Genomic DNA, 142,742 nt, shown 5'->3' on the forward strand with positions numbered 1-142,742 from the left:
CTCCAGCCCGGGGGACGGAGTGAGACTCTGTCTCGAAAAAAAAAATTAGCTGGGCATGGTGACAGGTTCCTGCAGTTCCAGCTACTTGGGAGTCTGAGGTAGGAGGAGTTCTTGAGCTCATGAGCCCAGGATTTTGAGGCTGCAGTGAGCTATGATTGTGCCACTGCACTCCAGCCTCAGGGACAGAGTAAGACCCCATCTCTAAAAAAAGAATGGTGAGGAAGATTGAGTTGCCTTTCTCTCCCTGACTGTTGAGCTGGCATCTCTCTTCTCCTCTCCTTGGGCTCTTTTTTTTTTTAAGACAGAATCTCGTTCTGTGGCACCCAGGCTGGAGTGCAGTGGCATGATCTCAGCTCACTGCAACCTCTGCCTCCTGGGTTAAAGTGATTCTCCTGCCTCAGCCTCCTGAGTAGCTGGGATTACAGGCACCAGCCACCACTCCCAGCTAGTTTTTGTATTTTTAGTAGAGATGGGGTTTCACCGTGTTGGCCAGGCCAGTCTCAAACTCCTGACCTCAGGTGATCCATCCGCCTCGGTCTCCCAAATTGCTGGGATTGCAGGCATGAGCCACCTCGCCCAGCCTCCTTGGACTCTTGGACTGGCACTTACACCATCAGATCCCCTGATTCTCAGGCCTTTGGATTTGGACTGAAATTTTGTGTCCCTGGCTTTCCTGGTTTCCAGGTTGCAGATGGTAAATCATGGGGGTTCTCAGATTCCATAATCATGTGGGCCAATTCTTTATAATAAATATCATATATGTTAATATAAATATATAAAATTAATATACATATATTCTGTTTCTCTGGAGACGCTAGTGTAATACAAAGTTGTATCATAGCAATTATATCAACCCACTAGAAATAGCATATTTGAATTCTCTCTTTTGATCCTGATGTACCCATAAAATCTGTTCTGGAATGAGATGACTGTGTGTGTGTCTGTGTGCCCGCGCATGTGCACGTGGGTGTGTACATGTATCTATGTGTACACAGTGTATAGGTACAAAGAGAAATCAGTACACAAATGCAAAGTATTGAGAGCCTGATATAAAATAGATACCTCATCTTGATCAATGACTAATGGTGGTGATGGTGAAGCCAATATCTCACCAAGGTGTCATTACCATCTTTTTCTATCTGTGTCTTCTTATTTCAGTCCTCCTACAGTCTTTGTGACTTATCTGTGGAGGACTGTGAGGCCACTGGGTAGAGACCTCGTTTCTCTCGATTCTCTACCATATCTATGGGTTGTTGATCAGTATTACTCAACTCGCAGAACTCAATGTCTTTTTAAAACTTTTTTTCTTATGAAATATAACACACATCCCAAAGAGCTCCTAAAGCATAAAGATACAACAGAATCAATATTTATAAAGTAAACCCTCATGTAAAGACTACCAAGAAGTAGAACATTTATTTATTCTCTGTACTGCATCTTGGATACTGCCTTATGACGTATTTGGTATTTGCTATTTGACTGTGTGTGTGTGTGTGTGTGTGTGTGTGTGTGTGTGTGTAGTCTCCCCAGTTAGACAGCAAGCTCTTTGAGAACAAAACTATATTTTTTCTGGATATACCCCACCATTCCTTTTTTAGATTCAGGGGGTACATGTGTAGGTTTGCTACATGGGAGTGTTGCATGAGAAAGTAGATTTTATATTTCTTTTTATTTTGGTTTGTTTTTTTGAGATGGAGTCTCGCTGTGTCGCCCAGGCTGGAGTGCAGTGGCACCATCTCGGCTCACTGCAACCTCCATCCTCCCACTCCCACCGGGTTCAAGAGATTCTCCTGCCTCAGCCTCCTGAATAGCTGAGATTACAGGCACCCGCCATCACATCTGGCTAATTTTTGTATTTTTAGTAGAGATGGGGTTTCACTGTGTTGGCCAGGCTGGTCTCGAACTCCTGACCTCAGATGATCTGCCCACCTTGGCCTCCCAAAATGCTGGGATTACAGGCGTGAGCCCCTGGCCCCACCTAGACTTTATATTTCTTTCTTTCTTTTTTTTTATTGTGATGGAGTTTCACTCTTGTTGCCCAGAGTGGAGTGCAATGGTGCAATCTCGGCTCACTGCAGCCTCTGCTTCCCAGGTTCAAGCAATTCTCCTGCCTCAGCTGCCCGAGTAGCTGGGATTACAGGAATGCACTACCACGTCCAGCTAATTTTGTATTTTTAGTAGAGACAGGGTTTCTCCATGTTGGTCAGGCTGGTTTTGAACTCCTGACCTCAGGTGATCTGCCCATCTCGGCCTCTCAAAGTGTTGGGATTACAGGTGTGAGCTACTGCACCCAGCCTAGACTATATATTTCTTTATACATCCCACAGTGCCTAGTGCAGGGTCCTAGATATGGCAGATACTCAATACCTTTCACAAGATCATACTCTACGGCTCTGGGAAGACTGCTGAAGACTAATTTTAGCAAACAAGAATTGTTTGGGGAAATACAAAATTATATCGTTTGTCTCAATCAGTGTGTACAAACCAGGGTAACTGGTATGTCATAATGTGGGTAGGAAGCCCAGCCTTCTCTTGAGTTCTGGGTCTTGCCTGGCTGAGGGCTATTGCAGTACCCTGCTAACTAGTCTACCTGTCTCTAGTCTTACCCTCACTCAATCAGTTTTTCATGTGGTGACTTAAGTGATCTGTATAAACATAGATCTCACTCTGTCACGCCACTGCTCAATAACCATTCATGCAGTAGTTCTCCAAGTTTGATGTGCCTCAGAGCCACCTGGAGTGCTTGGTACAAATCCACATTTTTTCTCCCATACGGAGATTCGGATTCAGCAGATCTGAGGTGGGCTCTAGGCCCCTGCACTTTTTAGGAAAACTACAGGTGATTCTGATGCAGCTAGTTGGGTACCACTCATTAAGAAATAGGGCTTTGGCTGGGTGTGGTGGCTCACGCCTGTAATCCCAGCACTTTGGGAGGCCGAGGTGGGTGAATCATGAGGTCAGGAGATCCAGACCATCCTGGCCAACATGGTGAAACCCTATCTCTACTAAAACACAAAAAAGTAGCCAGGCACGGTGGCACATGCCTGTAGTCCTAGCTACTTGGGAGGCTGAGGCAGGGGAATCGCTTGAACCGGGAGGCAGAGGTTGTAGTGAGCCAAGATCACACCACTGCACTCCAGCTTGGAGACAGAGAGAGACTCTATCTCAAGGAAAAAGGAAAAAAAAAAAGAAATAGGGCTTCAAAGGCTCTTTTATTCCCTACACGTTGAAACTTCAGCATCCTTAGAGTGGCACATAAGGCCTTTAATGGGTAGCCCCTTTTAATGCTGAGTCTATTCCTTCCATGCCACTCCACTCTCATGTCACTGTCACCAGCATTTCTTGCTTGAACTGCTACAGCAGTGTCCTCACTCCCCAGTCTTGCATATTTTTCTTTTTTAGAGACAAGGTCTCACTCTGTCACCCAGGCAGTGCAGTGGTACAGTCATAGATCACTGCACCCTCAAACGTCTGAACTCAAGTGATCCTCCTGCCTCAGCCTCCCAAAGTGCTGGAATTATAGGCAGGAGCCACTGCACCTGGTCCCTAACTGCTTTAATTGACTTCTGCTCCAATCTTTTTTCCCAAGCTGGAGCCAGGGTGACCTTTCAAAATTGCAAACATGGGCCAGGTACGGTGGCTCATTCCTGTAATCCCAGCACATTGGGAGACTGAGACAGGTGGATCACCTGAGGTAGGAGTTTGAGACCAGCTGGTTGACTTGGTGAAACCCCATCTCTATTAAAAATACAAAAATTAGCTGGATGTGGTGGCATGCGCCTGTAGTCCCAGCTACTTGGGAGGCTGAGGCAGGAGAATCGCTTGAACCCAGGAGGTGGAGGTTGCAATGAGTGGAGATCATGTCACTGTACTCCAGCCTGGGCAAGAGAGTAAGACTCCATCTCACACAAAAAAAATGCAAATACGTTCATGTCACTCCGCTGCTCGAATCTCTTCAGTGGCTCCTCACTATCTAAGGGATAGTTTCTCCAACTGGTTCAGGTGGCACAGCATCTAGACGTGGTGCTGCTCTTTCCAGAATGAAGTAAAATAATTGATATATTAAATCACACCATATGAAATAAAACGCTTTTCTTTTCTTTTTCTTTTTTTTTTTAGACAGAGTTTTGCTCTTGTTGCCAAGGCTGGAGTGCAATGGCTCGATCTCAGCTCACCACAACCTCTGCCTCCCGGGTTCAAGCAATTCTCCTGCCTCAGCCTCCGGAATAGCTGGGATTACAGGCATGTGCCACCACGCCCGGCTAATTTTGTATTTTTGGTAGAGACGAGGTTTCTCCATGTTAGTCAGTCTGGTCTCAAACTCCCGACCTCAGGTGATCCGTCTGCCTTCGCCTCCCAAAGTGTTGGGGTTACAAGCATAAGCCACCTCGCCCAGCCATTAATAAAATGCTTTTCAAAAGAACACTTCTGCTAGCTGAAAATATGTCTACAATATGGGTGTGCAATATAAAATCATAGCCACAAGTACAGATGTCTGGGAAAAATAAACTGTTGAATTAAGCATGACCAGTACTGCAATTCTCTGTTTCATATTAGGTGGCAACTTGTTTATTCATTTTGTTGCTTGCTAGCAGATAAGCAGGAGCAACTGTCAAAGATGTAGGAAAATTTATGGTTAAAAAAATTAAAATAGAAAAATTTCAGAGAGAGATCCAAGATGGCTGATCACTAGCAGCTCGGGCTCCTAGCTCCCAGTGAAAGCGCAGAGAACGAGAGGACGCCACACTTTCAGACGAATATTTATTGCTCACGGACCAGGAGATTCCCAGCAGAGGAGCCCCACGTGTCGCCAGGGCGACTCTTGTGGCCGGTGCGGCGGTTTTGCTGGTGCCTTAGCACGCCAGTTCTTGGTGCAGAGTCCGGAGATTCCCGGGCAGAAAAGCACCATCAATCTTAACACCGCTGTTTTGGCCGGCTCAGTGGACTGCTCAGATTTCGGCGCAGGGAATCAACAAGTTGGACGTCAGAGACCCAGTTAGAAAGTCGGTAATTATAAAGACGACAGACGGACAAATATGTAATGAAGGGAAGAAACCAGTGTAAAAAGGTAGAGAATACTCAAAATCAGAATGCCTCTCCCTCTACAGGGGATTGCAATTCCTCATCAGTAACGGAACAAGGCTTAATAGATTACACGTGTGTTCCAATAACAGAAGCAGGTTTCCAAACGTGGGTGATAAGAAACTTCTGTGAATTAAAAGAACTTGTTCTAACCCAATGCAAAGAAACTAAGAACCTTGAAAAAAGGTTTGACGAAATGTTAACGAGAATGGACAATTTAGAGAAGAATATAAGTGAATTGATGGAGCTGAAAAACACAACACGAGAACTTCGCGAAGCATGCACAAGTTTAAACAGTTGAATTGATCAAGCAGAAGGAAGGATATCAGAAGTCGAGGACCAGCTCAGTGAAATGAAACGAGAAGACAAGAATGCAGAAAAAAGGATGAAAAGGAATGAGCAAAGTCTCCAGGAAATATGGGACTATGTGAAAAGACCTAATTTACGTTTGATAGGTGTACCTGAATGTGATGAAGAGAATGAATCCAAGTTGGAAAATACTCTTCAGGATATCATTCAGGAAAATTTTCCCAACCTGGCAAGGTAGGGTAATATTCAACTCCAGGTAATACAGAGAACACCACAAAGATATTCTTCAAGAAGACCAACCCCAAGGCACATAATCGCCAGATTTATTAGGGTTGAAATGAAGGAGAAAATACTAAGGGCAGCCAGAGAGAAAGGTCAGGTTACCCATAAAGGGAAACCTATCAGACTTACAGCAGATCTCTCAGCAGAAACCCTACAAGCCAGAAAAGAGTGGGGACCAATATTTAACATCCTTAAAGAAAAGAACTTTCAACCCAGAATTTCCTATCCAGCCAAACTAAGCTTAATGAGTGAAGGAAAAATTAAATCTTTTGCGAACAAACAAGTACTTAGAGAGTTCACCACCACCAGGCCTGCTTTACAAGAGCTTCTGAAAGAAGCACTATACATATAAAGGAACAACCAATATCAGCCTTTCCAAAAATATATCAAAAAGCAAAGAACTTTAACACAATAAAAAATTTACATCAACTAAAGGGCAAAACAGCCAGCTAGCATCAAATGCCGGTATTAAACTTATATATATTTTAATTGGATAAAAAGCCAAAACCCATCGGTATGCTGCATCCGGGCCCATCTTACATGCAACAATACACAAAGACTCAGAGAGAAGGAGGAAGATTTACCAATCAAACAGAGAGTAAAAATAAACTAATAAACAAAAAGCAGGAGATGCAATTCTCGCCTCTGATAAAGTAGACTTTAAAGCAACAAAGATCAAAAGAGGCCAGGAATGACATTACATAATGGCAAAAGGATCAATGCAACAAGAAGAGCTAACGATTCTATAGATCAACGAGATAGAAAATTAACAAGGATATTCAGAACTTGAACTCAGACCCAGAACAAGTAAACTTAATAAACATTTATAGAACTCTCCACTTCAAATACACAAAACATACATTACCACCTCACACCTATTCCAAAGGTGACTATATAATTGGAAGTAAATCACTCCTCAGTAATCGCATAGCATTTCATAGGTTTAAATTAAATATTGGTTGGCTGTTTGTTTGTTATCTTCTTCCCTTATTCCTTCCTGACTACATCATTAAGTATAATTATCAGTATAAAAGAGGTTTTCAATACCCATTACTAAATTGCATTCTAGCCTGGGCAAGAAAGCAATACTCCCATTCTCTCTCCCTCTTTCTTTTCCTTCTCCCTCCTCCCCATTCTCTCTCTCTCTTTCTCTTCCTTTTTCCTCCTTCCTATTCTCTCTCTCTCTTTCTCTTTAAAAAAAAAAAAAAAAAAAAAAGAAAAATTTCTACCCATTAACTGATTTTTTTTTTTTTTTCACTTTGAGCATCGTATTTACATCGGGCATAGTTCCAGGCATTGTCTGGAGACCAGAGCTTGAGAACTCTACTCCGGAGCTTGAGAATCCTACTCTGGAGCTTGAGAACCTCTACTCTGGAGCAAAAAGTATAAGCAACTTGGTATGACCAACCTGACCCTTCCAGATCCGGCCCCATCTTATCTTCCAGTCTCATTTATAGCCACTGTTCCCTCCTCCTACCACTCCCTCTGGCCAAGACTTAAAATTCCTGAAATGCTCTCTGCCCTTTCTTTCTGGTTTTACTCTGCTATTCTCTCTTCTGTCCCCCTTGACTCCTAGACAAACCATCACTCACTCTTCAAGATTCAATCCAAATGGCTCTTGTTTGAGGTACCTTCCCTCACCTCTCTGGGTCTCTTCCTCCCCAGGGTGTTGATCCTGACTGATTATATCACTTATTACATTACTGGTTGTTTGCGAAGCTATCTGCCAACTGTCCTGCGAGTGCCTTAAGGTGAAGGTAAGAGTTCTTGTCACCCATTCTTTTTTGAGTCCTCTGGCACTTAGCAATTGGCAGTTGAGATTCAGTGAATATTTGTGGAATGAATGAGAATTGCAAAGGAAGTGTATTAGTCATTTTCATACTGCTATAAAGAACTGTCCAAGACTGGGTAATTTATAAAGGAAAGAGGTTTAATGCAGTTCAGCATGGCTGGGGAAGCCTCAGGAAACTTATAATCATGGCGAAAAGCGAAGAGGAAGCAAGGCACATTCTTTACAAGGCATCAGTAAGGAGAAGGACCAAGCAAAGGGGGAAGAGTCCCTTATAAAACCATCAGATCTAGCCAGGCACAGTGGCTCACACCTATAATCCCAGCACTTTGAGAGGCTGAGGTGGGCGGATCACTTGAGGTCAGGAGTTCAAGACCGGCCTGGCCAACATGGTGAAACACTGTTTCTACTAAAAATACAAAAATTGGCCGGGCACGGTGGCTCATGCCTATAATCCCAGCACTTTGGGAGGCCGAGGCGGGTGGATCACGAGGTCAAGAGATCGAGACCATCCTGGTCAACATGGTGAGACCCTCGTCTCTACTAAAAATACAAAAAAATTAGCTGGGCGTGGTGGTGTGCGCCTGTAGTCCCAGCTACTCGGGAAACTGAGGCAGGAGAATTGCTTGAACCCAGGAAACGGAGGTTGCGGTGATCTGAGATGGCGCCATTGCACTCCAGCCTGGGTAACAAGAGTGAAACTCCATTTCAAAAAAAAAAAAAATACAAAAAATAGCTGGGCGTGGTGATGCTCATCTGTAATCTCAGCTACTTGGGAGGTTGAGGTATGAGAATTCCTCGAACCCAGGAGGTGGAGGTTGCAGTGAGCCAAGATTGTGCCATTGCACTCCACCCTGGGTGACAGGGTAAGACTCTGTCTCAAAAACAAAAACAAAAATGGCCAGGCACGGTGGCTCATGCCTGTAATCCCAGCACTTTGGGAGGCTGAGGTGGGTGGATCATGAGATCAGGAGTTCGAGACCAGCCTGGCCAACAAGGTGAAATCCCGTCTCTACTAAAAATACAAAAATTAGCCAGGCATGGTGGCAGATGCCTGTAATCCCAGCTACTGGGGAAACTGAGACAGGGAATTGCTTGAACCCGGGAGGCAGATGTTGCAGTGAGCCAAGATTGTGCTCTCCAGCCTGGGCAACAGAGTGAGACTCTGTCTCAAAAAAAAAAAAATCAAAACAAAACAAAACACCATCAGATCTCGTAAGAACTCACTCACTGTCACGAGAACGGCATGGGGGAAACCACCTTGTGATTCAATTATCTCCACCTGGTCTCTCCCTACCTCCGCCTGGTCTCTCCTTTGACACAAAGGGATTATAATTCAAGATGAGATTTGGGTGGGGACACAAAGCCTAACGCCGTATCAGGAGGCAAAGTCTATCTTTCTAACTCTTCCAGTCACCTAGCTCCTGCTGGGTTCTCTTCTGTTCCTTTTTTGGCACCCCCTTTCCCATACCTTCACTCCGCCTACCATAGAAATCCAACAGGAACTACAGTTATCGGCAATGGCCCAGACTTTAAAAGTTTCCTTCAATATCCTCCCAAACCCTACCAGTCCTGTATCCTATCCCATCAGGGCTAGATTTTCAAGATAAACTTTAGCATAAATCAGAATCCCCAGGAGCACTTGTTAAAACAGATTCCTGGTTCCCATTCTAGAAGTTCTTATTCAGTAGGTCTAGGGTGGAGCCTGACAATTTGCATTTTTTCTAACTTCTCATATGCTGCTGATGCTGCAAAGGCCACATTTTAAGAACCACCAGAAAGAAAGTAATGCAAAACCAGGGGCAACAGGTGATTTATGCTGGAATGATGAAAGGAATCTTTAGTTCATTTTGACTCAGCCCCTTCACAGAGTTTCTGATTCAATTGGCACTGTCTGGATTTGGCGACTCCCAGATCATTTTTCCTCTGCTTCACCTTGTCTTCCTCCTCCAACTTTCTCTCTCTCTCTTTTTTTTTTTTTTTGAGATGGAGTCTTGCTCTGTTACTCAGGTTGAAGTGCAGTGGCGCAGTCTCAGCTCATGCAATCTCCACCTCCCAGGTTCAAGCAATTCTCCTGCCTCAAGTAGCTGGAATTACAGGCACTTGTCACTACACCTGGCTAATTTTTGTATTTTTAGTACAGATGGGGTTTCACCATGTTGGCCAGGCTGGTATCAAACCCCTGACCTCAGGTGATCCACCCGCCTCGGCCTCCCAAAGTGCTGGGATTACAGGTATGAGCCACTGCGCCCAGCCCCTCCTCCAACTTTCTGATCTTACTTTTCAGATGCTTCTCAGGGCTTCTCCGCTTAAGACTGACTCTATGGTCTTTCTCGTTCTCCTGTCACAAAGCCACAGTTTCAGGACAGAGCCCTTTCCTGAGCTCTTAGCTCCATTTCAGTGCCCTCTTCTCCCTCCCTGCCCCTGAGTTGCTTGCCGCTCTTCTATCCAGTATTAGCATCCCCCACTCCAGTAGTCAGTGACCTTTGGAAAGCTGGGCTCCCATTAGGGCCCACTCCTATCTAGCAGGGGTAGCCATTTCTGCTCACAGACAGTGGAGTCTGGCTCTACAAACATTGGCATGCTAATGATAGCACCTACTCCCCCCTGGGAAGTTTCTGTTTGCTCCAGTTTCTTTAAGGACATGGAAATACTGAAGCCACCTCATTTACATGCCTCTGTTCATTCCTTTACTCAACAAACATTGATTGAATACCTGCCAGACACCATGCTGGGCCCAAGGGACGCCACAAGGACACATCAAACATGAACACATACATGTTTATGGCAGCGCCTGGGAGTCCCAAATGACTCTTCATAAAGGGGATTTTTTGGCCTCACTCATCAACGAGGACAGACACTCAAGGAAGAAAAGCCATGAACTGACCACTCATGAGACCTCTTGCCTTTTCAGCCCTTCCATCTCCCCTGTTCCTGGGAAAGTGACCAGGGACAAAGACTGAAAGGCATGATCCCAGAGAGTTTCCAAACCTCTTTATTGAAATGAGTGTTACGATTCACACTTCTCAGTCGTTAGTTAGCCCACTGCACTGAGTGAGATAAGGTATGTAAAGCTAGAACACAGCGAGCTAACACCTCTCTTTTTCTCTCTCTCTTTTTTTTTTTTTTTTGAGACAGAGTCTCGCTCTGTTGCCCAGGCTCGAGTGCAGTGGTGTGATCTTGGCTCACTGCAACCTCCGTCTCCCGAGTTCAAGTGATTCTCCTGCCTCAGCCTCCAGAGTAGCTGGGATTACAGCTACGTGCCACCATGCCTGGCTAAATTTTTTTTTTTTGTATTTTTAGTAGAGATGGGGTTTCACTGTGTTAGCCAGTGTGGTCTCGATCTCCTGACCTCATGATCCACCTGCCTTGGCCTCCCAAAGTGCTGGGATTATAGGCATGAGCCACCGCACCCGGCCTGAGCTAACACCTCTCTACACATTGACACACATACACTTACACTGAAATACACTGACATACCAACACATGCCAAAACACACACTGACACACTGAAGCACACACTGCCAAATGCACCAACATGCACACACTGACATACACTGACACACACACTGGCAGACACAACCACAAATACAAACACAAGTAAACCCATGCCAACACACACATTGACACACAGACGTACAGACACACAGCTGGTACACACTGACAATACACACGAACACACCAACACATCTACGCACACATCAAGACCAACACACACACTGACCCACACCCACCGCAGGAGGCTGGAGGCCCAGGCCCAGGACGGGCTTGTAGCCACAGGGGGCAGGTATTACAGGAACCAAAGGGTCGCGGGAGACTTGAATGAAGCACTTGGTTCAGCGCTTTGAGGTTCAGGGTTTTGGAAAAGGAGGCCGCAGTGAGGTTCTTGTAGTCTCTAGGGACAGGAGGGCCGAATGGGGCACACAGGTGAGACACCAAGGATTCTGTGCAGAAGTGCCCCCAGCGCTGGGCCGGAAGTTCGGAGCTTAGCCAGGAGTGCTAAGGCGGGCGGGGCAGCGCGTGAGAGATTCCCAGAGAGCCCCGCAGCCCGCCAGTCCTCTCCCGCTCCAGCAGCAGCTTTCTGCTCTGGCTTCCAAATTCTCCCCTTTTGTCCCACCACCACCCAAACCCCAAGTCCAGATCGGGGCTAGTGACCTCGGGCCCTTTCAATCCACCTCGCCCTAGCCTTTGCCAGGGAAGATCCCTGTCCAGACACCCAGCCTGGAAGCGGACAGTCACCTCTGACTCCCCGCCCCCATCCGGTTGGGGCCCAAGCCTCACCGTGGTTCCTCAGACCTAGCCCTGGTTCCCCATGTCACTGCCAACCCAATCCAGGGCTCAGGCTCTGCCCCGAAGCTCCAGAGAGTCTGAAAGACTCCAGTTGCCCGTCTTCCTTGCCACCGCCATCGCCCTGTGGCCTTCGCCTTCTGTCTCGCGCAGCTCCCCGCACTGAGACCTGATTGCGACAGGCTCTTCCCCTTTAGGCCGCTCCTGGGTCTCCAGCACAATGAAGGCGCACAGTGGCGCTCCGTGAATACTTGGCTGTTCATGATGGTCCTTCCTGGTACCCCCCTCACTGTGTCTCTTCTTTCTTCTCCCCGCTTCCCACGCACGCATCCGAATCTTCTCCCTCCGCTTAATGGAGCGCCTCCCGGCTGCTGAGAGACCCCACACTCCGCCTGGGATGCGTTTGCTGAGTCCTTGTTTTCCAGGCGCACAGGGTATATAAAGGGTTTCCAGAGAGAGTGTGGGAAGCTCCATCCAGCAGGTGGAACCGAGTGCCAGGCATGCTCTTCTTTGGCCACTCCATTTTCTTTCTCTCTTTCTTTCCTTTCTTCCTTCTTTCCCTTCCTTCTTTCTTTTCTTTTCTTTTCTTTTGATGGAGTCTCACTTTGTCGCCAGGCTGGAGGGCAATGGCGCGATCTCGGCTCACTGCAACCTCCGCCTCCCGGGTTCAAGGGAATCCCCTGCCTTAGCCTCCCGAGCAGCTGGGACTACAGGCGCCTGCCACCACGCCCGGCTATTTTTTTGTATTTTTAGTAGAGACGGGGTTTCACCATGTTAGCCAGGATGGTCTCGATCTTCTGACCTCGCGATCCGCCCGCCTCAGCCTCCTAAAGTGCTGGGATTACAGGCGTGAGCCACCGCACCTGGCCTGGCCATTCCATTTTCTTGTCTTCCCTGACTTCTCCAACGCCAGGGCCTCTGGGTCAGGTCCCTTCTTCCTCTCTCTCCCTGGTTCCTACTTTTCCTTTTTCCTCTCTGCTGCCTCCCCCTCAGCTGCTCCACCCTTGGGCCTCTACGGGGTCATCTCCCATGCCCCACTGGGGCCCCCTCGTGGGCCCGGGTTTCCCCCATTGGCCTGTCACCCCCCTCCCCCATCTGGGGTCCCTCTGGCGGGCCCAGGTCTCTCTCCCATACCAGGGAACCCGCCCTTTTGAGGAGTGGAATGTAGTGTTCCTCCCGCTGGAGCCTCCGGCTTGCCAAATCTGCCTGCGTGCTCCAGTTGCAGGGAGCTAGCAAGACGCCAGTCCCGGGAGAGAGGGGAGGGCGCCAGGGCCGGAGAAGTGGAGAGGTGCCCAAGAGAGAGGACCCACGGCGCAGAGGGCCAGGAGGAAAAGGAGAGCGGGCGTGCACTCTCCTGCCTTCGGAAGTTGTCTCCTCTGCGTCCTGTTGGCCGCCGTGTCCCGGGCTGAATGAGGGTCAAGGAGAAATCAGGGGGCGGGGCAGAGTGACTGGAGGCCGCTCTCCGTCACCCGCCCCTCCATCTCGCTCCACTGATCTGGGAACCTTAATCTTCAGCCCCTCCTCTTGTACTAGAAGGGGTGGGTAGTCTGAGTCTCTGCTCACGCTGAGCGTCTAGGGTTCGGTTGGAGAGAGGAGGCGTGCAGTCCGTCTGTAGTAAGTACCCAAAGGTGGTAAGCTCGGCTCCAAGAAATTACAGTCCACAGCACCCCAGGCTTGGAAACCCCGGGGCAGACGCGGCGTCTCAAGACCTGTAGCCTTGGACCGCACATGGCACAGCTCAGCTCAGTTGCGGGGCCACAGTGCGGCTCCCCACCCCGGCCCCTTTCTAAGCTCTACGGTAGAGCCGGCAGGTGCCGCAGGCCTCCTCTGCACCTCGGCCTCAGCTGCGCTCCCGGGCCATGGGGGGAGGGAGACACGACAGTGGGGCATCGAGACTCTAGCGGCCACGGCGCACCCATCCAAGCACCCTGGAATCTCGGTGGAAAGGAAGGGGGGTACCGGGGCCTGGGAGGAGAACTGCAGAGCTCCGCTGCTGAGCCGAGCCTAGGAGGGGGGAGGGGCGGGGCTCCCTTCCAGCCTCAGGGGTCTAGGGACTTAGGGATGTAAGGAGAGCAGGGGGGTGTGACAATTCAGCAGAGGTCGGGACGTACCACGGAGCCCAGTGGCGGGGGGGGCAGAGGACGTGGTCACCGAGGGGAGCCCCCGCCCCCCTTCGCAGAGGCCTATGGCTGGGGTTGCAGGAAGAACTGGAACTGGGCTGGCCGTAGGGGGAAGCGGCGCGTTAAATCCGCCCCCTCTACATACCCTACTTTCAAAGGGTGGGCGGTAGAGGGGAGGTTGGGGTTGGAGCAGCGGCGAGGGGGCCCCTCCCTTGCACCTCCCTCCACCGGACTTGGTCGCGCCCGAAGTGTAACACTTTCTCTTTGTCGGAGGAGCTCCTCTGTTTCCTGTGCGGTAGCTCCCGTTGCGGCGGCACCCGTGGCAGCCCTGGCGGACGCAGGAGCGATGGCAGCGACCGATATAGCTCGCCAGGTGGTGAGTGCAGGGCTTGGGTGCCAGGGCCAGGACCGAGGGCCTGGGGAGGGTCGAGGAGACCTGGCCGCCGCCGCCACATCGCGAGGAGGGCAATGGGCAGCATCCAGGAGCCGAGGGCACGGTGGGACTTCTGCTCCCGGGGTCAGCAGCTCAGTCCCCCAGCCTGTCCCAGAAAACGGTGGTGACGCTCGGGAGGGGCGGTAGGGGGGCTGGCAAAGCCTGCGGGCCGGCGGCTGAACTTGCATTGCCCAAGAGCCGCAGTGAGCGCCGCCGCCTCCCTCGCTGCAGCTGCGGCCCCACGGCTGGGGCGTTGCCGAATGAATGGCCATCGGAGCCTCCGAGCCCTCCGGGTCCTTGGCACTCTGGCCTTGCCGCGTCCCTGCGCACGGCTGCCCGCTGGGACCCGGGACAGCACAGGCAAAGAGGCGCGGGCCTGGGGTTAGCCTGGGGCAGAAGGCGGTGAGTGGCGAGGGGGGCGGGGAGGTGACTGGCTGGGATAGGGTTTCTCTATATGCATTACATATGTGACTGCGTCTGTGTGTGTATCCGTGTGCGCGTATGTGTGCACGCGCGCGCGCTCCTGCCTTCCCTGGCAGGCGGCGGCTGCGCCGCGGTTCTGTCTGTGACCCAAAGAAGTCCGCCTGTTTCCCTGAGTGTGCTCACCTCTGTGGTGTGTGTCCGAACGCCTCTCTGTCTGCTTGGGCTGTGTGCCTCTGGGTCCCATTTGTGCGTCAGTGTGGGGTGCAGTTGGCTGGCCTGTAGGTGGCTGGTTGCGTATTTTGGCATGTTTTTGAGCGGGCCTCTGAGGATCTGTCTCGGGTGCATGTTCAGTGTAACTGGGCTTGTGTGCCAAAACCTGTGGAGCTGGCTTCTTTCTATGGAGACTCAGGAAAATAAGTGTGAGACTCGAAAAAGCCATGCCGTCTCTCTTTTTGTTGGCGACCGACTTTGGGGGAAAAATATCTTCATTTAAAGAACTGAAGTTTTCCAGCCTGGGATGTGCAGAGAAACCATGTTGAAGTGACCTGAGGCTCCATGTTTGTTTTTTAGACCAGAAGTTTGGTTGCAAAGGGCGATGAATTCCATTTGGAGGGGACACCCTAGCTTTATTAAACCATGGATATCTGGGGTTTTAAGAAGCCCACCAGCACCCCCAGGTGAGGAAGGAGTGGGAGATAGAGGTAGGTCAAATCTCACGGCACCAAATACTACTTGACGAAAATCTCTGAACCACATAAAAATGCTTTTCAACCTTGTAGCTTACTTATTTAGGAAAATAGTTCATGGAATGCAATTACAGTACAAAAAAAGCCTCTAGGTATTTGGTGTAATTGAAATTGATTTTTCAAAATCTGAAGCCAGACTCTGATAGTATTTTCTCTACAGAATATGTATTAATGTATTCCACTCTTTTGTCCCTGTTTGAAAGGGCAGGATCATTTCTTCGGAACCTCCTCCACCCTCTGCACCCCCTAGCACAGGGCACTTTATGCAGTCATGATGTGGAAGGACCAGGAGTAGACAGGAGACATTCTCTGTGATGATGGAATTTGAGAGAATTTTCTTCCCCCAAGATTGGGGCTCTCGTGTTTATTGCTTTAGTGTTTTGAGGGCTCCCTCTTTTCTGCTGTGGCTTTTCTGCTCCTGGTTACCTGCATTTCAGAGATGGCATAGTTGAAGTAGAGGAATTAGTCTCCAGGATTATACTTGCTCCATCCAAAAATGATGCTAATAATTTTTCGTGTCAGCTAATGAATTTGCATCGACCTGTCCTCCATACTCTCTCACCATTTCTCTTACCTGGATTAGGATTGCAGGGCAGATGTTGCAAAGGGGAACCTTCCAGAAGGTTGTGTGTGTTTCACCTCAGGCACAACTCAGGCAACCCAGAGATCCCCTTTGTTCTGCAGATGGGGGTGAGGGGGTGGTTTAGGGCCACTTGGTTTGCTTTGCATGGCTCCAGTTTGCTCTGGCTGGCTTTGCCATACTGTGTGATGAAGAACATAATTGTACGCCAGATTCTGAAGCTGAAAGAGCAGCCTAAAGCACTCGAGACCTTGTTATCGTGATAAATGGGTTTCTGGGAAAACTGACGTCACTCTCCATGTCCCCCTCCCCCAGCCAGTGAAGCTCTTGTTTATGTGTCATTTGTCTCTCTTTTCTCCTTTGTGTCTGCAAGAAGTTGTAATTCACCAGGGAAGATGGAATTAACTCAGGAGACCTTGGACATCTGGTTGCTGCTTGTTTCCTCCAAGGAACATGTATTCAGGATTTGGGAACAAAAGACTAGAGAATAAACCTAAGTGTGGCTAGCTTAGGAATTCTTTTTTTTTTTTTTTTTTTTTTTTGAGACGGAGTCTTGCTCTGTTGCCCAGGCTGGAGTGCAGTGACGCGATCTCGGCTCACTGCAACCTCTGCCTCCTTGGTTCAAGCAATTCTCCTGTCTCAGCCTCCCGAGTAGCTGGGATTACAGGTGCGTGCCACCACACCCAGCTAATTTTCCTATTTTTAGTAGGGACAGGGTTTCACCTTGTTGGCCAGGCTGATCTCAAACTCCTGACCTCATGATCCACACACCTCGGGCTCCCAAAGTGCTGGGATTACAGGCATGAGCTACCACGCCTGGTCAGGAATTCTTTTTAATGAGCTCTGAGACGTGGTACCATGTGAGTAAGTACCCTAGTGTGTGTATGAGGGTAGGGTATGTATGGGGGGTGTTCTTTCTAGAGTCAGTTGAGAGTCACTGTGGGTAAGCATCCTTAGTGACTAAAAAAAGCCTTCAAGTTGTTGGGTAGGGCTTATATTGCATTCAGGCAACTTGGAAGTTCAATTCTGGTGCACGTAATACAAGTCCATCCCATTTCAATGAACACCACAAAGGGTTTGGTGTGACAACACCATTTGTCCACTGTGTCTGTGTTTATTTGATTGACTGATATGTGGCCAGCACTATAGTGAGCCCTTGTCAACTGGACAAAAGAAGGTAGTAAGCTTTAAAAAACGTTCGTGGCTTTTAAGTTTATAGTCTAGTTGGAGTGACAAATGGTGGACACTGTGAAATAATTAAAGAACTATAGAAGGGTGCTCGCCTCGGCAGCACATATACTAAAATTGGAACGATACAGAGAAGATTAGCATGGCCCCTGCGCAAGGATGACACGCAAATTCGTGAAGCGTTCCATATTAAAAAAAAAAAAAAGAAAGAACTATAGAAGGGCCAGGTGTGGTGGCTCATGCTTGTAATCTCACTACTTTCGGAGGCTGAAGTGGGTGGATCACCTGAGGTCAAGTGTTCGAGACCAGCCTGCCCAACGTACTGAAACCCTGTCTCTACCCAAAATACAAAAGCCAGCCAGGCATGCTCGGGAGGCTGAGGCACGAGAATTGCTTGAACCTGGGAGGCAGTGGTTGCAGTGAGCTGAGATCGCGCCATTGCACTGCAGCCTGGGCGACACAAGGAAACTCTGTCTCAAAAAAAAAAAAAAGAACTATAGAAGATCCTTGGGATGCTCCACCTCACCCCCTGCCTGTGAGGTGGCATGGGCTGCTATTAACATATACTTCAAGAGGTTCCATGACTTGTCCAAGGTAACCAAGGCACAGGGCAGGCCCCAAAAGCTGCATCTCCTGGCTCTTGTAATGAAGCCGTTCCCTTCAACGTTGCATTCTGGGATCCAGCCCGTAAAGGCTGGCCCATACAAAGAACGTCTGGACAATTCTGACTTGAGCTATTCTCACAATGTAAACAAGGAAGCTTTCTTCAGTGGCAATCTGGGTAGTGGTCCTTCTCTCAAATGAACTTGCAGAGGCTAACTTTGCCCTGCAAAATTAGCTGGGGTTGGTCTGGGTCAACTGTCTGAGAGCAACTTTCTCCAGGTGGGGAAAAGATTGATGTTGCACTCCCATTTTGCTATCATCACGTTGCAGTTTGATTTCCTTGAGGTCTCTGCCTCAGGCGTTCCTACCACCACCTGCTAAAGATAGTATGTACCTCAAATACGGAAAACAAAACCCAATCACCTAGCTCTACCGGTGATACAACACAGAAGAAAGTTTAAATGGCCCTAAATATTAAAAAATGTTGATTCTAAATTTGAGAGCTTTCATTACATTATTTTCTAAGTTTTCTGTGTGTTTGGGATTTTTCTTCTTGCTCTGTCACCAGGCTGGAGTCCAAATGGTGCGATTTCAGCTCACTGCAACCTCCGCCACCTGGGTTCAAGCAGTTCTGCTGCCTCAGCCTCCAGAGTAGCTGGGATTACAGGTGCACACCACCATGTCTGGCTGATTTTTGTATTTTTAGTAGAGACAGGGTTTCACCATGTTAGCCAGGCTGGTATCGAGCTCCTGACCTCGTGATCTGACTGTGTCAGCCTCCCAAAGTGCTGGCATTAACATGCCACCCACGCCCGGCCTGGGATTTTTCAATATAAAAAGTGGGCAGAATGACAATGCCCTTCAAATGGACATGGCCCCTTCTTTCAAAGAGTTTACAATCCAGTGGTGGAGGCAGACACAAATCACTATCTAATTATCATTGTGATAAGTGCCACACGGGAGACTGACTCCCTGCCATGAGATTTCATTACTAAGGGAACCCAATTCAGCAGTGAATGGAGGCAGAGGATGACAGGAAGGGCTTCCTGAGGGCTTCAAATAGGAAATGGGTAGGTGTGAAGGTGGGTGAGATCTCACATCTGCTACTGGGTTGGGAACATATTCATTTACCAATTCACCTACTTTTATTTTCATTTGTTACTTCAGCACATACTCACTGGGCACTGATCGGCCAGGCCCTGTGCCAGGTGCTGGGGATTTAGTGGTGGCCAAGGCATGCAGGAACTCTGCCCTCTCAGAGCTTCCAGATGAAAGACAGGAATAAGCCCTGTTTCCTCTTCACTTCCGAAATCCTGGAAATGTGAGTGTTAGCGGTGTTCTTAATACAAAACTACGTTACAGCAGAATGATTTGTCTGTATCGTCTAATGAGATTTTGATCTGCAGTCATGTGCATAGCATTTATTTTGTGGAGTCTCTGCTGTAAATTTTCTATTAATTGCTGGCTTTATTTCCAAGCATGGCCCCTGCCTTTGTGTGCTATAAGGGAGCAAACCCATTGCATTAACCTGAGCAAAACTAATTAGGAAGATAAGTCCCCTGGAAAAAGGTATTCCCAAACTAAGTAGGACTAGTTTCTGGACTTGCCTGGGTTTTTGGATGATCGGAGCCATGGTTTAATATTAGCATGAACAACTGAGAAGGGCTTTTAGTTGCATGTACATTAAAACTACATTCAAGACAGATGAAAGAAAGAAGGAAGGAAAAAGAAGGAAAGAAGGAAAGCCATGGATAGATGTAACGTGTTTCTTTCATCTATCTCAAAATGCTTCCATCTGTATGATTTCATTTTCCCCTACAGTTCCTGGACAAGTATTGTTCTCTTTATTTTAGTTTTTTAAATTTCTATTTATTTATTTATTTTATTTATTTTTTTAAAGATGGGGTTTCACCATTATGGCCAGGCTGGTCTTGAACTCCTGACCTCAGGTGATCCACCCACCTCAGCCTCCCAAAGTGCTAGGATTACAGGCATGAGCCACCGCGCCCGGCTCTATTTATTTATTTATTTATTTATTTTGCTCTTGTTGCCCAGGCTAGAGTGCAGTGGCGCAATCTTGGCTCACCACAACCTCCACCTCCCAGGTTCAAGCGATTCTCCCACCTCAGCCTCTGGAGTAGCTGGGATTACAGGCCATGTGCCACCACGCCCAGCTAATTTTGTATTTTTAGTAGAGATGGGGGTTTGGTTGGTCAGGCTGGTCTCGAACTCCCAACCTCAGGCGATTTGCCTGCCTCGGCCTCCCAAAGTGCTGGGATCACAGGTGTAAGCCACCGTGCCCAGCCTGTTCTCTTTATTTAATGGTTGTAGAGAGACCAAATGACTTAGTCCAAAGTGCTATTGCTGGTCAGTGGATGATACAATGAAACACCTACCAGATGACACAGATTCCGTGTTTAAAAACACTGGCCTTTTCATGATGTTTCTAAGAAATCAAACTCCTGCCATGGCCTCCCTTCCCCCTCTTTTCACTGCACTCCCCCAGTACCCCCATAGGGCCCAGGGAAGAGTCTATTAGGGTGATTTGGAGACTCTCTGATGTTAAAAAGATTCTCAGCTTAAATCCAAGATAGCACAGTCACGGGTTGTGTGGGTTTTCTTTTTTTTTTTTTTCTTCTCCATATTGCTTTAAATAAAAATCTTGGAGCCACCAGCCATGTAATGATGGATTATTTTAAGTAACAACTGGAGTGGGGCACAGAATAAATTAGAAACACAGACCCTTCCTCCTCGGTTTGGCAGGAGGAGGTTTCTGCTGCTCGGATTTGAAACCGTGGGTTTCTCTGCTGCCTGCACAGAGGAAGGAGGCCACATGCTCAGGAGGGTGAGAAATAAAGTGATTCTCTTCTTCAGTGTCTTCTCATTAGAGGCAGCCATCTGCTGAATTATGCAGCGTGCTCTCAGCCGGCCCTGGAGTTGGGTCATCCATTCCACTCACTTAAAGGTGACGAGTGAAAAGATCTGTAGGCTTTCTCAGGTACAGGCCTCAGGGCTCAGGTTTCCCCTGCTGTGGCCCTCTCTGACCCAGAATGAAGGCCCTGGGGTAACAGGAGCAGAACTCTCTTTTCCTGGCCCTGATGAGGTGTGAGGTCGTGTTCGGTTTCCTTTCACATTGGAAGCCCCCAGCTCTGAACACTGGCGCTGAGGCAGGAACTGGGTTTTTTCAGATCTCCATTAAACAAGACCAGATGGAGTCAGAGGCAGATTCAGGCTCCCTAGAGGGCAGTTGGGCATTCACCCAGAGGCCTGTGGGTAAACCTTTTCTTTTTGAGCAGATTGGAGGTAACAATAGCCAGAACACCTAGAAAACTCTTTCAATTGCCTGGCTTCCAGGGAATCTGGCTGGCTTTTGTGGGAAAGTTCTACTTACCCTGAGCAGGGGTCACCCCTGGCCTGAGACAGGGATATTTGACCTAGACTTTGGCTTGTTGAGTTAGGTAGGCTTGTGTTAGCCTTGGGGTTCTTCAGCAGAACTGGGCAGCTGGCCAGGCTGAGGCTTAGGCCGCAGTCAGAAGAGAGGGAAATGGGAGGGAAAAGTGGGGAAGTGAGTGGAGAGCAGGGACACACAATGCGTTCCACAGCACTGACTGCGTCAGTTGCCTTCTGTGGGCCAGAACCACCTTGGAGAGCTCACAGGTTTCCAGGTTCGGGTCCTTGACCCTTCTGCCCCTGACCAGCATCAAGCCAGAAGCTCAACATCCTGGAATTTTACCAGCATAAAGAAACACATCTGCCACTTGAGTCAGCTTTTCCATTTGAGAGTGGCAGTCGGCTCGACGGGGCCCTGGATCCCAGCACTATTCTCTGTCACTAAATCACTCTGTGACGTGGGCCAAGTCACTTCCTCTCTGTGAGTCTCTGTTTCCCCTTTTGTGAAATGAAAGGGCCGGATCAGGTGATCTTTAAGGGCGTTTCCAGCTCTAACATTGTATGGTGCTAATGTTTCCTTTTTCTCCAGCCTAATTTCTTTTAGGTCCTTGCCTGCCTCTGCTTCTGAATGAGGTGGCAGAATTGAACCCCACCCCTTCCTTGCTTTGACCCCTTGAGCTGGGTGGGGAGAGGGTTGTGGGGAAGGTCAATCTGTGCTTTTAGCTCAGCAGGATCTCAGTAAGTGGGACAGAAACAACCCTTCAGATACTGCCTATCCGTGTAGGTGTAGATAGCTATTGTCTTCCTATAAAGGTACATGACAGCTGAATGTTTGTCTATTGAATCCTGCTTTCAAGGCAGTTGGAGAGCTGGCTTTTAATGGAATCCTGCTGTGAATCCTTTTATAGAATGAAAAGCCACTCTGGAATTTATCTTGTGTATTAAAATCAGTTTCATCTATTGGATTTGCCAAAAATGGGCCTCCTCCTCTGTCCGGTAAGGATAGTCTGTCTTGGGCGTCTTCAGCATCCCCTAAGCTGCTCCCCAACTGAAGGGCATATCTGAGGCACCTTGGGGGTGCTGCCAGCTTTTGCAGGCCTTATTTCTCCTTAGAATAGCCCCCACATTTCTCTTTCCCAGGATAGGGCATTGCTACTACTCAGTTTCCTCTTAATCTGGCTTAATCAGCGTGAGGGACACGCTGTTATTTGATGTGTTGCATGCATTCGAGGGTTTTTTAAAAAAAACCTGTGGGAATGCCGGGCATGGTGGCTCACGCCTGTAATCCCGGCATTTTGGGAGGCCGAGGCAGGCAGATCACGAGGTCAAGAGATTGAGACCAGCCTGGCCAACGTGGCAAAACCCTGTCTCTACTAAAAATACAGAAATTAGCCAGGCGCCTATAATCCCAGCTACTCAGAAGGCTGAGGCAGAAGAATCGCTTGAACCTAGGAAGTGGAGGTTGCAGTGAGCCGAGATTGTGCCACTGCACTCCAGCCTCGGCAACAGAGTGACTCCATCTCAGAAAAAAAACAAAAAACCAAAAACAAAAAAACCTCTGGGAACTTGTCAGTGCTTTTGTGGTTCTTATGACTGATTATACAGCGGCACCCTTGACAGCACTGGAGGAAGCAGAGGAAGCGATCAGCTACCTGATTGTTTCATTAAGACTTTTTGCTACATGTTTCAGGATATACGATTTGACTTCTGGTTCACATGAATCTTTATAATAAGAAGTTATATTGTATGACAATAAGTTATATATTGTATGTAATAATAAGTTATAATAAGGGGGCCAGGCACGGTGGCTCACGCCTGTAATCCCAGAACTTTGGGAGGTCGAGACAGGTGGATCACTTGAGGTCAGGAGTTCGAGACCAGCCTGGGCAACATGGTGAAACCCCGTCTCTACTAAAAATACAAATATTAGCCTGGTGTGGTGGTACACACCTGTAATCCCAGCTACTCAGGAAGCTGAGGGAGGAGAATTGCTTGAACCTAGGAGGCGGATGTTGTAGTGAGCTGAGATTGTGCCAATGCACTCCAGCCTGGCAACAGAGTGAGACACTGTCTCAAAAAAAGTTATAATAAGGAGACTAATAGGGTTTTATTGTATTGCTGGTAAAATAAATGATTTATGCACAATAAAACTGCCTGAAAGCTAAATGCTGTGATGACCCAAATTGTCAAGCACCCTTTTGGTTGTAGTTAAACCTTTTTCTAAAATATCTGAGGCCACTTTCCTACCCAGGAAAGTATCATCATAGAATCTTTTTTTTTTAAATAACATTTTCCCTGTTTATAAAAGTAAACTATGCCTATTGTAGGAGGGAAAACACAGAAAAGCAACGTCACCTACAACCTCTCTGCCCAAAAGAAACCACTGACGTTATTTTGGTGCATGTTCTTCCAATCTTTTAAAAAATGCATAGATACTTTTTCCCCCGTCATTAGAATGACCCTGTATATACAGGTTGGTTTTCCTGTTGTTGTTCGCCTTTGGTGAGCATTTCCTTTTGTCATTAAATATTCTTAGAAAACATTTTTTCTCAGCTGCTTAATATTCCTCATGTATCACTGAACTGATGAATTGAGTTTCATAGCCTTGGAGATTTGCAGGGTCTTTCAGAGATCAGTGTTCAGGGCTGGGAGTAGAAATGGAGAATGGGGAGGTGTGAGAGCTTGGGCCCACCAGTAGTTGACTGAAGAGAGTCCCATTTCAGTATTTCTGTCCTTTCCTAGCATTTTTTGGTTGTTGTTGTTTATTTGTTTGTTTTTTTGAGACAGAGTCTTGCTCTGTCACACAGACTGGAGTGCAGTGGCGTGATCTCGGCTCATTGCAACCTCCCCCTCCTGGGTTCAGGTGATTCTCCTGCCTCAGCCTCTCAAGTGGCTGGGACTACAGGCACAAGCCATCAAGCCCAGCTAATTTTTGTATTTTTAGTAGAGACAGGTTTTCCCCATGTTGGCCAGGCTGGTCTCGAACTCCTGGTCTCAAGTAATCTGCCTGCCTTGGCCTCCCAAAGTGCTGGGATTACAGGCGTGAGCCACTGCACCTGGCCACTTTTTTAGCATTTGGATGGGAATGGCCAGAGGAGAAAGTTTAGGGACAGCCCAGTCATCAGCAATGAGTTTCAAATATTTTGCTCTTATTCTTCAGAATGACAGCTACTAACTTAGCCACCCTGGTTTGAAACAGAGGTGGGAAATTCTCCATTGACACAGATGCACCCGCAGTTCCCAGAGGCCTCAAATATGGCTTGCTTCTGATCACAGAGGTTGGAAGAGGGGCCAAGGGGAGTGGGGGACAGAGGTGGCCTACTTGGGTGCTTATAGGACTCTTTATTTTCAGTAACAGCAATGAGAAAAAGATGCGCAGCTAGAACCACCATAACTTGTTCTTGATAATATGAACCTTATGAATATTCAATTAAAAGACGAAATTGGTGTGTCCTCAGGAGAGGAGGCGGAAGAGAAAGAGAGCGGTGTTTCTGCCTGTGATATGAAATGTGGTATAACGTATTTCAAAACCGCAGGTGACTGCAGATGAGGAGAAAACAGGAAATGTAATTGGGGAGGGGAGTGGGGCGCTCTCCCAATTCTCAGGAGCACTCTTTCATTTTGCCTTCCTTTTAGCTCCTCTCAGATTCTCTGCATCCTAATTACCCCTGCTGCAAAGCTGAGTGAGAACTCTTCTTTCTTATATTAAAAACGTTTTAAAATTACATGGGTAACGTGCGAATACATTCGTGCTATAAAAGAGTCAAACAATACGGAAGCATACTGACTACTCCCCTGACTAAGCCTGTATTTCCATCCCCCTCCCCTGAGGTAGCCACAATTGTGGGTTTGGTGGCTGTCTTTTCAGTCCCATTTCTGTGCATTCACATACGTTTATGTGCAAATACACATATACAGGGTTTCTGGGGCATATATGGGCTCATATTATGGTTATAGTTTACAACTTCTATTTTCCTTCCTTCCTTCCTTCCTTCCTACCTTCCTTCCTTCCTTTCCTTTTTCCCCCCTTCCCCCCATGGCCAAGTGTACACTTGAGAGTTTTTTCTTTTTTCTTTTTTTTTTTTTGGAGACGGAGTCTCATTTTGTTGCTCAAGCTGGAGTACAGTGGCGCGATCTCGGCTCATTGCAACCTCTGCCTCCTGGATTCAAGCGATTCTTCTGCCTCAGTCTCCTGAGTAGCTGGGATTACAGGCACCTGCCACTGTGCCTAATTTTTGTGTTTTTAGTAGAGATGGGGTTTCGCCATGTTGGCCAGGCTGGTCTCGAACTCCTGACCTCATCATGATCCGCCCACCTCAGCCTCCCAAACTGCTGGGATTACAGGCGTGAGTCACCGCGCTCGGCCTCTTTTTTTTTTTTTTGAGACAGAGTCTCACTCTGTTGCCCAGGCTGGAGTGCAGTGGTGAGATCTCAGCCCACTATATCCTCAACCTACTGGGCTCAAGCAATCTTCCCATCTCAGCCTCCTGGGCAGCTGGGACTACAGGCGTGTGTCCCCACACCTGGCTAATTTTTGTATTTTTTGTAGAGATGGAGTTTTGCTATGTTGCCCAGGTGCTCAAGCGAGCCACCTGCCTCGGCCTCCCAAAATGCTGGGATTACAGTCTTATGCCACTGTGCTCACCCTATAACTTCTGTTTTCTATTTTATAATATGTCTTGGAGATATTCACATGAGTACATACAGAACTACCACAGTCTTCTTTTTCTTTCTTTCTTTCTTTTTTTTTTTTTTTGGGACAGAGTCTTGCTTTGCTGCCCAGGCTGGAGTGCAGTGGCGCAATCCTGGCTCACTGCAACCTCCACCTCCTGGGTTCAAGCAGTTCTCCTGCCTCAGCCTCCCAAGTAGCTGGGATTACAGGCACGCACCACCAAGCCCTGCTAACTTTTGTATTTTTAGTAGAGACAGGGTTTCACCATGTTGGCCAGGATTGTCTCTATCTCCTGACCTCGTGATCCGCCCGCCTCGACCTCCCAAAGTGCTGGAATTACAGGCATGAGCCACTGCGTCCAGCCCACATTCTTCTTAATGGATGTAGAATATTCCAGAAGATGCATGTACCATAATTTGGTTAAATATTTTCCTTTTGTTGGACATTTACGTTGGGTTTTTTGGTTTTGTTTTATTTTTAGTTTTTCAGTATTAGAAACTGTGCTGTAATAAATTTCCTTGTAAGAGATCTTTGTACCGATTCTGAAAGGAGGCTGAGGGTTTTTGAGAGGAGTGCAATTTAGAATGTTGGTGACTTTGGCTGTCCCAGCATCTCAGTTCAAGCCTTCAATATGGCAATATTGCCCCACCTGCTACTAAAGATGCAAACTTGAGATTTAGTGTCAGACGTGCTGGGCCAAGTTGCTGGTTCCATCTCCTGTCGTGTACATTGTAGTCAACGACACATTCAGTTAACTGCAGTCAAAGTAATCAGGCCATCAATTAATCAGGCCACCTTAAGGAGAAAGAGGAAAGAGATAAGATATCAGAGATTTAGTGAGAGGAGGGAAGAAACTTCCAGGGCTGTGCTGGGGTCAGTGTACATTCAGTCCAAAGTCATGTCCTTTCTACCTCGGCATATTTAGCTCTGAACAATGTGGACTGAAATTCATAATGATGACCTTGACATCTTATAAGATTCATCAAAGCAAGAGTGCTTAGTGTTTGCCAGACAGGATTTCCTAAAACAGGAAATAGACATATACTTTTTTTTTGAGATAGAGTCTCACTCTATTGTCCAGGCTGGAGTGCAATGGCATGATCTTGGCTCACTGCAATCTCTGCTGCCCGAGTTCAAGTGATTCTCCTGCCTCAGCCTCCCGAGTAGTTGGGATTATAGGCATGAGCCACCACACCTGGCTAATTGTTGTATTTTTAGTAGAGACAGGGTTTTGCCATGTTGGCCAGGCTGGTCTGGATCTCCTGAACTCGTGATCCGCCGACCTCGGCCTCCCAAAGTGCTGGGATTACAGGCGTGAGCCACCATGCCTGGCAGAGGCTCAAATCTTCTTTAAGACATCTCTCAAATTTGTTCCTTCTCTTTGAGTCCCAAGTCAGGCCAGTTCTCACCAATAAACCAGCATTTATTGTCACAGTGCCTGGATGTCACTCTGCCAGCTCAACATTATTGGAGTCATCTTCTCCTATGTCTTCCTGCTCCTAGTCTCTCTGTCCCTCCAAACAGGCAAATACCCTGCAGCAGGAGTGATCTTCTTTTTGTTGTTGTTGTTCTTGAGAAGGAGTCTCACTCTGTCGCCGAGGCTGTAGTGCAATGGCGCGATCTCTGCTCACTGCAACCTCCGCCTCCTGGGTTCAAGCAGTTCTCCTGCCTCAGCCTCCTGAGTAGCTAAGATTGCTAGTGCGTGCCACCATGCCTGGCTAATTTTTTGTATTTTTAGTAGAGACAGATTTTCACCATATTGGCCAGGCTGGTCTCGAACTCCTGACCTCGTGATCTGCTCGACTCGGCCTCACAAAGTGTTGGGATTACAGGCATGAGCCACCGAGCCGGGCCTGAAGTGATCTTTTAAAAACTCCCTGTATCATGGCCCTCCCTGCTTGAAACATTCAAAATCCCCCAAATCCCATTGCCTAGGGAATGAAGTCCATACTTTTCTTCTTAGGGCTTAGAAAATTCTTTCTTATTGGCCAGGCATGGTGGCTCATGCTTGTAATTTCAGCACTTTGGAAGTCCAAGGCGGGCGAATCACCTGATGTCAGTAGTTCAAGACCAGCCTGGCCAACATGGCGAAACCCCGTCTCTACTAAAAAAATACAAAAAAATTAGCTGGGCATGGTGCTGTTCACCTGTAATCCCAGCTACTTGGGAGGCTGAGGAAGGAGAATCACTTGAACCCCAAAGGCGGAGGTTGCAGTGAGCTGAGATTGTGCCATTGCACTCCAGCCTGGGTGACAGAGAGAGACTCTGTCTCAAAAACAAAAAAACAAAAAAAAAAAAAAGGAAAATGAAAATTCTTTCTTCTGCTGTTTAGGGCTCTTTACAGCACTGTGCTAGGTGGGAAATAATGGTGGGCACATGGGACGTGTTTGGTAAGTTTTTGGCAATGGAGTAAACCTTTAGGAATAAGATGTGAAGCTCTCTCGCTGCCTTCCACCGTCTTCAGTTTGAAAATTTCTTTTCTCTCCTTTTGGCTTTAGAGCACTTGAAGTTTCACGGTGCTGAATTTGGAGGCCGGAAGAGGCAGCCAGGGGTGATAACAAATGGCTCAGGAAACCTCAACTCTGAGTCCACCCCAACTTCCGATGCCTGCTACATCGGAGGCTCCATTAAGAAAGCATATCAGTTCTCATGTCCCTGGCTCCCCTGCAGCGTTGCGGACCAAGAACTAGCAGTGGGAATCTTGCATCTTAGTTTGCTTTAATAAGAAGGGGAAATGGGAAGGAGAAGCAGAAAGGAGTGAATGTAGAACAAAGCCTTGAGTGATGTGAACCACTTGTGAAGCTCAGTTTTTTTTTTTTTTCCCCAAGACAGGGTCTTGCTCTGTCACCCAGGCTGGAGTGCAGTGGTGCGATCATGGCTCGCTGCAGCCTCGACCTCCTGGGCTCAGCTGATCCTTCCACCTCAGCCTCCTAAGTAGCTGGGACCACAGGCTCATGCCACCATGCCCGGCTCATTTTTGTATTTTTCTTGTTGTTGTTGAGATGGGGTTTTGCCATGTTGCTCAGGCTGGTCCCAAACTCCTGGGCTCAAGAGATCTGCCCACTTTGGCTTACCAAAGTGCTGTGATTGTAGGGGTGAGCCACTGCGCCTGGCCTCAGCTGTCTTCAGGGGGCCCCCTGGGGCAGAGAATACCCCGACTCTCACTGAATGATGGTATATGGTTGTCTGTCAAGAGTTCTCCACTGGGAGTGTGCAGCGTGAGATATGTGAGGGTATTGAACTTGCCACGTGGCATTCACTGGTACTAGCCCTGTCACTTGCCCTTGGAGGATCCAATGACACCAATGGGAGTGAGATCTAAAGCTGTGTGAAGGGGCTGTCTGGGAGCCAGTTCTGACAAGATCAGCTGCTAAGAAACTCCTCCTCCCTCCCAGCCCACCCCTTTCAGTGTGAAAATGGGCCCTTATTATGGACCTAGTCTAAAAGCTGGTCCAGCCCAACAGAAGAGCTGCCTGCTAGTGCAGCCTGGGATGCTGGGCTGGGCCTCCTGGCACTCACCATGTCCTTCTTGGATTGCTCTTGGCATCTTTCTGGTTATGGAAAACTTGGTGCGGCCCCACCCAACAGAAACTGACTCCTTACATAGTACTCCTTCTTGTCCAGCTCAACCGTCTCCAGCTTCCCTTCTCCCCATCCCCTCCCCTCCCTGGTGGCCTTTGGTTGGTTGTTGACACATTTCTTGAGTCCACCCAGGCCCCTGTCATGCTTCCTCCGGCTTCTTGGAATCCTGCCCCAGTTTGCGGCTCCCCCTGTTTTGTAAAATCATTAACTATAAGCAGCTTTGGGCCTTGCAGGCGAAGCAAAGGCCCTCTGCTTTCCATGACTGGGAGTGGCTTGGCTGACCCTTATGGAGTCAAGGGACCCAGAGAAAGCATGGAGGCAGCTTCCTGCAGCCATAGGGAGCCAGTGTTCCATGCGGTACCCTTCAGGCCTGGGGTGTAAGGATAACCCCACCGTGAATAACAACAGCAGCTACTGCTGATTGAATGCTCGCCACGTACATGCTAGACACTACGCTAAGGGCTTGAGGAGCATGATCCTGTGTAATCCTCACACTCCTACTCAATAGTTTCTGATTTTATGGATGGGGAAACCTTGAGAGGTTTATGTAACTTGTCTGAGGGTGACACAGCCAGGAGGTGGCGGAGGTGGGACTGTAACTCACACCTGCCAGATTTCAAAGCCTCTGCTCTTAACCTCTACACTATGCTGCCTTGATAGATCCAAAAAATGTCCTAAAGAGAGGAACAATTGCTTTTTTTTTTAAGACAGGATCTTGCTCTGTTGCCCAGGTGGGAGTACTGTGGTGCCATCATAGCGTACTGCAGCCTCTACCTCCTGGACACAAGCAATCCTCCCACCTCAGCCTCCCAAGTAGCTGGTATTACAGGCACATGCCACCAAGTCCATCTAATTTTTGATTTTTTTGTAGAGACACTATCTTGCTGTGTTGCCCAGGCTGGTCTCAAACTCCTGGCCTCAAGTGATCCACCCACCTTGGCCTCCTAAAGGGCTGGGATTACAGGCATGAGCCATTTTGCCAGCCAATAATTGCCTTCTTTTTTTTTTTGAGATGGAGTTTCATTCTTGTTGCTCAGGTTGAAGTGCAGTGGCATAATTTCGGCTCACTACAATAATTTCGGCCAGGCTGGTGTCGAACTCCTGACCTCAAGTGATCTGCTCGCCTCGGCCTCCCAAAGTGCTGGGATTACAGGCGTGAGCCACTGCGCCCGGCCCAGTAATTGCTTTTTGAAGTCTTTTCGTAATACTTACTGAACACTTCTGCCTGTACTAAGCTCGTTACATGTATTAGTGCTTCTGAGGCTCCCAGTCACCTCTAAGATATGCCATCTTATCTCAGATGGCAGATGTGGAAGGAAACAGTCTCAGCGAGTTACTCAGCTTGTAAATGACAGTGAAGATTTAACCTGAGTTTGTGAACCTCCAGTGCCAGCATTCTCCTCCCCTGACTCCACCCTCCTGCCTCCATAAGCCCCTCTGTAATTTGCTCTGTCTGGAGCTGTGGCGAGATTCACTATTGAGCCTAGAGGATGCCTGTTTCTAAGAATCTGTGATTTCCAAGCTGACGGGCCATTTTGCTTTGGAGCAGGGAGTAGCTGAGGGAAGAGATGACATGCTGGGCCTGGGCGGGTGTGACTTCCTTGCACGGCGAACATTTGGATGGAGAAATGAGACCCAGACTGCTTTTAAGCACATTTTCATTTTCTCCCCGACCCCTTCCAAATTAGGGTGAAGGTTGCCGAACTGTCCCCCTGGCTGGACATGTGGGGTTTGACAGCTTGCCTGACCAGCTGGTGAATAAGTCCGTCAGCCAGGGCTTCTGCTTCAACATCCTGTGCGTGGGTGAGTATTTCCATGGCAGGAAATTCTATTACAGAGTATGAATCCTTAATGGCTGGATATGGCTTTGCAGGTAACTAGGTTAAATAGTGTGTCATTCTGATTTAGTTGCGAGAGCATCTCTCCTCTCTCTTTTATCTCTCTGCCTGTTTTTTTGTAAGCAGCTGGCTGTAATTACGTTTTTCCCCTGGCCAGACCAGAGTATAGAGCCATCTCTTGGGGGGAAACAGCTATGTGAGACCCCGTGGAAATTTTGTAAGGGAGCTGGCTGGCTCAGTACTGCTGTAGAGTTCATTTTGACTACAGAAGACAGCAGCCAGGGCAGAATTAGGAGGGAGGGGTTAGCTGTGGGCAGTGGGTTGGGTCTGTCTGTTTCCTCTGTAGTTTTGCTGTGCTTGGTTTAGTCAGAGGTCAAGTGCAGGGACCACACAGCTGTATGCAAAGTTCTTTTATTCCCTTTACCGACTCTCTACCTAGACTTTTTTTTTATTTGAGATGGAGTCTCACTGTGTCGCCAGGCTGGAGGGCAGTGGCACAATCTCGGCTCACTGCAGCCTCTGCCTCCGGAGTTCAAGGGATTCTCCCGCCTCAGCCTCCGGAATAGCTGGGACTACAGGCATGCAACACCACGCCCAGCTAATTTTTGTATTTTTAGTAGAGACGGAGTTTTACCATGTTGGCCAGGATAGTCTCAATCTATTGACTTTGTGATCTGCCTGCCTTGGCCTCCCAAAGTGCTGGGATTACAGGTGTGAGCCACCGTGCCCAGCCGACTTTTTTTTTTTTTTTTTTGAGACGGTGTCTTATTATGTTGCTCAGGCTGGTCTCAAACTCCTGAGCTCAAGCAATCCACCCATCTTGGCCACCGAAAGTGCTAGGATTACAGGTGTGAGCCACTGTGCCCAGCCTCTACCTAGACACTTAACCTCAACAGTGGGAACCACGTTTTAGCCCCCTCTATGTGCTAATCATAGCACAAGTAGAGTTCGGTAATATCTATGAAATGAATGAATGAGTGAATCCCACAGGAACCATTCATTATACTTTTCACTTTCTCACATTAGCTCTTTTGGGCATTACCAGGGCTCTGCGAAGTGAGCAGAGCAAGTAGCATTTGTATTCTTATGAAACAGGTGGAGACACAGAGTCTTGGGGCAGGTAAGGGACTTACCTGAGGCAATACAGAAGAAATGGCACCATAATGAGGACTCAGGCCTGGCTGACCCCTTGTTTTTCCCACAGCTTCTCTAACTGCTGCCAGCAGCATCTCCCGAGCACATGAAAACACTTTGTAAACCATTGAGCACCAATCAAACAAATATGAGGGATAATAGTTCCTTCTTTAAAAATCTCTTCTTAGATCTTAAATATCCCAAATTTGCAAACATGATTATAGCATATAATTTTCACCCTGTAGTGTGTGAAAGCATACCTGTGTATTTCCAGTGACCTCCTTCTGAACCTTAATGATTGTATAAATACCAGAATAAAGTTGGTTTTCATACTGGCTAGAACATTCAAACGCTTTTGCTAATTGCCTTTGATTTTTGTATAGAATGTATGGGGAACTCATTCATATAGTAGATCTGAACTACCACTAAATTGGATATTTTACTCTTTAATGTATTCAGAAATTCTGTTTTCTTTTCTTTTTTTTTTTTTGAGACAGAGTCTCATGCTGTCACCAGGCTGGAGGGCAGTGGCACAATCTCGGCTCACTGCAACCTCCACCTCCCAGGTTCAAGCAATTCTCCTGCTTCAGCCTCCTGAGTAGCTGGGATTACAGGTGCACGCCACCATACCCAGCTAATTTTTGTATTTTTATTAAAGACAGCATTTCACCCTGTTGGCCAAGCTGGTCTCAAATTCCTAACCTCAAGTGGTCTGCCTGCCTCAGCCTCCCAAAGTGCTGGGATTACAGGCGTGAGCCACTGCACCTGTCCTAGAAATTCTGTTTTCTCACTAAAGTCATTCATTTTCTTGGGCTGTTTATATTTTTTTCTTCTCTATCCCCAGCATTCTTTTCCAGGTCACTTTCTGTGAGAGAATTGCTACATACTCAAGGACAAATAGAAAACAACAGATGATGGGCAGTTGTTCTCACGAGCTGGGCTCACTCCTTAGCTAAGTGACTCATTCCCACACACCAACTTTGTTTTTTTTTGTCGTTGTTGTTTGAGACAAAGTGACCCTGTGTCACCTGGGCTGGAGTGCAGTGGCATGATTCTCGGCTCACTGCAGCCTTAACCTCCCAGGCTCAAGCAGTCCTCCTGCTTCAGCCTCCAAAGTAGCTGGGATTATAAACATGCGACTGGACTCAGTTTTTGTTTATTTTTTGTAGCGATGAGGTGAGGTCTCACTGTGTTGCCCAGGCTGGTCTTGAACTCCTAAGCTCAAGTGATCCACTTGCCTCAGCCTACCAAAGTGCTGGGATCACAGGCGTGAGCCACGGTGCCTGGCCCACATCAACTTTGGAACCTATCAGATGAAAATATGTGCATCAGTTTCAATCAACAGATTTATACTCAAACTTATTTTTAAGATGTGACTTCTACTATGTATGTCCTTGTTCATAGGGAGAGAAATATACCTGGAGGCATTAGTGAACAGAAGAGTACATTAAAAAAAGAAAGAAAATATGTGCCTCACAGAATTACACATCAAGGGCCTTAGAGTCCAGATCTAGGCTCTTAATTCTTCAAATGCTTGAAGTCTAACTCATGGTTATGATTAGGTGCTATTTGGAGAAAAATGTGAAATAACTAGAAGTCATAGTAATTGACATCAAGTGCAAAGACTATCACGTCCAATGTTAGCACTGCCAAATCTCTGTTTAACTAACAAGAGCTCCAATCTTTGGCTGATGGCCAACTTATTTCACATAATATTTGATTACCACAATATTTCAGCACAAACATATCCTTTGGCATTCTTCCCAGACAGAACTCCATATGACCTGTACTGAAGTTGAGATGAGAAGAGAAATGACAGACCCACCCTAAGCGACCTTTCTTTTTTCTATCTTTTTTTTTTTTTTTGAGACGGAGTCTCGCTCTGTTGCCCAGGTTGGAGCGCAGTGGCTGGCGCAATCTGAGCTCGCTGCAACCTTTGCCTCCCAGGTTCAAGCGATTCTCCTGCCTCAGCCTGCCGAGTAGCTCAGACTACAGGTGTGCACCACCATGCCCAGCTAATTTTTGTATTTTTAGTAGAGACAGGGTTTCACCATTTGGCCAAGCTGGTCTTGAACTCCTGACCTTAGCTGATTCACCCGCCTTGGCATCCCAAAGTGCTGGGATTACAGTCGTGAGCCACTGCGCCCGGCCTAAGCAACCTTTCAACCGGTGCGATTGGGTGGGCTAGTAAAGCGTTAGGAGGGAGGCCATGTGACTTGAACTGAATCTCTGAGTGGGGAGGTGTAGGGTAATGTGATATATGGAGCACAGGCTCCCCTAGGGCCCAGAGAAAGAGGCGACCAAGCTCAAGGCAGAGTGGGTGGGAGAAGTAGTAATCCCCCATCCTCTAGTTTCCACCTAAACATTGTACAGCTACAAATGCTTCCAGTTGCACCTACTGGAATGGAATTGTTCAAGTGCCAAGGACAGACCCTCCAAAGGGGAGGAGTAAGAAGGAGATGCTCTTACCCTCAAGGAGTCATAGATTCTCTTTTGCTCCCCACTTGCCAAGTTTCAGGAAATGGCTGCCTCTGTAGCTCTTCTCTTAGACCCCCAGGTGCAACCATTAGATAGACCAGCCCTGACTGGGTTAATTTCATCCCTTTTCCAAAAAACCCTGCAATGCATGCATCCTGCCCTCTTGCTGTGCTCACCACCCTTTCATTGCTCAGAGAACCACAATTTGTGCCAAGGTCATGAGTAGCTTAGAGTAGCTTAGAGTAGCCCTGAAGCTGCAATGTCAGCCCAGCCATGGGGCTGGATCCAGTCACTGACTTGGCAAAGGGTCCATAGCTTATTTGCTATTTGAAGGTGATCTTTTATCTTGCAGAGCTTTTTGTGACCACAGTTTCATGCCTACTGCCTGTGTACATTTACTCCCTTAATGACTTATAAAAAGATGCTGTTTGGGCATAGAATATATTTCCCCAAAATATTTTCTTTTCTTTTTTATTTTTTTCAGACAGAGTCTCCCTCTGTTGCCCAGGTGGAGTGCAGTGGCGTGATCTCGGCTCACTGCAACCTCCGCCTCCCAGGTTCAAGCGATTCTCTTGCCTCAGCCTCCCGAGTATCTGGGATTACAGGTGCATGCCACCACACCCAGCTAATTTTTATATTTTTAGTACAGACAGGGTTTCGCCATGTTGGCCAGGCTGGTCTCGAACTCCTGACCTCAGGTGATCTGCCTGCCTTGGCCTCCTAAAGTGCTGAGATTATAGGCATGAGCCACCACGCCCAGCCGAGAATTTTTAATAATCCAGAACCTAATTTATATGTAAGAATACCAATAAATGGCACCTACGATTATTATTATTATTTTTTTTTTTCGAGACAGAGCCTCACTCTGTCACCCAAGCTGGAGTGGACTGGCACTATCTCAGCTCACTGCAACCTCCACCTCCCAGGTTCAAGTGATTCTCGTGTCTCAGCCTCCCTAGTAGCTGGGATTACAGGTGGGCGCCACCATGCCCAGCTATTTTTTTTTTTTTTTTTGTATTTTTAGTAGAGAATGGGTCTCACCATGTTGGCCAGGCTGGTCTCGAACTCTTGACTTCAAGTGATCCTCCCCCATTAGCTTCCCAAAGTGCTGGGACTAAAGGCATGAGCCACCGCACCTGGCCTATTATTCTTTTTAGAGGACTAGGCACACGAGTGAGCATATTATGACTCCTCTCCAATATATTCTCTAGGGTTGACCATAATTACCAAAGAGGTGAGGTTCCTCTCTGTTTTCTCCCCATAAAAACACATATGCTTGGCTAGGTGTGGTGGCTCATGCCTGTAATCCCAGAATTTTGGGAGGCCGAAGCAGGCGGATCACCTGAGGTCAGGAGTTCGGGACCAGCCTGGCCAACATGATGAAACCCAGTTCCTACTAAAAATACAAAAATTAGCTGGGTGTGGTGGCAGGTGCCTGTAATCCCAGCTACTCAGGAGGCTGAGACAAGAGAATCACTTTAACCTGGGAGGCGGAGGTTGCAGTGAGCCAAGATCACACCACTGCATTCCAGCCTGGGGGACAAGAGCGAGACTTCTTCTCAAAAAACAAACAAACAAACAAACAAAACAAACAAACAAAAAACCCACACATATACTAGTCCCTTATCTTTGGAAATTTCAAGGATCCCTTGATCGTATATATAGTACAGAACGCCTCAGAGGAACCATCCGAGCCAACAGTACAAATATTCTGGGGCCCGTTGTTCTGCACTCCTGGGAACAAGCCCCAAAGAGACTCATCCATCCAAATGTGCCAGTAGCAGTCACCACTGTGAGGAGCACAAAGGGTCATAATGATAATATTTACTTTGAGGCTGCTCGGGATTCCAGGCTCAATTGGACTCTGTTGAACATGGAAAAAAACAGTCACACAAGAGAAGCAGGATTGAGGCTTGCTGCAGGAGGAGGGAAAGGGCAGCTAGCATTCTATCAAGGCCAAGGATCAATTGTTTCATCCCTTCATCTCTGGGAAAGGCAGCTGCTTGCTTGTCTAAAGCAGGCTGCCAGCAGTGGTGTGCTGGTCCATGTCACAGCCCATCTCAGGAGAAAAACTGTTGTGGTTTGAAGCATCTGCTGATTTCCGTGCTGTCATTACTCCTGCCATGGCTGCTGTTAAGCTACCAACGTGATATCACTGCACGTAGGCTTAGGAAGACATGCAGGAAGTGGACGAGCTGGCTCCAGCACACCACTGCTGGCCAGGCATCTGCAGGATCAGGAAGGAAAGGGCAAGGTCACAGAACCAGGCATGACCTTGTCCCTTTCCATAGGCTTCCTTGGCCAACTGGAGTTCCTGGAGTGTTTCCTTTTGGGCACCTCCCTGTTGAACTCAGAGACATTTCTCTGGGTTCAACATTCAGAACTGGAAGAGACTTCAGCGCCACAAGAACAGGGGTTGTGTCTGTCTTGTTCATTGCTATATCTGCAGCTCCTGTAACTGTGCCTGGCTCCTATTAGAGGCTTTGTAAATACTCATTGACTGACCGAATGAACAAACATATCACACTTATGCATCTCACTAGAGCACATTGGTTAAAAGCATGGACTCCAGCGTCGGCCTGCCTGGATTCAAATGCTGGTTTTGCCACTTACTTGTTTGTGACCTTGGACTAGCTACTTCCTCCACATTTTATTTTATTATTATTAGTTTTTAAAATAGATCTATTATTCTTTTTTTTTTTTTTGAGACAGAGTTTCACTCTGTTGCCCAGGCTGGAGGACAGTGGCACGATCTCGGCTCACCGTAACCTCCGCCTCCCGGGTTCAAGCGATTTTCCTGCTTCAGCCTCCCGAGTAGCTGGGACTACAGGTGTCCACCACCACACCCAGCTAATTTTGTATTTTTAGTAGAGACGGGGTTTCTCCATGTTGGTCAGGCTGTTCTTGAACTCCAGACCTCAGGTGATCCGCCCCCCTTGGCCTCCCATAGTGCTGGGATTATAGGCATGAGCCACCGTGCCTGTCCAAATAGACCTATTATTCTAAGTGAAGTAACTCAGCAATGGAAAACCAAACGTTGTGTGTTCTCACTCATAAATGGGAACTAAGCTATGAGGATGCAAAGGCATAAGAATGACACAGTGGACTTCGGGGACTCAGGGGAAAGGGTGGGAAGGGGGTGAGGGATAAAAGACTACAAATTGGTTTGGTGTATACTGCTCGAGTGATGGGTGCACCAAAATCTCACAAATCACCACTGAAGAATGGACTCATGTAACCAAACACCACCTGTTCCCTGCAAAACCTATGGAAATAAAATAAAACAGACAGGGTCTATGTTGGTCAGGCTGGTCTCGAACTCCTGGCCTCAACTGATCCTCCTGCTTCAGCCTCCCAAAGTCCTAGGATTACATGCATGAGTAAAGATGCCCGGCCCCTCCACATTTTATAGACGAGGAAAGTAAGGTACAGAGATGCTGAGGAACTAGCTCAAATTTCCACAGCTAGTAAGTGGCTTGGTTAACCCATCTCTAAATTGAGGACAAATAGTAACATTTGCCTCATAGGCTTACTGTGAGGAATAAACAGGAAAATATATGTAAAAAACTTACAGCAGTGTCTGTAAACAATAGCTATTATTACCAACCCTCTCATTTTATAGAAAAAGAGACTGGGACCCAGAGAGGGGGAAGGGCTCAGTTCATGTCACACAGTAATTTCATGGTAACCTGGCTAGAAGTCCTTCTCTCTTCCTTCCTTCCTTCCTTCCTTCTTTCTTTTCTTTTCTTTTGACGAGATCTCGCTCTGTTGCTCAGGCTGGAGTGTAGTGGTGAGATTTCAGCTCACTGTAACCTCTGCCTCCCGGATTCAATCGATTTTGCAGCCTCAGCCTCCTGCGTAGCTGGAATTACAGTCGTGTGCCACCACGCCTGGCTAATTTTTGTATTTTTAGTAGAGACGGGGTTTCACCATGTAGGCCAGGCTGGTCTTGAATCCCTGACCTCAGATGATCTGCCCGCCTTGACCTCCCAAAATACTGGGATTACAGGCCTGAGCACCGCACCCTGCAAGAGTATAGTTTGAAAAAAACATATTTCATAGTACTCATATATGTTTTAAATTTAATTTAGAAAAAAAAAAACTTTTCCAGAATACTATCTACATATAAACTGAGATGAAATCCTCTTGCCTGGTGGAGCATGTGTTAAAAACCTTACTATCCATTCGGAGGAGCTCTGGGAGAGCTGGGGGAGGAGGAATGAGAAATTGACCCCTTGGGACTCCTCAGGTTTCCTGCTGGAATCTAATTGCCAAGTCCCCACCTTCCTGCAGGGGCGTGGAATCTGTTGACCTGATCCCAGTTAGGTCACGTGTGCCTTCCCCTACGACACACTCACACTCAGTACTGGGCCCAGGGCAGCTGTGGGAGGGGCGGCATCCTAGGCTTAGGCTGGGTCTGTGCCAGTCATTGAGAGAAAGCCTCCCTGACTCCCAGGATCCACACTGCTGGAAAACTGGAATGGAAGCACTCGATAGCCATCGGACGAGCTCGCTTGACTTTCTGCCCTCTCTACTCTTGCATTTACCACAATTTCCTAGACACCCGGGTGTTCTTTTCTTCCAGACGTTCATTATTTGGCATCTAATTTCCACAGCCCTTTGGTGCCCGCAGGCATTTGGGTAGTCATTTCTCCTGCTGTTCCTCCCGGCTCCCTGTCCTGCCTAGCCCGGCTCCCATTCCTCCAGCTGTGCAAACAGAGTGGGTCGCTCACTCTGTGGTGCTGCCTCTGAGGCCTTAGGCACTGCTGGGGGTACTAGAAGATGCCCTATCTCCTGCTCTCTGAGAATTTTTTTTTTTTTTTTTTTCGAGATGGAGTGTCGCTCTGTCACCCAGGCTGGAGTGCAATGGCGCGATCCTGGCTCACTGCAACCTCTGCCTCCTGCTTTCAACGATTCTCCTGCCTCAGCCTCTCCAGTAACTGGGACTACAGGCGCCCGCAACCATGCCCAGCCAATTTTTGTATTTTTGGTAGAGATGGGGTTTCACCATGTTGGCCAAGATGGTCTTGATCTCTTGACCTCATGATCCACCTGCCTTGGCCTCCCAAAGTGCTGGGATTACAGGTGTGAGCCACCGCTCCCGGCCTCTGAGAATTCTTAGAATTGGGAAGCCAGGGTGCCCTCTCTGGGTGCTGGGGAGATAAGACCTCTACTCCCTAGGAGCTGCAGGGCAGTCGGCAGGGTGCTCACAGAACAGAAGGGAGTTGGGAGTAAGGATGTACCTGGAAAATTCATCAGGCACATAGGAAGATGGGCTAAAGTGAAGCTCAAACCTCAGTGCCCTCGAAAGGGGAGGTGAGTTAGGATGTGGGAGCCGCACTATGTTCCCACCTCCAAGGTGCTGGCCCAGTTTACAGTTAAACTGCACCCCAACCTTGGGTGAGGTGGGGGTGTGATACATTCCACTGCTTGGCCAAGTCTGCCACCTCCCATGGCAAAGGCCTCACCTCATCAAATTCTTCTTGGGACCCAAATACTTCCTGTTCCTTTAGGAGAGGAAAAAGGGAGCCTCTTCTCTGAGAGTTTTTGCTGCTAATGGATATAGCAGACCCTGGCTGGAAACATCGTCTGTGTGAGGAACCATTTCCGTGCACTGTGGCAATTTACCAAGTTAGTCAGACCTGGCTATGAAATTGGGCTGGGGGGCCAGGTATCCAGACTGAATTGAATGTTCTCCTTGTTCTCCCTCCCTCTTCCTGTCTCCCTCCTCTCTCTCTCTCTCCCTTCTCACTGTTCACACATAGAAAACTCTTATCATAGACAGATATTTTAAAAGGCACCTCCTGCATTCATAGCTCATTATTCAGGATAAAAGAAGAATGGCTAGACACACCCCGAGCGGGGAGGGTTGATGGAGCATTTCCAGTTCCTACATCATGTAGCCCTAACCCTAGCCCTGAACCACCTTGCAGATGTGTGCTTTTGGTCCCGAGGGGGGATTTGCTAGGCCACGATTTGCCCAATGCAAACCCAGTCCCGACTGTGAAGAGAAGTCAAGGCTCACATCCCCCTTGGGTTGGGGAGAGGAGAGGGAGAAACAGGGATGATGATAGCAGAATAAAATGGGAGGGTAGTCTTTTTCTTCAAAGGGCAGGCCAGAGTAATGAACAATATGCTCTCTTCCTAGTCCCTGCCTCTCTACTGATTCTTTAATTCCTGGTATTTCTGAGTCACTTGGGGTGGGCTGAGGGGTCAAATACAGCCTGGATCTGTAGAGATTATAAGATTATAAGTGGTTTTAGTGGCCAGCTCAGTTTGTGGCCTCATATCAGATTCCTATCTAACCTCCTTGTCACCAACTCCTGACTTCTTGTGATGTCCCGTTCCCTGAACTCTCCTTGGCTCCTGACAGTGGCTTGGTATCCCCTGATCTCTCAAAAATGAGCCCCCAAAACCTTCACCAGTCTGCCAAGTCCTTCCCCAACTCATTTCCCTAGCGTGAAGTTCACGACTTTTAAAATTCCAATGGTTTGATTTATTAGTATCCCGCAGCCTAGTAGTTAAACAAACAAATGGCTAGTTTGTTGAAAATTTAAGGATAAGAAGAATTTGTGGTCTGCTAGGTCTCCCTACCCCACCCCTCTTAGTTAAAAACTGTCTCACTGAAAGTTCAACCAGGCTGGGAGGATAACCCAGGGGCCTGTATGGTTTTCACCGCTGGGAGGCACATTTGGGGCATCCAGAAAGGGCTGTTTAGGCCTGGCAGGGAGGAGAGGTGGGGACTGGGATGACAGGATATTTGTTTGACAAGGGACCGTTGTCTTTTTTTCTTTCTTTCTTTTTTTTTCTTTTTTTTTTTTTGAGACGGAGTGTTGCTCTGTTGCCCAGGCTGGAGTACAGTAGCGCTATCTCAGTTCACTGCAACCTCCACCTCCCATGGTTCAAGTAATTCTCCTGTCTCAGCCTCCCAGTAGCTAGGATCACAGGCGTCCACCACCATGCCCGGCTAAATTGTGTATGTATACATATCTGTTTAGTAGAGACAGGGTTTTACAGTGTTGGCCAGGCTGGTCTCGAACTCTGACCTCAAGTGATCTGCCCGCTTCGGCCTCCCAGAGTGCTGGGATTACAGACATGAGCCACCACGCCTGGCCACCGTTGTCCTTTTAAAAAAATTAAGGTCTGGGTGCGGTGGCTCATGCCTGTAATCCCAGCACTTTGGGAGGCTGACGTGGACGGAACACGAGGTCAAGAGATCGAGACTATCCTGGCTAACATGGTGAAACCCCTTCTCTACTAAAAATACAAAAATTAGTTGGGTGTGGTGGCACGTGCCTGTAGTCCCAGCTACTCAGGAGGCTGAGGCAGGAGAATCGCTTGAACCTGGGAGGCGGAGGTTGCAGTGAGCTGAGATAGCACCACTGCACTTCAGCCTGGTGACAGAGAGAGACTCATCTCAAAAAAAAAAAAAAAAAAAAATTAAAACAGCCCAGCCCTTAAATTTTTATGGAAGAAACTATACATATTCCATATTCCACTTAGAAAATGATGAAAAACACAAATAAGGTCACCTCTCAGAGATAACCATTGATAAGAGTATATTGTATTTCCTTTCAGTCTTTTTTTCTAGGCATAGCTATACCTTTCCATTGCTGCCTGTAACACAATTTCTTTTTCTGACTGTAAAAGCAATGTGTGCTCAAGGTAAAATTTCCAAATGACAGAAAAATTGGAAGAATAAAATGAAAATTACCTCAATTCTGGTATCTGAGATGACTACTGCTGATCCATTGATATAGTTCCTTTCATTCTTTTTCATTTAACTGAGATCATATAGTTCATCTGCTTCTATATGCTTTGCACTTTATATTTTATCATGTTCATTTTCTTTTTTTTGAGAAGGAGTCTCCCTCTGTTTCCCAGGCTGGAGTGCAGTTGCATGATCTCGGCTCACTGCAACCTCTGCCTCCCAGGTTCAAGTGATTCTCCTGCCTCAATCCCCTCCTGGGACTACAGGCATGCACCACCATGACTGGCTAATTTTTCTATTTTTAGTAGAGACAGGGTTTCACCATGTTGGCCAGGCTGGTCTCGAACTCCTGACCTCATGATCCATCCGCCTTGACCTCCCAAAGTGCTGGGATTACAGGCGTGAGCCACTATACCCGGCCTATCATGTTCATTTTCCCATGTCAACAAGTGTATATCTGAAACATGATATGTAAGGGCTGCATAGTCACTATGTGAACAGACCATAATTTGTCCTTTTGCTTTTCAGGAGAGACAGGTTTGGGCAAGTCCACCCTCATGGACACCCTGTTCAACACCAAGTTCGAAGGGGAGCCAGCCACCCACACACAGCCAGGTGTCCAGCTCCGGTCTAATACCTATGACCTCCAAGAGAGCAACGTGGGGCTAAAGCTCACTATCGTTAGCACAGTTGGCTTTGGGGACCAGATCAACAAAGAGGACAGGTAAAGAAGGCAGTGGGGTGAGGTGGGGAGGTTGGTAGAGGGCCACACGGAGGAGCTCACCATGGGGATCTTGAAGACAGCACAGATACTGGGCCCTAGCCTGTCATCCCAGAATGGTGTGGGCAGCAGATACCTCCCAAGCATCAGCCCTGTCAAGGGTCCTTGTTTACAGCAACTGCTCCACCCCACTCACTTCACCAAAAGAAGGGTGTCTATAATATACATGGTTTGGGTCTCAATTCCATGCAACAAACATGTCTTGTGCTCCTACCTTGCGCCAGGTACTGTCGGGCTCCGACCATCTAAAAAGGAACGGCTTAGTCTCTGCCCTTGAGGCACTCACAGGCAAAACCGGTTTTAAGCAAATAATTTCCGTGGAATATAAGATGTTCTGTAAAGAACAGGGTACAACGAGATAAAGGACAAGTTACAATGAGAACGCGAGGGCGAGAATAGTCAATTCCACGTAGGGAGGTCAGGGACGCCTTCCCAAAGGACGTGCGTCCTGAGCTGAGAAGGATGAACTGTTTTGCCAGACAGATAAGGGAAGGGAGAGAGGGGCATCTTGGGCAGAGGTAACTGCCTGTATAAAGGCAAAGTGATGTGCAGGATTCTGGTGTGTTCTAGGAAAGTGCAGCTTGCTCTCTCTGTGTAGTGCAGCTAGACAGAGGCTGAGGCACTGTGAAGCTAATGAAGATTGTACAGGCCCCTTCCAGAACTCTGTAACTAATGTTCAATCACAATGTTGTATTGTTTTCCTCAGAGAGTCTTTCAAATTGCATAAGTGTAAGGGCTGGAAAAACTTGGTTCTGCCCTTGGGCTAGCACTTGGAATAAACTTGGGGAAAAACAGGGGGAGAGGAGGCTGAAGAGGTAAGCAGGTGCCAGATCACAGAGGGATTTATGATCGAGGCCAGAGGTAAAATAGGTGCCGAGATAAGGAAGAGGTGACAGACTTGCTGAATACTGAGTAGGTAAATATCAACAGGACTTGGTGTAGGGTTGTGAAGGCAAAAGAAAAATCTAGAATGAGGCCAAAATTTCCGGCTTTGGAGAGTGGACACATGGTGGTGGCAGTCCGTAAGAGAACCAGGGCTCAAAATAATCAGCTCTGTTTGGACATGTCGAGTTTGATCTGTCTGAGAAATACTGAGATATGTGAGGCAGTTGAACACACAGAGTTGGAGATCAGAAGAGGCTAGAAATATAGATTGGGTTATTAAGGTAGAGGTGATATGTCCCAACCATGGACACATGTAAAATCGCCCAGGGAGCAGAGTAGAGTGAGAAGAACACGGGACTAAAAACAAAAATCTCGGGATGTTAAATCCAGAGACGAAGGAAAAGACATCCTGAAAAGCGACTGAACAGGAGTAAGCAGAGAGCTAGGAGAGGGGCTAGGAAAGACGTTGCGGGGCCAGGCAAGGTGGCTCGTGCCTGTAATCGCAGAGCTTTGGGAGACTGAGGCATGAAGATCACTTGAAGTCAGGAGTTCAAGATCAGCCTGGCCAACATGGTGAAACCCTGTCTGTACTAAAAATACAAAAATTAGCTGGGTGTGGTGGCAGGTGCCTGTAATTCCAGCTACTCTGGAGGCTGAGGTGGGAGAAACACTTGAGCCTGGGAGGCGGAGGTTGCAGTGAGCTGAGATTGCACCACTGCACTCCAGCCTTGGAGGCAGAGCAAGACTCTGTCTCAAAACAAACAAAAAAAGATGTGGGGGGTTGAGAATGTGTATGAGTGAAGAGTAGGTGAGGCTCAAAGATGAGGATGTGATGAGGGGTGGGGTCAGGCACCATCTGCATTTAACCAGAAGTCACATGATTATCACATGTGTTAATCTCAGAAAGGGCCATTCATCATTTTGAGCAGAGGGTCTTCTCATCCCTTCAGGATTCTCTTGCTTCTTAGAGGAACTTTATGTCAAATTCTTTTATTTCCCTCTTAAAGCTGTAACAGCCACGCTTACTTCCTTATAATGAATAAATATATGTAGCTTCTTCATAATGGAATTGAGTTCTGTTTTGCATTTGAAATTCCAGAAAAAAGACATCTCTACTTTGTTTCCGTTTTTTTTTTTTTTTTTTTTTTTTTTGAGATGGAGTCACGTTCTATCACCCAGGCTGGAGTGCGGTGGCACAATCTTGGCTGACTACAACCTTCGCCTCCTGGGTTCAAGTGATTCTCCTGCCTCAGCCTCTCGAGTAGCTGGAGTTAGTCACGCACCACCACACCCCACTGATTTTTCTGTAATTTTAGTAGAGATGGGGTTTTGCCATGTTGGCCAGGCTGGTCTCTAACTCCCGACCTCAAGTGATCCTCCCACCTCAGCCTTCCAAAAGTGCTGGGATTACAGGCATGAGCGACTTCATCCGGCCACCTCTGCTTTGTATAGGCATGCTTATTGTGCTATTCTTGTTTGGTTGAGAATAAATTAAATTTTGGAGAATGGGGATATTCAGGCCACAATATGAGTGCTTAATCTCAGCTGTAGATTGCTCAAAAACTTCAATTAAATTTCTTACAGTTCCTTCAGTTACATACATTCAACATATCTAACATTGGACAATGCCTTGATAATGATGGCTTGGGAGGACTGAAGAGATACTGCCCCTTAGAGGCAATTCTACTTCCGTTATATTTTTTAAATATCTGTATTGTTTTTTCCTGATTATAAATATGATACATACTTATAATAAATAAGTAGAAATGAAAAGCCTTCTTGAAATTTCACTGGGGAGCAGGGGTGGAGTAAGCTCCGGGAATCTGTAATAGAAAGCAGTGTTTTTCTTCATGCTGTTAGCATAGATATGTCAGTGAAACTGCATTGAAACCAGGCATTAGAATGTCCTGCTTTGCAAGGGCATATGCATAAACTGGGAGGAGAAATGAGTAAGGCCGGATACTGCGGAAAGCTACCATTTAAATGATGCTGGAGGCACGGCATGGTGGCTCAAGCCTGTAATACCAGCACTTTGGAAGGCCGAGGTGGGCAGATCACTTGAGGCCAGGAGTTCAAGATCAGTCTGGCCAACATGGTGAAATCCCGTCTCTACTAAAAATACAAAAAATTAACTGGCCATGCTGGTGCATGCCTATAATCCCAGCTACTTGGGAGGCTAAGGCATGAGAATCACTTGAACCCAGAAGGCAGAGGTTGCAGTGAGCCAAGATCATGCCATGGCACTCCAGCCTGGGTGACAGAGTAAGATTCCATTCAAAAAATAAAAATAAAAAAGGATGCTGAAGGTTGGGTGCAGTGGCTCACGCCTGTAATCCTAGCACTTTGGGAGGCTGAGGTGGGTGGATCATGAGGTCAAGGGATCGAGACCATCTGGCAAACACAGTGAAACCCTGTCTCTAGTAAAAATACAAAAAATTAGCTGGGCGTGGCGGCAAGCACCTGTAGTCCCAGCTACTTGGGAGGCTGAGGCAGGAGAATCGCTTGAACCTGGGAGGCAGAGGTTACAGCGAGCTGAGATCGAGCCACTGCACTCCAGCCTGGGCGACAGAGACAGACTCCATCTTAAAAAAAAAAAGGATGCTGGAGAAAAGGGGATTTAAGGGAGAGACTGAGAAGGACAGGCTTAGAGGGGAGTGCTTAGGAACCTAGGCTTTGGTCTTAGACCTGGATTCAAATCCCATCTTGCCATCTTTTTAGCAGGGATTTTCAACAAGGTATTTAAATTTTCTATGCCTCAGTTTTCTCATCTGTAAAATGGGGAGGATGATGATGATGAAAATAATACCTACCTTAGAGAGTTGTGGTGAAGCACATTTGACATGTGTGGAATATAAAATGCTTAAACACCTGGCACAGAGTAACCACCTCATCTCATAAACTGAAGATATTATGATCATGATTTTTTTTTTTTTGAGATGAAGTCTAACTCTTGTCACCCAGGCTGGAGTGCAATGGTGCAGCTCACTGCAACCTCTGCCTCCCGGGTTCAAGCAGTTCTCCTGCCTCAGCCTCCGGAGTAGCTAGGATTACAGGCACGTGCCACCAACGCCTGGCTAATTTTTGTATTTTTAGTAGAGATGGAGTTTCACCATGTTGGCCAGGCTGGTCTCGATCTCCTGACCTCAGGTGATCCGCCCGCTTTAGCCTCCCAAAGTGCTGGGATTATAGGCATGAGCCACCGTGCCTGGCCGATCATGATTTTTATTGATAGAAGAATCAAGGGAGAGATGAATCATGCAGCATATGGGAGGGAATGATACATGGTATCCAGGAAGACGATAACTGAAAAATATTCATTGGGTTTGGTGACGTGAAGGTCAGTAATACATTTTGGAATAATAATTCAAGGGGAATTGTGGGTAGAAGCCAAATTACTGTGATTGCTGAGTGAATGGAAAGTGAGGATGTAAAGGCATCGGAATAGCAAAAAGAGCAATGGAACAGAAAAGTCAGTCTAAGACCAGATTCCTGCTCATATGGAAATTTAGCATATGTAAGTTAGCAGGGGAAGAATGGACTATTCAAGAGATGATGCTGGGAAAATAGTCCATCTATTTAGGAAAAAAATAAAACGAGACCCTCTCACACAAACACCATTCACAAAAATAGATTCCCATTGGAGTAAAAACAGATTCTAAAAATATAAGGAGAAAACATCAGAGAATATTTTTGTAACTTTGGGGGTAGAGAAGGCTTTTCTAATCATGACGCAAAATTCAAAAGTCATAGAAGAAAAGACTGATGGATTTAAATTCATTAAAATAAAAAACGCTTTTATATTGAAACATACCGTAAACAAAAGTAAAAACAAGCTACAGATGGGGAGAAGATATTTGCAGCCTAAATAACAGACAAAGGATTCTCTAAAATGGAAAAAGAGCTTCTACAATTCAATGAGAAATAAACAGATAATTTACAGAAGGGGAAATACAAATGTCCAATCAACATATGAAATGGTCATTCAACTTCCCCAGTAATTAGAGAAATGCAAAATGAAACAATGAAATATTTTTTATTCATCAGATTTGCAAAAACTAAAAGATGGTATAATATCCACTAACACGAGGTAATTTCATTCATGTTGATGGGACTGTAAATTGATATAGACTTTTTGGAGGGCAAATTTGGCAGCATCTATTAAAATTTTAAATGTGAATAATTTATGACCCAGCAGCTCCACCTCTAAGTATACAGCTTAGAGAAACAGTTGTACATACTCATCAGAAGCATACAGAAAGCATGTTCACTGCAGCTTTGGTTATTGAATGAAAAACAATTTAATCAGTCTAAACTGGCGAGGTGGGTCATGCCTGTAATCCCATTACTTTGGGAGACCGAGGCGGACGGATCACCTGTGGTCGGGAGTTCGAGACCAGCCTGACCAACATGGGGAAACCTGATCTCTACTAAAAATACAAAATTAGCCGGGAGTGGTGGCGCATGCCTGTAGTCCCAGCTACTCGAGAGGCTGAGGCAGGAGAATCACTTGAACCTGGGAGGCGAAGTTGTGGTGAGCCGAGATCATGCCATTGCACTCCAGCCTGGGTGACAGAGTGAGACCCTGTCTCAAAAAAAAAAAAAAAGTCTAAATTTCAACCAACAAAGCAATTAAATAAACTATGGAATTATGCTTGGCAATTTAATAGAATGAGGTAGATCAATATATACTCACATGACTAGATCTCCAGGATATCTTGTGAAGTGAAAAAAAAGAGGTTGCAGAATGATCATGATGCCATGTGTGTAAATCTGCCCCCTCACTCCAATAAAACCACAAACATTTCTCTCTATTTATGCGTGTAAATGCATAGAAAAAGGTCTGGAAAGATAATCAGCAAGTTGAAAATAAAGGTTATCTGTGAGGAAGAGAGAATACGTATTCTTGCATAAATAAATTGACCAGGCACGGTGGCTCATACCTGTAATCCCAGCACTTTGTGGAGCCAAGGTAGGAGGATCACTTAAGGCCAAAAGTTCAGGACCACCCTGGGTAACATAAGGAGACCCTGTCTCTACAAAAGAATTAAAAATTAGCCAGGTGTGGTGGTGTGCCCCTGTAGTCCCAGCTACTCAGAAGGCTGAGGCAGGAGAATACAGCCCATGAGTTCAAGGTCACAGTGAGCTGTGATCATGCCATTGTTCTCCAGCCTGGGCAACAGAGCAAGGCCTCTTCTCTAAAAAACAGATAAAAAAGAAAGCTTGTCTGAGCTGGGAGAAATACACAAGGCCACATCTAGAGGGGGACAAGGAGGTCAGGGGCAACTCTTGAGGATGGCAGACATGATGACGGCTTGAACAGTAAGAGAAGCTTTGAGGATAGAGAGGAGGGGCAGATTTGAGAAAAAGAATCCACAAGACTGAGAACCAAGTTGCTGTGGGAACCTAGTCTATTTTATAAACTACTAAATGTCTACTATGTGACAAGTACAGTGTGAGGTGCCAGAGATACAAGAAATAAGGCACTTTTTTTTTTGAGACACAGTCTCGCTCTGTTGCCCAGGCTAGAGTGCAGTAGTGCAATCTTGGCTCACTGCAACCTCCGCCGCCTGGGTTCAAGCAATTCTACTGCCTCAGTCTCCCGAGTAGCTGTGACTACAGGTGCACGCCACCACACCTGGCTAATTTTTGTATGTTTATTAGAGACAGGGGTTTCGCCATGTTGGCTGGGTTGGTCTCGAACTCCTGTGCTCAGGTAATCCACCTGCCTCGACCTCTCAAAGTTCTGGGATTACAGGTGTGAGCCATGGCGCCCAGCCTCCGTGTTTTCTTTATCTAGTCATCAGTTGATGGACATTTGGGTCGTTTCCACCTTTGGGCTACTGTGAATAGTTTACTCACACTGGGTTCACTGAGTCCCACCTCCCTGGCCTTTTTCCTATTGCTCAAACCTGTGAGACTGGTTTCTGCCTCAGGACCATCCTCACATTTGTTATTTCCTCTGCCTGGAATGCTTTTCACCCAGATGTCTCCATGGCTCTCTCATCCTCATCCTTGCGGCTCAAATGTCTCACCCTTAGAGAAACCTTCCCTGATCACTGTATTTAAAGTAGTTAAACCCTCAATCACATGTATATCCCATTACCCTATTGGAGGATCTTCATAGTACATATCATTATCCGAAATGAATAAGAATTATTGTCTAGACCAGGGGTTACTTTGTGCTATTGGCCCCGTTAGCAATCTAGTGAGGCCTATGGGCTTGTTCTCAAAAGAATGTTTTTAAATGCCTAAAATATTCCAATTATACCAAAAATACAGTTAGTAAAATATTTAAAAATTGTGACTTAGTAATCCACGTGCTTCTCTATCAATTCTGGAATAATATCTACATGCAGGCTTAATAATGATCAGAATTTGGATGTCATAATGACTATAAATGCTATTCTGAGCTATTTACAACAGCTGGAATGGGAAATGATGATATCAGTGATTTCTATTGGTTATGAAATCACAGGTACTGCTAACATTACTGTAGATTGTTATCTACGTTCATAGCTGAAGAAACGTCAGTTAGAGATTAGTGAAAAAGATGTATTTTTTCTCCTATCCAAGTTCGCAGATCCTCTGAATTCTGTTCTTAGACCCCAGGAGGTCCATGGACCCTGTGTTAAGAATGCCTGTCTTGAAATGTCAAAGATTATCAGTAGTGATGGGGAGGGATGGAGTCTGTTGGAGCTGGTTTTGGTCGAAGATGGAGGAGATCACAGTGAGCAAGGGAATCAAGAGCTAGAAGAAAGCTGCCCTCTCTGCCCTTCCATGGGACTTGGGTGTGGAGATGAAGAAATTTCCAGTTGAGAAGGACATGAGAAAAGCAGCATCTTTGAAGGATAGTCGGGTGTCACTTAGAGGAAGGAAGCAGTTTGGGAGGAGGTAGCCTATAAGAGTAAGGAGTTTTGATTAGCCAGGTGTGGTGGCACGTGCCTGTAATCCCAGCTACTCAGGAGGCTGAGGCAGCAGAATTGCTTGAACTTGGGAGGCAGAGGTTGCAGTGAGCCGAGGTGGTGCCATTGCACTCCAGCCTGGGCAACAAGAGCAAGACTCCGTCTCAAAAAAAAAAAAAAAAAAAAGGAGTAAGGGATTTTGTTTACCACCCACTGGAATCCAGTGAGCAACACAACAGAACGTGGGGGAGAGGTGGCCACCTCGGATGCCGGGAAGACGAGTCGCTGGGGCCCCGGGGTGGAGGGAACACCGAGTAGTAGGGGAAACTTTACTATGTTCCAGACAGCAGGCTAGACATGGAGGATACAGAGATGAGTAAGACAGAGATAAGTTACCCATTTAGGATTAGTCTACACCAAATCCTGGAGGCTGATTGGCTAGTTTGGCTGGTCTGATCCATGTACATCTTGAGAGCTTCTGAGAGACAGAGGCAATTGCAGTAAGACAGGCACAGTGTATCACTCAAGATTTTGGGGCCGGGGGTCGGGAGCTAAAAAATGTACTTTTTAGCTTTATTTTCTTTCCTCCTTTGATTCCTTCTGCAAAGCAAAAAAATAAAGTAATTTAAAAAGTTATGTAATGGAGAAAAAAAATGAAGTTGTGCCATGATCAACTATTTCAAATCAGCAAATCATCCAAAAATTAATTTGAAAGGCCTAGGGGATACATCCCCCACCCTCACTCCGAATTTGTCAGGAACCTTCTAAGGATCTTTGCAACCAAGAGATTCTTTGATACGATTGCCCTTCAGAACAGTGGCTCAGAGGGATCAAAGGAAGAAAAAAAGGACTGTGTTTTTAGATTTTTCTCTGGGGCTCTGGAGGCGGAGGTTGCAGTAAGCAGAGATCGCGCCACTGCACTCCTGCCTGGATGACAGGGCGAAATTCCATCCAAAAAGAAAGATTTTTCTCTGGGGCTCCAGAGATAGCCTGCACCTGGATCTCAGCTCTGGCTGCAGCTCTTAGAATCTAGGATCCTGTGATTCTTTTTTAAAAGGCTACTTCCCCCTTCTCTACTAGGGTGATCTTTGAAAAAGGCTCAGGCTGGGAGCTGCTGCAGGTGGGAGGCATTGGCTGGGCCCAGCTCCTCCTTTGATCATCATGTTCCCTTCTGGCAGTGGTATCTGAAAACTCACTGCCTTGGGCCCACATGACAAGCCTCTTCTAGCCTGAAGAGAGGCAGCCCCTCAGCCAGAGAGGCAGCAGACAGACAGGGGAGATGAGAACAAGAGGCAGGGCTGGCTAAGCTGACCTAGTTAGAGAAGCAAGAGGCTGTAGGGGTGATGGGGACCACTTGGGAGGGGACTGCGACAGAGAGAGGGGGAAGTTTCTCAGCGATGACCAGGACACAGAGACACAGAGGGCTGACTGTTGTTTAAGAAGCCGTGGCGGCTGGGCATGGTGGCTCACGCCTGTAATCCCAGCACTTTGGGAGGCCCAGGTGGGTGGATCACGAGGTCAGGAGTTCAAGTCCAGTCTGGCCAACGTGGTGAAACCCTGTCTCTACTAAAGATACAAAAAATTAGCTGGGTGTGATGGCGTGTGCCTGTAGTCCTGGCTACTCGGGAGGCTGAGGCAGGGAAATCTCTTGAACCTGGGAGGCAGAGGTTGCAGTGAGCCGAGATTGTGCCACTGCACTCCAGCCTGGTGACAGAGCAAGACTCTGTCTCAAAAAAAAAAGAAGAAGAAGGCTTGGCAAGACTTGGGGGCCAGCTAGAGGAGTCGTGCATGGAGACTCAGTGAGCTGGTGAGCCTGTGTCCATGTGTGGAGAGTGTGGTGGGGAATAGCTTTCCCAGATTTTGCCTGAATACTTAGATTTATTTATTTATTTATTTCCTTCCTTCCTTCCTTCTTTCTTTTCTCTTCTCTTCTCTTTTCTTTCTTTTCTTTTCTTTTCTTTCTTTTCTTTCAGATAAAGTCTCACTCTGTTGTCCAGACTGGAGTGCAGTAGTGTGATCTCCACTTACTGCAACCCCTGCCTCCTGGGTTTCAGTGATGCTCATGCCTCAGCCTCCCGAGTAGCTGGGATTCAGGCGTGTGCCACCATGCCCGACTAATTTTTGTATTTTTACTAAAGACGAGGTTTTGCCATGTTGCCCAGGCTGGTGTCCAACTCCTGAGCTCAGGTGATCTGCCTGCCTCAGCCTCCCAAAGCGCTGGATTACAGCCATGAACTGCCGCACCTGGCTTGAATACTTAGATTTTAAAGTCACTACCTTGGTGGCAATGAGAATCAGAAAAATATCTTGACCTTGGGGGAGTTCCACTAATCCTACTGAGAATGAGCAGAAGCCCTGAGTGTTCTCACAAGATTGCCCAGCAGTGGGCCAAAGAGAGGTCTTGCTACCCGCTGTGTACCCAGCTCCCATCTAGGCACTGTAGGGGAGATAAAGGAAGCAAAGACACGAGCCCAGCTTGGAGGAAATCAGCCCCGCTACAGATACAGTCAGTGAGCTCCACGCTGCGTTGGGGCCTCCTGAGGGGCACAGAAGTGCCCTTCACAGGCCCTGCCCTTCAGGAAGACACAGTCTATTTGAGAGAATCCTTGTGAAGCAACAATAAGCAATTGAGCCAGTTGTGGTGGTTCACGCCTGTAATCCCAGCACTCTGGGAGGCTGAGGCAGAAGAATCGATTGAATCCAGGCAGCAGAGGTCACAGTGAGCCAAGATTGCTCCATTGCACTCTCGCCTGAGCAGCAGAGCAAGACTCTGTCTCAAAAAAAAGGCAATTAAATGCCATTTTTTGTTATGCCCCTGGCTTGCAGAAGGGCTTTCTGGCATAAGTGGGGAAGGCTGTAGGAAGGAAGAAGGCTTTAAGCTGAGCCCTGAGGTCTGGGAGGGCAGAATTGGGATGAGGAGAGAGAAAGGGGCATTCTACTGAAGGTGAACAGATGGGCATAGGTTTGGCTCATGTAGGAACTGAGAAGGTGGCCAGGGTGACAAGATCGGAGGCCTCCTGCAGGGAGATGGAGAAATGCAGCTGGATGGGAGACAGTCAAGATTATAGAGGGCATTTGAAACTTCCAAAAGGGACAGTGTCAAAATCCAAGTTTTTGACGGGGTCTGCCTCTGTCCCTGCTCTCCCTTTTAGCTACAAACCCATCGTGGAATTCATTGACGCACAATTCGAGGCCTACCTGCAGGAAGAGCTGAAGATCCGAAGAGTGCTGCACACCTACCATGACTCCCGAATCCACGTCTGCTTGTATTTCATTGCCCCCACGGGTCATTCCCTGAAGTCTCTGGACCTAGTGACTATGAAGAAGCTGGACAGTAAGGTATAGGAGGCAGGGGTGGGGATGGTGGGGGCTCACTCTTACTGATCTCTTGTGCAAAGTAGATGTGGGTTTCCGGGAGAGATCTGTGGCATCCTCATCCTCTTTCTCATTCCCTGTCCCTCCATAAAGATGGTGTTACGGATCCAGCACCAGCATCATACACTTTGTGATCTAAGCCCTGAGTTGTCTTTCTGCCCTGATCCCTCTTGGGGAATAGCAAGATGGCTCCCTGGGTCTAGGGGCAAAAGCTTTGGCAATGGAAAGCTGTTTTTTCTTTGCCCCAGTGTTAACCGGCTAGAATCAAACATGCAAACTTGACTTTGAAAGTTATCATTCTGGACCGGGCATGCTGGCTCACGCCTGTAATCCCAGGACTTTGGGAGGCCGAGGCAGGCAGATCACAAGGTCAGGAGTTCAAGACCAACCTGATCAACATAGTGAAACCCTGTCTCTACTAAAAATACAAAAATTAGCCAGGCGCGGTGGTGGGCGCCTGTAATCCCAGCTCCTCGGGAGGCCGAGGCAGGAGAATTGCCTGAACCTGGGAGGTGGAGGTAGCAGTGAGCCAAGATCGTGCCATTGCACTCCAGCCTGGGCAACAAGAGTGAAACTCCATCTCAAAAAAAAAGAGTTTTCATTCTTACTGTCAATAATTACTTTTATGATTGCAGCTAACATTAAAACCCTTGTTATATGCCAACCCCATGAAGTACACATTATTGTTATCCTTATTTTACAGAAGAGAAAACTGAGGCTCTGAGAGGTTAAATGACTTGCTCATTGTCATATCACTAGCTGCTGTAGAGTGCAGATTCTGTGACACTCAGATCTGTGACCCCATGTCATAATGCTTCCATGCCCGAGAAAGATGGCTGTGGAAATCAGGCATTGTCTTGCTTTAAGAAAAACTTAAAAATGCAAATTCTACACCATGTATAAATTAGACAATGATTCTTCTTGTTAGAGGATTATTTGCTGTACAAAAGAATTGACCACAGGATTCTTGAAAAAGCTTAATTACATTTTTTGCTACTATTTAATGTGTGCCAGATGCTGTGATGAGTACCTTATATGCATTATTTTATTTTATCCTTCCAATAGTCCGGTGGTGAGTTCTATTATTATTCCCATTTCACTCATGATGAAACTGAGGGCTACAAAGTCAAGTCACTTGCTCAACCTCAGACAGCTTGAAATGGGTCTGGGATTTGGACCTAGCCCTGATTCCATGGTTTTTTATTTTACAAAAATCGAATTTAGGCTGGGCGTGGTGGCTCACGCCTGTAATCCCAGCACTTTGGGAGGCTAAGGAGGGCGGATCACCTGAGGTTAGGAGTTTGAGACCAGCCTGATCAACATGGCAAAATCCTGTATCTACTAAAAATACAAAAATTAGCCGGGCATGGTGGTGTGCGCCTGTAATCCCAGCTACTGAGGAGGCTCAGGCAGGAAAATCGCTTGAACCTGGGAGGTGGAGGTTGCAGTGAGCTGGAATCGCACCACTGCACTCCAGCCTGGGTGACAGAACAAGACTTCGTATCAAAAAAAAAAAAAAAAGAATTCACATGCAGCCATTTAGTAGCACATCCACTCTAAAACTGAATTTCAGCTCTCATCAGAATAGGAGAAATTTTTCATTTTTCACAGTAATGGGCTCATGGCCCATGAATAGAAGGCTGCTCTTGAAATGTGGCCATGCCCTGCATGTCCTGTATAGGGGCAGTGGTGAGCCACATGGCTGCAGGCCTGGTGGATGGGCTGGGTTAAGCCTTTGATACATGGTTTTTTTTGAGATAGAGTTTCACTCTTGTCACCCAGGCTGGAGTGCAATGGTGCGATCTTGGCTCACAACCTCTGCCTCCTGGGTTCAAAAGATTCTCCTGCCTCAGCCTCCTGAGTAGCTGGGATTATAGGCATGTGCCACCATGCCCAGCTAATTTTGTATTTTTAGTAGAGATGGGCTTTCTCCATGTTGGTCAGGCTGGTCTCGAATCCCTGACCTCAGGTAATTTGCCCACCTTGGCCTCCCAAAGTGCTGGGATTACAGGCGTGAGATACGTTTATAGTGTGCCAGTGGGGACTTGGTGAAAGTGCCAAGGAGAAGAGGCTCTGCCTGCTGTTTCATCTTGGCAAGGCCTTTGACCCCTTTCCCCCTGAAAGACTTCAAGGGAGGGGTCTACAAGGTTCAGTCTTTCTTTGACCCAGTACCTGTGTGATATCGGCCTTCAGAGGCCCTCCTAAGCCAAAGTGCAAAGGAGGCAGGATTTATCTTCCCTGTCTAGAGCTCCCAGACTCCCCTTTCAGAGCCCAGGGCCTGAGTGCCACCTGTGTCCCCCATTGGAGTCTACTGGCAGGAATGACTGTCCTCCCTGTGTCAACCGGACCTTAGCGTGCTCTGTCTCACAAAGACATGTGTATTTCAAGTTTCTTTGCCTTCTCACAGTAAAAGCCTTGTCCCTTCTTGGAGGAATTTCAAGGATTAGGGTTCAGGTGGATTGAAGTTTTGGTTGGTATTAGGCCTTTCTCCTGATGCCTGAAATTGGGCATTTATAGTTGCTTTTCTTTTCTTTTTTAATTTAACACAGATAACAGGAAACAATATACTTGCTTTTCTTACTCAGAAATTAATCATGAGACTCAGGCAGTATACTTCTTTTTGCATAAGTCTCAGATCAAATTGTAACTAGAGGTTCTTCCTCACCTAACTGAGTTGGTTTTTCAGTGTCTGCTGCCAGAAAGAGAGCCAGGTGTGCATCCTCACTGAGCACGTCCCTGCTGCTTTTCCCTGCCATCTTATGTGGGTCCACATCACACCTGGCTGGGGCTAGCCTGGACCTGATGGGTTGGCACAATTTACTGTTAGCAGGGAGGAGCCACCTCTCTCCTGTCAGCCACAGATTCCCAGCTGTCACCTTTCTGCTTCAAATCTCCCAAGCAGTAACCTTGATACCAAGATACCACACAGCTCATCAACTTGGATCTGAACTGATAGACAGCTCATGCTTAAGACTAGGGAGGCCGGGTGCAGTAGCTCACACTTGTATTTCCCAGCACTTTGGGAGGCTGAGGCAGGCGGATCACCTGAGGTCAGGACTTTGAGACCAGCCTGGCCAACATGGAGAAACCCCATCTCTACTAAAAATACAAAAAAATTAGCTGGGCGTTGTGGCGGTCACCTGTAATCCCAGCTACTCAGGAGGCTGAGGCAAGAGAATCGCTTGAACCCGGGAGGCAGAGGTTGCGGTGAGCTGATGTTGTGCCACTGCACTCCAGCCTGGGTGACAGAGCAGGACTCCGTCTCCAGAAAAGAACAGAAGAGAGAGGAGGGTGGGGAGAGGGGAGGAGAGGAGAGGAGAGGGGAGGGGAGGAGAGGAGAGGGGAGGGGAGGACAAGACAAGACACTTAGTAATAAGGTTGAGTTTGGATTTGAATCCCAGTTCTCCAGTTCTGCTACTTACCTGCTCCGTGGCCTTGGACAAGTTACTTAACCTCTCTATGCCTCAGTTTCTCATTGGCAAAATAGTAGTAATAATATCTTCTGGAGGGGTTATTGTCAGGATGGATTGTGCTATTTTATGTAAACCACTTAGTTCAGTGTCCAGAACATAGTTAGTACTGCTGTTTATTATATTGTCATTTGGCTACAGAAGTGGCCAGCCCTAGACCACGGGGCTGAGCGGCTCCCTCTGGCAGCTGGTGGAAGTCCTAGGTCATGCTGCTGTCGGTTGCAGGTTACTAACAATGACCCCACTTTGCTCCTCCTTTTCCCAGGTGAACATCATCCCTATCATTGCCAAAGCAGATGCCATTTCGAAGAGTGAGCTAACAAAGTTCAAAATCAAAATCACCAGCGAGCTTGTCAGCAACGGAGTCCAGATCTATCAGTTTCCTACAGATGATGAGTCGGTGGCAGAGATCAACGGAACCATGAACGTGAGTGGGAGCACAGGGGTTCAACTCCCTGATCTTCATCATGATCTTTATCATAATTATCATTATTTTGTTTTAGAGATAGGATCTTGCTCTGTTGCCCGGGCTGGAGTGCAGTGGTGTGATCACAGCTCATTGCAGCCTCAAACTCCTGGGCTCAAGGGATCCTCCCGCCTCAGCCTCCTGAGTAGCTGGGATTACAGGTGCATTCACGATTCCTGGCTGGCTAATGTTTCAATGTTTCATAGAGACTGGGTCTTGCTATGTTGCTCAGGCTGGTCTTGAAGTCCAGGGCTCGAGCGATCCTCCTGTGTCAGCCTCCCAAAGTACTGGGATTACAGGAGCGAGCAAATGTGCCTGGCCAAGTCAACTCTTGATTATCTAAGTCTCAGGTATTTGTGAGAGAGAATCCAGAACCAAAACAGCTCCTCTCTCCTAGTAGTGGCTGCTGCAAATCCTCCAAGATGTGGAGATTAATAGCCAGAAACTGAGGGAAAGGGAAGGCCGACTCCAGGAAGAGTGCGTGGCAGGGCCTTCAGACCTCTCCTTCCACCCACCTCCTTGATGCTGCTCTGGTCTGGGACAGGCAGACCCCATGGGACTGTAGGAAAGGCAGACAGTCTTTGTCTCAGACCAAAGCAACACCAGAACAATTGATGCTGTGAAAGAAGCAAAGGCTGAAAAAGTTGGCTGGCTTTGGGGTCTCAGGAATATTCAATGCTGAGATTATCAAGCCCTCTGGCCCTGGGAGGACAAATGATCTACAGCCCACAATGTTGCTGGTGACTAGAGAGATTTTATTTACTTATTTATTATTTATTTATTTATTTTGTGAGATGGAGTCTTGCTCTGTCACCAGGCTGGAGTGCAGTGGTGAGATCTTGGCTCACTGCAACCTTCGGCTCACTGCAACCTCCGCCTCCTGCGTTCGAGCGATTCTCCTGCCTCAGCCTCCCGAGTAGCTGGGACTACAGGTGCATGCCACCACGCCCAGCTAATTTTTGTATTCTTAGTAGAGATGAGGTTTTACCATGTTGGCCAGGATGATCTCGATCTCTTGACCTCGTGATCTGCCCACCTCGGCCTCCCATAGTGCTGAGATTACACGTGTGAACCACTGTGCCTGGCCTATTTATTTATTTATTTATGAGACGGAGTCTCACTCTGTTGCCCAGGCTGGAGTGCAGTGGCGCAATCCTGGCTCACTGCAACCTCTGCCTCCCAGGTTCAAGTGATTCTCCTGCCTCAGCCTGTCAACTAGCTGGGATTATAGACGGCTGGCTAATTTTGTGTTTTTAGTACAGATGGGGTTTTGTCACATTAGCCAGGCTGGTCTCAAACTCCTGACCTCAGGTGATCCACCTGCCTCAGCCTCCCAAAGTCCTGGGATTACAGGCATGAGCCACCGTGCCCGGCCAAGAGATGTTATTTTTAAATATCAGGGTTGGCTGGGTGTGGTGGCTCATGCCTGTAATTCCAGCAGTTTGGGAAGCTGAGGCAGGTGGATCATCTGAGGTCAGGAGTTCAAGACCAGCCTGGCCAACATGGCAAAACCCTGTCTCTACTAAAAAAATAAAAAAATTACCCAGGCGTGGTGGTATGCATCTATAATCCCAGCTACTTGGGAAGCTGAAGCAGAGAGAATTGCTTGAACCTGGGAGCCAGAGTTTGCAGTGAGCCGAGATTACGCCATTGCACTCCAGCCCAGGCGACACAGCGAGACTCCATCTAAAAAAAAAAAAAAAAAAAAAATCAGGGTTTTTCTTTGCTTTATTAAGTGTGAATGAATCAAAACAAAAACCCTTGCCATCTTTCCTCTCCTCCTCCACTTTTCCCTACTAGGGGAATGAGTAATAAAGAAGGCAGAGAGGCAAATATGCTTCCTTCCAATGTGTTGATGGTGTTGCTGTGAAATCTTCAATGTTGTGATTTCAAGGAGACAGCTAATAGCTTTCAGAAAGCCTCTGCTTTGGGAACAGATTTCTTTTTTGCTGTTGAGTGGCATCAGGTTTTCCTAATGACATAATGCCTGGGTATAGCCAAACTCAGGAAAGCCTTGTAATAAAAGCCATTTTTAGCAAACTTTCCTGCTGCCGCTGCCCTCTAAGTTATCATTACAGCATCAGCTGCCACCTCCTATGAATTGGCCAACAAATTAGCATAGCAGGGCAGCAAGCCATTGTCTCGTCTGGCTTCCTGTCCATCAGTACACCTGAGATGTGTTTGTTATTAGAAGTCCATCATCATCTTAGGCAAATCTGGCTCAAGGGCAAGGCTATCCGGAGCTTGGTAGATAGAGATAGATCTTCTCTGACCAGCCATGGGAATGGAAAAAATATAAAAGATTAGCGCTTGTCCTCTCGAGAAGTCAAGGCATTCTGATGGAAACTAGGCTCTATTATGAAGAGACAGCCTAGTTTGTAGAAAAATGGGAGCCTCGAGAGAAGTGTTGCCTGGGTGTCACCGGCACTGATGTCTGGAAGCCGCTGGTCACCTCAGGACATTAGTCCCCATAGAGACCTTCTGAACGCTGATGCCCTAAGTCACCAAGCAGCTTTCAGACTTGTCGTTTGCTTTGCTAAGAATAAATAGGGACTGAGAGTTCTCAGCCATCTCAAGGTGTCATACAAAACCACATCTTGGTACCTCATGGATTAGGAGTACCAATCATCCTGGGCTCTGTTCTCAGCTCAGCTCTGGCCTCCTGCTCAGCCTAGGGCAGGCACAACCTCAAGGCTGGAAACCCCCAGGCTAGGCAGCAGTAGTTGTCAAGCATGCTGTTATGGCTGTGAAGGGATTCTGGGTCCTTTGTTACTTATAATTGTGTTTCACTTTGAAAAACAAAATTCAAGCCTGGACAATATAGCGAGACCTCATCTCTACTGAAATTCAAAATAAAGTAACTAGTGCCCAGGCACAGTGGCTCATGCCTGTAATCCCAGTACTTTGAGATACCAAGGTGGACGGATCACCTGAGGTCGGGAGTTCGAGACCAGCCTGACCAACATGGTGAAACCCCATCTCTACTAAAAATACAAAATTAGCTGGCTGTGGTGGTGCATGCCTGTAATTCCAGCTACTCTGGAGGCTGAGGCAGGAGAATCACTTGAACCTGGGAGGTGGAGGTTGCGGTGAGCTGAGATTGCGCGATTGCACTCCAGCCTGGGCAACAAGAGTGAAACTTCATCTCAAACAAACAAAAAGAGAGGCTGGGCGCACTGGCTCATGCCTGTAATCCTAGCACTTTGGGAGGCTGAGGCGGGTGGATCACGAGGTGAAGAGATTGAGACCATCCTGGCCAACATGGTGAAACTCCATCTCTACTAAAAATACAAAAATTAGCGGGGCGTGGTGGTGCGTGCCTGTAGTCCCAGCTACTCGGGAGGCTAAGGCAGGAGAATCGCTTGAACCTGGGAGGCAGAGGTTGAAGTGAGCCAAGACTGTGCCACTATACTCCAGCCTGGCGACACATCGAGACTCCATCTGAAAAAACAAAACAAAACAAAACAAAACAATGAAAGAGAGGGAGGGAGGGAATTTGAGTAGACTCAGGGTTAACCCTACCATAAACCACTCACCACTTACTCCCTTGCATCCCACTGTGCTTTTTTTTTTTTTTTTTGAGACAGGGTCTCACTCTGTTGCCCAGGCTGGAGTACAGTGGTTCAATAGCTCGCTGCAGCCTCCACCTCCTGGGTTCAAGCAATCCTCCTGCCTCAGCTTCCTGAGTAGCTGGGGCCACAGGCATGAATCACCATGCCCGGCTAATCCACTGTGTTTTCTTTGAGTGGGAAAGAGGAGCGGCCTCACAGCTAGTGTGCCTGGAATTGGCATGCCTGTAAGAGGAGCCTGCGTGTGAGTGCTTTGCGTTACATGCGCTGTGATGGGGAAGAGGGTGCTATCAATATACACATAGGATTGCTTAACTGCCTGCCACCGAACAACTGTGTCAAAAGCCCCCAGAGTCTCCACACAAGCCGTGGTGTATGAAGCTGCATCCTCAGAGACTGCGGCTTGAGTGGTAGGAGGAATGGGTGCTGGGCTTTCAATTTTGGATTTGACTCCAGCCCCACAGCCTCAGCCACCGCAGCCAATTGTCATAGGAGCTAAATTGGAAGAAGTGGAAGAAGTCTCTTGCCTGAGTGGAGAAGACTGTACAACGTCCTGTTTCTCACCATGAGGGATTTTTGTGGCAGGAATTGAGAGTAATGAGGTCCCAGCCACCACCTTGGATTATGGGTGGCTCCAGAAAACCTTATTTTTTTATTACTATTATTTTTAAGATGGAGTCTCGCTCTGTCACCAGGCTGGAATGCAGTGGCATGGTCTTGGCTCACTGCAACCTCCACCTCCTGGGTTCAAGTAATTCTCTTGCTTCAGCCTCCTGAGTAGCTGGGACTACAGGCACGTGCCACCACATCCGGCTAATTTTTGTAGTTTTAGTAGAGACAGGGTTTCACCATGTTGGCCAGGATGGTCTCAATCTCTTGACCTCGTAATCTGCCCGCCTCAGCCTCCCAAAGTGCTGGGATGACAGGCGTGAGCCACCACACCTGGCCTTTGAAAACCTTATTTTAGATTGAGGGGGCAAGAGAAGGGAGAGAGGTCTTGTTGCATGCTATTTTCAACCCATGCTCTGATCTCTCTCAAGGTTGTAGACTTTAATACTAAAAATTGCTATGTTGTTTTCAATTTAATGATGTGCTTTGAATGGCTCAAACCATGGCCAGGACAAGCAAAAAGGCCCAGTTACTTATTTGACTCAGCTCCATTAGTTGGCCATTTGTGAGGTCTGGAGTTTGGTTCCCAGAAAGGCAATTGACATTTGGGCCCAATGAGAGCACATGACTGACCAGTAGGGTCACAGGGAGACCCATGGGCACAAGTTCATCCCTTCCGCTGAGACAGCAGTGGTATTTCCATTGTTTGCATGTACTTTTCAAGGAATCACCAGTGGTTGACTTGAGAGCAAATCAGCTGATGGTGTTGTTCAGTCAGCAGCAGGAGCCTGAAATGGGGACTAGCTTAACTGGGAAACACTGTCCACCCTGGGAGGAAACCAAGCCCAAGTCATTAGATGAAGAATAAAGAGTTCTGACGGTGTCTATTTCATTGGGCTGAGGAAGACAATCATCTAGCCTCCCAAGTATAATGAATGTGGTGAAATAAGAATAAAATAACTCACGCCAATTGGATTATTAAGTACTTTACAATGTACCAAGAAGAATTTAAGTTAGACCTAAGTCAGTAAAGGTAGTGCTATGGTTTGATTGTATCCCCTCCAAAATTCAGGTGTGGCCAGTGTGATAGTATTAAGAGGTGGGGCCTTTAAGAAGTGATTGGGCATGAGGGCTCCTCCCTTGTTAATGAGATGAAGACCCTTTTTAAAGAGACATCATGCAGTGTTAGGCTAGCTTGTCCTGCTGCTGTGTGAAGATGTAGCAAGAAGGTCCTCACCAGACCAGATGCTGGTGCCTTGATCTTCCCAGCCTCCAGAACTATGAAGATTAAATTTCTTTTCTTTTCTGCCTCGACCTCCCAAATTGCTGGGATTACAGGTGTGAGCCACCACGCCCGGCCTGAGGATTAAATTTCTATTGTTGATAAATTAGCCAGTCTCAGGTAGTTTGTTGTAGCAAGACAAAATGCACTAAGACAGATAGTGAATCCAGGAATGGACTCCCAAGGGAGGCTTGAGACTGTGTTGTTGGCGTTTTCTGAGACTGGGAAATCTGACATCCGAGGACGCCTCATTGAAGATCTGAGAGAGTTACACGGACTCCCCACTCCTCTGAGATGCCTGTGTGTGCTTCGGCAGCAACACTCCCCTGCATCTATGAGAGTCTCCTCCCTGGGTCCACACACAGAAAATGCCACCCCTGTCTGTCAGTTTCCTGCAGGGACCTGGGAAAAATAGCAGAAAGCCCGGCCTCAGATTTGGATCTCATTGGTAGGACCTAGGAGTATGGTCAGTGGTGCTGCTGGGGGAGAGTGGGTATCTGCTGTCTGCTATGCTCACCTCCATTCTGCTTGTCATAACCATCTGTTTCTCAAAAGCAGTGGCACAGAGGGCCAGAGCCTGGTCCCCATGATTTCCTGCTTGTCATGGTTTGCTTCCTTCCAGCAGATGCCATGTAGCCAGGAGGCAGAGTGCAGGCCACCCTAGGTGGCTGGAAGAGGTTGGCAGCCAAAGCTCGGTGGCCTCAGTGCTGCTGCTTCAGAAGATCCAGGCATGGGGGTTAGGGACCTAGGCAACTCGTTTAACCTCTCTGTATCCCAGTTCCCCCAACTCACAAATGGGTCTTATAACCATTGCCATAGAAGGATGTTGTGAAAATCAAACGAAAGGAGAGCACTGGGAAATGCCTACCTTGCGTGTACTTCCCAGAACAGACAGGCCAGCTGCAAAGGAGTGTGCCATGGGAGGGCTGGGGCTGTGTTTTTGAGCTAGAAGAATCAAATGACAGCAGTTTGAGGAAAAGCGGGAAGCAAGTCACCCCATCATTCTGACAGTGACTCTTGATGATAAAAATGGAACAGGCCCGAGGGAATACTGACATTTTTGTATGCCTTTGTTTTCTTCTTGGGTTTTTTTTCCTCGAGCTCAGAGAAGCACCTCCCACTTCACATGCCCTCCTCCTCCATCACTGACAGTTGAGAGCCCAGGAGTAGAGGGAGTGCTACAGTGCGGTTTTTCATTATCACCTCCTCCCTCAGTCTAGCTCTCTGCATTCACCACTCCTTGGCTCTTCTGTGTCATGCGGCTGAAGCTGTGGGGTCTCTGCAGGGGAAATGTTTTCCCAGGAAGTGTTTAGGGGTGGATTCGAGGCTCCTGACATGTCTTAGTTCCTGAGTGGGAATGAATTGTGCCCAGATCAACCCTCCTGGCAAAGACTGGAGATGCTCAGGCCCTTGGGCAGCATATTCAGTAATTCAGTGCTCCCCAAATGCCTGTGTGTCACTTTCCCAGTTACCTTTCTGATCATTCCCCTCCCAGGACTGATGAAACATTTCCTATCTCCTCCCCACACCCACCTTCCATTTCCATAACCTCCTCTTTCCTACCTTCCTATGTCCAGATTTAAGGGACAGTCAGTGGAGTGTGGAGGGGTCGGAGAGTGGCTGAGATGATCATCTGATAGCAGCTGAGAGGGGAGAGGGTGAAAGAAGGGCAGCTTCAGCTGGTGGCCATGCAATTTGAGGGATTGGTGGAGTCCTGGAGCTAAGATCCTGATGAAATCTGGTGTTTTTCTGCTCTGAAGGACATTTTTGGGGTCCAGAGCTAGAGGAGAATGGAGAGGAAGGACTGGCTGTGAGATCAGCATGCGGATGAAACAAACAAGCAACAGACTTGCTGTGGATTTCCCTGAATTGCTTTGCCTCTGATAATCTGGTCTTGCACAACCAGTTCCCCCCAGGGTTTAGGGTATGCAGCTCATCTACTGCTTGAACCCCTTAAATGAAAGTAGCAGACCAGCAAGGGGTGGGCTTTGAAGTCAGAGAGACTAAGATTCCATACCTCATTCTGTTCCTTACTATGGTGTGCCTGCTGGCAAGTCCCGTAGCCCTTCCACACCTCAGTTTCCCCATCTAAAGAGGAGAATAATAAGGCAACTTACCATATAGTGTTGTTGTAGAGATTCAGTGAGACAATGCCATGTTAAAGCTGCTGGTACCCAGCGCATAGGGCTTAATAAATATAGCTGATGCTAATGCTGCAAGTATGATTGCCACTACCTACTCTGAAATGACTTATTTGACTTCCCATGAAGTTAATTGCTCTTTCCTCTGTGTTACTCCAGCCCTTGAGCCTCTGTTTACAACCCTGATTTGTTGTTGTTGTTGTTTTGAGACAGGGCCTTGCTCTGTCGCCCAGGCTGGGGTGCAGTGGTGCAATCTCGGCTCACTGCCTCCTCCACTTCTGCTACAACCCTGATCTTGCTGTATGATCGTTGTTGGCATGGCTTTCTCCCTCGGCACCTTGGGCACTCTCCGGAGCCAGGCTCTGTGCTTTTTTGCCATTGTATCATTCTTCATGCCTAGCATATATTGTAGGAGCTCAGTACATATTCGTAGAATGGATGAGTGGGCAAATGGATCAAAATATCCGAGATTATGGCCTGTTTCTGCAAGCAGGCTACGAAGCTTTCTCCACAGGCTTTTTACCTGTTGATGTAAAGCCCTTTTAGTCAAAGCCCTGCCTGGGCTCACCTGGTCGGTAAACATTGATTCCGTGGTTCCATTTGGCTGTGGTGACTCAGCATTGACAAGCAGGCCAGCTCCTTGTGGATTGGGGCTTTGTGAGAGTTTACCAGGCCCCACACTACCAAGTTGGGGCAGCTTTCTCTTCTCTGACCCATAAAGCCAGGCCCGCCTCCTCATTTCCCTGTGAGCACCAAGCTCAAAACCTATTTGTCCTTTGCCTTTCTTTCCTCTTTCTCTAGCCCTACCACTGCCATTCAGAAAGTATTTATTAAGCACCTACTATGTACAGGGCACCAGACTGTATACTTGACCCATTGATCACATTTTTTTTTTTTTTTTTTTGAGTTGGAATCTCGCTCTGTTGTCAGGCTGGAGTGCAGTGGCATGATCTCAGCTCACTGTAACCTCTGCCTCCCAGGTTCAAAGGATTCTCCTGCCTCAGCCTTCCGAGTAGCTGGGACTACAGGCACGCACCACCACACCCAGCTAATTTTTGTATTTTTTAGTAGAGGCGAGGTTTCACCATGTTGGTCAGGATGGTCTCAATCTCTTGACCTTGTTATCCACCTGCCTTGGCCTCTCAAAGTGCTAGGATTACAGACATAAGCCATCTTCCTGGCCCTTTTTTTTTTTTTTTTTTTTTGAGACAGAGTCCTGCTCTGTTGCCCAGGCTGGAGTGCGATGGTGCAATCTCAGCTCACTGCAACCTCCACCTCCTGGGTTCAAGCAATTCCTCTGCCTCAACCTCCCAAGTAGCTGGGAGTACAGATATGTGCCACCATGCCTGGCTAAGTTTTTCTATTTTTAGTAGAGCCAGGGTTTCACCGTGTTAGCCAGGATGGTCTTGAACTCATGACCTCATGATCTGCCCGCCTCAGCCTCCCAAAGTGCTGGGATTACAGGCATGAGCCACCACACCTGGCCATCACATACTATCTTATATGACTTGAAGTATGTCATTTGGGCTTCCCCAACAACACTGTAAGCTCCTAGAGAGCAAGGGAGCTTGTCTTTTGCTGCTTCTGTCTGCTTTACACACCTACAGCAGAACCCAGCACTATCATGTGAGTAAATCCTTAGTGACTCGCTTTCTAGGCTCATGAGTTCAGTGTGAGCTCTTGCTCCAGGGAAGGATGAGAACAAGGACAGTACACCTCAGTCAGCTGTGTGGTCTCAGTACAGACCTAATCTCGGGGCTCTCACACTCCAGGGAGGGTGAAGAGGCAGTGATCCCAGACCCTTTGGTTCTCCTTTATTCTCTCCATCCACACAGAACCCCCCTCCTTCCACTCCCCGATCTTCCAAAGGCTCTTCCCCTCAGCAGCAACTGTGAATAGCGAATAGCTTGGTAATCTGTGTATCTGCTTATTATTCTGCTTATTTTCTCTCTTTGTTCCCAATGCATTCAACCATGTCATTGTTACCCTCTATTGTGAATTTCTGAACAGCAGAAGCTTGGACTAGGCCTCTTATCCTCACATAGTTTGGGAACTTCGTAAACGCGTGTTGGTGATGATGACAGTGGGGGACATTGCAGGGTGAGGGCCTGGGGCCTCGGCAATGAACAGCAGTTGGGTTGTGTAATGCTCAGTGCCTTTCTTCTGCAGTTCTCAGCTTTTGTTTGCCTTCGGTTTCAGGCCCACCTGCCTTTTGCTGTCATCGGCAGCACAGAAGAACTGAAGATAGGCAACAAGATGATGAGGGCGCGGCAGTATCCTTGGGGCACTGTGCAGGGTGAGTGAGTCTCCAGGAGAGGGGCAACACACAAGAAGCCCCTTTTGTCTGTCTGTTTGTCCCCAGCCACTATATGACAAGTTTCTAAATTGTCTCAAGTCTCTGCTCATTCGGCATGGGTCTCAAATAGCCATAGGAATCACTAGCAAACTAACTCTGGCTCTGTACCAGGATGCTCTGATGAGAGCAAGCTCCCTCTGTCTCTAATGGGAAAAGTATTCCTAAAACACAAGGACTGGCAAGGTAGGAAGGAGTGTACCAGAAAGCATGTGTACTTGCCCAAGTGCAGCAGATGTACAAGAAGGTTCACAGTAGTGTTGTTCATAATGACAAGTAATTACAAACAATCCAGATATCCATTAAAATAGACTGAATAGTAGGAGAGTGGGAGGGGGTAAGGGTTTTTAAAAAACTACACGTTGGCCGGGCACGGTGGCTCACGCCTGTAATCCCAGCACTTTGGGAGGCCGAGGTGGATGGATCACCAGGTCAAGAGATCGAGACCATCCTGGTCAACATGGTGAAACCTCGTCTCTACTGAAAATACAAAAAATTAGCTGGGCATGGTGGTACGTGCCTGTAATCCCAGCTACTCAGGAGGCTGAGGCAGGAGAATTGCCTGAACCCAGGAGGCGGAGGTTGTGGTGAGCCGAGATCGTGCCATTGCACTCCAGCCTGGGTAACAAGAGCGAAACTCCGTCTGAAAAAAAAAAAAACAAACTACACTTTGGGGCCGGGCACGGTGGCTCATGCCTGTAATCCCAGCACGTTGGGAGGCCGAAGCGGGTGGATCACCTGAGGTCAGGAGTTCGAGACCAGCCTGAGCAACATGGAGAAACCCCATCTCTACTAAAAACACAAAATTAGCTGGGCATGGTGGTTCATTCCTGTAATCCCAGCTACTCAGGAGGCCGAGGCAAGAGAAGCGCTTGAACCCAGGAGGCATAGGTTGCAGTGAGCCGAGATTGCATCACTGCACTCCAGCCTGGATGACAGAGTGAGACTGTCTCAAAAAAAAGAAATACATATTGGGTATAATGCACCCACTCAGCTGATGTGTGCACCACACTTCACCACTATAAAATTTATCCATGTAACCAGAACCAAAAATACTTCAAAAAGCTATTGAAATTTTTAAAAATTAAAATAATATTTTAAACAATTATAATTATTTTTAAAATTATAATCTTTAACATAAAGTTTAAATACCTAAATATTTTTAAAATACTGCAGAATATTCATATAATGGGGTATTATATAACAGCAAAAATGAATTAACTATAGTTATATCTCCATGAATATATCTCAGAAACATAGTATTGAGCTAAATAAATCATAGAAAAATACATACTGTTGGGCCAGGTGCAGTGGCTCATGCCTATAATCCCAGCACTTTGGGAGGCCAAGGCAGGAGGATCACCTGAGGTCAGGAGTTCATGACCACCTGGCCAACATGGTGAAACCCCCATCTCTACTAAACATACAAAAAAAATTAGCCAGACGTGGTGGCATGTGCCTGTAGTCTCAGCTACTCAGGAGGCTGAGGCAGGAGAATCACTTGAACCTCGGAGGTGGAGGTTGCAGTGAGCCAAGATTGCACCATTGCACACCAGCCTGGGTGACAAAGCAAAACTGAAAAAGAAAAAAAAAAAGTAAGAAAGAAAAAAATATATAACATTGGATTCCCTTTGTATGTATTCCAAAAGGAGGCAAAACTAAACAAGATATATATATTTTTAGCAACGTGTACATAAGAGGTGAAACTATTAAGAAAAAGAAAAGAATGATAATCCCCAAAGTCAAGAAAGGGGTTAAGTCTCATTGCCAGGGGAGTGAGGGGATAGAGGGGCATGAGATTGGGAAGGGGTACTCAGGGGCTTCCAAGGTACTGGTAATGTTTAACCTGAGTTGTGGACACGTTGGTGTTAATTTTTCAAAAATTCGTTAAATTGCATATATACATTTCATGTTCTCTTTTGTATGTATGATTATTTTACAATTGAAAAGCAATCATTTATATTGTATTACACTCAGAGAAGTTCCTTCTGTGATCTGCCTGACATATGTTAAGTTACCCTCGGGGCTAGTCGGTTTAATGCGTAAGACAAGGCCTAGGACAGTGCTGTGGGCAGAAGAGGTCTCTGGTCCTCAGAGTCTCCAGCTAGAAACTGGGCTGTGGCCAATAGGGGCATCGTGTGAAAGAGTGGCTGGTTCTCCGTAAACTCATCCCTACCATTAAGGAAACACCTGAAAGTGGGCGGCGAGTTGTCCACATCATATATGAAGGCTGGCATGTTTTAGGACACCCCACAGACCCACTGGCAACAGCTGGATTTTCCATAGGTAAGACAAGACTGGTTATCAGAGCTATGTTACATCTGGTCTCTGCCATTCCGAGCTGGGGGTGCTCCAGTAGGAACGTTTGCAAATGGTTTCTGGACCCACAGTCCCACCCTGGGAATGGATTTGTGGTCTGAGAAACAGGAACCTGAAGTGAGATGAGGAGAAGCCAGTAGATGTGGTTCCAGTGACTGACTTCGTCTGACGTGGACTACCCTGAACCTAACCAAAAAAGGGGATTTTGAAAGGTTTTCTTATAAGTCTGAGTTGACTGTTCTGCTTAAATGAGGAAGAAGTTGAATATTGCTTAGGCAGCCTGCAGGGGCCTTGGAGTCACTCCTTCTGACTTACCACCAGTGATCACCGTCCAGAGATGGAGGAGGAGATGGCATATAGCATAGCCCTGAGAAGTTGTCTTACTGATGTCATCTTTAATATTAGCCTGCATTCTATGACAGCAGGGGGCTTTATTCCTAATGCAATGGGTCTGAAGCAGAGGGATTATGTGAGCTAATTTGGGCTTTGGAAAGATTACTCTAATGACCACAAGGCAGTCTGCTTCAACTATGGCTGACTGCTCATCCCAGACCCCCTCTCTGCCCCCACTACCCTCTTCCAGACCCTGTAAGACAGAATCTGGGGTGTTCCAAGATTTTCCAGATTTTGAAAAATCTGGCCTGTTCATCACTTCAGACACCATTTTTCCTACTTGGTCAAGCCAAATACCACCATCCGACACGGTGAAGACACACCTGTAGCCACCTTGACAAAGTACTGCTCATGACTTGGTCCAGCCAGAAATCGATTTTGCTATGACTTGGTCCACATCTGTCATTCTTGACCACTGCCCAAAATGCACACCTTTTCTTGCATCCTTTTGAAGAGGAGGCTTGTTCACACAGGCCAGAAAGTGGGGTCCCCTTGCTCCTAGTCACCATTGCTACTGTCAGGCCATTATCTACCCTCTGAAGAAACCACCTCCTTGGAAGCTTCTACATCCAGGTGGGCTGTGCCTGTGGTCCACACCCCTCCTTGTCACTGTCATCTATCAATATCCTAATTCTTTCCCCTTATTCTTTGGAGGCCTTGTCACGTGGTCATAGCCTTTGCCTCCCCTACATTGCCTGGGTTTGAACTCTAACTCTGCAAGTTACTGGTTACATAAACTTGCCTAATCTCATTGACACCTTGCAAGCACCATTCCCTTCTCTGCCTGATAAATTCCTATTCTTCCTTCCAGAGTCATCTTAGGGGTTTTCTCTTCGGTGAAGTCTTCACTTTCCCAGGAGCTCTTAGGCCCCCCTCTTCTGAGCTTTCATTGCACCTTGACTTTCCCTCCATTTTTGTAATTTTGCATTGAATTGTATTTGTCTCTTTGCATCTATTCTTCCTCTAAACTGTAAGCTCCTAAGAGCAAGATTCCATGACTTCATTTCTGAATTCCCAGTGCCTCACACATACTGGGAACAGAGATTCCACAAATATTGATTGGATGGTTGGTTGGATAGATGGATAGACGGATAGATGGATGGACAAATGGGTGGATGGATGGACGGATAGATGGATGGATGAATGGATAGATGGACATATGGGTGGACTGATGGATGGGTGGATGGATAGATGGATGGATGAATGGGTGGATGGATGGATGGATAGATGGATGGATGGACATATGGGTGGACTGATGGATGGGTGGATGGATAGATGGATGGATGAATGGGTGGATGGATGGATGGATAGATGGATGGATGGACATATGGGTGGACTGATGGATGGGTGGATGGATAGATGGATGGATGAATAGGTGGATGGATGGATGGATAGATGGATGGATGGACATATGGGTGGACTGATGGATTGGTGGATGGATAGATGGATGAATGGATAGATGGATGGACGAATGGGTGGATGGATGGATGGATAGATGCATATGTGCTGTTGTCCTATAGGTGGTGCAGACCAAACATTCTTTTGAGGGTTCTGACTGCTGAATTTGGATTGTGGTGCTACTGACTGTCTTAATAAGTATTTTTATGATATCACAGTTTTTTATTACTGCCATTTTTGTAACCTTTCATTTGCATTTTCAGTAGAAAAGAGAGGAAGTAAATTCACAGGATCTAAATACACAGATTGCAAGGCAACGCCACTGTTAGACATTTTGCCTCTCGTTTCATCCATTTCTGCTTCTGCTGGCCTTCCTTTCAACATACTTTCAATACCCCAAACCCCGCTATGCAGTTGAAAACGAGGCCCACTGCGACTTTGTGAAGCTGCGTGAGATGCTGATTCGGGTCAACATGGAGGATCTGCGGGAGCAGACCCACACCCGGCACTATGAGCTGTATCGCCGCTGTAAGCTGGAGGAGATGGGCTTCAAGGACACCGACCCTGACAGCAAACCCTTCAGGTACCACTCCTGCCAGCCCAGCCCAGCCCAGCTCAGCTCAGCCCACCCACGCGGTGTGGAAGCCTTGCCCTGGAGGATTCACAGGGGAGGCCAGACACGGGTGCTAAGACCTCGAGGAGCAGGGTGGCTCGCTTGCCAGTTGTGCTTGCCTGTGCACCCTCTGCCTCTGCACGCCTGCCAAGAGAGCTGTGGGGCACAGGCTTGGAAAGCAAGCCTTGCTTTTAAGGGCAAGCAAAGGGAGGAAGCCCAGAGGACCAGCAAGGCTGATCACCACACACGCACACGCACGCATCCTGGACAGCTCCAAGCAGCTGCGCTGGAGGGGATCCCCAAGCTGAGGCCCTGTTCCACTGGGTGGCAGTTTGTAACTGTCCTCTGCCCCTCTTTCTTCATCAGGTGCCTCAGACAGGTTTCCAGTCTGTTCTTTACCCACCTCCCTATTCTCAAACCCAGATAGGACCAGGTAGCAATCCCTGGGCTGCATTGATGAACTGCAGGCTCTTCAATGGTTGTCCTTAGTGTCTGCATTCAAGTGCAAGTTCTGTTTTGACCGTAGGATGTTGATTATCATTGACATCTTTCTCAAATCAGAATGCTTGGAGAGAAGGGGAATGTTTTTGAAAGCAGGTTATTATGCAGAGAGGAGTGGTATGCCAAGTAGATGCGTCTGATCTCTATGCGTGATGTGTGAAATCAGCTCCACAGTTGAAATTACCACGTGGTGCCCTTTATTGTGGTCAGGCATTAATAAGCAAGTGAGGGAGATGTCTGCCGGTTAAAAAGACTTTCCACAAGCCTCTGAGATCTTTCACTACCTGTTCACAGCCTAAAGCTGGCCTGGGAGCAGACCCTAACCAGTCCCTTGGGGATACTTGCTTTAAGAGGGACAGGCTGATGCCCTATACTGACAGGTGGGGCCAGGGGCCACTGGCGCCCCTGGGGTTGGGGGAAGGCATGCTTGTCTCTTTTGGTGGGAGCTGCCTGGCTCTCTTCCCCACCCGCAGCTTTCATCTGCATTTGTAGAGGAGTAGGTGTGCCCCCACCTGGTCATTTGGTCTCCTTCTCTCCATCCTGAACACCTGTTTCCTGTGTCTTCGCCTTCTTCACTCCTTCTCTGCCAGCTCCTTCCCATGCCGCATGTAAGCATTCTTGTGCTAAAGAAACTCTCTCTTAACCCTGCTCTTTCTTACCAGCCTCTGCCCTGTCATGAGGTTCTTGACAGGATGAGGAGAAAGAGTTGTTCTATATTTACTGGTTCCTCTTCCCCATCTCTCATTCATTCTTCAACCCAGTGCAGTCTGGCTTCTGCCCCCAGCATAACCACTAAAATGCCTCTCTCCAAGGCCAGGAATCTCAGACTTGCGGCCAAGTTCAGTGTGGCCTTTGGGTTCCATCTTACTTGATCTCAACACAGCACTTTATGCCATTCCCCACTGCACCTTGAAATGCTCTCTGCCTTTGGCTCTTCTAGCACTTGCCTGGCTGATTCTATTCCTCTCTCTCCTGCTATCTTCTCAGCCTCCTTTGCAGGCTCATTTTCTTCACCTTACTCCTTTAAATGTTGATATACCCCCTGGGGTTCTTTCCTAGGGCCTCTGCTCCTTTCACTTTCTGTTCTCTTTGCAGCTGGTTCTTTCACTCTCACAGCCCTGATTACCGCCTAGAAGTAGATGACTCCCAAGCTAGTTTTACTTCTGAGGTCTAAACCCATTAATCCAATTGCATCCTGGAAATTTCCACTCAGACATACCATAGAGGACCTCCCTGAAAATCAAGCTGTGAACAATCGAATTCATCTTATTCCCTCTTAAGCATGCTTCTCCAACATCCCCTGTTGCCATTCATGATACCAACAACCACCTGGTTGCCCAAGGATAATCAGAATTATCTTGGGCTCCTCCCAAGTCCTGGGAGTTCTGCTTCCCTTACTGCTCCCTCCATCCCCTCCCAGCCCTTAACATTAAGATTCTGTCACTATTTTTTTTTTTTTTTTCCGAGACAGAGTCTTGCTCTGTCGCTCAGGCTGGAGCGCAATGGCGCGATCTCGGCTCACTGCAACCTGCACCTCCTGGGTTCAAGCAAGTCTCCTGCCTCAGCCTCCCAAGTAGCTGGGGCTACAGGCGCCTGCCACCACGCCTGGCTAATTTTTTTTTTTTTTTTTTTTTTGAGAAAGAGTCTCGCTCTGTCACCAGGCGCCAGGCTGGAGTGCAGTGGTGCGATCTCTGCTCACTGCAACCTCCGCCTCCCAGGTTCAAGCAATTCTCCTGCCTCTACCTCCCGAGTAGCTGGGACTACAGGCACATGCTACCACAGCCAGCTAATTTTAGTATTTTTTAAGTAGAGACGGGGTTTCACCATGTTGGCTAGGATGGTCTCCATCTCTTGAGCTCGTGATCCGCCTGCCTTGGCCTCCCACAGTGCTGGGATTACAGGCGTGAGCCACCACGCCCGGCCTAATTTTTTTATTTTTACTAAAGACAAGGCTTCACTATGTTGGCCAGGCTGGTCTCGAACTCCTGACCTCAAGTAAGCTGCCCGCCTCGGCCTCCCAAAATGCTGGGATTACAGGCATGAGCCACCGCCCCCAGCCAAGATCCTGTCACTTCTTACTTGGATTGATGGAAAAGCTGTCCTTCTCATAACACAGCCAGAGTGGTCCTTCTCATTTTCAAATTGGATCTGGTATGACTTCCTACTTTAAAACCATGCAGTGCATACATGTCCAATTTTAAATATGGCATCCAAAGCTGTTCTCTTCCACCAGGCTCAGGAACTTCGTCTCCCTCTACTCCACCACTACCATGGTGCTCTTTGGCCGTGTTGAACCACGCCTGGCTCCCCAAGAAGTCATTCTGTCTCCACATGTGCTTTCTTACATGCTGCCCTATTTGGAGCACAGTTCCACCTCTTCTTTACCAGGCTATCTCCTATTTCTTTCTTTCTTTGTGTGTGTGATGGAGTCTCACTCTGCCGCCCAGGCTGCGGTGCAAGTGGCACAATCTCGGCTCACTGCAACTTCCGCCTAGCAGGTTCAAGCGATTCTCTTGCCTCAGCCCCCCGAGTAGCTGGGATTACAGGTGCCCACTACCATGCCTAGCAAATTTTTTATATTTTTTAGTAGAGACAGGGTTTCACCACGTTGGCCAGGCTAGTCTCAAACTCCTGACCTCGGGTGATGCACCTGCCTTGATTTCCCAGAGTGCTCGACTTCCACTGCACCCAGCCTCCTATTTCTTTAAAAATTAGCTCAGGCTGGCTGGGTGCAGTGGCTCATGCTGGTAATCCAAGCACTTTGGGAGAAAAAGGTGGGTGGATCATGAGGTCAAGGGATGGAGACCATCCTGGCCAACATGGTAAAATCTTGTCTCTATTAAAAATACAAAAATTAACTGGGCATAGTGGTGCATGCCTGTCGTCCCAGTTACTCCGGAGGCTGAGGCAGGAGAATCTCTTGAACCTGGGAGGTGGAGGTTGCAGTGAGCCAAGATTGTGCCACTGCACTGCAGTCTGGTGACAGAGTGAGACTCTGTCTCAAAAAAAAAAAAAAACAAGAAAGAAAGAAAAAGAAGTTCAGGCCAGGCGCATCTCCCACAAGAACATGAGTTTCTTGATGGCAGGTATGGTGGTTGCTGGCTCTAGAGGCTGAGTGACTAGCATCGTGTCAATCAGTACTGTGTCTAGCACATTTGGAGTCTCCTCAAGCATTTGTTGAAATAGTTCATTAATGTGGTCAGTTTCAGAGCCAGGGCCTGGCAGCGTTGTGCAGTGGGAAGACCCTGATGAAGAGACAGGAGACCCAGCTTCTGGTCAAAGGTCTGCCTCTAACTAGCTGTGGGGCCTTGAGCAAGACACCTCACCTCTCTGGGCATCAGTTTTCTCATCTGTAGAACAAGAGTATAAAACCAGATATTCTGAGTCTCTCCAGTTCACTAGGGTTGCCCCATCCCCCTCCAGAAGCCCTGTGGGCATGCTATCATGGGCCAAGCCAGGTGCCCACAGCTTTGTGGTTCTGTTTTTGCACCTGGCTCGCAACTGGGGAAGGGAGGATGGAGGAACCCAGGGAGGATCTTTGGGGCCAGTTTTATCAAATAGGAGCCATTCCAAAGGAAGAGGAATTAACCTGACCATTTTCGCAGTTTACAGGAGACGTATGAGGCCAAAAGGAACGAGTTTCTAGGGGAACTCCAGAAAAAAGAAGAGGAGATGAGACAGATGTTCGTCCAGAGAGTCAAGGAGAAAGAAGCGGAGCTCAAAGAGGCAGAGAAAGAGGTAAATGTGAGCCTGGTGATTATTAAAACATCAAGAAACAACAGTTGTTGTGAGGCTGTGGAGAAATAGGAATGCTTTTACACTGTTGGTGTGAATGTCAATTAGTTCAGCCATTGTGGAAGACAGTGTGGTGATTCCTCCAAGACCTGAAACCAGAAATTCCATTTGACCCAGCAATCCTATAGATCATTCTGTTATAAAGATACATGCACACATATGTTCACTGCAACACTATTCACAATAGCAAAGACATGAAATCAACCCAGATGCTCATCAATGATAGACTGGATAAAGAAAATGTGATACATGTATACTGTGGAATACTATGCAGCCATAAAAAGGAATGAGAGGATGTCCTTTGCAGGGACATGGATGGAGATGGGAGCCATTATCCTTAGCAAACTAACACAGGAGCAGAAACCCAAACATCAGGCCAAGGGCTGTGGCTCACACCTGTAATCCCAACACTTTGGGAGGCTGAGGCAGGCGGATCACCTGTGGTCAGGAGTTTGAGACGAGCCTGGCCAACATGGTGAAACCCTGTCTCTACTAAAAGTACTACAATTAGCCAAGTGTGGTGGTGCATGCCTGTAGTCCCAGCTACTTGGGAGGCTGAGGCAGGAGAATCGCTTGAGTCTGGGAGGCAAAGGTTGCAGTGAGCCAAGATTGTGCCACTGCACTCCAACCTGGGTGACAGAGTGAGACTCCATCTCAAAAAGAAAACCAAACACTACATGTTCTCACTTATAAGTGAGAGCTGAATTATGAGAACACGTGAACACAGGGAGGGGAATAACACACACTCGGGCCTGTCATGGGGACAGGGGGAGGGAGAGCATTGGGATAAATAGCTAATGCATTCGAGGCTTACTACCTAGGTGATGGGTTGATAGGTACAGCAAACCACCATGGCACATGTTTACCTATGTAACAAACCTGCATATCTGGCACATGTACCCTGGAACTTAAAATAAAATTAAAAAGAAAATGTGAGCCTAGGTGCCAGGCAGGAAGAGAAAGGAGGCTGAACATGGCATGGAAACCCATGATGGGCTTCTGCCTTGGGAGAACAGCCTTGTAGCCTCTGGGCAGGAATGGGGCTCAGCCTCTGTAGCCTTGCCTTGGCTGGCACAGAGGAAGCTGTGAGAGCTGTGTCTCCTTGACCACCTCATTTCTAAGGCTGGGTTGTTTTCCCATTGTGTTACTTAATTCTTTAGCGCATCGCTGTCCCATATGGTAGCCGTTAGTCACATGTGGCTATTTAATTTTTTGGAATTTTTTATATTTTATTTTTAATTGATAGCAATAATTGTATATATTATACAATTATTTGGCCTCCCAAAGTGCTGGGATTGAGCCGAGTTGCTGGGATTACAGGTGTGAGCCGCTGCGCCTGGCCCATAATATTCTTGAGTTTCTGGTTCTATTCAGGACTAGTTAAGCCTCCCTTTAGTTAAGGCTGAGGTGTCTGGACTCATTCCATGTCATAAAGTCCTTTTATTTCCTTCCACGTCCAAAACCAACGTGACGTTTTGATATATGTTTACATTGTGGAATGCTTACATCAAGCAAATTAGCAAATGGATCATCATCTCACAAACTTACCTTTTTTTGTGGTAAAAACATTTTAAATCTACTCTTTTTGGCTGGGCATGGTGGTTCACACCTGTAATCCTAGCACTTTGAGAGGCCAAGGTAGGAGAATCACTTGAGGCCAGGAATTTGAGACCAGCCTGGGCAAAAAAAAAAAAAAAAAAAAAGTGAGACCCCATCTCTATAAAAAATAAAAAAAATTAGCTGGGAAGGGTGGCACCTGCCTGTATCCCAGCTACTAGGGAGCCTGAGGTAGGAGAATCACTTGAGCCAGGAACTGGAGGCTGTAGTAAGCTATGATCATACCACTGCACTCGAGCCTGGGTGACATAACAAGACCCTGTCTCAATCAATCAATCAATCAGTGAAATCTACTCTTTTAGCAATTTCAAAATATATAATAAAATTTAAAACTCAGTTCGTCAATCGTGTTAGCCATGTTTCAAAAGCTCACCCCTCATGCACCTAGTGACTAATACTAAACAGCACAGATATAGAACATTTCTGTTGTCACAGAAAGCTCTACTGGGGCCAGGCACGGTGGCTCATGCCTGTAATCCCAGCACTTTGGGAGGCCAAGGCAGGCAAATCACTTGAGGCCAGGAGTTCGAGAGCAGCCTGGCCAACATGGTAAAACTCCATCTCTACTAAAAATACAACAAAATTAGCTGGGTATGGTAGCGCGTACCTGTAATCCCAGCTATTCAGGATGCTGAGGTGACAGAATCACTTGAATCGGGAAGCAGAGGCTGCAGTGAGCTGAAATCACACCACTGTACTCTAGCCTGGGCAACAGAGCAAGACTCCGCCTCCAGAAAAAAAAAAAAAAAGCCCTATTGAGCAGTGCTGCTACAGAGTTAGACTTTTGAGATTGGGTGTGAGCTAATTCTTTTTCTTCTTTTTTTTTTTTGAGACAGTTTCACTCTTGTTGCCCAGGCTAGCATGCAATGGTGCGATCTCAGCTCACTGCAACCTCCACCTCCCAGGTTCAAGCAAATCTCCTGCCTCGGCCTCCCAAGTAGCTGGGATTACAGGCATGTGCCACCACGCCTGGCTAATTTTTGTACTTTTAGTAGAGACGGTGTTTCACCAAGTTGGCCAGGCTGATCTCGAACTTCTGACCTCAGGTGATCCACCTGCCTTGGCCGCCCAAAGTGCTGGGATGACGGGCATCAGCCACTGCACCCGGCCATTCTTTTTCTTCTTCCCGGGAGTTTGGAGCTCAGTATGGACAACTGATCACTTTCTTGGCTGTTCTGTCCCATCCTAACTTCTCTGATGGCTGCGGGGAAAGATGGTCTCGGGCAGTCCTACGTACTTTGCTGAAACCTAAGACAGCTATTGTTGTTCCCATTCCTTTGGATATTCTGTTCCATTTCATTTTAGAAATAAAGAAACATTGGCCGGGCACGGTGGCTCACGCCTGTAATTCTAGCACTTTGGGAGGCTGAGGTGGGTGGATCTTGAGGTCAGGAAATCAAGAACATCCTGGCCAACGTGGTGAAACCCCATCTCTACTAAAAATACAAAAATTAGCTGTGCGTAGTGGCAGGCTCCTGTAATCCCAGCCACTCGGGAGGCTGAGGCAGGAGAATCGCTCAAACCAGGGAGTCGGAAGTTGCAGTGAGCCGAGATCGCGCCACTGCTCTCCACTCCAGCCTGGCGACAGAGCAAGACTCCGTCTCAAAAAAAAAAAAAAAAAAAAAAAAGAGAGAGTGAGAAAGATAAAGAAACATCTGTGTAACTCTACTGGGTTTTTTAAGTAAGGGGTTTTCATTACTGAAGCTATGCCTAGGCGCATGTAGTTAGTCTTCTATCCCATGGCCTTGCCTCTAAGGTCTCCCCTACCAGCTCAGCTACTGCTGCCAGATTAATTGGCCTAAGGTGCAGTCTTGGTCATGTCAGTCATTGCTTCACCTCTCTGCACCTCAAAACCCTCAACTATAAAGAAAGGAGGTACTTGGCCAGGCACGGTGGCTCACGCCTGTAATCCCAGAACTTTGGGAGGCCGAGGCAGGTGGATCACCTGAGGTCAGGAGTTTGAGACCAGCCTGGACAACATGGTGAAACACTGTCTCTACTAAAAAATATAAAAATTAGCCAGGCATGGTGGAGGGCACCTGTGATCACAGCTACTTGGGAGGCTGAGGCAGAAGAATCGCTTGAACCCAGGAGGTGTAGGTTGCAGTGAGCTGAGATCGCACCACTGCACTCCAGCCTGGGCAACAAGAGTGAGACTGTCTCAAAAAGAAAAAAAAGGAAAAGAAAGAAAGAAAGAAAAAGAAAGGAAGCACTTAATTACTTCACGAGTCTCTTCCACATTTAACTTGTTGTACTCTCAAGGGTTGTCACCAAAGCCCATGACAAGGGTATCGATTTTTTCAGTTTCCTAAAAAAAAGTGAGACAGGTGCCTTGGCTCAGGCCCATAATCCCAGCACTTTGCAAAGACAAGGCAGGAGGATTGCTTGAGCCCAGGAGTTCAAGACCAGCCTGGGCAACATAGTGAGACTCTATATTAAAAATACAAAAAATTAGCCAGGCATGGTGGCACGTGCCTGTAGTCCCAGCCACCCAGGAGGCTGAGGTGGGAGGATTGCTTGAGCTGAGAGATCGAGGCCACTACATTCCAGCCTGGGTTTCAGAGTGAGACTCTGTCTCAATTAAAAAAAAAAAAGAAAGAAAAGAAAAAAATATCAGCACTTTCAGGAGGCGAAGTGAAAGGATCTCAAAGACAAATGTATAAAAGTACAATGAACAAAAGCCAGGTTAAGGCAACTGACAGGCAGCCCAAATGACTAGTAAAAGCTGGCTTATACAGCAGGCCTGTCACTCACCTACCTCAGTGACAGTGTCAAATACCCACAGGACCCGGAAAACTAACTCCTTCATGGTATGCTGCAAGTGCTACAGAATCCTAAACTCTCTAAAAAAGAAAAAAAAGAAAGAATCCTAAACTCTCTCCTGAATCCATGAAAGAAAGTGAAATTTTGCTCGCTCTGCTCTTACTATTCAGCGTAGTTTATTGCATTGCATTCTAGTCTGTGACCGCCTGTGGCTCTTGTTCTCTGATCCACTTATCAAAATGGCATGCCAGAATATTCTTTTGTAGTTTTTTTTTTTTCCGAGACAGTCTCGCTTTGTTGCCCAGGCTGGAGTGCAGTGGTGCGATCTTGGCTCACTGCAAGCTCTGCCTCCCGATTCAAGCAATTCTCCTGCCTCAGCCTCCTGAGTACCTGATTACAGGTACACGCCGCTATGCCTAGCTGATTTTTGTATTTTTAGTAGAGACGAGGTTTCACCATGTTGGCCAGGCTGGTCTCGAACACCTGACCTCGTAATCCACCCACCTCAGCCTCCCAAAGTGCTGGGATTGAGCCTAGTGCTGGGATTACAGGTGTGAGCCACTGCACCTGGCCCACAGTATTCTTGGGTTTCTGATTCTATTCAGGACTAGTTAAGCCTCCCTTTAGTTAAGCTGAGGTGTCTGGACTCATTCCATGTCATAAAATCCTTTTATTTCCTTCTACATCCAAAGCCAAGTATTTCCATCGACTGGCTTTGCCATTACTGAAGTTTTCTCTGCGATCCATGGTGATCCTCCCTGATTGCAGGGGTTAAGAAAAGACAGGGGTCCCTTACATATAAGAGGTCCTGTTATCTAATGCTCTAAATACTGGGTTGACCGTGTCAAATTCCTTACTTCTCAGACCTGTTTCCTCATAAAATTGAGATCATAACAGAACCTACCTCATAGGGTTGTGGTAACAATTAAATGAATAAATATACAGAAAGAGCTTATAAAAGTCAGTGCTTAGCCTGTAATAATTACTCAGTTTTTTTTTTTTTTTTTTTTTTTTTTTTGGAGATGGAGTCTTGCTCTGTTGCCCAGGCTGGAGTGCAATGGTGCGATCTCGGCTCCCTGCAACCTCCACCACCCAGGTTCAGGCGATTCTTCTGCCTCAGCCTCCTAAGTAGCTGGGACTACAGGCGTGTGCCACAATGCCTGGCTAATTTTTGTATTTTTAGTAGAGACGGTGTTTCACCATGTTGGCCAGGCTGATCTCGAACTCCTGACCTCAAGTGATCCGCCTGCCTCAGCCTCCCAAAGTGCTGGGATTGCAGGCCTGAGCCACCATGCCCGACCAACACTCAGTAAATGTTCTGTTATTACAATTGATGTTATTATTAACCATGTGGGGTAACTATGGGGACTCTTTTTTTTTTTTTTGAGATGGAGTCTCCCTCTGTTGCCCAGGCTGGAGTGCCGTGGTGCAATCTTGGCTCACTGCAACCTCTGCCTCCTGGGTTCAAGCAATTATCCTGCCTCAGCCTCCCGAGTAGCTGGGACCACAGACATGTGCCACCATGCCCGACTAATTTTTGTATTTTTAGTAGAGATGGGTTTCACCATATTGGCCAGGTTGGTCTCCAACTCCTGACCTCGCAATCCACCCGTCTTGGCCTCCCAAAGTGCTGGGGTTACAGGTGTGAGCCACCGCGCCTGGCCTATGGGGACTCTTTTTAACAAAATGTCTGACTAAAGACAATACAGTGTTCCTTTACCATATTCAGGAGCAGAGACTTGGAGATAAAATGGCAGGAGGAGAGAATGATCCAGAGTATGGTGCCTTTGGTGCCATCATGGCAATCCCTGACAGAAATGCCCCCTGAGGTTTCAGGGTCCTGCAGGGTCACAGCCTTACTTGTCCCCACCCACCCTGGGCTTGGCCAGACTGGGGGCTGCTCACAGGGGACTGTCTCCAATCTCCCTGTACTCCCCTGCCAGCTGCACGAGAAGTTTGACCGTCTAAAGAAACTGCACCAGGACGAGAAGAAGAAGCTGGAGGATAAGAAGAAATCCTTGGATGATGAAGTGAATGCTTTCAAACAGAGAAAGACGGCGGCCGAGCTGCTCCAGTCCCAGGGTTCCCAGGCTGGAGGCTCACAGACTCTGAAAAGAGACAAAGAGAAGAAAAAGTAAGTAGCAGGCTGCTCTGGGGTGGTGCCTTCTCTCTCTTCCTGCTCATCCTTCCGGGGCAGGACGTGGCACCTGAAGGGGCTGAGGACTGGTGACCAGAGGTGAGCTGCGGGCTGTCAGATTGGTTGGGGTACCTATAACTGGTCTCAGCATCCCTGTGGGATCTTTGGATTCCCTGAGTTTGGGGAGCTGAGAGTAGGGGAGGGATGTGGTCCTGGAGGCCCAGCCCATCCGTCCAGCTTGCTTAGGAAAGCCCTGCAAACTCAAGGCCCATAGGAGCGGAAGGGAAAGGAGAGGAAAGGCAAAGGGAGAGTGAAGGAGCAGAAGGGAGGAAAAAAATGAGAAGGGCAGCAATATAAGAAAGAGAGGAACAAGGCTGGGTGTGGTGGCTCATGCCTATAATCCCAGAACTTTGGGAGGCTGAGGCAAGCAGATCACTTGAGATCAGGAGTGTGAGACCAGCCTGACCTACATGGCGAAACCTTGTCTCTACTGAAAAAAACAAAACAAACAAACAAACAAAAAACAGAAAGTAGCCCAGTGTGGTGATGCATGCCTGTAGTCTCAGCTACTCAGCAGGCTGAGGCAGGAGGATCACTTGACCCCGGGAGGTGGAGGTTACAGTGATCCGAGATGGCACCACTGCATTCCAGCCTGGGCAATGGAGCGAGACTCCATCTCAAAAAAAAAAGAAAAGAAAGAGAGAAACCAAAAAAAGTACAGATATGGGCCAGGCATGGTGGCTCACGCCTGTAATCCCAGCACTTTGGGAGGCCGAGGCAAGTGGATGACCTGAGGTCAGGGGTTCAAGACCAGCCTGGCCAACATGATGAAACCCCAACTCTACTAACAATACAAAAAGTTAGCAAGGCGTGGTGGCACATGCCTGTAATCCCAGCTACTTGGGAGGCTGAGGCATGAGAATTGCTTGAACCCAGGAGGCAGAGGTTGCAGTGAGCCAAGATCACGCCATTGCACTCCAGGCTGGGTGACAGAGCGAGACTCTGTCTCAGAAAAGAAAAAAGAAGTGCAGATACAGAGTAGTGGAAGAAAGAGAAAGCCTTTAGCAGAAACTCTGTGCACCCTCTCCCCACCCCTGCCCTATATCTGAGGTTGCTCACCTCTCCACCCTGCCTCAGTTCTCACTCGCTGCAGCCAAAGGAATTTAACTGCTGCCACTGAAGGCTGTAGCCTGGCCCTGATTTTCCACCCCTTTGTGATCCCTCCCTGCTGGCTGCTTAGTTCTGCCCAGACTGGGGTGCTGAGAACTTACGAGGGAACCTTCAGATGCCAGTGTACCCGCATGTGCCCCATCCTCAGTCTGGGGAATGATTTTAAGACTTCCCATCTCCTCTGATACTAGAACATGGGCTCCTGGATACCATGTGGGTCAATAATCCTCACCAACCCATCTCTGCTTGCTGAAGTTACCCATTCCTCATCCCAGAACCAGAGAAAAGTATTTCCAACGGGATCTAGAAAACTCTCTGGGTGCCCTTGTGCCCTGCAGTTGTTTCTGCAGCGTGACTAGAGGAGCTCCCAGGTGGACTGTTTAGCAGTGTCTTTACTAAAGGGTACTGAGGATGCAAAAGATGTCCACGGTCATTGCCTTCTGTTTTCAGCCACTTGTTCCTGGACTTCACTATTGGATATTTTGCCAGAAGGAAGAAACACCTTCCTTTCCTCTGGCTTATCACTTAGAAATAACATGGTAACTTTTGCATAACAGTAAAATATGTTATATTTGAAGGCACTCAGCTTTGCAATCCAATTACTGTTTATTCAAATGTGTAATTTGAACATCTTGGCCAGGTATGGTGGCTCACGCCTGTAATCCCAGTACTTTGGGAGGCCGAGGCAGGCGGATCACTTGAGGTCAGGAGTTTGAGACCAGCCTGGGCAACATGGCGAAACCCCGTCTCTACTAAAAATACAAAAATTAGCTGGGCGTGGTAGTGCACGCCTGTAGTCCCAGCTACTTGGGAGACTAAGGCAGGAGAATCACTTGAGCCTGGGAGGCGGAGCTTGTAGAGAGCCAAGATCATGCCACTGCACTCTAGCCTAGGTGACAGAGTGAGACTTTGTCTCAAAAAAAAATGAATATCTTCACCAATTAGTCCAGAGATTTTTGTTACTGAATCTTAATACTACATGTCAAATTCACTGATGAATGAACTTTTTTGGTATTACCTGATGGATAAAGGTCAATTAGCCAGAAAAAAGTCTCTTTAGACACACCCTGTACTGTATTCACTTATCTGTCACGGTGTATTAGTTGCACCAGCAGGAATGGATTCCTATTTTTAAGATCAGAAAAATCTAAATTCGTCCGCCAGCTGTAACCTGCTGCCTCCATAGTCCTGTGGTATTTGTTAACTCAGTACATGGGGCAGTTTCATCGCCTGGTTGTTAGGAATTGGTTTGTTCAGGCTGCATTGAAACTATAAATATTCCCTATTCAGATGTTCAGTACAAGTTCTTTTTAGATCAAGCTTTCCCCTTGTTGCCTCAAACTGACCGACTTCTCCCACCCCAGGCAGGAGATCCCAACAGGGAGATAGCCCTCTCTACTCTCCAGGAATATCTGGCGTTGGTGACAGTGCCCCTTTCCAATTCTGAAATGGGTGAAAACCCTGCTGGCACGTGGCACCTCATATTAATAAGGGCCTAACAGAATGACCTATCCTCTTCCGTACTTCCAGATGTCCAAGTGGCCCCGGGTCTCATCTTCTTATGTAATTTCATGAGCACTTGGTTAACTCCTGGAAGAGCCACCATTAGACCAGTGCCACCCTCCTCCCATAGTCATGATGGTGGGTTTTGAGGGTAGAAATGGTGGTAGTAGTATTTCTTCTTGAGAGCTGGTGGTTGGATCTAAGAGTCACACATCCAGAATTTCCTTTAGCTTCCCCTAAATTGGAGATTAAGAAAGTATTGGCCGGCTGCAGTGGCTCACGCTTGTAACCCCAATACTTTGGGAGGCCAAGGCAAAAGGAATGCTTGAGTCTAGGAGTTTGAGATCAGCCTGGGCAACATAGTGAGACCCTTGTCTCTACAAAAAAAAAAAAAAAATTAAACATTAACTTGGAATGATGACACTTGTGTATAGTCCCAGCTACTCAAGAGGCTGAGGTGGGAGAATCGCTTGATCCCGGGAGGTTGAGGCTGCAGTGAGCCATGATTGCGCCACTGCACTCCAGTCTGGGCAAAAGAGAGAGACCCTGACTCAGAAAACAAAAAAAGAGTATCAGTGTTTCAGGGGTTCCTACCAGTCCACCCTTCCCACTTCCCCTTCCTGCTACTCCTGATCGCCTTTGACCTCTAACCCTTCATTGTTTGTGTCAACTCATAATATTTGATTTCTCCTCATGCTCACTCCATCTTCATCAGCTCTTACTGTTTTACAGTTAACTCTGCTGTTTGCTGCATGCTGCATGAGACCCAGGGTCCTGGTAAGCTTGATTAACTCTAAATAGAACTAGCAGTGGCTTCTAGAACATATCTCCCCCAGTCCCGCACCCCCAACACAAACATCCAATCTTAGAAGAAGCTGCTTCATTGGTCTAGCTGGTTTTCTCTTGTGACTTATAATATGAAGAAATAGTCTGGTGTGGTTTCAAGTGTACATGTGGAATGTCTGCCTGCCTGCCTGCTTGCCTGATTAAAGTGAGGGATTGTTTCAGACTTTTGCTGCTAGAACGGCTGGGTAACATAGGTGGATCTTGTGATCAGTATTTGAGGTTTCAGTGTGGGTAGTTTTTTTCTTAAAGAGCCATAATCGAGCTGGGCACAGTGGCTCACACCTGTAATCCCAGCACTTTGGGAAGCCGAGGCAGGCAGATAACCTGAGGTCTGGAGATCGAGACCATCCTGGCCAACATGGTGAAACCCTGTCTCTATTAAAATACAAAATATTAGCTGGGCGTGGTGGTACATGCCTGTAATCCCAGCTACTCGGGAGGCTGAGGCAAGAGAATCGCTTGAACCTGGGAGGCGGAGGTTGCGATGAGCTGAGATCACGCCATTGCACTCCAGCCTGGGCAACAAGAGTGAAACTGCGTCTCAAAAAAAAAAAACAAAAAAACAAAGAGCCATAATCATTATTTGCAAAATTAATGAAACCGTAGTGATGAGAGAAACTTTGGGGTTCACAAGCCCTGTCCTGCAATGTCACAGTCAGCATCAACCTCCTCCCATCCCCCTGCATCAGGTTTGAGAATATCCAGAGTCAATGGAAACTCACTTCTCTGTTTCCCTCTGGTGGCTGTTTCTTATCTGAGGGGTTCAAGTTCTCAAATTCCGTTTGACTGTACCCCCTCAAAACCGTAACAAAAGTGGAGGAAAATGAAGAGAACTTAGACATCCTTACATTTAATCCTACAAGTACCAGCTTCATGAAAACCTCTTATAAGACCAGTAGGTAACCTTTGGTAAGGATTCCTGAGTGCTAGATTTTGTGTTTATAGTTTATAAAGCATCACATAGTTTATGGGGAGACTGAAAGCAGGGATTAAGCACCTTCTATCTCCTCTACTAGACTCAGGTAGTGAATGGAAAGGAAATACAAACATTTTTAATTTAACATCATTAGGTTTTGTTGTTTTTGTTTTTGTTTTTGTTTTGTTTTGTTTGTTTGTTTGTTTGAGATGGAGTCTTACTCTGTCTCTCAGGCTGGAGTGCAGTGGCACAATCTCAGCTCACTGCAATCTTCGCCTCCTGGGTTCAAGCAATTCTCATGCCTCAGCCTCCCAAGTAGCTGGGATTATAGGCATGGGCCACCATTCCTGGCTAATTTTTGTATTTTTAGTTGAGACCGGGTTTCACCACGTTAGCCAGGCTGGTCTTGAAATTGTGACCTCAGGTGATCCACCCACCTTGGCCTCCCAAAGTGCTGGGATTACAGGTGTGAGCCACTGTGCCCAGCCTAGGGTTATATTTTTAAAACTTTACCATGGAAACTTTCAAACATGAACAAAAGAAGAGAGGATAATACAGTTCGGCCCACAACCCAGCCCCCAAACAACCATAAACATATGCCCAATCTTGTTTCATCAATTACTGCAGACCTGCTGAATTATTATAAAGCAAAACCATATCCCTTTATCTGTAAATACTTAGTATATATACATATATATATATATTTCCAAGAGAATGATCCTTTAAAAAAATATAACCACAACCCCACCATTATCACACCTACAGAATGAACAATAATTCATTAACATGAAATGTCTAGTCAGTGTTTGAAACATCCTAGTTGTCTCATAAATGCCTTTTTACATTTGGTTTGTTTGGATCGGGGAATAGAAAATATAGAGAAGACTTTTCCCCACTCACCCATGTAGTTTATGATTTAAATGGAAAGCCTGCTGTTAGTCACCAAACTGATTGTTGCAGCTATTGCACTGGGGACTTGGGGCAGCTGGCAAAACATCCTGCTTGGAAGCAAATCCTGAAGAGGAAGTCCATAGAGGTTTCTGCAACATAAGGCCCATGAAACTGGGCCAAAGGAAACAATCTTGAAAGAACAATGACTTGATTTACTGTCTGGCTTAACGGCAAGTCTTGGTGCCCCTGCTAGTTGACTGAAATTAAACAGCAAATTTCCATTTAGGAAGACAGTCAATTCCTAGAATGTCTGTCCATTCTTTGCACTGTAGTTCCAGTGCCTAGCGAAGTACCTGTCATGTAATAGGACCTCAGTTCATGCGTTCTTTGTTCCTCCATTTTTCTGTTGTTTTTTTGTTTTGAGACGAAGTCTCTGTTGCCAGGCTGGAGTGCAATGGTGCGATCTCGGCTCTCTGCAACCTCCAACTTCCGGGTTCAAGCTATTCTCCTGCCTCAGCCTCCCAAGTAGCTGAGATTACATGCTCGTGCCACCAAGCCCAGCTAATTTTTGTATTTTTAGTAGAGATGGGGTTTCACCATGTTGGCCAGGATGGTCTCTATCTCCTGACCTCATGATCCGCCTGCCTCAGCCACCCAAAGTGCTGGGATTACAGGCATCAACTACCGTGCCTGGCTGTTTCCCCATTTGTAATGAGGAGAGCAGCAAATATGTATTCTAGTTTGTGAGATTTAAGTTTACTCAGGTTTCATTGCACGTGGCTTGACACAATTGCATACAGGTTTCCCCAAGTAAATCATTGTTAGTGGCCATTCCTAAAGTGAACTCTGGCAAAACTATAATTAAAGCTACACTTTACAAGTGAGAAGCAATTGGTAACCAGCTGGAATAGCCAACCCCAACCCCGAGTAGGTTGGCTCTTCCTGGCAGGCTTCTCCCTGGTAGACTACGAAAGCAGTTCCAGACTAACTAGTCAGGGGAGGCTTGGGCCGCCAGGATCTGAAAGCAGCAAAGGCAACCCGCCCCCTCCTCAAAGCCCTCATGCTAGGGGTGGATCCTAAAGGCCACCTAGAATGCAGGCACTGAGGCTTACTGTGCCCCCGCATTTTGAAATTGCTTGAGGCACTACTTGTAGCTCTCTGCATTTGTAAAAGCGATTCCTTTGTGATTCCCCCCAACATATTTGCAGATACTATACCTTAATTGTTATTGGTCCTTAGGAGTGCACAGTATATGGATAGTGTACAAACATCAAAATATATTAGCCTTCCTGTGAAACTAGAATATAGACCATTGCAGTGTTTTTTAGGTTACTCTTCCCCTGGGAAGTAGACAAAGAATAAAAATAAGATATGAGGCTGGGCGCAGTGGCTCATGCCTGTAATCCTAGTACTTTGGGAGGCCAAGGCGGACAGATAACCTGAGGTCAGGAGTTCGAGATCAACATGGCCAACATAGTGAAAACCCCTCTCTACTAAAAATATAAAAATTAGTTGGGTGTGGTGTCGCATGCCTGTAATCCCAGCTACTTGTGGGGCTGAGGCAGGAGAATGGGTTGAAGCCGGGAGGTGGAGGTTGCAATGAGCTGAGATGGCGCCATTGTACTCCAGCCTGGGTGACAGAGCAAGACTCCATCTACAAAAAAAAAAAAAAAAAAGATGAGAATTATAGCTTTTATTACTTTCCAAAGTGTTTTTGTTTTTTGTGTGGTATCTCATTTTACACTTATAACAGGTCTGTGTGGTAAGAAGGAATAATCCCCAGTTTACACAATGAGTAAATGGAGGCTGGGCACGATGGCTCACTCCTGTAATTGTAGCACTTCAAGAGGCTGAGGTGGGAGGATCACTTGAGCCCAGGAGTTGGAGACCAGCCTGGGCAACATGGTGAAACTCCGTCTCTATATTTATTTTGAAAAAAGAGTGGCCAGGCGCAGTGGCTAACACCTTTAATCCCAGCACTTTGGGAGGCCAAGGTGGGCAGATCACCAGAGGTCAGGAGTTTGAGACCAGCCTGGCCAACATGGTGAAATCCTGTCTCTACTAAAAATATAAAAATTAGCTGGGCATGGTGGTGGACGCCTATAATCCCAGCTACTCAAGAGGCTGAGGCAGGAGAATCAATTGAACCTGGGAGGTGGTTGCAGTGAACTGAGACCACACCACTGCACTCCAGCCTGGGAGACAGAGTAAGACTCCATCTCAAAAAAAAAAAGTAAATGGAGGAGCAGAGAATTTAAGGAACTTACCAAGGACCACACAGTGAGTTGGTGGCAGAACTCTTATTTTCTGCTATAAATTACCATTCACCTCAGTATGTGTATCTTCAAAGTGTGTGTGTGGGAGTATATTCCCTTTGAGGAAGTGACTGTAAAACATACTCATTTATGCCCATACTTTTATCCCTGCCAGATATCTAATAGTCTTTATTTAATGGGATAAATTAATTCTTTGGGTAATAAATAGGGCTTAGATCCATAGCCAAGGAATTCTCAGGGATGTTGTATATGAAAGAGTCTTAAATAAACAGCTCTGGGCCCAGCTGTGACTCTTTCTTTGCGGCCACAGGCAAGTCTATTGACTTCTCTGTGTTTCTCAGTCTACTTATATGTCAAATGGGGATCAGTCCTACTTGCTGTATTTATGTCACAGGAATGAAATTTACATGGAAGAGAAGTTGAAGTATTATTTAAGCACAAACCCATGATGGGTTTCCATAGTTCAAGTTCTCAGGTACCAACCCCATACACTCTGCAAACAGGCCTTGCCCCAGAGTACCAGTTAGCTGACTAGGACAGCTCTGAGGGCCTCCTGGGGTGAAACCTTAGCCTCCTCTGCTTTCCCTATGGGACAGAAAATGCAGTGGCTAGAGCCTGGGGCTCTATCCAGTGGCCTGAGGCCACCTGGAGATTTGCAGAAGGTATTCCTGTAGACGGTATTGGGTGGTGACAGGGGGAACATTAGTCAGGACCCTAGTCATTAAGAAGAGATAGCCGGGCTCAGTGGCTCACGCCCATAATCCCAGCACTTTGGGAGGCTGAGGCAGGCGGATCATAAGGTCAGGAGTTTGAAGCCAGCCTGACCAACATGGTGAAACCCTGTCTCTACTAAAAATACAAAATATTATCCTGGCATGGTGGCGCACACCTGTAATTCCAGCTAGTCAGGAGGCTGAGGGAGGAGAATCGCTTGAACCCGGGAGGCGGAGGTTGCAGTGAGCTGATATCATGCCACTGCACTCTAGCCTGGGTGACAGAGCAAGACTCTGTCTCAAAAAAAAAAAAAAAGAGAGAGAGATGGCAGGGTGCAGTGGCTCATGCTTGTAGTCCCAGCACTTTGGGAGGCCGAGGCGGGCGGAACACCTGAGGTCTGAGGTCAGGAGTTTGAGACCAGTCTGACCAACATGGAGAAACCCCGTCTTTACTAAAAATACATTAGCCGGGCATGGTGGTGCATGCCTGTAATCGCAGCTACTTGGGAGGCTGAGGTAGGAGAATTGCTTGAACCCAGGAGGCAGAGGTTGCGGTGAGCCAAGATCGTGCCATTGCACTTCAGCCTGGGCAACAAAAGCGAAACTTTGTCTCAAAAAAAAAAAAAAAAAAAAAGAAGAGACAAAAAATATTTTTGTGGTTGTTGATCATGATTTTGCTGGCTAATGCCACTGCTGCCGTCATGTGGGAGTGTGTGGAGTGTATGAGAGAGAAAGCATGTTCCCCGGAGCCAATGCAATAAGACTTTTAAGACCATCTAACATAGCTATATTCTAATTTAGCCATTAGTCCTCATGACTTAATTTTCTTCTGACCTTTTATTTTGGTACATTAATCTATCTGTTCATTAACTCAGCTTCTCTTTTCATTTTCAGTTTGGGCTTCCTGTAGAAACCCTTTACCTGCGCAACAGAGCTGGGCCTCCCTTTCTCTAATTTCCCCCTTAACATGCCTGGGGGGCATACCATCCAACCCGGTCCCTCTCCTCTCTTCCTGCCAAGGTTTATAGAAACCTGAGAGTCTGAGGACGATGTCTGGCCGCTGGTCAAGAAGCCAACAGTCATGTGGCTCACAGATGCATCCTGCTTCCCAGTCCCCATCCCAGCACCCCCAACCATTCCCCCTGTCTTCCCTGCCATCTTTGCCAGAGGTGCGACATAGTCAGGGGGCCGATCTGCTACTCTTCCCCACCAACTCCCCAGTTCCAGTTGCTGTTAGTTTCCCTGAGGTATTTGCATCCACCATGGCTGGGTAAGCACCGGTCAGCACAGCTGCCCCCTTGGTCTCCTGTATCCCAGTCACTAGTCTTCCCTGGCTCACCCCACCCTCACCCTCAGGAGCCACAGCCACTTCTCAGAGGGTTCCAAAAGGAGAGCCTTTGGCGTCTGTTCCTTCTAACCTTCAAGTCCAGCCCTTTCCAGTTCTCATTCACTCAGAGTAACTGCACTCAAGCTGTGCTCAAAATTTGCAACACATTTATTTACACCAAACCCTTCCCATAAAACACAACTGCTGGAGAAAATAGCAGGCGTTTCCCCTCTAACTCTGGGTATCCCACAGGTGCAAAAGGGAGAATAAACCTGAATATTATTACCAGTCTAGAGTCTTGAATGATAGCCTTACTGAATTCTTCTTGTGAGGTATCTCAGGGTAATTTCCGGAAGGGCTCCATACCATCCCAATAGGATGAGACCAGTAGCAGGAATAAAAAATCCCACTTTGTAGACTGGAAAACTGAGCTGTCAAAGAATCAAGTGTTTGCAGGTTTGCTCTGATGAGTCTTCTAGTTCATTCAGTGACCGTCATGATGATTTTTCACATGCATTTTGCATGCATCCCCCAATAAGAAGAGATGAGACTACCAGCTGGAGAGAAGAGGTGTTCCACCTTGGAAGGCCCTTCACTTTGTTTCCAATCTAAGGAGTTGAGAGTCTAAAAATATTCCAGCCCTAGTTTTTATCATGGGTCTCATCTGATAGTGGCTTTGGGAACCTCTGTGAAGTACAGAGCCCCACCTTGTCAGGGTTACGAGGCGCAGTGGCCTTTGGTGTTTGGCCAGTGACAGAGTGAGCGATGGAGTTGACCTGGCAATGATCTGTGGCTAACATGCCGTCTCTCTGCCCTTCCTTTGCAGTAACCCATGGCTGTGTACTGAATAGTATTCCCCGCTACAGCTGGACTGGACTCCATTTAGCCTTTTAAGCCAAGGTTCCTATTTTAACTGACAGCTTTCCTTCGGGTGCCAGGCAGCCAGGCCCCCCACCCCTACCCTGCCACGTACTTCAAGCTCACTTCTTCTTTTTGAGTTCTGCACCATGCTCCGGCCTCCCAGTCCCCCGGCACTGACCGTGACCTCTACCTTCTTCTTCTTTTTTTTTTTTTTTTGAGTTTCTTTTTTTGATCACTTACTTTCAAAGCACACAGTCAAACAAGGTTATGCCAATTTCCAGGCCTTTTCAAAGTATTGAGAAGGGGAAGGGGATTTCTTGCTTCAATTATAGATTATAATAGGAAGTGAAAAGAAAAAAATGAAAAGCAAACATATGCGCGCACTTTCTCTTTTCTTGCTGGCAAAGCAAGAGTGCAGGTTTGCTGTGCGCCGTTTGGTGACCTACTGATTGGTGAGTGACCAGAGTAAGTACGAAGGTGATGCCAAAGCACAAGCCAGTTTCCTGGGAAAATTCAAGTCACAGTGGAGTTTTTTTTTTTTTTTTTTTTGAAGACTGTATGCTTGGAGGTAGAAACAAACCAACAACCTCAGCTGCTCAGATACTGAGCCAGTAGCTCAGAGAGATGCTGAGTTAGGCCTGTCAGGTCTCCTTGGGAAAGGCTTCTTATTTGCAACTTTGATGATTCTGTGTCCAGCTTCAGAGCTGCTTTCCCAGAAATTCACGCTTAAACAGCCAACCGATAATCATCACCGCCCCCCCTCACCCGCCGTAATTATTTGCATTGCAAACCTGAGGCACCCTCATTTGCATTTGTGTACAGATTTAAGACTTGAGAAGCTCTGAATACTTCAAAAGTATTAGACCCACACAGCCTTAGAGAGACCTTCAGAAACTAAGGAGGAGTTTTATATTAAGGGAGACGTTTTAGTCGGTAAGACAATAGGACCTACTTAACTCTGGGAGAGGAAATGAAGGCCCAGAGAAGGGAAATGACTTACCGAGGTCCCACTGCTGTTTCAACGCAGAAGCCGGACTAATTTCCATGCCATGCTTCCTGACTCCCAATCCATTTCACAAAGGGATTCAATCTGCTTATATATGTTCCTGGAGACGAGGTATTTTGATGATCAGAGAACTGAGTAGTTAGCGTTAGAAGACCCTTGAGTTTTTTTCCCACAGAAAAACATCTGAAGATGGAGTGAGAGGTGGCAAAGCAAAGGCATAGCGGGCCAGCTTCTTAACCCAGTGATGCTGCAAGGCTGGAACCGGGTCCAGGAGACTGTGTGGAAAAGGTGCCCTAGGTGACCCTTATAATCAGGGAATTTGGTAAACAAAAATCTAACCCATGAGTGAATGTATTTTAAAAAGTTGATCAAGCCTATTAATATGTGTATTTCATTGGATAGCTTTTCTCACTTTAGACAGATTTTTTCCTCCTTCAATGAAAAGGCTTTTAATTAGTACAGCTGTTACTATTTTTAAAAAACATACCATTAGTACTCTGTTTACTTCTGGTGAAACAAAACCAGTCATTAGAAATGGTCTGTGCTTTTACTTTCCCAGACTGGAGTGGCTTGTCTGAAACAGCGCACACACACACACACACACACACACACACACACACACACCCCTCACTTCTCTTATGCCAAGAAGTTTGCTTTCCCTAGCTGCAGTGTAGATGGCTCTTGTTTTTGTTTTTTTGTTTTAATCATTTGGCATTCATATGTGGCTGTTAATATGTGCTTGTTTTTAATTAAAACAAGAAGCTTTAAACTGGTGTGTGGTGTTCTTGAAACCGCATAAGCAGATTTCCCCGTGGTGATGGCCCATCAGTGACCCCCATTTCTAACCTGTCTTCTCAAACTATAATCTGTGCTACCTCATACTGCCCACTTCCCTCCCCCGTCTTACTTTGAACGTCCTCTTTCTTTGGCTAATTTCATGTTTTCTTTCTCTTTCTCTCTCCTTCTCCAGCTTTTTTTAATCTTGTCTTCAGCAGCTGCACTAAGTCTAAAGGAGAAGACTGCCATTATAGAAGAGTTAGGGTTCCATATTGTCTAAAATCAGAAATCAACCAATTCCCTCTCCCCTCAAACTGCAAGCACACACACATACACCACAGCACTCAACAAGTGTTCATGTGTCCCTGTGTCCAGGCAAGAAGCTCTCTTCTGACTTACATGGTATTTTAAATGGAAGTGTCTTGTCCTAACTAACAAGGCAGGAAAAGAACCATCAGAGCTGGAAAATGGACCAAATGTAACCTCAGAGAAACAACTACAGGACCACTCACCCAAGTGTAAGTGACTGGGGCAGGACACCTCAGCTGTGGGTGTGGAAGTACTGTTCACAAGGTTTCGAGTTTTATGTTTTTCTTTTAAACATTTCTCTGGTTCAATGGGTTGACTGTCTACAGCCACTGTTAAACATTTCTGAACGTGGAAGAGTAAGTCAAGTGACATATATATCTTCTTCAGCATTCACAGACCTTCTATAGACTCCAGCAAGGGGGAAAAATGGATCCACTAACAGGTGGAGAAGGGAGAGAAGGGAGGGGGTTTAAGCTTAGTGAGAGCAAAATTACTCCATTCAACCTTCTGAGATCAGTTGGGGTTTTGAGAGAGGTTTCTGCTCAACCTAGGATCTGGAGGGAGAGCTTTGATGTTGGTAAATCTGCCTTGAACTCATTGGTTTAACTTGCATAAAAATACCATGTAAGCGTGCTCATTCCATATATCCCTACCACCATTCTGCTGTTCGATGTCTTTTGAGAGAGCCTCTTTGCATGTTTGCCAGAATCTGTGTGTGTTTTTCCTTTCTTCTCCTTTGTTCTTTTTGCTCAAAGGTGTGACCAGTCACTGCCCCTCTGGGGCTTTCATTCTCCAGGAGAAACATCCCAGAACCAGCACTGTTTAGCTTGATACCTTTCTAATGTCCATGTCAATTTTCAATAAAATTCAAAGAAATGCTAAATGGCTGTGTGATCTGATCTTGTCACTGGGTGATGCGGCCCACTACAGTTTGCCTGAGGAGTGGGTGGCTGCCTCCCGAGTGGGTGATTTGAAGGGCTCAGGGAGGCACCACCAGCCTATGAAACCTTCCTAGGTGGGTTGCCATCCCCCGTGCCTGCTTCCTCCAACTTTCTTTCATCTGGGCCTGAAATTCCCACCATGGCAGGGTGGAGGTGGGCAGGAAGTCCTCTACTTTTTTCTTTATTAGCATGGATTCAACTAAGTTGAGCTGATTATCATCTAGTATATTAGATGGAGGAAGTGGAGTGCCAGATCCTACGGAACAAGATTCAGGTGAGTTTTAATTCTGGAAGGAAAAGAACCCTGCACCACATGTCTTCTCTCATGTAATCCTGGGATGTGAGTATCCCCCAAAATTCATGGATATATGGATATGACTGCTCTTCATGACTTGAAAAGCATTCTATAGATACTAAGGAGTATTTTGTGTCCTGGGGCTACCAGAGAGCGGAGCCTCCCATCCTCCCATCCTCCCAAGCATTAAAGTGGGCAAGAGAGAGAGCCATCACTTTAAAGAACCCTGGTAACCCTTAGGGAAACGAACTTTCCTCAGCTTCGTTTCCCTAAGGGCCAGGGTGCAGAAATCAAGGCGGACATCTTCTCGGTATGGAGGCCTGGAGGCCTCAGAAAGTACCCGGGTACATAGGCCTGGCTCTGCGCAGCTCGCACACTAGGGGGCAGCCGAGTACCACAATACATCTGTGACATTTGTGACGTCACTGTGCAGAGACTGGCACTAAGATGTTATGGAAAATTACAAGCCCTGGAGCCCTATAGACTTGCGAACTGTGTGCTCTAGAGGCAAGTTGTGTTTAAAACGTCTCTAGAGGCCGGGCGCGGTTGCTCACGCCTGTAATCCCAGCACTTTGGGAGGCTGAGGTGGGTGGATCACCTGAGGTTAGGGGTTTGAGACCAGCCTGGCCAACATGGTGAAACCCCATCTCTACTAAAAATACAAAAATTAGCCGGGCATGGTGGCACATACCTATAATCCCAGCTATTCGGGAGGCTGAGGCAGGGGAATCGCTTGAACCCAGGAGGTGGAGTGTAAGGGTTCTTGGGTTCTTGCCGAGTTTAAAATGAAGAAACTGAGGCCAGCACGAGAAGATCCAATGCAAATTTATTCAGGCTCCCGGGCTAGGTTCTGCGGTCTGACAGGAGGGGCCAGAGAAGTCACACGGACTCCTCTCAGACGTGGGGTTTTATAGGGAGTGGAGGCGTTCGATTGGTTGTGGGAGAGCAGGGTGTGGGCAAGGCAAGCTTGCTATTGGCAGGTAGGCAGGGTTTCAGTGCCATTGGGTAGTTTTACAAGACTCGACTGCTATTGGGTAGAGTTACAAGACTTCGTTTGCATTTTGGCAGGGTTCTTTAAGGGACGGCTAGGCTGTGTGAGGGGGGTGGACATGTCCCAGCTCCTGGAGAAGGGGGGGTGTCTGAGCTCCCGGCGAGGCGACTGGCCTTACATTCCGACCTTTTGATGATAGAGGACGCCGCTCTTTCTGGCTACTTCCTGCTGAATAGGGGTGGAGTGAGGGGGACAGGTCAGTTGGCTGGTGCCTCGACTGAGAATCGGATGTAGGGATGAAGCAGTATTTGATTAACAGCCACTCATCCAATTTCTCACATATGAGCTTGTAGGAACCTGGGCCAGTGACGTGATTTGTCGCTGGAGGGAGGCCAGGGAGGTGGCTGACGCTTCAATGGTCACACAGAGCTTGTTTTCCAGTTGAGCGGCTGAAGTGACACTGTACCCTAGGGCACCGCTCCCGAGTCCGGCTGCTACGAGAGAGGAGGCTAGAGAGAGACCAACGACTATTGGGAGGAAGACAGACTGCTCGTTTGTTTCGGTGAGCAGAGGGAGGCGTAAGGAGAGATAGGAGCTCAGCTTGCCCATATACCTTTAACTGCGGGACTAGAGTAACAGGCACGTGGCGGGGGGAGGGGAGGGAGGCATTTATAACTTTGGTTAGGGTCCCATTACACCAAAAGTATCCTCCTGGAGGTGCATAAAGGGTGGATCTTACTTTTGCAGTTGTGTTACAGCTGGAGCTGTTGGTTGTTCCATAGCAGAGAAAGAGATCTTGGGAGTCCATCTTGAACAGCGGGATACCCGTTAGGGTGGTGTCAGGTCCTGCAGATGATTGTGACAGGTTGAACCCGGTCTGGAGGGGAACTGCGGCTAAGGGGGGTTTGTTAAGGGAGGCACATAAAAGCAATTAGTGAAGTTTATGGCTTCGACTAGCGTTAGCCAAGAGAAAGGCTGGGGTTGTTGCACCTTCATTATCACCCTTATCATCACCACTGTCATTGCTACAACCTTTATCATTACCACCTTCAGCATCATCACCTTTACCATCACTACCATTACCATCATCACCATTACCATAACCATTATGATCACCACTTTCACCATCATCACCATCGCCTCCATTATCACCTTTACCCTTTACCATCACTTTCATCATCACCTTCATCATCACCTTCATCATTACCTTCATTATACCTTCATCATCATTACTACTTTCATTACTACCACTATTATTAACAGTCACCTTCATCTCGAGGGCCTGAGTTGGTTAGTTAAGGTGGCCTCATTCTGTAGGTCCATTGGGGAGGTGACGTGCCTCGAGGGTGGCTGAATCTGTGACTACTGCATAGGCCGCTTTTCGTCGCCCCTCGGCGGTCACTATTGAACTCCCATTTACATAAAAGGTAAGGTCTGGGCTAGAGAGAGGAAGGTTAGACAGGCCCTCCCGAGGTGTAACAAATGTATCCATTAGTTTAGGACAGGAATGGGCTGAGGAGGGGGAATGGGATGGAAGAGGAAACAAAGTAGCCGAGTTGAGTAGAGAAGTGGGATGAAGGCTGACTGAAGGATTTTCAAAGAGAAAGTAAGACTCATAGTGTAGAGGAATGGTAAAGAAGGCATCTTTGAGGTCAAGAACTGTAAAAAGGGAGGTAGTGGAGGTAATGTTGGATAGCAGAGTGTATGGGTTGGGGACTACAGGGTGAAAGGGTACCACCGCCTTGTTGATAAAGCGTAGGTCCTGAACTAGGTGGTAGTCACTGGATGACTTTTGGGGCATGGTGTCGGTTAGGAGGAGCAGTAGGAGGTGTGCGGGAGATGGGCTTGAGTACGGGGGGGCCAGTAAGTTGGAGAGTGGCCCCCACAGTCTGGCATCTTTGAGGTCAAGAACTGTAAAATGGAAGGTAGTGGAGGGAATGTTGGATAGCAGGGTGTATGGGTTGGGAACTACAGGGTGGAGGGGTACCACCGCCTCGTTGATAAGGCGTAGGTCCTGAAGCAAGCGGTAGTCGCCAGACGGCTTTTGGACCGGCAAAATAGGAGTGTTACAAGGTGAACTGGTGGGAATAAGGAGTCTCTGGGCTAGGAGTCGGGTGATGATAGGCTTCAGGCCCTGACGGTGGGCTTTTGAAATAGGAAACTGAGGACGTGAGGGAAAGCGAGTAGGATTTTTGAGAAGTATTTTAGCTGGCATGTGATGTCTAGCCACTACAGGCTTAGAGGTATCCCATACCAATGGATTAACTACATCAGGAGGGATGGGGGTTGAGGCGAAGGGTTAAGACAGGGCATAGTGTCGGTTAGGAGAGGCAGAAGGAGGTGAGCAGGTGATGGGTTTGAGTATGGGAGGCTAGTGAGTTGGAGAGTGGCCCCCACAGTCTGGAGAATATCTCATCCTAACAAGGGAACTGGGCATGAGGGTACAATTAGACAAGAGTAAGAAAAGGGGTGTCCCTCGAGGACACAGGCTAGAGGATGGGTTTGATTAGGGCAGGAAGGCTTTCTATTAATTCCCATGACTGAGACTTGGGAAGGTATGCTAGGCCCCGAGTAGGAAGGCAATACAAAATAGTTAGCTCCCATATCCACTAAGAAGGAAATGGACTTACCCGCTACCTGCAGCTTTACCCTGGGCTCGGCAAGGGTGATGGGGGTCCTCAAGTCCAGGCTCTATCAGTCGTCCAGAAGGACGAGAAGTACAAGTGAAGGGATTGCTTCCTGTGGACCGGCCTGCTCCTCACATAGAGGTGTGGGGAGTGGGCCTATAGTCCAGGACGGGCAATCAACCTTCCAGTGTCCAGTCTGTTTGCAGTTTGGGCAGGGTCCAGGAGGTGGACAAGGACAGGGGCACTGCCGGGCCCAATGTCCCTCTTGACCACCTCTGAAACAGGGCCCTGGCGGGGCCCTTGAAGCATTTCGGAAGGGTTTTGATGGACCTCCCCCACTGGATGTTCGGGGGGCTGCTGGCCTCAGGGCTGCTACAAGAGCTTGGGTTTGGAGGCCTACCTTCTGCAGTAAGTGGGCCTGTCGGGTGGCCTCAGCCTTATCCTCTCGGCTGTTAAAAACTTTAAATGCCATGTTTACCAGGTCCTGTATGGGAGTTAGGGGGCCCTCCTCAGCTTTTTTAAGTTTCCTCCTTATATCAGCCGCCGACTGGGAGATGAAGTGGGTGGCTAGGACTGTAGCCCTGCTAAGGAGGCTGGATCCAGCTATGTATGGAGGATCATAGCATTAGTGAATCAGTCAAGGAAGGTGGCTGGGTTTTCATCAGGTCCCTGAGTTATTTCCCTCAACCTGTCGTAATTAACTACCTTCTGGGCTGCGCTTTGCATGCCCGCTAGGAGGCACTGTAGCATTTGGTCTCGGTGGCGGCGGCCATCTCGACCGTCCTGATAGTCCCAATTAGGGTCAGCCTCAGGGACCGCTGTCTTGCCTACCGGCATCTGGTTGTTAGTTAGGTGTACCTGATCAGCGTGTGCTCGGGCTGCTGTAAAGACCCGGTCACACTCGTCTGGGGTGAGGGTGGAGGATAGGATTATATACGTGTCATGCCAGGTTAGGTCATATGCCTGAGTAAGATAATGGAATTCTTTGGTGTAAGCAGTAGGATTGGTGGAGAAAGACCCCAGGCGTTTTTCAATAGCTGATAGATCAGAGAAGGAGAAGGGGACGTGCACTCGGACAATGCCCTCTGCTCCAGCCACCTTGCAGAGGATGCAAAAGAGGGAGGCTTTGTCATTAGGAGCACAGCACGAGCGGGTGTGAGCACTAACAGTAGAGGCCAGGTTGGGATTAGGAGGTGGAGGAGCTGAGGGGGGTTGAAGTCTGTCACAAGGTGGAGGATTATTGGGTTGGGCCAGCGGAAAGGAGAGTTCCTCAGGCACTTCAGGGTCAGAAAAGGAAGAGGAGGAGAGTGGAGGGGCTAAGGGCAAACAGGAGGTTTCTTTGGCTAGGAACACCTGGGCAGTGGTGCAAGAGGAACAGAGGGTGGGACGGGAACGAAGATACCAGAAAGCCTGCACGGTTACAATGATTATAATCAGGAAGAAAACAAAAAGAGACAGGGCTAGGGCTATCTGCCACATGGGAAAATTAGAGGGTACAATAAAGACAGTACTACATATATGAGTGATGGACAAAGGGTGGGTGCCCCCCAGATGGGAGACCAGTCTGATTCCTTCCCGGCCACGTCCCTGAAGGGATATTTCAGGGGTGTCTTGGCTAAGGTGTACCCGAATAACCCCTGGGCCTGGTCACCTCAGAACTTTCAGTCCAGAGGTGAATCACCATTATGCCTTATGACGTCCCCGTGGAACTGCGGGTTGAGGCCCACACAAGCCCCGTAGCTGTTAGGCCGTGGGACTACACATAAACTCACTCACTCACTCACTCGCATCAGGATTAGGAAGAGAAACTTATGATACAGCTACTCCATAAAGTGGGCAACGGCCGTTATCTAGAGAGAGAGAGAGAGAGAGAGAGAGTTAAGAGCAGGAAGTGGCCGCCATCTTGAGAGAGAGTTAAGAGTGGGAAGTGGCCACCATCTTAAGAGAGAGAGTTAAGAGCGGGAAGCGGCCGCCATCTTAGGTGCGAGAGAGAGAGAGAGAGGGAGAGGGAGAGAGAGACTGAAAGTACAGTTACTTAATTAACTGGAGCTTTTATGCCAATTGGCTGGTTCGAAATAAAGGTTTTGGTGGTGTAAGCCGGGGGGTTTGGCTCTGCCATGAGGCAGGGCTGCTTGCATTTAATGGGGCTTCTGAGTACCCACACCTCAGTTGCTGGTGAGGGTTCAGGAAGGTGGGGATGTCTCCCTCAAAATCCTGACCCTGAGAAACTCCTCACGGGGAGAAGACAAGAGTGCAGGAACGTCTCCTCTACACTCAGGTCCTCAAGAAGCCAGGGTCCCGGACCCATGGCAAGAATCCCTGATGCTGCAGCGGTTTCGAGCAGGGACTCTACGAGGACAGCGGGTGGGGTAGTGGGTAATAGAAGTCTTACCTTGTGGTGGAACGGCAGCTCCCCGGTCTGGCTTTGAGTGGAGGAATCAGTTTCCCCCAGGAGGGGTCTTACAACTCCCCCCGGGTTTTGGCACCACTTGTAAGGGTTCTTGGGTTCTTGCCAAGTTTAAAATGAAGAAACTGAGGCCAGCACGAGAAGATCCAATGCGAATTTATTCAGGCTCCCGGGCGAGGTTCTGCGGTCCGACAGGAGGGGCCGGAGAAGTTGCATGGACTCCTCTCAGACATGGGGTTTTATAGGGAGTGGAGGTGGTCGATTGGTTGTGGGAGAGCAGGGTGTGGGCAAGGCAAGCTTGCTATTGGCAGGTAGGCAGGGTTTGAGCGCCATTGGGTAGTTTTACAAGACTCAACTGCTATTGGGTAGTTACAAGACTTCGGTTGCATACAAGACTCGACTGCTATTGGGTAGAGCTATAAGACTTCGTTTGCATACAAGACTCGACTGCTATTGGGTAGTGTTACAAGACTTCGTTTGCATACAAGACTCGACTGCTATTGGGTAGAGCTACAAGACTTCGTTTGCATACAAGACTTGACTGCTATTGGGTAGAGTTACAAGACTTCGTTTGCATTTTGGCGGGGTTCTTTAAGGGAGGGCTAGGCTGTGTGAGGAGGGTGGACGTGTCCGAGCTCCCGGGCGAGGGGGGGTGTCCGAGCTCCCAGCGAGGCGACCGGCCTTACATGGAGGTCGCAGTCAGCCGAGATCCTGCCATTGCACTTCAGCCTGGGTGACGAGAGCAAGACTCCATCTTAATAATAAACAAACAAAAAGAAGTCCTGGCTGGGCGCGGTGGCTCACGCCTGTAATCCCAGCACTTTGGGACCCCGAGGTGGGCAGATCACCTGAGGTCAGGAGTTTGAGACCAGCCTGACCAATATGGTGAAACCCCATCTTTACCAAAAATACAAAAATTAGCCAGACATGGTGGTGGGCACCTGTAGTCCTAGCTACTTGGGAGGCTTAGACAGGAGAATTGCTTGAATCTGGGAGGCAGAGGTTGCAGTGAGCCGAGATCGTACCACTTCACTCTAGCCTGGGTGACAGAGCAAGACTCCATCTCAAAAAAAAAAAAAAAAGAAGAAGAAGAAATGAAGACACATAGCTGGAATTTTAATACAAATTAGTGGGGGTGAGGGGAATCGGTTTGCGTTTAATAAAATTTGCATACAGCATTGCTACCGCATCAATGGGAGTGGGGCATGGGCCTGCTGTGGTGACCAGAGCCAACTCCTGGGGAGAGAAGTTGCTGAACATCTGAGAATGCCACCTGCTTCTAGGAGAATGAGTCTCTTGGCTTTCATGAAGGGTTCTCTTTTTCTCCTTTTTTCCTTGGCCTGTGGCTTAACTGCACCTAACAGATCTCTCTGGAGTGCCTTAATAAAACCAGTTAAGGACTGCATGTTGTATATAAGCAACGCATTCATATACCTTCCTGTTAACAGTAAAAAAAAAAAAAGGTGAGTCTCTTATACCCTCAAAAAGGCCAAGCAACCCAGGGCTCCACTTGGCCGCATTGAAGTTAACAATGTCCTCTCCTATTTGAAATGTTCCCACTTAGGGAGATTCATCTGTTTGCTAAAAGAACAACTTTCTTGCAAGGCCATTCTTTTAAAATGAAGGCACCCCATGAGACAGTTATGCATTGGGACAGCAGGACCTCATAGTGGTTTTGTCACTTACCATTGTATCCATCCACCTTTTGCACTACCTCTTAGGTTATTTGCCTTGGGCTTTAGAAAGTCTGTGCCCTGGGCTTAATATCTATGTAACATAATAGTCACTGTTACATATAGGACTTTTTTTTTTTTTTTTTTTTTGAGACAGTCTTGGCTCTGTCGCCCAAGCTGGAGTGCAGTGGCATGATCTCAGCTCACTGCAACCTCCCCCAGCCCCTTCAAGCGATTCTCTTGCCTCAGCCTCTGGAGTAGCTGAGATTACAGGCCCCCACCACCACACCTGGCTAATTTTTGTATTATTAGTAGAGACAGGTTTACTCACGTTGGTCAGGCTGGTCTCTAATCCCTGACCTCAAGTGACCCTCCCGCCTCAGCCTCCCAAAGTGCTGGGATTACAGGCATGAGCCAGTGCACCCGGCAGTTAATTAAATCTTTTTGCCTAAGATCTAATTAGATGCTGCCCTTGAGGAACTTGTGGACTGGCCCCTTGTATCTACTCAAGCATGTTTTCCAATACTTCCTAATATTCATTCTGTCCAGTCTATTCCATCTCTGCACAAACCTCTCCCTGAGTTACACAAACTGTTCATTGACTCTGTCTGAAATATCCTCTACTGATTTAAATCTTACCTTCAAGGCTCAGGTCCTACCTTGAAGACTTTCTTGATCTCATCCACCTATCCTGATCCCTGATCTCTTCTCCATTTTCAAACTTTCTAGTTGAACATTTTTTTTTTTGAGACAGTGTCCCACTCCATCGCCCAGGCTGGAATGCAGTGGCACGACCATGGCTCACTTCAACTGCTGCCTCCTGGGCTCAAGCTATCCTTCCACCTCAGCCTCCCGAGTAGCTGAGACTACAGGGGCCATTACCATGCTCAGCTACGTTTTTTATTTTTATTTTTGGAGAGACAGGATTTTGCCATATCATCATGTTGGCCAGGATGGTCTTGATCTCCTGACCTCGTGATCTGCCTGCCTCAGCCTCCCAAAGTGCTGGGATTACAGGCGTGAGACTGGGCGCAGTGGCTCACGCCTGTAATCCCAGCACTTTGGGAGGCTGAGGCGGGAGGATCACTTGAGGTCATGAGTTCAAGGCCAGCCTGGCCAACAGGGTGAAACCCTATCTCTACTAAAAATACAAAAAAATTAGCAGGTGTGTTAACACACGTCTGTAGTCCAGGCTACTCCAATGGCCGAAGCAGGAGAATGGCTTGAACCTAGGAGGCAGAGGCTGCAGTGAGCCAAGATCACACCACTGCACTCCAGCCTGGGCAACAGAGCGAGACTCCATCTCAAAAAAAATAAAAAAAGAAGAAGAAGAAGAGATAACTAGATTTATATTCTTCACCAATGTCAGGAGCTAATGCACTTTTGAAACAATTCATTTTGAAATTAAGTTACAGGAATAGTACAAAGTATACTCACATATTCTTAACCCAAATTCACCAATTGATAACATCTTGCCCTATTGCTTTATCATTTTTGTGCCCCATATGTGTGTATCTACACCACATATACAGATAATATTTTCTTTCATAACCACAGACAGTTATCAATTTTGGTAAATTTCACATTCTAACACTAATCTATCGAATAATATCCTTTATAACATTTTTTCTTGCAGTACAGGATCTAGTCTAGGTTTATGCATCGTGCCCTGTCTTTTTAGTCTCCTTTTGTTTGGCATAGCTCTCGTTTGTCTTTCATGACATTGATATTTTTGAAGTCTTATTTTAAAAATATGATGTTCTCATTTAGGGTCAAGGTGTTGCCCAGTTTCTCTAGGATATAATTACTGGGTTTTTTTTTTCTTTACTGCTACTAATAAACAATCTGTGGAAAGAAACTGTTAAGTTCCTGGAAATATCTTACTCCTCATCAAAAATTTCTCCTTGGATTGAGCATCTATTGTTAATGCTTGCCTGGACCAATCTATATAAAATGATGATTTCCTAACCCCAGCACTCCCTCCATATTTACCAGTTAGCACACGGTATTCGACTGCAAGCAAAGGCCCTCCCTGCAAAGGCCCTCCCTCTTCTCTAAAGTATTTATCTATTTGGTATCACTGTAGACTTACAGCTCCCTATTTTTCAATGGTTTATAATTCATTGCTGTCTTTAATAATATTGGTGCTCACATTACTCACAGTTGGCCAGTGAGAACTCCTAGTTATGCTTTCAATCCATTAGTAAACATTCCTCAAGAACACATGGTGGTGCAGAATACTCCGGCCAAGAACTTTTCGGATCGTTTATGGGAGTGGTGCTGCATCAGGTTCTAAGTTTTCAGTCTTTTCATTGCGTACTGACTCCCCCTATAGGCAAAAGCAGGGAAGGAAGCTCAAAGCAGTCCAAACGCAGGTTTGCGTGTCTTAAGGCAGTGACAGACGCCTGCATTCGAGGGAAGGAGGATGGATGATTACAGGAGTTTTCTGGATTTTTTTTTCCCTCTTTTGAGATGGAGTCTTGCTCGTTGCCCAGGCTGGAGTGCAGTGGTGCGATCTCGGCTCACTGCAACCTCCACCTCCCAGGTTTGAGCGATTCTCCTGCCTCAGCCTCCTGAGTAGCTAGGACTACAGGTGTGTGCCACTACACCCGGCTAATTTTTGTATTTTTAGTAGAGACGCGGTTTCACCATCTTGGCCAGGCTGGTCTCGAACTCCTGACCTCAAGTGACCTGTCTGCCTCGGCCTCCCAAAGTACTGGAGTTACAGGCGTGAGCCACCTTGCCCAGCCTTCTGGATCTTCTGGATTGTTTAGGATTGTAATGGCAACCTTTATTATCTACACCTACACCTCTCTTCAACTAACGTATTTCTGCTCAGGGGTTTCAACTCCTGCTCATTGAGAAACCATCTGTGGCTGTGAGAAAGGAATGGGCTAAAATAGATAGGCTGATGGATTTTCTTGTAATCAGAAGGATACCAGCTAGAGAAGGACATGGAGAATCCTGGAAATTTGTTTTCTATGGATGAAACTATTTATTCCTTAGTGGGATTTACAAATGGAATCCTGTTATGGTTGTTCCAGAGCAGATGCCCTCTTACATCAGTTCCATTGCCTTTTGTTTTGTAATCCAAGTTCAAAAGTCAGATTACAATTATTTGTTTGTATATAACGGAAAAGTTTTAATCCAGGCTAAGAGGAAGTAGTTTATGTTTTCACAGATTGTTTTCTAGGAAAGATGTATATTTACTACAATGCTGATTTTGGTGAAAGTTGGCAACTTAGGCTGTGTCTTAGTCCATTTATGCTGCTATAACAAGATACCTGAGACTGGGCAACTTATAAAGAATATAAATTTATTTCTCAGTGTTCTGGAGCCTGGGAAGTCCAAGATCAAGGCACCAACAGGTTTAGTTGTCTGGTAGGGATGGCTCTCTGCTTCCAAGATGGTACCTTGTTGCTGCATCCTCCAGAGGGGAGGAGTGTTATAGCCTCACATGGCAGAAGGCAAAGGGCAAGTGACCAAACACTGTGTAAAGCCTCTTTCATTAGGGCCTTAATCCCATTCTGGAGGGAGGAGCTCTCATGGCTTAATGACCTCTTAAAGGACCCACCATTTAATACCATCACATTATCTATTAAGTTTCAACACTTCAATTCTGGAGGGGACACACTCAAACCATGGTAGGCTGAAATTAATCTAATTATGAAATAACAAATCAGCTTAAAATGTAGGCTCCAAGGAAATGATTTTCGCTAGGTTGTGACAAAGGGAAGAGCTTCATTCGTTTACCCATTTAATTCAACAAATATCTCTGAATGCCTACAGGATCAAGGTGTAGGTGCTAACAGCAATACAGATAAGTTCCCTGCTTTCATGTAACTGACATTCCAGTGGATTACATCAAGAAAACAAAAAGGAAAGAAAGAAAGTGGTTTTTCTCTGTTGTCCTGGAATTGATTACAAGCTTGGTGGGGAGAAATAGCCCTATATAAAACTAAATGCCCCACCAGCAGCAGGACCACTGGATGAGGTAGCTTTGACCCAGTGCCCTCTTTAACCCTCTCATGACATATTTCTAACCATATAACACCTTAGGTGTAGGGGTGTATTGGACTGAGAAGAGCAGAAGATAAAAGCACTTTTCAGTTTCAGAATTCCTTATTTCCATGTCTGTCTTTCTCTATGATGGGCATTCATGTTTATTGAGGTAATGTTAGTCTCTGAACCAGCAAATTAAAGAATACAATACTAAGACAGAAGGTTAGAGATCATAAATTCAAGTCATGATTGTATGAGTGAGAAAAATAAGGCCAGAGAGGTGAAGTGACTTGCCGAAGGCTGTAGAGATAGTTGTTGGCAATGATGAGATGAGAATTTGAGAATTTAGGTCACCTGACTCTCCATCTAGTGTTCCCCCCAATTTGCCTTTGCACTCCCCTATTTATTATTATTATTATTATTATTATTAATTTTGAGATGGAGTCTCACTCTATTGTCCAGGCTGGAGTGTACTGGCACGATCTCAGCTCACTGTGACCTCCAACTCCAGGGTTCAAGCAATTCTCCTGCCTCAGCCTCTGGAGTAGCTGGGACTACAACCACGTGCCACCAACCCTGGCAATTTTTTTTGGTAGAGATGAGATTCACCATGTTGGCCAGGCTGGAATCAAATTCCTAACCTCAAGTGATCCTCCCGCCTCGGCCTCCCAAAGTACTGGGATCACAGATGTGAGCCACCACGCCCGGCCCGTTTTATTTTCTTTACAGCATGTATCACCTTTTGAACTTTTTAAAAACAGTTTGGGCCAGGCGCGGTGGCTCACGCCTGTAATCCCAGCACTTTGGGAGGCCGAGGCAGGAGGCTCACAAGGTCAGGAGTTCGAGACTAGCCTGGCCATCATGGTGAAGCCTTGTCTCTACTAAAACAAACAAACAAACAAACAAACAAACAAAAAATTAGCTGGGTGTGTGGTACACGCCTGTAATCCCAGCTACTTGGGAGGCTAAGGCAGGAGAATCGTTTGAACCCGGGAGGCGGAGGTTGCAGTGAGCCGACATCGGGCCATTGCACTGCAGCCTGGGTAACAGGGGGAGACTCCGTCTTAAAAAACAAAAACAAACAAAAAACACAGTTTGTTACCCCAATAAACATGAATGCCCACCATAGAGACAGACAGACATGGAAATAAATCATGGAAGTGTGAAAAGTGCAGTTATCTTCTGCTCCTCTTGGTCCAATACACATAAATAAATACATACACATAAAGTGTCACAAAATTAGAAATACGTCATTAGAGAGTTAAAGATGGTAGTGGGTCAAAGCCACCTCATCCAATGGTCCGGCTCCTGGTGGGACCAAGACTGTAGTCAATTCCAGTACAATAGAGAAATCCCACTTGTATTCTTGCTGTATTGAGCACACAGTAGGTGCTGTGAAAATTCCCGCTGACAGACATTCATTGATAAACTGCTTTCGTGACAGAGGTTGGCAGATAGGGAATGAAGTTACTGAGTGGAGACGACTCCGGGTGGAGTGATACTTTTGGCTACAGTGATTCAACGGCTTGCGGCCGTACAGTACCCTCTTCTCTGGGCCCCTTTCATCTTGTAATCTTGTTGCACTTAAGTTGATATGTGAAATAGAGACTTACTTGCAGTCGTGATCATAACTGTGTAAACAGTGTCTGTGTTCTTCAGCAATTGGGATGCCGTACGGACTTAAAAGTGGCTAACTTAAGCGGCGCTGCGGATGATTTTGTTTGCAAAGTGTTTCATTTTTACTACGTTTTCGCAGTAAGTTATTATACAAAGCTAATGATGCACGATGCACAGAGCATTTCAAGCTACTCTCTTAAGAAAAGGCACCTCGGGGAGCTGACAGTTTGTTTTGTTTTGAATGTTAAGTCCACGGCAGACCTAAATCCCTTACAAGGAACAGGGTCTCACCGTCGTGCCGCTTAGAAATCCAGGGAAAAGCGACAGATGAGCCATGGGCTCCCAACATTCACCTGAGAGCACCTTCTAACCATATTCTCGAACCTCAGAGAAACTTCCTAAATTTCCTTTCTGGAGTCCCCGCCCCCTGCTTGTCACCGTAGTGCGTCAAAGGCCCGTAGTCGTCACTGGAGGGAAAAAAGTACGTCGCGCGAGATTCTGCGACGGGATTCGGAAGTTAGGGAACAGCCGCGGCGCAAGCGCACTGGCCTCACAACCCCGGGCGGCACGCGGGTAGGTAGGCTAGAGCCTAGAGGAGGGGAGCAGAGCGTGCTGGGGTCTTTTTTTGCTCTCCGCGCAGTGCGTGGGTCAGCGGATCCGTGGAGGTGCGGAGCCTGACTAGGCCTCCCCAGCTCGTGCGTGAGTGCAGCGGGAGCCCTTCTGTTCCTCCACGAGTTGGAGGAGTGCAGCAGGCTTGCACCCCGGTGTCGGGACGCGAGGTCGTGCTCCTCATTTCCTCCTAACGGTGCCCCCCACGCATACACTCCAGTACCCTCGAGAGTTGATCTTCGCCCCTCGGCGCGCCCCTCCTCACCCGGCCCCTCCCACCGGCCCCCCGTTTCCGCCGGCTTGCTAGCTGCCTAGCTCGCGGTCCGTAGTCGGCTTCGTCCCTGGGGTCCCTGCTTGGGGGCGGAGAAGATGGCTGGAGGACGTCTGCTGTTGGGGGGCGACTTCCTGTCGCCGCCGCCGCTGCCCCCCCTCCCGCCGCCGCCGCTGCCGCCCCTCCCGCCGCCCCCGCCCGAGCCAGTGCTGGAGCAGTGGCGCTATAGCCACGAAAGTGACTGGCAGTGGGCTCTGCGGCGCAGCTTCATCTGTCGGCACCTGCACAGCTATCCCGGGGCTGCCCTCGATCAGCTCCTCGCGCTCTCCGCCGCCTGGACCAACCACGTCTTCTTGGGCTGCAGGTGAGAAAGGTGTAGGGGTCGCGTTAGGGACGGGAGTAAGAAATCGGTGATGGGGGATCGGGTTAGGGACGGCGGTGGAGGGATCGATGATGGTGGTTGGGATAGGGACGGGGGCGGGATGCGGAGGATAGCTTGGAGGCTGGAGATTTGGAGGTGCTGGAGGTCACTAGAGGGATCACTATTGGCCTGGGGGTGGGGTGGCCGACTGTGGTGGCTCGGCATGACATAACAGCTAGGAGGGTGCAGAGATCGCAGGAGCGGCCTCTCCAGGACCAGGGATGGAGATAAAGCAGCGCCTAGAAGAGTATTATTGAGAGCTGGTCGTTGTGGTTGGTGGTGGTATTAGAGGACGTGGGAAATGATGAATAGCAGTATCTCAGACCTGCGTAGGGCCTTCCAAGGATGCGGTATCCGCAGAGAATATATTCGACAGTCGAGGTTTTGAGGGAAGGGCGAAGGGAACCCACCGTTCTAATCCTAGTCTCCCCTTTGACCACTCTTTTTCCGTCCCCCTTAAATAAAATACCCTCCTCTACTTGCAGCCCCCTAGGAGGGTCTTACTCTCTTCTCCTGGGGAGGTGGTACGTATCAGCTCTCTGATCCGCAGCAGTGTCAGCCTTGCTTGTAGATTTGCGCATAATGTGTCTGGACTCAAACAAAGAAATGGATATCTACTGTAAAAATGGATTGCCCTCTTTTTACCCTAAATGGGATCAGAAGGATTAGCATTTGGCTCTGAGTGAGGTTTTCGATGTGTGTGAGTGTGGTGGCGGTGGGGGTGTCTGTCTGTTTGTTTTTCCCCCCCTTTCCTAGAACCTGGTGACGTTCTGAACAGGCCTCTTTAAAGCTCTTTGCTTTCAATGGAGACTGCAGTATGGTTCCAACGCAGTTTTAAGGCTACTTGGACCTCTGTCCTTCAGAACCTTTAAATTGGCCCTTTACTGGACTAGTCATTCCTTTGATAGACTGGGAGACTACTTCTTTTGACATTCCTGCAATCGTAGTCAGTTTTTTTATCAGGAAGGATAAAAAATTCTGTAATATGATCAGGTCAGTTTTGGCCAATTCAGTTCCAGGAGTAACTGTAACAGATGTAGAAAAATAGGATTGTCTACTCCTGCTCTCAATTATTGAACATGGCATCCAGTGTGATATACTTTGCTCTCATCACAGAAATTTATTTTTCTGTCTTCTCTAGGTTAGCATAATTTCTATCTCCAGAGATAATGATTATTTTGTGGGAGGAACTGGTTATAACTGAGGAAGCCTTAGTTATTAAACAAGTCAGATATACCTACTTGACCTTTGCCTAACAATATTGTTCTTGAGTTCAAAAGTTACCTTTATCCTATCATCGTAAGTCTCCAGAATATCACAGAAGGCTGTCAGAAATCTGAATCCTTAACATAAAATAAAATAAAAACAAAAACTTAAATGAGGAAGGAGGGTAACCATCCTTTTTTTAAATAATAAATCTTACCTTCCCACCAGATTGTAAGCTCCCTTGGGGAAAGGGATTTTGCTTTCTTATTTACACCTTTATCCTCAGTGCCTAGAAGATTGCCTGCTAAATAATAGCAATAAATGTGCGTGGAGTGAATGGATGTATACAGCTTTATGATGTACAATACATTTTAAATATTTATTATCTCATTTCCTACAACACCTTTGGGTATTAGGTGGTGTCTCATTTTTACTGCTAAATCGGTGGAGGACAAGAAGTTAAGTCACGTGTCCAAGGTCCCACAGCTGGGGCTAGGATCCAAGTCTTCTGATGCCCAGACTAATGCTCTTTCCACTGAGCCACAGCTGCCATATTTGGGAAGGATGGATCATGAATGAAAGCAAGTAACTGACATAAGCCACATCATTATATCATTATATCTCAGGATTTAATTATATCTCAGGATTTAATTCCAAGAACAACACCCTTGTACATAATCAGGGCATTAAAAACACAAAGTAGGCCAATGGTAGTTGGTGTTAAAGGCTCAAGCATTGCAAGCTGTTGTGTGTGCACCCAGGTGCATCTGTGAATAGTATGTATGCTATAGTTATCATGTTACATTGTAGCTAAGTCAGTTTAGTTAATACAAGAATTGCCATTACATTATCAAATAGCTTAACTGAAAATGAATGTTTGCATTGTATCTGATAGCTTCCATATAGGAGAAAGGGAAGGGCCAATGAAGAATCTTGGAAGCTAGGGACCAAGTGCAGTCTTCCATTTTAGATGGGCTTTATGTTACCTCTCATCTTCAGGTGGGTAAAACTTGTGTTCCAATACTTGATGTTAATGTAGATGTTGGCAGAGTTCTTGTTTTCTGTGACAGAATACTCTTCTCTCAAGTGAACTGCAGAATACGTGGTGAAATAGCTCTTTCTAAATTTCAGTTGTTAATCTTGTTAATTTTTTTTTTTTTGCTCAGGCGGGAATGCAGTGGCATAATCTTAGCTCACTGCAAACTCCACCTCCCAGGTTCAAGCAGTGCTCATGTCTCAGCCTCCTGAGTAGCTGGGATTGCAGGTATGCACCACCACAGGCTAATTTTTGTATTTTTGGTAGAGACGGGGTTTCGCCATGTTGGCCAGGCTGGTCTCGAACCTCTGGGCTCGATTGATCCTCCCGCCTCGGCTTCCCAAAGTGCTGTGATTATAGGAGTGAGTCACTGCACCTGGCCTTAAATTGTTGATTTGTTGCTCAAGGTATATCACTTGACTTTCAGAACAGGTTGTGAACAATAGTAAAAAGGAAATTCCTTGCTCTTTTTTCCCTCTGGCAAAATGTTTTGTGTTCCATTTTACTTGGGGCTGAAATAAACTCCTAGGTCAAATAAATCTTTGAAAATTCCTTCATCATAAGACCAAGCCAGGAGGAACTCAGATGTGCGGGGAAACAGACCATATTTCATTGCTTTTGGTGATGGTGGCAATTTCCACAGAACAAATTTGAATAACTTCTTGACTCTAACTGGGGTTTTCAAACTTAAATACACATCAAAATCACCTGTTAGGCTTGTTAAAACAGATTGCTGGGTCCCAGCACCAGGGTTTCTGATTTGGTAAGTCTGAGGTGGTGCCTCAGAATCTGTAGTTTTGACAAGTTCCCAGGTGATACTGATGTTGCTGATCCAGAGAGCAGCACTCAGAACCACTGCCTTATAGGATAAAATAAAACAGTGTCTTCCAGTTTGTTTTTTAATCATTTTCCCCCTCATTGTCCAGGCAACCAGAAAGCTCAAATGGCTGAAATTATTTCTCTACGTTTTTTCATTTGTCTGTTTTATACAAGTAAACAGCTTACCAAGAATTTTTTCAGCAAGCGGTTTCTAAGATATGTCTTGTTGCTAGTGAAAAATCGGTTCAGTTTTCTGACCAACTACATCAACAGCACTTAAATAATTGTACATATGAATGCCTAAAGAACTGTCATTTTTACTTAAAAATTGTAGATAGTGTCTCCATATTTAATAAATCAGTTTGATTAACTGGGGCATTTAGTTTTCCAGTCGTTGTTGATCAATAAAATTAGAAGGAGAATCCTGGCCTACTATTCACCTTTGATGAGACATTAATTAATAGAGAAACTATGCCTTAAAATGAAACCAGCTTTGCTTACTTATTTGTCTCTTCCTGGTTGATACAAGACTGGTATTTGGAAGGTAGATGCTGGCTGAGATGTTACAAAACTGCACATAGTAGGGAAAGTGTATAAATCACTAGCTAATGAAATGAGTGTGGGAGCTTTTGAAAGATTTATCAGTAATCCGGGTGTATGTTATTCACTTATGATGTCAGAAGTCTTATTAATTTTTTTTTTTTTTAATAGAGACAGAGTCTCCCTGTGTGGCTCAGGCTGATCTCGAACTCCTGAGCTCAAGTGATCCACTCGCCTTGGCCTCCCAAAGTGCTGAGATTACAGGAGTGAGCCACTGCGCCTGGCCTGAGTCCTTTCCTTTTCTTTTCTTTTTTTTTTGGAAACAGCCTTGCTCTGTCACCCAGGCTGAAGTGCAATGGCGGGATCTTGGCTCACTGCAACCTCCACTCCTGGGTTCAAGTGATTCTCCTGCCTCTGCCTTCCGAGTAGCTGGGATTACAGGCATGTACCAACACGCCCAGCTAATTTTGTTTGTATTTTTAGTAGAGACGGGGTTCCACCATGTTGGCCAGGCTGGTCCTGACCTCAGGTGATCCACCCACCTTGGCCTCCCAAAGTGCTGGGATTACAGGCGGGAGCCATTCTGCCCGGCTCTGGCCCGAATCTCATGAATAGTTGTTGTTTTTTTAAATTAGTTTTCCTTATAAAGAGTTTTGAATAAACAATTTTATACATGGAAACCTTAATCTTTGCTTAATTTTCAAATCTTAGCTTTTTTATTTGAACTTAGTAGAACAGTTTAATATATTTTTTAAAAGTTTTAAGGCCGGCGTGGTGGCCTATGCCTGTAATCCCAGCACTTTGGGAGGCCGAGGCGAGTAGATCACTTGAGGTCAGGAGTTTGAGACCAGCCTGGCCGACATGGTGAAACTCTGTCTCTACCGGGCATGGTGGCACGTGCTTGTAGTCCCAGCTACTAGGGAGGCTGAGGCGGGAGAATCTCTTGAACCTAGGAGACAGGGATTGCAGTGAGCTGAGATTGTGCCACTGCACTTCAGCTTGGGCAACAGAGCGAGAGTCCATCTCAAAAAAAAAAGTTTTGTAAGCATCTGTTACTGAATATTTATTAAATTTCAGCTGCCATTATATATTATAGTGGCTTATGTTATTCATAGGTATGCATATATATGTACCTGTTTTGTGTCCAGAGATGTAAAACTTATGAAGACAGATGTTTTTTGTTCATTAGAATCATCTTTTTTATGTGCTAGTGGGACAGTTGAGTCACATCCTGGTTTCCAAGAGTTTGGTATAATATCAGCTACTTTTGAGAACCATAAGACCTCAAAGAATTTTTTTTTTTTTTCTTTTTCTTTTGAGACAATGTTGCTCTGTCGTCCAGGCTGGAGTGCAGCCACGTGATCTTGACTCACTGTAACCTCTGCCTGCTGGGTTCAGGCGATTCTCCTGCCCTGCCTCAGCCTCCTGAGTAACGGGGATTACAAGTGCATGCCACCGTGACTAGCCAATTTTTGTACTTTTTTTTTTAGCATGTTGGCCAGGCTGGTCTTGAACTCCTAGCCTCAGGTGATCCCCCCACCTTGGCCTCCCGAAGTGCTGGGATTACAGGCATGAGCCACCACACCTGGTGTGGTTTTCTTTTTTAAGCATTTATAATCTACAGGGTAATTTAGCAGACTAAAATATATAGTACACATGCATCTTAAAAAATTACTATATTAGATTTGCCTTAATGATATCTTACATTTTATTCAATAATATGAATACTATATAGCCATTAAAACTCATGTGGTAATGATGTGGAGAAAAGGCTTATGATACAGTAAATTAAAAACAAACCCCACCAGATTTCAAATCAATATAGATGCCCTCATAGTGATGGGGAATTATAGGAAAGACAGCAAAAGGAATAAAAAATAAACCGCAACATGTTGATGAAGTTATCACTGGTTGGAGTTATTATTTTTGCGACAGGTTCTCACTCAGTCACCCAGGCTGGTGTACAGTGGTGTGATCACAGCTCACTGTAGCCTCAACCTCCTGGGCTCAAGTGATTCCAGTAGCTGAGATTGCAGGCATATGCCATAGTGCCCAGCTTTTGTTTTGTTTTGTTTTGTTTTTTTTGGTAGAGACAGGGTCTTGCCATGTTGCCCAGGCTGGTCTCGAACTCCTGGGCTCACGTGATCCTCTTGCCTTGGTTTCCCAAAGTGTTAGGATTACAGGCATGAGCCACTGCTCCCGGCCAGTGGTTGGGAATGTAGGTGCTTTTCTTGGTGGATTTTCTAAAATTCTCCATGTTAAAGGCATTACTTTAAACACACTATTAAAAAATAGACTATAGAAAAACTGAGTAGTAAAAGCTTTACTGCCTTGGTTTACTTTAAATGTGTGGCACCACTTCTTTATCTTTGGGTAGCTACTCTGAATAATTGGAGAATCCTCGTCTTATTAAACACTCTAGATTCGTATTTACATTGTTCTTTGAATAGTCAAATGTTTGTTAGGTGCCATATGGTCTTTTTCATTATTGTTCAGACTGGTCTTCTTCAGTATTATGACTTTCTAGCAAAGGACGTAGAACTGTGTCAGCAACCTACGCAAAGACTTTTTTTTTTTTTTTTTGAGATGGAGTCGCTGTTGCTAGGCTGGATGCAGTGGCATGATCTTGGCTCACTGCAACCTCTGTCTCCTGGGTTCAAGCAATTATACCTCAGCCTCCCAAGTAGCTGGGATTATAAGCACACGCCACCACGACCAGCTAATTTTTGTATTTTTAGTAGAGATGGGGTTTCACCATGTTGGCCAGGATGGTCTCGATCTCCTGACCTCGTGATCCACCCATCTCGGCCTCCCAAAGTGCTAGGATTACAGGCATGAACCACTGCACCCGGCCACAAAGACTTATTTTTATGGCCTATGGGTAAAGTTGAATTTTGTGGCAAATGTAATGAATAGGGTATAGTAAGTAGCTAGAATAATTACCGATGCTGGAAGAAACCTGAGAAAAGTGAGCATGAATGAGCCCTAACTGCATCATACTGTAAGACATATATGCCATTTGCAGTTGTACACTATACTTGGAATCAGGCTCTAACTGAAAGTCTAGAGAAAATTGACTGGAATTCAAGGTGAGTTGCCTGGTTGTAGGGCCACTTTTGATAACAGGTGTGGGATTACCAGTTTAAGATTTGTAGACTCATCTCGTTTTCCTACTCTTTTTTTTTTTTTTTTTTGAGACGGAGTTTCGCTCTTGTTACCCAGGCTGGAGTGCAATGGTGCGATCTCGGCTCACTGCAACCTCCGCCTCCCGGGTTCAGGCAATTCTCCTGCCTCAGCCTCCTGAGTAGCTGGGATTACAGGCACGCGCCACTATGCCCAGCTAATTTTTTGTATTTTTAGTAGAGACGGGGTTTCACCATGTTGACCAGGATGGTCTCGATCTCTTGACCTCGTGATCCACCCACCTCGGCCTCCCAAAGTGCTGGGATTACAGGCTTGAGCCATCGTGCCCAGCCTTTTTTTTTTTTTTTTTTTTTTTTTGTTTTAGTAGAGACGGGGTTTCACCTTGTTGACCAGGATGGTCTCGATCTCTTGACCTCGTGATCTGCCCGCCTCGGCCTCCCAAAGTGCTGGGATTATAGGCGTGAGCCACTGCTCCCGGCCCCTACTCTTTATCTCATACTTTGGAAATTAGACTCCCAAATTTGAATGGAAGTGATATGTAGAATGTATGGTTTTTTTAAATTTTGTTGTCGTTATTATTGTTATTATTATTTGAGATAGAGTCTCACCCTTGTCATCCAGCCTGGAGTGCAATGGTGTGATTTTGGCTCACTGCAAACTCTGTCTCCTGGGTTCATGCAATTCTCCTGCCTCGGCCTCCCAAGTAACTAGGATTACAGGTGCCTGCCACCATACCCGACTAATTTTTGTATTTTTAGTAGAGATGGGGTTTCACCATGTTGGCCAAACTGGTCTTGAACTTCTGGCCTCAGGTGATATGCCCGCCTCAGCCTCCCAAAGTGCTGGGATTACAGGTGTGAGCCACTGTGCCCGGCCATATTGTGTTTTAGACTGTGCTTTCTAGTGTTCAGATAAGAGTAAATGAAAAGAAAATTAGTCTTGGTATTTAAATATTTATGCTAGCTTTAGCAGCAGCAGTTGTCAATGGGAAGTGCAGGTTACAACTGAGCCAGCTTCCAGCAATCTGTCAGGGAGGCCACTGTGCTTTGACTTCTGCTTTGCTTTGAACAAGACATGACGGGTGTGGAACCTGTTTTACTGAAAATGGAAAATGTTACCCTCCTCCTAGTTCAGAACCGACTCCTGTAAAGGCGTGATAGTTACTCATTTTCAGAACTTTCTTCCCAAATGCTACCAGGAATCCCTTTTTTGGACCTAGGCTGGGAAGGCTCTGAAGGTAGGAAGGGAGAGCAGATAACTGTGATAACAGACACTTTACTTGAGCTCATGTTCCTGTTTCTCTGCAGTAAAATGTTATTCTATCAAGCAGCCAATCTGCTTCATAAGGAGCTTTTTTTTTCTTTTTTTTTAAAGAAAGAGGATCTCGGCCAGGCTTGGTGGCTCAAGCCTGTAATCCTTGCACTTTGGGAGGCCAAGGCAGGTGGATTACCTGAGATCAGGAGTTCAAGACCAGCCTGGCCAACATGGAGAAACCCTGCCTCTACTAAAAATACAAAAATTAGCTGGGCGTGGTGGAACATGCCTATAATCCCAGCTACCCGGGAGGCTGAGGCAGGAGAATTTGCTTGAACCCAGGAGGTGGAGGTTGCAGTGAGCTGATATCAGGCCACTGCACTCCAGCCTGGGAGACAGAGCAAGACTCCGACTCAAAAAAAAAAGAAGAGACAGGGTCTCACTCTGTGACCCATGCTGCAGTGGTGCGATCACAGCTCACTGCATCCTTGACCTTCCCAGCTGAAGTGATCCTCTCACCTTAGCCTCTCAAGTAGCTGGGACCACAGGCATGGGTCACTATGCTTGGCTAAGTTGTTTGTTTGTTTTTGTAATGATGGTGTTATGCCATGTAGCCCAGGCTGGTCTTGAACTCCTGGCTTCAAGTGATCTGCCCACCTCCACCTCTCAAAGTGTTAGGATTGCAGGCATGAACCACCGTGCCCAGCCAGGAGCCATTTTTAAAATTGTATATTTGAAAGCTTTGTCTTAAAATTTCAAACACACCAAAATAGAAAAGAGTTTAATGAACCCCATGTACCCATCACTCAACAGTCATCAATAGTCTGCCGTACTACCCGTCTTCCTTCATCTATTCTGCCCTAGCTTTTTGTGGGGGATGGTCTGGAGTATATTTTTTAAAATCCTGACATCATTTCACCTGTACATTTGTCAGCATACATCTGTATCAGATAAGAATTTTAAAAAATAGTCACCATACCATTATTCATATTCAACAAATTAACGGTAATGTCTTTTGTTTTGTTTTGTGTTTTTGTTTTGAGATGGAGTTTTGCTCTTGTTGCCCAGGCTGGAGTGCAAGGCACAATCTCGGCTCACTGCACCCTCCGCCTCCCAGGTTCAAGCAATTCTCCTGCCTCGGCCTCCTGAGTAGCTGGGATTACAGGCATGCGCCACCACGCCTGGCTAATTTTGTATTTTTAGTAGAGATGGGGTTTCTCCATGTTGGTCAGGCTGGTCTCGAACTCCCGACCTCAGGTGATCCGCCTGCGTCAGCCTCCCAAAGTGCTGGGATTACAGGCATGAGCCACCGCACCCGGCCAATTAATGGTAATTTCTTAAAAATGACCCAATGCCTACTTCATGTTCAGTTTTCTTCATTTGTCTCAAATGTCTTTTTACAGATCATTTGATTCATTCATGATACAGTGTATACAATGTATTTGATTGATCAGTCTCCTTTAACCTATAACCATTCCCTCTTCCTTTTATTTTCATTCTATAGTATTTATTTGATGAGGAAACCGGGCTGTCACATACTGTTCCCTCACTCTAGACTTGGATGGTTCCATTCTTGTGGTGTTGCACGTGTTTCTGGGAGTCAGGAACTTGATTAGGTTCAGGTTCAATTATTTGGAGAGCCGTAATGCTTTCCAGATAGTGCCCCGTATATCCTATTGTATCACATCAGGGGGGTACATGTTTGGTTGTCCCACTTTTAGTGATAATAAGATGATAAAAGTCCTCCATCAACTTTTTTAACTGAAATTTTTCTTGAGATAATTATAGATTCACATGCAATTGTAAGAAATAATACAAAGAGATGGCCGGGTGCGGTGGCTCATGCTTGTAATCCCAGCACTTTGAGAGGCTGAGGCGGGCAGATCACCTGAGATCAGGAGTTTGACACCAGCCTGGCCAACATGATGAGACCCTGTCGTACTTAAAATACAAAAATTAGCCCTGCATGGTGGTGCATGCCTATAGTCCCAGCTACTCAGGAGACTGAGGCAGGAGAATCACTTGAATCCAGGAGGCAGAAGTTGCAGGAAGCCGAGATCGAATCACTGCACTCCAGCCTGGGCGACAGAGCGAGACTTTTTCTCAAAGAAAAAAAAAAGTTTGTTCCTTTTTGTCCCAAGTAGTGTTTCATATTGTATATGGACCAGAATCTAACGATTCACCTGTTGAAGGACGTCTGGGCTGATTGTAGTTTTGGGCTGTTACAAATAAAGCTGCTATGAGCATTCATGTACAGGTTTTTGTGTGAACGTAAGTTCTCATTTCTCTGGAATAAATGTCCAAGAGTGTAATTGCAATTGCAAGATCAAGTGGTAACTGATGTTTGTTTTTTTGTATGTTTGTTTTGTTTTTGAGACAAGAGTTTTGCTCTTGTTGTCCCAGCTAGAGTGCAATAGCACCATCTCGGCTCACCACAACCTCTGCCTCCCGGGTTCAAGCAAATCTCCTGCCTCAGCCTCCCAAGAAGCTGGGATTACAGGCATGCACCACCACACCCGGCTAATTTTGTATTTTTAGTAGAGATGGAGTTTCTCCATGTTGGTCAGGCTGGCCTTGAACTCCCGACCTCAGGTGATCCGCCTGCCTCGGCCTCCCAAAGTTCTGGGATAACAGGCGTGAGCCACCGCACCTGGCCTGATGTTTGGTTTTATAAGAAACTAACAAACTTTTCCATAGTGACCGTACCATTCCCACCAGCAATGTCTGAGTGATCCAGTTTCTCCTTATTTTTGTCAGCATTTGGTATTGTCACTATTTTTTCTTTTGACCATTCTAATAGGCGTATAGTGATACCTCATTGTGGTTTTAAATTGCATTTCCCTGGTGGCTAGTGATGAACATTGTTTCATGTGCTTATTTGCAATCTGTCTATCCTCTTTGGTGAAATATTTTGTTCATGTATTTTGTTCATTTTTTAATTTGATTTTTTTTTCTATTGAGTTTCACATACTAGTCTTGTCAAGTGTGTGGTTTACAAATATTTTCTCCCAGTCTGCAGTTTGACTTTTCGTCCTCTTCGCAGTGTTTGAATAGCAAAACTTTTTATTTTTATTTTTTATTTCTTTTTTTTTTTTTTGAGATGAAATCTTGCTCTCTCACCCAGACTGGAGTACAGTGGCACAATCTCAGCTCACTGCAACCTCCGCCTCCTGGGTTCGAACAATTCTTCTGCCTCAGCCTCCCAAGTAGCTTGGACTACAGGTGTGTACCACCATGCCCAGCTAATTTTGTTTCTATTTTTGTAGAGATGGGGTTTTGCCATGTTGGCCAGGCTGTTCTTGCACTCCTGTCCTCAAGTATCTGCCCACTTTGGACTCCCAAAGTGCTGGAATTACAGGAGTGAGCCACCGTGCCCAGCCAAAACTTTTTAATTTTAATGCGGTCCATGTTTATCACCAGTTTCTTTATGGATCATGCTTTTGGTGTCAAGCCTAAGAACTGTTTGCCTAGCCCTAGATCCTGCAGATTTTCTTTGTTTTTTTTCAATAAATGTTTTATAGTTTTACATTTAGGTTTATGATGCATTTTGAGTTAGTTTTGTGTAAGGTGTGAAGTTTATTTTAGATTGTAGATATCCTTCCTCTGTTGAATTACCTTGGCACTTTTGTCAGTAATCAGTTGAAAATATTTGCATGGGTCTGATTGTCAGCTCTCCACCATTAGCTTTACACCTAATATGTTTAGCAGCCATTGATAATCTTTTTTTTTTTTTGAGAGGGAGTCCCACTCTGTTGCCCAGGCTGGAGTGCAGTGGTATGATCTCAGCTCACTGCAGCCTCTACCTCCCAAGTTCAAGCAATTCTCCTACTTTAGCCTCCTAAGTAGCTGGTATTACAGGTGCCCACTACCACGCCTGCGTAATTTTTGTATTTTTAGTAGAGATGGGGTTTCACTATGTTGGCCAGTCTTGGACTCCTGACCTCAAGTGATCACCCGCCTCAGCCTCCCAAAGTGCTGAGATTACAGGTGTGAGCCACCATGCCCGGTCTGATGATGGTTTTTTATTTTATTATGGGCTACAGAATGGTAGTAGTTCATGATTCCTTCATTTATTAGCTGGAATGCTTCTCCAAAAGACATTCTCCTAATCAGCTCTGTGGCTGCTCTGAAGTACAGTTTTTACAGGAAAATACAGGATAAATGTTTGCTTTCTTCCTTTCATATATACCTGTTTGCAGAATAATGACATGGTTCCTTCCATCCTCCAAAGGTGACCAATAATAATTTCTAAGTATCATTATGAACTAATGGATTTTCAGCATATTTGATGTGTTTCAATCCATTGCCATAATTGTTGTTATTGATACTTGAGTTGGCTCACTTTGCCAGTAGGAGTCTATTCAGATTGGCTTCTGAGTCCATTTGACACAACTCCTTTGATCTTTGACAGTTTCCTTGTTTTTAGGTGCAAGATTTTTCAGGCTCACCTTAGGCACTTCCCGCCACACGCTTAGAATCAACCATTTCTCTAAGGACCTTCATTCCATTTCATGAGAAATGATAGAGACCACAATCAAAACAAATCATGAATTTATACTGATATTTTCAATTCAAATGAAAGACATTTTTGCTAAAATTTCTTGAGTTTATATTTGTATGTCTTATGCTGAAAAATCTTGATTCCTAATTAGTAACATGATTATTCATTTGATAGGTAAATATTTTAGGGCCTATTCTTTGGTTTTATAGCCAAGATACCCTGTTGATAAAGTCTTGTGGGAGCAATTATAAGACTGGCTTATTTAGGAGCTTTTTAAAAAAGACATCCCTACCTGTTTTAACTGTAGATTATATTAACTTAAATAGGTACAGCCCACGCTTGATGGAAAAAATTCTCCAAATGGCTGAAGGTATTGATATCGGGGAGATGCCTTCATATGATCTGATGCTGCCCAAGTCTTCCAAAGGTCAAAAACGCCACCTCTCAACATGTGATGGTGAGTATACTTGTTTCTGAAAGGTGGGATTTCAAGAAACAACATGGCTTTAAAAAATGATATGAGTGTGGTATATTATTTCAAATAACATTGGTAACATCAGTTCTTACACACATGTAAAAGAGTTTTAGCTTTTAGTTATATACAGTTTTTTGAGGATGCTAAATAGAATTGAAAACTAAGAATACTGAAATGATACAATCCTTGAAGTTTATGCCATGGAACCTCCCTCTAACTAGAATCTTATATTGTGATCACTTGAGCATCTAAGTCACTAAATCCTCTTGGATGGGTCCGGGATAGATGAACTTTCTACTGAGCAGTGTTATAGGAAGGAAGCTCTAGTGTCTGGTATAGCCTCCGAGTTCTTCCATAGCTTTAAATTTGACTCTCCCCTAAATCATTAGTTTCCAGCTGTTGTTCTAGAAAGAAAATAGAGCAAACACCCTTTTGTGATGAATGGGTCAGAACTGAGGTTTTGAAGTTGAAAACCTTTGGAATCTTTTGATAATTCTTTTTCTTTGAGTTTTAGTCACAACTATGTAAAGCACCATCACAGAGTCACTCACTTCTGATACAAAAGAGAAAGGCTTTGTAACTGCCTCTGGTCATCATCTCTCTTGCATTAGAGCCATCTGTTCCATTTGTAGTCCTTAAGTGAGCTTTTCAGCATGGGTGGTATGAGATTGTACTGGAACAATCTTCCAGTCCACTTCACCTTCCAGCACAAGGTGAAGAGTGTATTTCACCTGTGCTTTAGCTCATTTGATGCAAAAGCATCTACCAGTCATGTGTGGTGGTGACCTGCATACTTGACTCAATGGTATATTTTCTATCAAAGGTCTTTCTTCCCTTATATGTGGAAAGATAAGGAGCATCCCTCCTTATGCTGGAATCTTAGATTGATAATTGAGTCCCTTCACCCAAATGACATGAAGTTTTTGTGATGGGAAGTATCTTGTACCAACAATGCAGCTTGCAAATAATATGGTTGGTACTATTTTCCTGCTTGGTTCTTTTGAAATATTCCCATTTTAATGAATTGTAAATTTCACTCATTCTATAGGTCAAAATCCTCCTAAAAAGCAAGCCGCTTCCAAATTCCATGCGAGACCTCGTTTTGAGCCTGTACATTTTGTAGCTAGTAGTTCAAAAGATGAAAGACAGGAAGATCCTTATGGCCCTCAAACAAAAGAGGTAAATGAACAAATACATTTTGCCAGCATGTCAAGAGACATCTACCAAGATTATACTCAAGACTCTTTCAGTATACAAGATGGGAATTCTCAGTATTGTGATTCATCAGGATTCATTTTCACAAAAGACCAGCCTGTAACAGCCAACATGTATTTTGACAGTGGGAACCCCGCCCCAAGCAGCACATCACAGCAGGCAAACTCTCAGTCAACTCCTGAGCCTTCACCATCACAGACATTTCCCGAGTCCGTGGTAGCCGAGAAGCAGTATTTTATTGAAAAATTAACAGCGACTATCTGGAAGAACCTTTCTAATCCAGAGATGACTTCTGGATCTGATAAAATTAATTACACATACATGTTAACTCGTTGTATTCAGGCATGTAAGACAAATCCTGAGTATATATATGCTCCTTTAAAGGAAATTCCTCCTGCCGACATCCCCAAAAATAAAAAACTTCTAACTGATGGCTATGCTTGTGAAGTTAGATGCCAAAATATCTACTTAACTACAGGTTATGCTGGCAGCAAGAATGGGTCCAGGGATCGAGCTACTGAGCTAGCTGTAAAACTCTTGCAGAAACGTATTGAAGTTAGAGTTGTCCGGCGGAAATTCAAGCATACGTTTGGAGAGGACCTCGTGGTGTGTCAGATTGGTGTGCCCGCCTATGAATTTCCTCCAGCTCTGAAACCACCAGAGGACCTGGTGGTGCTGGGTAAAGATGCTTCCGGGCAGCCAATTTTTAATGCTTCCGCCAAACACTGGACCAATTTTGTCATTACAGAAAATGCAAATGATGCAATTGGTATCCTCAACAATTCTGCCTCATTCAACAAGATGTCAGTTGAATACAAATATGAGATGATGCCAAATCGCACATGGCGTTGTCGAGTGTTTTTACAAGATCACTGCTTAGCTGAAGGTTATGGAACCAAGAAAACAAGTAAACATGCAGCTGCCGACGAGGCTTTGAAAATTCTTCAAAAAACACAGCCCACTTACCCATCTGTCAAAAGTTCACAATGCCATACAGGCTCTTCACCCAGAGGATCTGGAAAGAAGAAAGATATAAAGGATCTTGTGGTTTACGAGAATTCTTCCAATCCCGTGTGCACGCTGAACGACACAGCTCAGTTTAACCGAATGACAGTTGAGTATGTCTATGAAAGGATGACAGGCCTCCGCTGGAAATGCAAAGTGATTCTAGAGAGTGAAGTAATTGCAGAAGCAGTTGGGGTGAAGAAAACTGTCAAATATGAAGCTGCTGGGGAAGCTGTGAAAACCCTCAAAAAGACCCAGCCAACTGTCATTAACAACTTGAAGAAAGGAACTGTTGAAGATGTGATTTCAAGAAATGAAATTCAGGGCCGCTCAGCAGAGGAGGCTTATAAACAGCAAATCAGAGAAGATAACATCGGAAATCAGCTGCTGAGAAAGATGGGTTGGACTGGTGGTGGTTTAGGTAAATCTGGTGAGGGCATACGGGAACCTATCTCAGTCAAAGAGCAGCATAAGCGGGAGGGGCTTGGTCTGGATGTAGAGAGGGTGAATAAAATTGCCAAGAGAGATATTGAACAGATCATCAGAAACTACGCCCGCTCTGAGAGCCACACAGATTTGACTTTTTCTAGAGAGCTGACTAATGACGAACGGAAGCAAATACATCAGATTGCCCAGAAGTATGGTCTTAAGAGTAAGTCTCATGGGGTGGGCCATGATAGGTACCTGGTGGTAGGTAGAAAAAGACGGAAGGAAGACCTACTAGATCAGCTCAAACAGGAAGGCCAAGTGGGCCATTATGAGCTTGTTATGCCTCAGGCAAATTGAGATCTTCCTATGTCTCAAGCCAATTGAGATCTTCCAATGCCTCAAGCAAATTGAGATCTTCCTAATTTATTTTGTAAATGCCTAATGAGGCAGATTTTTGAATTTAAAAAATGCTACATGTCCTGGTTGCAGAGTATATTCATCTTAAGATGTCTCACCTTGTTCATTTCATATAGTGGTTTATTAAATATTGGAACCTAAAGAATTAATTCTGTCCACTTGTATTAGCTTAATCCAGGAGATATTGTGCAGTTACTGTTTGTGTCTTTGATATTGCTGTGTCCCTCAGATTTTAGCAGTTTGACAAGCAAGAACACATATCCAAATGGAATTTTACCCCGAGAAAGAAATTCTCATTTTAAAGGGCATAGCACAGCAATCTGCAACAATACGTAAAGTTGATATTGACTACAATATCTTAATTCCAGATTTACTGAAAATGTCAGATCATTTTGTATTAATCTATTTTCATCTTTGTGTGAAGCCAGTTATAGAATGTTTAACAATAAATTGTGCTGTACATGTAAATGTCCTTACCAATTAAATGATGTAAAACTTTCTTAAAGTAATTTTAGTGTTCATTTATTTATAACTTCTACCATGTGATTTCCAGAATATTGGAAGTGATTTACTGTATCTTGTGATATATGGATTTTAACAAAATCTAGTCTTCACGCTGAGAGAGCACTACTTGAGAGAGCAGTTGAAAGTTTCAAAAACTTTGGTTCAATCTGAAGAAAGGAAGCTTGAACTGTTTGTTCTTGGTGCCTTGCAGAGAGACTCACAGCAACTCTCCATTATAGCTTTCACACGGTTTGGATGTGCAGGACATCCAAGGCAGCCACAGCTGTGGTAGAGCTTGGTAAAAGACTGAAGACACATTGGTGCTTTGATGCAAAGGTCAGTTGGCTGGTCCCTCTCTCAAAAAGCTTATTAAGCCTGAAAAGCCAACTTTGTAACATATTTAAAACTGCTATTTTCGCTTATTTCTGGAATGTAAAAAAATGTATAAAAAGAATTAGTGTATACTTCCTGAATAAAAAGGAGCCAAAGTTGATGAGAATGGTTGGCGTGCTCATTTCCGGGCAGCAGCCGTGTAGCATCACTGGGTCTTTGGAGAAGGGAAGTGGTGTTTGCGCAGAATATTTCAACACCCAGAGCACGTGTGGATGAAGGTACTGATTTAACAGATAGGAATCAGTCAACTATCACTTTTTTCCTGTGGACCAACACGCTCTCTTCAACCAAATCTTAGGCTGCTGCCTTTTATGTGATTTTGTATCTCAGATAAATCAAGTATAACCTCATAACAGCACAGGTGAATATTACCATGGATCATTAAACACCTCTAATGAAATGATGTTCGGGACAATTAGGTGGTTTATGATGCCTGAAAATATTTAGCACCATGCTTGACATGTAATTGGCCAACAAGAAATAGTAATTTCCTTTCCCCTTGTTTTTTGTTTTGTTTTGTTTTGTTTTTCGACATGGAGTTTTGCTGTTGTTGCCCAGGTTGGAGTGCAATGGTGTGGTCTCGGCTCACTGCAGCCTCCACCTCTGGGGTTCAAGCAATTCTCCAGCGTCAGCCTCCCAAGCAGCTGGGATTATAGGCACTCACTATCATGCCTGGCTAGTTTTTGCATTTTTAGTAGAGATGGGGGTTTCACCACGTTGGCCAGGCTGGTCTCGAACTCTTGACCTCAGGTGATACGCCCACCTTGGCCTCCCAAAGTGCTGGGATTATAGGCATGAGCCACCGTGCCTGGCCCTGTTTTTTATATTTCACATTAAGCAGCTGCCCACTGTAGTTAAATTGTTTTTTAAATATAAAGAGATTATTAGCCTTTACACCTGGATCTCTGTAACTGTTAATCATTTATGGTGACTAACCAGTGTGGTCATTGCTTTCCATTAACCATCTTCCTACAGTGCATAGCCTTTCCTAATGTTGGTAGGAAGAGAAAGTGTCTATTTTATTTTGGTACTTCATATTAACATGGGCAAAAAGAACTGAGCAAAATATTTATAGATTTTATATGATTACAATTTTTTTTTTTTATTAATGAGAGGTTCTTACGTTGCCTAGGCTGGCCTCGAATGTGTAGCCTCAACTCAAGTGCCAGGACAACTGGCCTGAGCCACTGTGGCTCCCACAATTTTTTTTCTTTTTTTTGAGACAGGGTCTCACTCTGGTTACCCAGGCTGGCGTGCAGTGGCACAATCTCAGCTCACTGCAACCTCCGACTCCTGAGTAGCTGGCACTACAGGTGTGCACCACCTGGCCCATCTAATTTTTTTGTATTTTTAGTAGAGATGGGATTCTGGTCTCTGCCAGACAGACCAGCCTGGTCTCAAGCTCCTGGACTTAAGCAGTCTACCCTCCTCCCAAAGTGCTGGGATCACAGGCATGAGCCACCACACGTAGCCTACAGGTTTCTTTTTAAACTTACAAGGTTCATGCCAATCTCGAGAAGCTATGGTTGAATTTGTGAGTTAGAAAAAAACCTGTCTCCAATTTTCTGAGTAAGAGTGGCTTTGGGGATTAAGGGATATGAAAACTTGACTGATTTCTCTCTTTACATTTCTTTCTTCTTCCCCAAATGATTTTAAGGTGGGGAAAGGTAAGCAAATGTTAAATATGAATCTGGTTTGTCTAGGTGAGTCCAACAGAACAGAATATTAAGAGAGTTAAGAGTTAGGAAGGCTCCTAAATAATTGTGCCAAGTAGATACAAATTTGGTTACTGGATTTGAAGGCCCAGATTGCCTAACTTGTTAGGATCTGTGATACTGATACAGAATTAGAGCAAAATCACCTAACTTGCTTGAGGATAAAATAATGTTGAGAATGGCGTTGGCATGAATGAGCTGCTGACAAGCTTACTGTTGTTGCATTTTGTCCCCTTTCAGTTGGTTCCTGTATTTTCCCTTTCTTTGAAATGTAGTCATTCTTAACCCAGTAACCTTCCTATAAAATCTGCACAGGTACATAAGCAGTTTCAAATTTTATTTGGATTACTTAAATGTTTTTTATACTGAGGAACTGTGCTTTCCATTTTATATCTAGCATTGAGTCTCAGATCTACTTTTTGGATTTTTTCCTCCCCTTTGATTGCAAAATGAATGGAAATATGCATTTTGTTGGGATTCTTTTTTAGTAGTATACAATGCATTCTCTTTGCTATGAGTAACCCCTGAAGCTGGAGATGGGTCCTAAAAAAAGGATTCTAATTGCAGCTTTGGTTCTGCATCATACCTCCTTCCCCACATCAGCTGGTGCAGAATTGAAAAGTTCAAACCTGACTGCTATTTGAAAAAGGGACTTTGCACATTTGTTTTTGTTAACTTTGCTACCAATACATGCAGATAGCCTGTATTGTATTGTAGTGTTTGTTAAAAATTTTAAAGGTAGAAAGAGGCAATTAGCATAAAATGTTCAAATGAATGGTTTGTGGTGCCTTTGGTTACACATATGTTGTTTTGGGAGGTCAGCTTGTTGTCTCTGTTGGAAGGTTTTAAACAGATTATCCCATGAAAGAGATTGGGAATAGTGTTTATTAAGTGTACAAAAGAAGAAAGTTATTAAACCTGACCATTCTGAGTCTTGCCTTAAATTTTTTCAGGTATGATTAACAGTGTCAATATTTGAGGCACTCAGCCATGTGGCAGGATGAAAAACTTAATGTAAAACAAATCCACCAAGTGGAGAAATTTAATGTGGTTCTACTTTGAAGCAGAAATGGACTTGGGGGAAAATATTAAGCAAATGTAAGGACATTGCTCCTAGGTGAACAATCCAAGTAATGTGGTAATTAGTGCAGATTGTACTCCCCCATACTGAGGCTTCAAGTACCATGTCTTAAAGGATGAATGGGATACATGTGTCATAAGGACTTCATTTAGCCCCATCCACCCAACCAAACAAGTACCAAGAGGTGATCACTGTTTTTTTGTTTGTTTGTTTGTTTGAGACAGGGTCTCACTGTGTTGCCCAGGCTGGAGTACAATGGCATGATCTTGGCTAACTGCAACCTCTGCCTCCCAGGTTCAAGCGATCCTCCTGTCTCAGTCTCCCTAGTAGCTAGGATTACAGGCATGCACCACCATTCCTGGCTAATTTTTGTATTTTTAGTAGATGGGGTTTCACCATGTTGTCCAGGCGGGTCTCAAACTCCTGACCTCAGGTGATCCACCCACCTCAGCCTCCCAAAGTGTTGGGATTACAGGTGTGAGCCACTGCGCCCGCCCAGGTGATTGTTTTTACAAAGTCATTGTCCTTGCCTCTTTAAAATGAGATGAGTTGCTCCTCAGAAAAAAAGCAGTTTTGTTTACTCAAAATGATTGAGGATACCTGTACTCCCAAACTTTACACAGGACTTAAAATGCCATCTAATAATTTGGTAGTTTGTATTTGAGCTAGGGCTTTTAAAGAGGTGGAATGTCACGATCAACAAGTTAGATCTTGGTCTCTGAGGGTGCTGATAAATACCCAAGTTAGTTCATTCCCCCCTCCACTGCCCCCCTCATAACTTCATTCCCTTGATTGACTATAATGCATACTGAGGTAACTTTGTTTTACTTAATACTTTTATATTCTGTTAAAAGGTTTAAAAAGCATCACCACCTTAGGACTGAAAAGAAAAAAAAGGTTCTCTCCAACAGTATGTCTTGGCTTTTCCACTCCCAGAATGAGTATTTTTGCTTTTACCTTAATGTTTAAGGGGGCGAAATAAGCACATATGAGATCCCAATAAGAAACCAATACAAAAAGTTTCTATTGAGCTAAAATAAAATTATACCTTGACTATGAAATTTTAAGGTTATTTTTATTTACAACTTTTGAAAAATGTACATTTTTTTTTACATGGGTTACTTGTGCAAATTTAGATTTAGAAGTGATAAATGCATAAAAGGTGACAATAGAACATTAGACAAAACATTTAAAAACCTTGTCCCATACTGCTACTTAAAGGTACTATATATCTAAAAGTATAAATATCCAAAAAAAGATTGCAGATGTTGGCTTTAAGGTTCTCAGATGCTGAAAGGGAAGAAATTAAAGCATGCAGCAATAACTCAGGATTTGAGTGGAAAATAGTTTGCCACAGATAAGCTATTCTCCCTTCCTTGAATTCGTTAAGACTATAAAATAAAGATGGAGAATTGAGTTTATTCATCTAGGGCAGCAATGATCCTTTAAAAAGATGAAAGGATCTCCAACTTTCCCTAGCTCAAAAACTGATGGTTGTTTCCATTCTGCTCCCACACCTCTTTTAAAAAGCAAAAACCTAGAAGACCAATATTCTGAAACTTAGCAAGGGTGTGCCCAGTCAGTAGCTTGCAAAGAGAAGATTTGTCAGTTACTACGATTGCTGTACTCCTTTAGTTGAGTCCTTCAACATTCTCCTTCTTGCCAGTACATACTATCTAGTAATTCATATGAGTGAGATTTTAGTAACAATAGGATTTTTAGCTCCCATTCTTCTCAAAATTGTTTACATGGATTTGTTTCTATTCTCTGTAGACCACATTCCAAACACGTTCACTTCTAAATCCAACAGAAGTGAAGGACCAGCCAGGATGAAACACTTCAGCAATAATTTTGTTAAAAATAACATCCTGGTCATCAAGCTATGCATATGCACCTCTTGTATAACAATTTACCTTAAATCTTAAAGTACAATAATAAAAATAACTGCCTGAAAACTGGAAATGAAATACAACAGAAAAACTTAAGCATTAGTAATTTTTTGCAAGTAACCCAGGTACAGTACATTTGATTTCAAAGAAGGTGTTTTCTGATGTTTAAGGAGAAGGTAGAAGGGGTAGGAAAACTTGGCGAGGGAAGATGGAAACAGCACAACAGCTATTTTGCTTTTAATAAAGTAAATGTAATGACAAGAGTAGGGAGGTGACAAACACGTCAATATATATTTTTCTTATGGCCAGCTTCTTCTTTAACTGTATCCGGGGTCAACAATCGCGCCAGCTTTGTTCTACTATTGCAGAAACACGCTTTTCATATTCCCGCTTGTTCTCCTGGTACAGCTGAGCGGCCTGGCTGTTTGCTGGACTATTGGGATTGGGTTCATCCAATAGAGACTAGAAAGATAATTTTTTAAATGTCAGGTCTTTAATGCAAAACAAACAGCTACTTTATAAAGTAGTGACACTCAACTGAATTGTCCTAAGTACAGCTACATTTCTTCAGCACATAAACCCAGAGTTATATGAATCTGTTAGTAGCTAGGAAAATATATGTGGTTTGGGTCTTTTTTTTTTTTTTTTTTTAAAGACAGAGTCTTGCTCTGTTGCCCAGGCTGGAGTGCAATGGCACCATCTCGGCTCGCTGCAACCTCAGCCTCCCAGGTTCAAGCAATTCTCTGCCTCCACCTCCCGAGTAGCTGGGATTACAGGCACCTGCCACCACACCTGGCTACTTTTTGTATTTTAAGTAGTCATGGGGTTTCACCATCTTGGCCAGGCTGGTCTTGAACTCCTGACCTCATGATTCACCTGCCTCAGCCTCCCAGAGTGCTGGGATTACAGGCGTGAGCCACCACGCCCGGCCCCAGCTTGGGTCTTAATGGTCTACTTTTCATCTATAAAACAAACAAGCTTTGACCAAAAATAAAATGGTCTATTAGATTATGACTTTCAAAAACAATTCAATTGCTAATATAAACATATTAAAAGTTATAGGTTCATCACATTAAGGAAAAATTCACCTGTATGGATGTTAGAATCGAAGACACATCATAGGTTGGACTCCAACGGTTCTGAAGTATATCCAGACATATACTACCATCTGCATAGACTATGAACAAAGAAGTAGGTACATTAAACCTAACAAGACCACTAAGGTTTTAACATTATAGACAAAACAAAAATAGTCAAGAATACTTCACTTCTGAAGTTTAAAGATTCCTAGATTGCTTCCCAGTTAACTGCCTAAAAAGATGAGTCATAACCATTACTAGTGAAATAATTGGGATGATCAGAGAATGTCAGATGTGACCAGTAAAAAACTGGAAGATACTTAGTGTTCATTCTTCGGAAAAGGCTGCCCTATTATCCAGGAAATCAGAAACATTTTTGAACAGGGTCCTAGCTCTCCACAGACATATGGGAAATTCATTCCACCAAATTTGTAGGCTGTATCCCCTAACTGAAATAACAAAAGATGGCTCAGAGTTCACAAGATTTCAGTTTGGCAAAAATAAAAATATCTGATACCCTGAAAAATACTTCATTAACCTAAATAAAAGGCAAGCTGTTCTAGGCTTACCACTATTTTAAAAAGTGCAAAGTGGTAAGTTAGAATCACGTGTGGTGCTTTTCTGATAATGTATGCCTGGCCCTCAACAACAGAATCTGATATTCAGTAGGTCTGGAGTGGGGCCAAGTCATCTGTATTTTGAAAATGTTCCACAGTAATTCTGATATGCATCCAATGAAACTGACTTTTCTAAATGCTAGTGAAAATAATTACAACACAAGACTATCCCAATGTGGCCTAGCATTAAAAGGAGACCTCAAGAGCATCCTTCGTTGTTTAATAAGTAAATGAAAAAGATCATCAAAGTCAGGAGGCTCCTAGACTCCAAGCAAAGGGAAAATACCTCCACTGCTTCAGTTCTAGGACAAGACAGTCACAGACAACCAAGAACAAGTTCGGCTTTCAGGAAGCAGCAAGCTGCCTAAACAAATACTCAGGCACCACAAAATACACAGGAAATGTGGAATACTCAATAATAAACACTGTAGTAGTTTAAAACTGTACTAAAAGTGATACTTGCCATTTGGATGGAACATCTTAGAGACAAATCTAACTGTAGGTGGCTTATTTGGATATTCTTCAGTGAATTCTATTGTAAGTTTAAATGTTCCTGTAGTTAGAAAAGAAAGATTTAAGAAAACGTGTTTATCACTTTGTTCAGTAGTACTTTGTTTTTAATGCTATGTGGGTTTTTCCAAGTATTAAATAATGCAAAGAATAATGTACAGGGTAGACAGAACAGGTCAGGTAAGAAATACATCTCTAGGAACTGCTCTACAAACTACTCAAACGTGATTTGTTTTTTGTTTTGCCACTATTTTCTCCCAAACTTGAAGACAACCATCATAAACTCAAAATTACAGCTTACAAGATAACTTTAGCCACTGTACATTTTGAAAACATCCTTCAAATAAGAAACTGGGCCTAAAATGTGGCCTTCCTCCTTTAGAAGACCAAAAGACCTCAGAGGCCTATTTTAGTCAGCTGCCATCTTAAACTCTCCAGTGATTTTTAAACAGACTAGAAAGAATGAAAGCACAAAGGTTCAAAAACCAATGCCAGAAATACAAATCCATAATCAAGTTATTTTTAAAATAGAGGGGAATAAGTATAAAAGTGTTCACACTGGTTCCTTTTCATGTCACAGTGACTCTGTAATGAAAACTTAATTGAATTTAAGCCAGGAAAAACTTCACAGTCCCTCTCAGAAACCCTAAGAATGGCTTATAATGTATTTCACTATAAAATCAACTCAATGATTCACACGTATGGAGGGAGTTAATGGCAGAAATAATTTTAAAATCACATTTGGTTTAGATTGCATTCACATCTCCAGCAAATTTCTAATGATGTTTGATCTTTCTAATGATGTTTGATGACGCTACTATCGAAATGAAATTATTTTTCTTAAATGTGTGTCAATCTAAGGTAGCAAGAGGCCCTAAAGCATAGTAGGTTATAAACTTACTTACATGGCATGTACGAACTGGATCTCACTCAATAATTGTAAGATGTAATCTCAGGAGATTATGCCCTTTAAAATATTATTTTCAATTGTTTGTTGAATAAATTCAAGAAAACAATTGAGCGAGGTTTTTTTCTGACTGAAATCTCTTCAAGTAAACTTAAGACAATCAGTTATTATCTGGTATAAGGTGATGCATGTTGCACTATATTACTCTGGTCCATTTAACAAATTATTCTAAAACAATAGACCATACTTCAGCGTATTTCTTGCTGGTTCCTTCAGTTAGCAATTTATTTCCCTTTTGTTCCCATTAAAAGGTTTATCACTGCTTAAGAAAAAGAGAGCCTATAATCATTCTACGACTAGATCTGTGACAAAACTATATTAAAAAGTTTGTTTTGGCCAGGTACGGTGCCTCACACCTGTAATCCCAGCACTTTGGGAGCCTGAGGTGGGCGGATTGTCTGAGGTCAGGAGTTCAAGACCAGCTTGGCTAACATGGTGAAACCCCACCTCTACTAAAAATACAAGAAATTAGCCGGGCTTGGTGGTGAGCACCTGTAACCCCAGCTACTCAGGAGGCTGAGGCAGGAGAATCACTTGAACCCAGGAGGTGGAGGCTGCAGTGAGCTGAGATTGTACCCCTGCACTCCAGCCTGGGTGAGAGAGTGAGACTCCATCTCAAAAAAAAAAAAAGTTTGTTTTTAGCAAGCTCATCAGAAACAATTTGCTAACAAAGCTGCCCTTGTATAAACATGTGTCTGTTTCATAGTAATATAAAATGCAACATATGGAGACATTATATTCCTCAAACTATTGTTACTCCATATTTTCTTTTCAAAGCCAGCCCTGAAGAAACTATGTATTATAACTTAGGAAAGAAAGTAAAATCTTATGGAACGGACAAACATATGTCCATTAGAAGTATGGAAGTATGGCCAGGGACAGTGGCTCATGCCTGTAATTCCAGCACTTTGGGAGGCCTAGGCGGGCAGATCACCTGAGGTCGGGAGTTCAAGACCAGCCTGACCAACATGGAGAAACCCCATCTCTACTAAAAATACAAAATTAGCTGGGCATGGGGGCACACGCCTGTGATCCCAGCTACTTGGGATGCTAAAACAGGAGAATTGCTTGAACCTGGGAGGCAGAGGTTGCAGTGAGCCGAGATCGCACCACTACACTCCAGCCTGGGCAACAAGAGTGAAACTCTGTCTTAAAAAAAAAAAAAAGTATGGAAGTATGTTCATCAGAACAGACTTCACCTTTATCACCACCTGGTCATAAATTTTCCTCTTTTTGAGGAAGAAAGCACAGTCTTTCCTTTTCAGTATTAATTGACATTATAATAGGCAAGAAAAAGCAATGTGTTAAGAGTTGAAAATTTTGAGTGTCCTTATGTATTATGATCTCAAGTGTAAACACGCTTGGATCAATGTTGCAATCTGACTAAATTCTGGGTAAGAGACACTGCTCCAAAACTGGGCAGATGTAATAGCACATGGAGATCCCAGCTACCTTAAAACCATCACTAAATATGATATCTAAAGGTAGTAAAGCAAGACATAGGGAAGCCATAGGCAAAAACAGTAAACTATACTGGTTAAGAGCATGAGCCCTGCAGTCAGACAGTTCTGGGCCAGAGTCCTTGCTTTGCTACTTGCTAGCTGTGAGACTCTAGGGAAGGTGTTCTGCTTGACTAAATCTTAAATTCCTCATTTGTAAAATGAGATTAATAATAGTACCCACCACACAGCATTGCTGTGAGGTTTACATGAGGGAGATGTGCATAGTGCCACAAAGTAAGTGCTCCAAAACCATGAGCAAATATTTTTACTATAATAATTCTGAAGTTTCACATCTCTAGACTCAGCTGAAGGAGGCAAAATCCCAAAATCAGAACTTCACTATCAGTAAGAAATATACAATCAAGGCATTCAGATATTAAATAGTATTTTCTGGTCTACATCACACACTTAGAGTTCAATGCAAGTTGAGTACCTATGTTGGTGGCTCACAAGTTCCTTAACTTGAGCTTTCTTCATAACACTTGCCCAGAAGTTCAAGAAGGTAACTACCTAGCTACCAAAGAAGTTAATCGCAAGTATTTTAAAGAAGTTCATTTAATAGCTTGAGAACAGTTAAGCCATCTATTTATGTCTACTTGAATATAAATGAAGACTTAACCCAAATCTTATTCAAGGTACACATTAAAAAAGAGGGTACTTCACACTTTTAGCCACATTAATCAGAACCTGTTTAGTATAACCTTCAATGTAATTTCTGAGTTCTAAAACAAATGTTAAGGGAATTTAAAATCCCAGAATTCGTACTATGCAGCCCTACAGCTTACTCAGAATATTTAGAAGTCTAGGCTTTAAAATAACTGAAAATTTAAGCCTCACCATTGTTGTACATAATGTATACTAATTTTCTTCATCTTCCTGAGGAGGCTAAAACATTGTAAGGAAAGTATCAATTAACCCATCTATACAGTGAGACCATGGAACTGATATAAATGTGTTAAGTGACTGGTGTATAGCAGTAAGGATATGGTTGAACTAGAGGGGTATATGTTCTGCCTAAAGACATTCACAAAGTCAAGTTTTGGAAAACACTGTGTTGGCCAAGGAAAACACACTTGAAAGTGTTTTCTGCCATTTGGCCACCAGTTTGTGACCCCTGAGAAGAAAGCAAAATACATATACTTCAGAAGTATTTCTGATGACTGAAAATCGATTTTTAAGGTAATAATCCAAAACTCTTCATCATAGGATTTATTTACCTTAAAAACACTCTTAGTGGACTTCAGAGATTCATTTTGAAAAAGATTTTATGACTCTAACATTTCTAAAAATTAAAAAAAATAAAATAAAGGCCAGGCGTGGTGGCTCACGCCTGTAATCCTAGCACTTTGCGAGGCCAAAGCAGGTGGATCACCTGAGGTTGGGAGTTCAAGACTAGCCTGGCCAATATGGAGAAACCCCATCTCTACTAAAAATACAAAAATTAGCTGGGCGTGGTGGTGCTTGTCTGTAATCCCAGCTACTCAGGAGGCTGATGCAGGAGAATCACTTGAAACCAGGAGGCGGAGGTTGCAGTGAGCTGAAATCGTGCCATTGCACTCCAGCCTGGGCAACGAGAGTGAAACTCCAACTCAAAAACAAAAAAAAGATTTATATACCAATTCTAAAGAACACATTTATTATGAAAAGCAAATACCAATACCTTACCACATCTATTAACAATTTTTAGATTATGTGATGAAGATTATATTCCATAACCTTTGTATTTAGCATGTATACCAAGATACTCTGATGAGAAAGCATTTCTCCCCAAGGTTTTGGTAGTGTAAGCTCTTGAGACTATATTCCTCTTACTTCAAGTGTGTGAAGTTAAACCAATATACCCTTAAGTGTTGCTTTTCTTAAGATTTAATCACTCTAACTAGGGCCTGGCTGTTCCAGAAACTTCCATAACGAATGGTTTACAACAAAGAAGCAAAGGTAGTTTTGGGGCTCTTAATTTACATAATACATTGGAAACAGCAAAACCAACTATGCCACTTATCCCTAATCAGTCTTTTCTCTAACTGTAAATTCCCCAACTGTAAATAAAGGGTACTCAAAAAAATGGTTAAGGCCGGGCACAGCAGCTCATGCCTGTAATCCCAGCACTTTGGGAGGCCAAGGCGGGCAGATCACCTAAGGTCAGGAGTTTGAGACCAACATGGCCAATATAGTGAAACCTCCTATTAAAAATACAAAAATTACTTGGGTGTGGTGTCCGGTGACTGTAATCTCAGCTACTTGGGAGGCTGAGGCAGGAGAATTGCTTGAACCTGGGAGGCAGAGGTTGCAGTGAGCCAAGATCGTGCCATTGCACTCTAGCCTGGGTTAGAAGAGCAAAACTCCATCTCAAAAAAAAAAAGGTTTAAAAAATATTTTTTGGGAGCCACAGTGTTCGAAACACCTGAGGAAGCATCCATGGGTAGCAGACTGTTCAACAGAACAAATCAGCCAGCCTGAGTCAGTAATGCTAGGATGGAGATACACATCATCAAAAATAGAGTCAATAATGTCAAAGCCAACAGTCCTGGCAGATAATGGATTCAGTAAGTACCTTTTCAATTCATACCACTTAAGAGAAGCACCCTTGAAATATCTAGGTAGCCAACCCCCAACAGAGTGATGTACTATTAATAAAGCTGTGCCCAGCATAAAACAGAGTAAAACGAGGAAAAAAGCAGCTACTGAAAACAAAGCCGAGGCCGGGAACGGTGGCTCACGCCTGTAATCCCAGCACTTCGGGAAGCCCAGGCAGGCAGATCATGAGGTCAGGAGTTCGAGACCAGCCTGAACAACATGGTAAAACCCCGTCTCTACTAAAAATACAAAAATTAGCCAGGTGTTGTGGCATGTGCCTGTAATCCCAGCTACTCAGGCTGAGGCAGGAGAATCGCTTCAACCCAGGAGGCAGGGGTTGCAGTGAGCTGAGATCGCGCCCCTGCACTCCAGCCTGGGTGATAGAATAAGACTTGTCTCAAAAGAAAGAAAACAAGAAAACAAAGCCTTCTAGAGCTAAAGCAAATACACAGTTAATCTGTACATTTAAAGCTCAGGTATAAAGAACTAGTGCCAATCTGGTAGAGGAAAATTAGGTCTAGCTATAGTTTTCTTGCTACAGATCAGTTCAAATTATTAACTGATCCAAAGTAGTATGCCCTTACAATCACTGTCTCCTGCTGTCATTTCTTTTCATTGCATCCCTGGAGATGCAATGAAAGCAGGAAAAGGCAGAGAGGAAGCTGAAAATATTCAGGTGATTGTCCATAGTTTCCTGGGGAAATCTAAGTATTTGAGATGAATTATAGACTTAGTTGATATTGACTTACCTTACAACATTTTGCAGGCTGGTGGCATCAAAATGCAATCCGTCTCAGCAACATAAGTATGTATTAAGTAGTTTGCAGAAATGTTTTTGTTCCCATCTTCAAACTGAAGTGTGAGTGTGTGTGTGTGTGTGTGTGCACGTGTAAATGCTATGTGATCAAAGGAAGATAAATCATTGAGGAAAAAACAGAAAGACCCTTTTCCTTTTTTTAAAACACCTCAAATATTAAAGAATTTCATGAGTTCCAATACTTTAATCATCATTTAAATGTATTAAACTTTGAAAAAATAACCACACACACACACACACCATACACGCACACCTGAGTATAGAACAATCAATGTCATTTTCCTGGTTGTGATAGGGTATAGTCATTCAAGATGTTACCAAATGGGAGGGTTTGGGGAAAGGACTGAGTTAAGTGTATAAAGGGGGTCTCTATTATTTTTTGCAACTGCATATGAAACTATAATTATCTAAACCCATAAAGTTTTTAAAAAGCAATTTACATATGTGTTTTTAAAAGTCAAACCTAAATCAATTATAAATTATGTAGCTACTGGTATATGCAGTATCTTCAAGTAGGCTGGACACTGATCAAAAGGGTACATTAAGGCAAACTTCAATTGTGAAGCTGCTTTGAAATTACTGACC

General features: G+C 45.8%; 3 protein-coding genes and 1 non-coding gene across 17 annotated transcripts in view; 3 read left to right on the top strand and 1 right to left on the bottom strand.

Moving 5' to 3' along the window:
- Positions 1–13,312: 13,312 nt before the first annotated feature.
- On the top strand, positions 13,313–97,494 carry SEPTIN6 (septin 6). Of its 10 annotated transcripts, XM_064361517.1 has the most exons (12): positions 13,313–13,363; positions 14,143–14,245; positions 31,175–31,289; positions 43,176–43,371; positions 54,368–54,554; positions 58,326–58,487; positions 68,327–68,423; positions 73,005–73,173; positions 77,310–77,442; positions 83,823–84,013; positions 87,405–87,466; positions 96,496–97,494. In XM_064361517.1, the coding sequence occupies exons 2-12, from the start codon at positions 14,216–14,218 to the stop codon at positions 96,711–96,713; spliced, it is 1,560 nt and encodes a 519-aa protein (XP_064217587.1). In that variant the 5' UTR covers positions 13,313–13,363; positions 14,143–14,215; the 3' UTR covers positions 96,714–97,494. The 10 variants fall into 10 exon arrangements, with proteins under 10 accessions (XP_064217587.1, XP_064217577.1, XP_064217593.1 ...); XM_064361507.1 differs by lacking the exon at positions 13,313–13,363 and having other exon boundaries at positions 14,117–14,245; XM_064361523.1 differs by lacking the exons at positions 13,313–13,363; positions 96,496–97,494 and adding an exon at positions 94,485–96,294 and having other exon boundaries at positions 14,118–14,245.
- Positions 17,327–17,433, top strand: LOC135269451 (U6 spliceosomal RNA). Its single transcript, XR_010337745.1, has one exon. It is a non-coding gene; the product is annotated as a U6 spliceosomal RNA (small nuclear RNA).
- Positions 97,495–112,142: 14,648 nt separating the features above from the next.
- NKRF (NFKB repressing factor) lies at positions 112,143–129,501 on the top strand. 5 transcript variants are annotated; one of them, XM_064361572.1, is made up of 4 exons: positions 112,520–114,670; positions 114,838–114,935; positions 125,292–125,422; positions 126,489–129,501. In XM_064361572.1, exons 2-4 carry the CDS (start codon positions 114,844–114,846, stop codon positions 128,444–128,446), a joined length of 2,181 nt encoding a protein of 726 aa, XP_064217642.1. In that variant the 5' UTR covers positions 112,520–114,670; positions 114,838–114,843; the 3' UTR covers positions 128,447–129,501. The 5 variants fall into 5 exon arrangements, with proteins under 5 accessions (XP_012331227.2, XP_012331213.1, XP_064217642.1 ...); XM_012475804.3 differs by lacking the exons at positions 112,520–114,670; positions 114,838–114,935 and adding an exon at positions 112,143–112,408; XM_012475790.3 differs by lacking the exon at positions 114,838–114,935 and having other exon boundaries at positions 112,519–114,670.
- Positions 129,502–133,255: 3,754 nt separating this feature from the next.
- The window catches only part of UBE2A (ubiquitin conjugating enzyme E2 A), an 11,251-nt gene continuing 1,764 nt past the window's right edge, over positions 133,256–142,742 (bottom strand). Inside the window, exons 4-6 of the mRNA XM_021676451.2 lie at positions 136,248–136,337; positions 135,177–135,265; positions 133,256–134,550 (exon numbers count right to left, since the gene is read on the bottom strand). Of these exons, the coding sequence (XP_021532126.1) occupies positions 134,422–134,550; positions 135,177–135,265; positions 136,248–136,337 (308 nt within the window). The 3' untranslated portion in view covers positions 133,256–134,421. The remainder of the gene's footprint in view (positions 134,551–135,176; positions 135,266–136,247; positions 136,338–142,742) is intronic.

Source organism: Aotus nancymaae, unplaced genomic scaffold (genome assembly GCF_030222135.1).
Source record: "Aotus nancymaae isolate 86718 unplaced genomic scaffold, 86718_ANA_hifiasm-v0.15.2.pri h1tg000004l, whole genome shotgun sequence".
In the NCBI taxonomy this organism is placed as follows: domain Eukaryota; kingdom Metazoa; phylum Chordata; class Mammalia; order Primates; family Aotidae; genus Aotus; species Aotus nancymaae.

What these genes read in the sequence shown, in the direction of transcription:
- NKRF (XM_012475804.3), top strand. Translation starts at nt 112,143, where the DNA reads ATGGCTGGAGGACGTCTGCTGTTGGGGGGCGACTTCCTGTCGCCGCCG. An exon ending in CACGTCTTCTTGGGCTGCAG is followed by an intron (nt 112,409 to 125,291) that starts GTGAGAAAGGTG and finishes TAACTTAAATAG; the next exon opens with GTACAGCCCACGCTTGATGG. An exon ending in CCACCTCTCAACATGTGATG is followed by an intron (nt 125,423 to 126,488) that starts GTGAGTATACTT and finishes CTCATTCTATAG; the next exon opens with GTCAAAATCCTCCTAAAAAG.
- SEPTIN6 (XM_064361517.1), top strand. Translation starts at nt 14,216, where the DNA reads ATGGCAGCGACCGATATAGCTCGCCAGGTG. An exon ending in CAGATCAACAAAGAGGACAG is followed by an intron (nt 43,372 to 54,367) that starts GTAAAGAAGGCA and finishes TCTCCCTTTTAG; the next exon opens with CTACAAACCCATCGTGGAAT. An exon ending in CCTGACAGCAAACCCTTCAG is followed by an intron (nt 73,174 to 77,309) that starts GTACCACTCCTG and finishes CCATTTTCGCAG; the next exon opens with TTTACAGGAGACGTATGAGG.